This window comes from Amphiura filiformis, chromosome 7 (assembly GCF_039555335.1).
Source record: "Amphiura filiformis chromosome 7, Afil_fr2py, whole genome shotgun sequence".
NCBI classification, from domain to species: domain Eukaryota; kingdom Metazoa; phylum Echinodermata; class Ophiuroidea; order Amphilepidida; family Amphiuridae; genus Amphiura; species Amphiura filiformis.
Window position 1 is genome coordinate 16,840,081 of NC_092634.1, and position 121,653 is coordinate 16,961,733.

Sequence of the window (121,653 nt, forward strand, 5' to 3'; positions counted from 1 at the left end):
TGTTAATACCTGTTTTACTGGATATAAACTGGCCTCAAAAAGAAACTTATAATTTTTCACAAGGTCATATCTTAAAATCCTCTCCATAAAAATGAACAAAAATTGCACACAGGATTACTTCAATACTCTAGATTGATTAATTAGATTGATTGGATTGATTGATATTTTATTTTATTGCCAATTCGTGGCCCCGTAGGCCAAATTACATACAATAAATTACAATATAAAAATACACATAAGAACAATTAGTATTAAATATTTAGGCAGGCATTGCACAAGATATAAAACACACAAAATATACAATATGAATTAACATTTAGAAAATTGATTATAAAAGTCTATAAAATCGTATTATGAAATATTGCACTTTTTTATGTATAAAATGACATTGAAAGTATAGTGTATGCAGAACAATTCTGGGTGGCAAAGCAAAAACACAAACTATTTATTAATGAGATCAACGAAATATGGAAGAGGGCTATTTTTAAAACGATTTGTCCTAGTCCTAAACTGAGATAATTTGCTGCAATTACGTGAAGCACGACCATGACACTCCTTCCTGGTAGGAGGGATAAGAGAACGTGTACGATTTGTTTTGGTCAGCCCTTCGGTGAACCTAAGACAGTGCTCCTCCCTCCTATCAGAGAGGGTGTCAAACTTGCAGACTTGAAGCGCATTACTGTAAGATAAATAGTGCCGACCCAGAATTGTTCTGCAGGCACGTTTTTGGATGGCCTCTATTTCTTTGGACTGATTAGCTGAGATTCCAGAATGCCACACCACATCAGCGTAATCAAGAATTGGCCTGACATAACCACTATATACGACACCGAGCTCTTTTTTGGTTAAACCAAAACGCTTAAGGGTTCGTAGCATGAACAACCGGGAATTAGCCTTTTTTAACATCGCGTCCATCTGGACATTCCATTTAAGGTTGTTCTGTAGCCACAAACCAAGTACCTTGGCTTCGGTGACGTATGATAGTTGTTCAGTGCCAATTCTTAAGTCGCGATATGGCGGCAATGGATTAGAAAAAGCAATTTGCATGGCTTGACACTTGCTGGGATTCAATTTCAGGTGGCTGTCACTAGCCCACTCTGAGAACTGATCAAGATCACCCTGAAGTGGACTAGCACAACCACCGGAAAAATTCTCAGCAAATGTCAAGTCATCAACATATTTCCTACACCGACTACCAGCGTCTTGTGCTGCTTCATTAATAAGAATCTGAAACCCAATTGGGCCAAATGTTGTACCCTGGGGTACACCACCATGAAGAGTTGTATAATCTGAGAGCACACTGTTGTATCTGACACACTGTTGACGGTTACGGAGGAAATCGCAAATCCAAGGAACAATGGACCTACGGACTCCCATATCGATGATCTTACCAATAAGAAGCGTATGGTCGACGAGGTCGAACGCCTTCGAGAAATCCGTAAGTACCACCGTTCCTATGTTGCGACTTCTCTCCGCTCCCTGGAAAAGAAAATGAACAAGAGAAACTAAATAATGAGAAGTTGACACTCCTTTTACATTACCATATTGGCGGATGTCAATATCATTTTGAATATCGTTTAGGACCCAATCAGTAATGAAACCTTCAGCTATTTAGGCAAAAATTGATGTGAGCGAAACAGGTCTCAACTTATCAATACTTGGTGGATACTGTTTAGGAATAGGGATGACAATTGCTTTCTTCCACTGCTCAGGAACATAACCCTCACTATAAGAATTATTTAAAATATCGGTAAGCGGCACACTTTTAAGTGTTAAAACTCATATGCAAACTCTTTGACCAGTTTGGGCGGAACTTGATCAGGACCGCAATATTTGGCAAACTTAAGTTAACGTAACTCAGCATAAACTTCCCATGGGTATAACTGAGGGACTGGTTCTTCAGCAGGAAGATAAGATGGTAAGCTACTACAGTCGAGAGGATCTAAACAATCAGACACATGAGCGAACTTCGAATTAATAGCATTGGCAATGCCTTTCAAATCTTTGTCATCAATACCCTGGATGTTTATCTTGAGATCAGGTTTGCTGGAGTTTGTGATAGTTCTAATTTGTTGGTGCCATTTTCTTGGTTCTGTTGTTTGCAAGTTCCTAATTCTGGTGGCATGATAGTGAAGTTTAGCTTTTTCAATTTCACGTTTTACTAAATTTCTAAGTTTGCGCCATTGCTGCTGGTCTTTATTTGCAAATGCAACTTGACGCTCATGAATAAGCTTCTTAATATGTGGTGTTAGCCACGGTTTGTCATTGTTATGCATTTTTGTTTTCTTAACAGGAAAACAGGAATCAATAGCAATTTCAAGCATTGAATAGAACACATCAACTTTATTTTGTGTATCACAACACTCTAAACACTGGTCAGTAACCAAACAGTTATCCAACTGACACAACAGCAAAATGCACTGACATGCAACACCTTTCTGGACCACATTCACAGCGCAACAGATTTCTTTGGCTGGGTTCCAATTATTCGCCTGTACATGAACAAAAATTACACACAGGATTACTTCAATACTCTACTCTAAACACGTGTCAGTAACCAAGCAGTTGTCCTACTGACACAACAGTAAAATGCACTGACACGGAGCAGCTTCCGGGATCACATTCATAGGCGAGTAATTGGAACCCAGCCAAAGAAAATTTAGAAGTATGTGTGCCACTATCGGGAAGAATTGTAGCCAATTCTTGTAAAGCCTAAGAGTTTTATTGAAGTCAATCATGATACAAAACGTTTCGTCGGACGCATCACATACTGGTCTATCTCGAAAAACACGCATTTCGAGAAAATCGCAATTGAGAATCTTCGTATTAAGTTAACCTTTCTATAATTTAATTATACTATGGATTTTAATGAAAGTGGTTTTAAATTAAAGCATATACTTAACAAATTTATTTAAGTGGAATTTTGAATTATATTTATGTTTGCAGTATTGCTTAAAACTACACTAAAGTTGTAGTGCTGTATGTGAAATAGTTAATTTCCCGATATCGTATTTAAAATTCGTTTCATACTGGTCTATCTTGGGGCTATCTCGATTTCGCGAACAATGATGTGACTTTAGACGCATCACATACTGGTCTATCTCGAGATAGACCAGTATGTAATGCACTTTCAATACGATATCGGGAAATTAACGATTTCACATACAGAACTACAACTTAAGTGTAGTTTTAAGCAATATTACATACGTAAATATAATTAAAGATTCCACTTAAATAAATCTGCGAAGTGTATGCTTTAATTTAAAACCACTTTCATGAAAATCCGTAGTCTAATTAAATTATAGAAAGGTAAACTTAATATGAAGATTTTCAATTGCGATTTTCCAGAAATGAGTGTTTTTTTCGAGATAGATCAGTATGTGAAAATACGTATTTTGAAAAAATCATAGATAGTTTAAATTAAACATTTTATAACTAATTATCTAGGAAAAAGTGAGGTCTGTAATTTGTTGTATTTGAAGAGCTCCGTAAAAAAGAACTATATACCAATTTTCTCAAAAAAGTCAAAAATTCAAGACCAGTATGTGATGCACCCGACGGTTTAATATAGGTTATAAAGCATGACGCATGTTCTTTATGTACATTTCTTAATTAGAAACGTCAAAAATAAACAAGAGAAAAGTGGTTGTCATTATTAGCTTACTAATGAAAATGAGTGGGTATTTGATAAGAGATCAATAAACCAATCTGGATTACTTTCATTTGAAGTTAAGTGAACCATTACAGGCTTTAATAAAATATTGGTAAATTATCTCTTTACATGTAACAAGCATTTTTTTATCAAGAATTTTCTTGGCCACAATATTGGTCTACAGGATATAATCAATTACCATTATTTACACGTGTGGAAGAAACCTGTAAGGACGATTGTCATTCTGCAAAGCTTAAGTAGCAAACACTTTAATTGTGAAGGTTTCGAGTTTCTAATGGTTTTTAATGGTTATAAAAATAACAAGAATATGGCCATTGTTAGGATAAAACTACACAGAAGTTGCGTAATTTACTAGATCCTCCTCGGCTCCAATTTGAATAAATGATAGAGTAAGCTTTCTGTGATACTTGAAATATGTACAGATATGTGAATCATTAGAAATGACAAAACGGGAATGAAGTATAGGCCGTATTTTCGGCCTTTTGCAGCTAGGAAATCAGTCGGCTAGGTAGGATAGGATATGAAATAGTATTGCCACCCATAATAGTAAGTCCAGTCGAATAGATTATGATCTTAATAGTTCTTACTACCTGAATCCTCCAAAATGTGCAGCATTAATGTGTTTTTGTTCTTTTTAAGATAACCATTATTGCACTTATCTTCTCTTTATACCTTCTCTTACACACCTAGTACACCTCTCCACTAAGTACACCCTCGGGAATTAATAAATTGAGGTATCATTTTATAATTATTCATTACTTCTGACATCAGTTACATATACTCTTGTCGGATTACAAGTTGAAATAGTGCCCTCAATATAGCTATATCTGCTAGATCTATCGTCACAAAGCGAACGCATTATTACTTTTCTGAGCCGCGCATGTCATTTATTTGCGCTGGACCTTAGGTAGCACTGTGATTAGCAACCTTTTCTGGATAGTAGAATATCTTGTTCTTAAATCATTTCTTTATCATTGACGTTACACCATCCATACAAATCTGTTGGAAGACTTCGTTGTAATCATTATGACGAATACATGTAATTCTGACCTGTATTACATTGACTTATCTAACATTACATCTGTTCCTGTTAGTTTGGCTTACTCACCTATTGAGTGGATCATATTTCAGCTTATTTGGCCATGTATCATTTTCTTTGGAATTTTAAGTAACACGTCATTCATTTGGACCGTTATTCACACACCATCTCTACACACAGCCACTTACAAATATTTGGGGAATTTATCCATAGCGGATCTGTTCAGTTTCATTACCATTGGTGTTCCACAAATCATATATTTTACTTCGAGTCGGCTAAGGGATACCCAACCTGTACTCGTAACACTGTTACCTGTATTCTTTGTGGTGTGCTCAATACTGACAATAACCTTCGTTACATTAGAAAGATACCTTGGGATATGTTACCCAATTAAGCACCATTTAATGAAAGGCAACAAGCGAACAAATAGTCTGATCTTTACTACCTGGATATTTTGCTTTATGCATTTTCTCTTCTGGTATTCCAAGCTTGACGGTCATTAAACTTTGCATAATATGGCCCGACGAGGACATTTTCTCGGAGTATCCCAATCACATTGGTCAGCTTATAAGTACCGATATAATATTTGGTGTTATTTTCAGCATTGCATATGTTGTTTTATGTTGTATTTTACTGCCATTAACTTTCTTTATGTATTTAAAGATATATCTAACTATGAGAAACCGAAAGAAGAACAAATTGAATTCGTCGGTTGATTTGGAAGAGCAACTGCGTCAGGTAGTAGTAATGATAGTGGTTAATGGCTTGGTATTCTTTCTGTGTTGCTCTGTACAGATAGGTCTCGCAGTTTTTGGTTTGTTTTACCAACTCTTTCCCGGACCTGTAAAGCATCATAATCGTTTTTAATACTTGGTATCGCTGTAAGTTTATTTTATGCTATCAATGCTTGTATAAATCCTGTTTTATATTTCATTATCAACAAACGATACAGACAAGCATTCAAAGCAGCATTCACCAAACCTATGTGCAAACGTGAAGACAATACAAGCACCATCGAAATGTCAACCAGTAATAAACTATAGCAGCTGCCCTCATTATTTAACATTTAAGACTTCGTACTTTTTAGATCGAGTATCTGTTTAAAGCATCTGCAAGGGATAAACGAGTGTTTTTTTTCCTCATATCATGTATATTTTACGATTTTGTTATTTTGTATCAGACACAAACAACCGTTCAAAATTAACAGATTTGCATAGAAAATAGTGTTAGTTATTTTGTTATTATAGACGCTTATGCAGTTTCCCAAACGGACGTATCAGAAGATGTATTGGAACATTTGCTTTCCATGGGACCGTTGTGCAAACAAACCTATTAATGTTACATGAATCTACTACGTATGGGGTACTTTCGTTGAGTAATTAGCCATTAGCCACTTCTTACTTACTCAAGTTGTTGATATTACTAATTAACAAAAGACGCTAGGGTAGTCTACTTTGGTTTGGCAACCCATTTCATTATTTTTGCCCAATATTTTGGATACAGTTTTTTGTCTAAAACTGTTAAGAAATGATTTGAAGTAATTGTGCCACTGTCGGGAATTGTAACCAAGCAGCTTATGTAATTGATGCACAATGCATATCAAGAGCGCATTATTGTAAATACTAAGAATTTGATTAAAATCAATCACGATACGAAATGTTAAATGTACAATGGAACAATACCAACTTTTAATTAGCATTATGATTTCCATTACGACGATCGATATCGATAACATTAAATCGATACAAAGGTTTGACAGGCTATAAAGCATGCATGTTCTTTACAGTAAGATGTGTACATTGTTTAATTAGAAACGTCAAATATAAACAAGAGAAAAGTGGTTGTCATTATTAGCTAACCAATGTAAATGAGTGTATTTATTAAGAGATCAATAAACCAATCTGGATTACTTTCATTTAAGGGTATACGATGTAAGGGTATACGATGTATTGTTGGTCGAAACAGCAAAAACATGGTAGTTCACAGCATCTTGCGAATGGTAGTGAGCTTTAGCAAAAATGGCATTGCTCAATTCATAGCGAGCGTGTACAATAATTCAAATATCACAGATATACTTTTGTAGGTCCTGTGGTTCTTGAGTTATGTTGTAAATAGGGCTGAACAACAACACTTTTGTAAAACGTACATAACTCATTAACAACAATAAATTAAGCAAGTTTTCAAAGTATATGGTTTGTAGAATGAACTTTACAAAACACTAAAGTGTTATTTTTCAATAATATATTGATTCAAATAATGAAAATCGATTTTTGTTTTGGCTGCTTCGACCAACAATACCTCGTATACCCTTAAAGTTAAGTGACGTTAAATAAAATATTGGTAAATCGTTATCTCCCTAAATGTACCAAGCATAATTTTTTATAGAATTTCCATGGCCACAATATCGATCAGGAGCATATAATTAACTGCCATTATTTACAAGGAACTTGTAAGAATAATTGTCATTCTGCAAAGTGATAAGTAACAAACACTTTAATGTTACTACATGGATTTTTCAAGGCTTGATTCCAGAGGGCGTAAGTTATTAATAAAAACAGCCATGCATAAAAGAGTGAACTCAAGCGTAAATAGTATACCAATCCACATGCACAGGACCACTAACCTATGAGACCTGCAGTTCATATATACCTAAAACCTAGGTAGCTCGTGCAGGAGCGTCGCTAGACCAATCTGATGGGGGTGTACAGCATATGAATACAGCCTTTATGGAGTATTATGCACAATTTGATGCTTTTGTCAACTATGTCCCAATTTTGATGCAATCACCGTTACGTTACTCTACTAGTGTACTCATGATGGTCATTACTCTCATAATTACATCAGTTGATTAAGCATGCCTCTTTGGTTCAACGCCTGAAGTTTTCCCGACATTTTCATCGGAATAATGATTTAGAATCAAATTCAGTATTCATATTTTACCTTTCTCTCTGGTGTGACATTTATTTTGAAGAAATGCCGCGTCTGTAAGTTAATTTTAGATTAATTAAGTCACCTTTCACCTTCTGGTTAGATCATCTGTTCTTACCAACGACGCAATGATGATTCTCCAAGTGGTGTTGTCGTTATTAGCTCCTGTAGATCATACATGATACATCTGTATGTTCGTCAGATCTGTAAGACCCATAGGTAGGCGTAGTCGTGAACTTTGTATGCGATACCGAAGCCGACAGCTTTTCCAATTTCAGCCATGACTAAAAAATAACGTTATCTCTACCAGACCCACCGAGAGAAATACGACATTTTGTGCCAAACCACTCTACATTCTGTTGTTTGCATTTGCTGACCATCAGACATTTTTTTTATAATATGATCATGGCCAGATATCAACGTTTATTACACGGTAAGCTTAAAACCCCACGAAATTAATATCTAAGATAAAGTTACCAAAACGACTGGTAACGTAGTTATGCCGAAAACAGCTGTGTCAACGATAAATAATTTTTTGCCCCAAGATTGTCTTTGGCATGTCACTTTCTTGAAATATCCCCAAAAATATTAAATTTTAGAAAAAAAAACCCATGATCCTTCCAAATTAAATACTTATATGTTCGCAATGGGTGATCTAAACCTTTCATGGCGCTGTGATTTGAGGTATGTTACTTTTAGTTTTCTCCTTACACAGCCATTAAAATATTGTCAACACAGTTAAAAGGTTTAAAGCTATAGGAGTGAAGGAGTAACAAACTGAACTCGTCGATGGATTTAGGAAAGAATGAAGTAATTCTAGTGTCAGATCAATCAGTCGTTAATCTGCTATATTAAAACTTTAAAGTCCACCATTGACTTTAGAATAAGTGGGAATGTGAGATTGGAATTCTGAAAACTGACCCTAAATTTGATGGAAAACAGTCCGGTCCGACTGCCGGTTTGAATCTGCCACATACCTAAATACATCATTTCACTAAATACATCCAGGAAATCATCATTAAGGTATCATCTTCTGACATCCGTTACGTTTACTCACAGATTAATAAATAAATAGATTGGAATTTTTCATTCCTGTGCCCTCTAAGCATGATGCAGTCATGTCTACAGTAGAATTCACCTCGACATTTGCAGGACTTAAACCCCATTAAAAGCTATTAAACCAAGATAACACTCATTGAAACAGCTCAACTGATTAAATCGGATCTTCTCTGGCAGTGCACATGTGTCTGTTTTATATGTGCGATATAGCAATGTGCTGCTATAATACAGCTTCAGTTGGGTCACCGATTATAAAGGAAACGCAAGGAAACAATGGTAGTGGACCTTTGTTCACGAAATGAGACAATGGCCTGCTTTTTGTTAACCAGCATTCTTGAAAATGAGCAACATAATGATTGTTGACTTAACACGGTTTGGAAATAATTTCGTCATATTTTTGGTGTTATCTGTCGTTTACATATCCTTCCTAAAACACAAAGGTGCGACCCTTTGTCAATCACCTACAGTACCCAATTTCGGCATACTATATAAAAAACTCATCATGATGATTGCCAGAGAATAGTTTAAATGTAGCTTATACCGTTTTTTGTGGCATCCTTCAGAAGTGAGCGGTCCGATACCAATATTTTCGGTCAAATCTCCATTCAATTAACACGGGGAGTTGGCTAGCTATGCCTTGCCCTCACTCATATTTTACAAAAGTGCGACTATTTCTGAACATCTAACCTAGCTGTAATTGTAGGTCATGTTAGAGAAATATATTTGCTAGAAGTTTGGAGAATAAGTTAAATATTGGCTGGTTATTTTTCACACAGTGATGTTAACTAGGCAAGTGCCCATTCTTCCAACATACATCATTTGTAGAGGTCACGCGTCAATGGTGAGAGCACTGTGTATTGTGTATAGGAAAACGAACAGTAACTGCAGTATGGCGTACTCGAATTCAACTGACGCCGGTACAGCGTTCAGACCTGGCGGCATTTCCGCGAAGTTTCTTTTGTGTACACTCGCGCTATTTGCGCTATTTGTGAGTTTGCTCACGCGGTACCTGACTTAGCGTCGAACCCCATGGGCAACATGCCCTGTTTCCACGGTATGCGTTTACTCTTGGCGGATCACAAGTTGAAAGAGTGCCCTCATTTATATATAGCTATTGCTGTTAGATCTACCGTTTTAAAGCTGACGCATTATTGCTTTTCTGAGCCGCGCAGTCTTTAATTTACGCTGGACCTGTAGCACTAGTACGATTAACAACCTGGATTTTTCCGGATAGTAGAATATTTCGTTCTTAGATCATTTCTTCATCATTGCCATTAACCATTCATAGAAATATTTTGGAAGGCTTCGTTGTAATCATTATGGCGAATACGTGTGATTCCTATCCGTATTCCCTTGACTTATCTAACATTACATCTGTCCCCGTTACTATGGCTTACACACCAATGGAGTGGATCATATTTCAGCTTATTTGGCCATGTATCATTCTCTTTGGGATTTTAAGTAACACGTCATTCATTTGGACCGTTATTCACACACCATCTCTACACACAGCCACTTACAAATATTTGGGGAATTTGGCCATAGCGGATCTCTTAAGTATCATTACTCTTGGTGTTCCACAAATCATATATTTTACTTCAAGTCGTCTAAGGAATAGCCAACCTGTCTTATTAATACAGTTACCTGTATTCTTTTTTATGTGCTCAATACTGACAATAACCTTTGTTACATTGGAAAGATACCTTGGGATATGTTACCCAATTAAGCACCATTTGATGAAAGGTAACAAGCGAACAAATAGACTGATATTTACTACATGGGTATTTGCTTTATGCGTTTTCTGTGTTGGTATTCCAAGCTTCATGCTTGTTCAACTTTGCATAATATGGCCCGACGGCGAAAGTTTTTCGGAGTATCCGAATCACATCAATCAGCTTATAGGTGCCGATTTGATTTTTGGTGTTATTTTCAGCATTGCATATGTTGTTTTATTCTGTATTTTACTGCCATTGAATTTCTTCATGTATTTAAAGATATATCTTGCTATGAGAAACCGAAAGAAGAACAAATTGAATTCATCGGTGGATTTAGAAGAGCAACTTCGTCAGGTAGTAGTAATGATAGTGGTTAATGGCTTAGTATTTTTTCTGTGTTGCTCTGTACAAATAGGTCTCGCAGTTTATGGCTTGTTTTACCAACTCTTTGGTGGACCTGTGATTCATCCTATTCGGTCTTTAATAGTGGGTATCGCTGTAAGTTTATTTTATGCTCTCAATGCCTGTATAAATCCTGTTTTGTATTTTATTATCAATAAACGATACAGACAAGCATTTAAAGTAGCATTCACCAAACCTATGGGGAAATTTGAAGACAATAAAAACACCATTGAAATGTCAACCAATAATAAAGTATAGCAGCTGCCCGCATCTAACATTATTTAAGATTTATTTAAGTTGCAAACAAACAAAAATGTAACTTGAACAAAGTTGCACATAATGATGTATATGCACTGATGGGCCCATTTTTTACATGTTAGGTTTTGCATATGACCTTTGGAATAAGTATGATCATTTTCGCGACGATATCCTGCGATCAAATGTCTGAATATAATAATTGGTATAATGTTGTGATTTTAATTTGAAATATAGAGAGTTTAATGTCATGTGACTTGTGAATTTTGTATATTTCATCCCATTAACTGGAATATCTAATAAACCTTCAGGACATAGAAGTTAAGATGGTACTACACCCTAGATAAATGTGTGACTATTTTTGCATTTTTCTCAAAAAATAATAACACACTGGTTACAAAGGTTATGTATATTATAGGGGCAGGGGATCCTGTTACTACACTGGAATTTCAGTGACTCAATACAAGCAGTACGTTATTTATGATAAAATAGAGGTACCGCTAGAATGTAACTTCTTAACATATATAGTGAACCACTTGTCTTGAATCACTGAAATTTCAGTGAAGTAATTGGATTCCTTGCCCCTATAATATACATAACCTTTTTAACCAGTGTGTAGTTATTTTTTTGAGAAAAATGCAAAATTAGTCACAACATTTATCAGGGGGTGTAGTACCACATTAAGACTTAATAATAATCTCTTTAAATGTGTATCTCTTACCAATAAGTTATTAAATACAATCACCTTTCCTGGTGTTCCACTGCCATATTCGTGAAAGGTTTGTAATGCTTCCATCATGTCCATTTTCCTTCTTTTTTAATACCGACAAATTAGAGAATAAACGATATGAGAAGGAGGAGTTGACTATATCCTTTACCGTGTAATAGACGACATGCAGGTCCAGTATTTTGAGTAGTGGATGGTGGCGCAGTCGGTATCCACCGTTAGTAAAAACGTTTGTTCTCATTCTAAGTCATTTAAATATTATTTTATTTAGCAAAAAGTAAATTACCGTCGTAAAAATTCTCCTTATTCTAACATAAACGAAAGTTGTTTACAATTTCTGTTATTGCGTAAAAGATTACGCACTAGGACTACGCCTAGCGTGTTACCCATTCTCAATATCCGTCTACGACCTGCTAATGTCCAATTAGATTTTGTGTCTGCAAACTAGACTACACCCACTGAATAATAATGCTGCATAAGTGGTTTGAGAGAGGGGTCAAGGAAGCAATTTATGGGAAACGGGGGGAGTATTTACTCAATAAGGGTGGTTATCCAAGTCATAAGGTGTTGGGAGGACGGGAACGTCCACTAGTATAATCGCTATTACAAACAATGCCACTGATCATGCTGATACTAAAATGCAATTAACGTTAAAAGAAACTAAGAAAGCATGGGATACAGCCGTTCAATAATAAACCATTAGCTACTTGCCACTAACGTAAGTTATTGATCGTGTGCAAACACGTTCGCAGATTCTCCCTTTTCATTAAGTAGCTGGACTGTTACTGCTATTAATTTGGTGATGAGATTGGCATGTAAAACAGGGCTACTGATTTCATATGGCCCTTTTTATTATAGGCAAAATGACTAGCCATATTCTAGTAGAACTTCTTTGCACTGGATCTGTAACGACGGTGCAATAAATATAATTCACTTCTTGATCATAGATTTCAAAAATATGGAATCAATCTGCAATCAAAACGAGTCGGCGATAATAGATCTATCGCATGCGATCGAAGATCGCATCCTGATACTTTACATCTTTCAGCCATGGGAATGGATTGTATATGAGATCATCTGGCCTTCTATTATACTTTATGGACTCATCTCCAATTTGTTATTTATATATATTGTCATTCGAACACCGTCTCTTCGCACACCGACGTATATATATCTGATCAATTTATCGTTTTCGGACATCATGACTTTAATCTCTACTGGTATTCCACGCATAGCATATTACCAAATCAGTCCGGTACGAACTGAAAATGTGGTTGTGTCACTTGTTAGTGCCATTTTATTGAGCTGCTTTATAACTGTATCATTTGGACTTGTCACTCTGGTATCGTTGGAGAGGTTTCTGGCAATTTGTTATCCAATCAAACATCATCTTATGAAAGGAACTCGACGAACATTTAAACTTATCTGCTGTGCATGGATTATGGGCCTTACCTCATTAACAGATTTGATTTTCACCGATTTTACTACTTCGTGTATAATGTGGCCACAGAATGATGCTTATGCTAACTTTCCTACACAGATTACAGTTCTATTTCTAGACGACGTCGTTTATTACTTTAGCCTGTTTTGGGTGTCATTCTGGTGTTTTACCCTTATACCGAATGTTTATATGTATGTAAAAATATATAGTGTTCTTAAGAACCGAAAAAAGAGTCGCCAATTTCTGAACACATCAGTTGACTTAGATAATCAACTTCGTCAAGTTACTTTTATGTTAATTATTAACAGCTGTGTCTTTTACTTTTGTGGAACAGTGAATATATACGCTACTATAACGTATGTTCTACCTGTGTTTGGTGTCGATATTTATTTAGACAATCCGTTGCTAACAGTCGTCCAATCTATAATTGTATATTTAGCTGTTGGTTTAAATGCTTGTATAAATCCGACACTTTACTTTATTACAAATAAACAATACAGGCAATGCTTTTTTGTTGCAATGGGACGATAGTTTTGTAAGAGTAAAAACATGCTTCATGCAGATCATTTGCAAGAAACTAACAATAAAACCGTCGAAGTTACAGAACAAAATCGTAGCCTACATATTTCAACATGTAAATGTAATGAAAATGTATCGGGCAATATAAAAATATAAAATAAGCATATCGTCTATAGACGGAATCAGAGCATACGGCAAATACACCAAGACTGATTCTTCTTAATACATATAGTGAAGGTTTTCACATTTAAAATATATTAAAATATGTTTGATGCAAAAATGGATGAAATAACGTAATGGCGTCAGCTTTGGAGAATCGTCCATATCTACGTCTATTCAGCACTACCATTCACCCAACAGTAACCAGTACAACTAATTGTTCAATGTTGCATTAAGATTAGGCATATTCTTGCTTTTTGCAAGTTGCTGGGACCCAGTATCAACAAAACACATAATGGCCGCAAGCTCGGTAGGGCTGATGCCGGAAACGTCCATAGTGAGGACTTGCAATTTCATTTTAGGGACAGCCCGTCACAGATGTTATTTTTACCCCTTTCAGGCCCTGCCCTCTATCAGGGGCTAATTTTAGTTTAACACAAATACTATAATAGGCATAGCAAAAAACTAATCTTATGATTTGCGATAAGTCTATTAGCGCAACTTTAAAAATTGAAATTGGTATTCATACAATATTTTGAATGGTTAAGTCATAAATTGGAAACATGCAACCAAACTTAATGCTGCCTTACTTAAAGTTACTTAAGTACGTGTAAAAGTAGTTATGAAGTTATAAATGTTATAAATTTAGTACAAATTACCGTGTGTGGGTTTTTTTCACATTAATTTATATTGAACAGTGCTAAACCAAAACATCAGTTTAGCGCTAGAGTATACGCTCGTATAATAAACTTGCGTGTGGAAAAACTGGATTTGACTTACTGCACTGAACATGCTGAATCCGGCACCATTTCATCTTCTTTTTGCCAATTTTTGCAACACATAGTTTGTAAAATATACACTTTAAGAATATGTAACTTTGAAATATATTGTTAAAAAGTGTGTGAAAAGAAGCTTTAAAAAAGTGCTGACTTATTTTGACCACCTTATTTTTTGGGATCATCTTAAAATGTTAAATGCCTCTAGTAAAAACCAGGTACTATCTACCATCGGTTTGGAAATGCATGTTTGGTAATTACATATTTGGTACTGTCTGCCATTGGTTTGGAAATGAATGAGTTTAACATCAAAGTGGATTCAAGCAGGCAAATTCAAGAAAGACGTACATTTCTTGATCAATTAATCCCATTTGTGATAAGATTAACTTGAGATTGCAACAATCCGGGAAGTTGCGGGTAAATATTTACAGCTGTTTGTCAATGAGGAGAAATGCCTGACAAGAAAACGCCCTTATAATTTAGCATAAGAATGTGTTTTGCCTGTCAGCTTTTAAATGTAAATAAATGTCATATGATCAATGGTTTTGGAGTATACTGTTTAAATTAAATGTAAATTATATTAGCATATACTTATGTGTAAAGAAATAAGTATTGATTAGTATATAAAAAGTGGTCAACATCTAACCACATCATCGGACGAGGATGAGTAACGTCATGGTGGGTGGATCTTTATTTGTACTCGTTGTATTTGCAGGTTGCGGATGTATTTATTAATTTTTGTCGGATGTGGGTGTAATTATTGATGATTTATTTTAATAGGAATATGAAAAATGTTCCGCGCTTCGCGCACATTTGGACCATAAACCTCTTATGTTGCCAAAAGGTGCTGTATTGGCTTACATGAGCTTAGGGTGTCTGTTGTATTCACAACTTGTATCTTCATCGATCCAGAACATTAATGTATAGAAATCATTGACAATATAGTATAGTGTTGCCAACACTGCGGTTAAAGCGCCAACATAAGATCGTTTACCGCGGCTTCATAGACCATGAATATTTAACTTCAGATCCCGGTTTCGGATATTGTTTGAAAGTATATTTTCTGTACGAGTTGGTGGAGCAACATACATCAATAAGTATTGGATGGGTTATCAATGAAGTGTCTCTCCGTTGACTAAACGTAGCTGACGTAGGGCATTTGGCTCGGACTGGGAGGTCAATTGTTGAGTTGTCATTCTTTCACTGCTTGTAAGATATCGGCAACACTGACTAAGTGAGATTGGTTCAAATAAGGTTTTCTTGTGGGGTCAAATAGATGTGAATGATGGGTTTTCGGGTCAAGATCACCCACGATCACCAATGTCAACAAGAATTCATCAAAATATGACATTACCTGGTGTTAATTTGCCAGTCTGAAGTCTTAGTACGTGTCACAAATGTGCAAATATTGACAAAGACTCATATTTCAAGCCCAAGTGGGCCTTGAAGATGGTGACTTTTATATTTAAATAGCAAACCCGTATTTCTTATAATTTCAATTAATTATTCCACAATGAAATATTACCTGAGACTTATTAGACAGGCACAATTTTATTAAAAACGTGATGCCTCTTAAGAGCATCGATTGAAAAGTAAAAGCTATTTAGTCAAATGCCTGGTTACGTGTTTGCAATAAACCTTCATAATATTCCAATGGTTATACTAAATGTTTTAAATTCACCGTCATTGTAGATATGGGTGTGTCTAATAATTGTTTATTGGAGGATATTGGTGGTGATACACGCTCGCATTTGTTTCTATGAAAATGTTTCACACAATATTTTACTGTTCGTGATTCTCATTATTTACGACTGGTATGTATCGATAGATTAATTTTTGGTTTTACTTCACTTCAATATCAGACATTATCATATGTAACACGATCTGGTCCAAGGGTGCCAAAGGTGGCAAATTTGAAACTGAGATAAAGGTCAAAATATGGAGAAAAACCCAATAAAATACATAAGAAAATAGACATTAAAAAACTTCGTAACTTTAGAACCAAGTATGCTAGACCTTTTGTGTTTTCAGTAAATTATAGCATGTTGTATGTAGAATGTAATAATTGTAGTAACTCAATTTTCAAAAATGCCTCCTTTGGCCCCCATGGACTAGATCGTGTCACATATGAAATACGTAAACTATTACAGCATATTAACAATAATAACTAGAGCTACTGTGCTTCAAGAAGCGCAAATATCAGGTGGCAGCTGATTATGGTTGATGCTATTAAATGTAAAAATGCTTAAAATGGAAGGATAGTTTTTGTTTATTTTGTTTACAGTGGTCATTTCCTCGAGTTACAGCCTAATGGGACCAACTTAAAATTTGACCTGACCTTTGACCTCATAATTATGACCTTTATGGTTTCATACTCCTAAAGTGTCAGGGATCAATTCCTGCAAATTGCAGCTCAATTAGAGCAACTTCAAAATTTGACCTGACCTTTGACCTCGGATGGCCACGGATGACCTTCATATTCCTGAAGTGTCAATGATTGTTTTTCCTGAGTAACAGGCTGATCAGAGCAACTTTAAATTTGACCTGACCTTTGACCTCATGTGACCTTTGCGGTTTTGTATCAAATACATGCACCCTGTATCCTTGTAAATGTATTATCTTGGATGGTTTGCAGTTTGTAATCTATGCAAAACAAAACCATAAAGCATTTATAACACGTTGTAAAGCTTTCTCCTCCTTGCTGAAACCCCGATGAAAATTAAAACATTCGATGTTCTACAATGATCCATTTTAGGACCATTGATATTTATTTATATAACCAACATGATTGTGCATTAGAGACATCGGCGGTCCATTCGGTGCTCGCCTCAAAGAACACCAAAAAGAATTGGAAAATTTGAAACTAAACCCTACACACGTGCCAGCGCTAATCATCTATCACAGACATTCAAAAGTCACTCAGCTATCACAGATCATGCTGCCTCTACAGACCATACTGAGCCATTCCATGTCAACTCCAGGGATGTGCACCGCAGCACCTCTTCAATTTTTTTCTTTTTCTGTGTGGTGGTAGATATTAATGAGAAAGTAAAATCCTGAAAATTTGAGCTTCATACTCCATTTCGTTTTCCCGTGGCATCAATTTGAAATTTAGGGGGGTCAGCGTAAAAAATGTGTCGCAACGCGAAAGACGATGTTTGGAGGTCCATAAATGTATAAAGGGAACCCCCAACAACTTTGAAAAGTATGTATCCTGGGTTTTTTGTGTGTGTATAATTCAAATCTGGCATCAGAAAACTTATGACTCCTTTACTTTAAAAGATATAGGGCCCTCAAAATGCAACTTCGTCCATCCAGGACCAACTTCGGGGGTCAGAACTCCAAAAGTAAAAAAATAATTTTTTTGTCCATTTTTTGCCAGTCATAGCCCTTTGGTAGGAGATTACTCTTATCCCATATTGAGCCTATTAGAATACTTTTAGCTGAGATATTACCCATGCAAAACTCCAATTGTACATTTTTGTACATTTTGACCCCCTGAAAACCAATGTCAGACAATTTGCCCCACCATCAACTTCAGGTATGTTGAAAATATGTTCTTGGGCAACATTTCTGAGAGATATTGGCTTTGGGACTCGATGACTTTGCTTTAAAAACATCAGTTAGGTTTGCCTACTCACATATATGTCCTTCCAACCACATCAACAAAATGGGTTGGTTGGTCAATGGTCATCCACTCAAATTTTGCTGAAAATCATTTCTAGCATACCTCTATGAGCATTATGAACACATGGAAAAAATGAATGCTCAACTCCAAGCGGTTTTGGAGATGCCACGGGAAAACGAAATAGAGTATGAAGCTCAAATTTTCAGGATTTTACTTTCTCATCAATATCTACCACTACATAGAAAAAGAAAAAATTGATGAGGTGCTGCGGTGCACATCCCTGGAGTTGACATGGAATGGCTCTACTATCAATACGCGGATTTAGGGTTTCTCTACCGGAAGTCACTTTGGCCGAAATTCCTTCCCACAATGCAATATGCGTATTGCATAACACAGAATATTGATTAACCTCCGACCTGTATTGTTATGCAAACGCTTATTGCACTGTGGGAAGGAATTTCGGCACAAATTGACTTCCGGTAAAGAAACCCTAAATCCGCGTATTGGGAGGACTCAAAAGTCATCGACAGAGAAGCTGACAAGACCACTAGGTAAAGAAGCCATCTAGATACGCCAAAATAGAAAATACAATCTAAACAAGGTCAGCAAACAGCATTTCTAACCAGCTCATCACGCCCTCTACGGTGGCTCCTGTTGTATATAAAAGGAAACGTCACTAAAATTCGAGTGTAACAACTTCATTATTATTGGATTTGCATTAAAACAAATGTTAACAAATCCAAATGAACTTGTTTAAAGAGTAAATTTCATGATTACATTTTGTTCTTGTAAAATTATTGCAAGATATTTCCTCTTTTTACTTGATAGTAATTTTCTATTATATTTAGAAGAAAAGAAGGTGAGAATTGCATGCTCATAGACTGTTTAGCCGTAAATACATTTTTATACAGAATTTCTGCGAAAACACGCTTATATTTAATATGACTTCATAGCGTCGTTATATGCGGTATGCTTTTAAATTATTTTGTTATCACTGGATAAAAGAAATACATAGCTATATATTGGTACCAAACATAATAGTAAAGTTAAGGGGTTGCAACAATCCCTTCGTGGGGGGGGGGGGGTAAAAATACGGCTCAGTAGGACGAGGAGTATTTGGGTCCACTATAATAAAACATCTTTGTCTTTGCAATATTAAACAAAATAATTGCCCTACTCCTATGGGAACCTTAAATCCATAACTGTATTGTGTATGTTTAATAAATTAAAGCGCCGAGTTATACCTGCATTAAACACATTGAAACATATTGTACACTCGTATACATTCGCTTATACTGGTAATAATTGATTATTTGAGGAAACAACAACAAAAAAATCAGTTTTAAGTAAAAGCGTTTCATAACTTCGACGATCTATGGCTTACGTTTTTCTTTCGATCTGTTTTCCCGCAAAGGGCTCTTACGCTTGTGAAACAAAAGCCTCACTGATGACTTAAATCCTTTTCTGTACTGTTTATTTGTAATGAAATATAATGTCGGATTGATTGAAGAATTGACGGCAGCAGCTAACGTTAATATTGAATTCATAATGATTTGAATCCATTCCTTATTATAAAGAATATGATCAGTAAACACATCAACAGAAAAAACAATCTGCCCTAAAATTTGGATCGCACAACACGAGTAAAAAACACTTCCATTGATGATCAACATACGAGACACCTGTCGAAGTTGTTCATCAAAGTCTACTGAAGTGTTGCCGAACTGTGCATTTTGTGTTCGATTATTTAAAGTCATATATATCTTTATATAAATGAAAGTATTTGTTAATAGCGTCAAAATCCAAAACGCAATGAAAACGATGCTAAATATATACACGTAGATAGTGTCATTTACGACACTCTGTGTAATGTAGTAAGGGTACTTGGTATAAGCGCTGTTTTCTGGCCAAATAATGCACGAGGTAACCAAATTTGTATAAGGTATATCAGTTAATGATAATGAAAACCCGAGAATCCATGTAAAACAGATAAGTTTGACTGTTCGTCGAGTTCCTTTCATTAGATGATGTTTGATTGGGTAACAAATTGCCAAGTACCTTTCTAACGAGACCAGAGTGACAAATCCAACCGACGCGAGAAAAAAGAAAACAAACAAACCACCAACAATAGTAGCAACTGTATGATTTTGCGTCCGAATGGGACTTATTTGGTAGTAGACAATATGTGGAATACCAATAGAAATTAAAATCATGGTGTCTGAAACCGATAAATTAATCAGGTATATAAACGTCGGCGTACGAAGAGACGGTGTCCGAGTGACAGTGTGTATAAATAACACATTGGAGATGAGTCCAAAAAGTATTATAGATGGCCAGATGAGTTCGTATACAACCCACTCCCATGGTTGGTAGATCAACCTTACTGGCACCGTGGTGACATTCGAAAGATCAATGATAAGTGTTAATTCATTTGAATCGCACGTTGTATTCATGTCCTCCTAGCCTGAAACGATGTCTGTCCAATTAGGGCAGTCGGGAAAGACGGTAGACTCTGGTGCGCATCGACAAGTGTCAAATTATATCCTCTTCGAAAATTGGGCTTACTGCTAAATATTCGTGACTATCCTGTACGAGAACTGATAATGCAAGCGATGGTTATTCTATGTGTGTGCTGATTAGGTTTCTGCCTCTGTAAATAGTTGCACTCCTGCCTAGCCTGAATGATACTGACATGGTTTACAATGTGTGTATTGGGCTAAAGTGGTCAGCAGCATTCTGTCAAGTGTAATGAATATAAATATATTAAAAGTATATTAAAATCCGTGGCTTTGTTAAAGTTTTAAAAGGTCAACTGGACGTTTTGACAAATTTTTATACGTAATGTAATTTAAATTGCATTCCTATTCGTTCGATTTCTTGCCCAGGCTTTAATTAAAAAAGTAATGGCATTTTACACTAATATCTCAATTTTCGTGTGTCTCATTATGTATCAAAGGGTAGTTTTAACACGTTTAGTATTCCCTTATGCGCATATTAAGAACCATTACCTATGATACCACAACATAATATAGAGCATGAGATTTTATTTTTAATTTGTCATATTTTTTGCTTGAAAATACACTTTTACGGATTACTGAAATAAAAAACCGAAATGGGTTAAATTTTCTCCAAAAACGATATGCGTGCGGCTGTTGGAAACAAACTTGTTTTTGAGCCCAGCAAAACCGTTGTATAACTACGTCTCAAAGCTGACTTTATCAGTAAATCTGATTTGGTTGCAAATCTTCAGATCAAGATATAATTACATGTAATACCGTAAAACCTCGTCTACAAGCATATATAGTGTTTTTGATGAAATACGATAAATGCGTAACTTACAATGGATTGGTTTTACAATAAAACTTGTTATATACTTGGATCTGTAATATTGCTTAAATTCCACACTGTCGCCTGGATAAATTTAGCTTTCATCAGAAGCACTCTATATGCATGTGACGAGGTTTTACGGTACTACAGGATTAAAATGAGTTGACAAAAAAAAATCAACTTTTTCCATGTGGACTATGAGGTCTTTTATCTGAGACCAACAGAGGGGGTACCAGATGTAAATACATGTCAACTCAGCTACATTCCGACGATTCCGACTTTTTGGAAGCGTGTCCTTTGACTGGCAGCTTTGCAATAGCTAATTACGTAATTTACGACACGAATCAGAAATGTCCTTCAGGTACTTCACTTTAGGTGTTTTGCTAAAGCTCCAACACCAAAATCAAGCAATCTTGAGTACAAGTTAACCAATCTAGACACGAAAATACTATCCAAATATAGTATATAAATATAATATAATATAATATAATATAATATAATATAATATAATATAATATAATATAATATAATATAATATAATATAATATAATATAATATAATTTTGGTATTACCGTGGTCTTCTTCTTAGCGTGTCCAAGCGCAGGGTCAAATGCGCCAGGGCCAATAGCTGACGCAGTGACGAGCAGAATCGTTGAATTCAGCTAGGTCCTCATGTGTGCAGTGTTGCCCCATCTGTGGACACACCAACAGGTGTTCCATTGTCTGTGGAACCGTTCCACACTCACAGGTAGTGTTTTTGCCCTTCTGGTAGGTAGCCCCATTTCTGCAAAGCGACCTTGCACCTTCCGACCCCTGATCTTAGTCTGTTGAGACACCGCCACTCAGGCCATGTGGAATAAGCTCCAGGTGGTAGCTGCTCACTGGGTTGCAGTCCCATAGCTGGTGAATTGGGAAATCTCTCTTTCCGCAGGGTGAGTCTTTCCGCTTCCTTGGAGACTGTCCCAAGAGGATGAACTTTGCTTAGGAAGCTTCCCCTGGATGTAAGGCGTTTGGGTGCAGCAGTCTGGTTGAACATGGGGTGCTTCATATCAGTGGTCTGACGCTCACGCTCTTGCATGCTGGTCACTTTCCGACGTGCATCTGGAGGGACTATGGCAGCTAAGGTGTAGAGACTCTCCATTGGTGTTGATCGGAGGCATCCAGTGATAAGTCGGCAGCATGAGTTCAGTGCTGGGTCCACCTTCTTGGCATGAGTTGATCTTCCCCACACTTTTCAGGCATATTCAGCACTAGAGTAACATAAGGCCAAGGCTGTTGATCTGAGAGTGTCATTACCGTGGTAGATGCTTTTTTAAATAGCTAACAGCTGTGATACATAAAAACGATGTCCATGCATTAATATAGCTTTATATTTAAATAAAGCACAATCAGTTTATTTTATTTGATCATTATCGTTTTGAAGGTAATTCTCATCCAAGTCTTTACACATATAACATGATTTTATAGCTGATCAGTCTAACAGAGATTTGCTGTTACTAGAATCAGTGAAATTGAAAATTATAAAGCGTCGGAAAGTATCGTAGAAAGACTGCAAAAGTTATATAATCTAAGCAGTTCTGTCCTATTATGTACAATGGGAAGAAAAGACAGCTTCAATTCATGGATCGTGTTGGTGGCAGTTTCATTTTCAGAATTCTTTTCCTTCGGCTCTATTAAAATATTTGGTGTGATACTACCGGAGTTGCAGGAGCAGCTCTCGATACAGACATGGATTGCTGGTTCCTCTGTATCCCTTATGGTAGCGTGGGATTTACACTGGGTAAGTTAGTATTAACCTCGCCGTGGCGTAGTTTGGGGCATGGGGACGCCAAAGTGTAAAGTGTCTAAAATGCAATAAAATGGCTAATCATTAGACCAAAAATTGACAAATGGGGGACTAAAATTTGACCTGGCTACGCCGCTGATTACCCTCACTGAAAGCCAAACTGTAGTTAGGAAGGCAATAAAAACGTAAAACATTATTAAAACGGCTTCTTTGTTTCCTTTTGGTCGACCTAAAATTACCAGGGGTGGGGCCCATGCCCACCATAGGTGTCCACAGTGAGATCCGTGATTTTTATTTTGCTCTTGTTAATTTATTGCTAGAGATATCAACCTTTTACTTGGTCATGAGGTTGAAATAGTTGATTCCTATCATATTTAGGAAAAGATCCTGTGAAAATCTCATGTTTATAGAACTTTTAGCCGAAAACTAATTTTGCCCATACTTAGCCAGACTTTCACAATTTATGACGTCATAGCGATATTATATGGGGAATATGTACTTATTTTGGTATGTAGGATTGGTTATACAGTGGTACGAAATAGAACAGTATATGGCGTAGTCCGTGTTACAAAATTGTGCTCAGTAGGCCGAGGACATTGATGTCAAGCTATCCTTTGAAGCTTTATTATAAAACGCAATTGGTTTGACATCAATACACTCCTATGGATACGGAAGACATGACCTTATCCTCCAACAAAGGTGTTGATTTCAAATGGAGCCACTCATTCAGGTAAACCGATTTGAATTTCACTCTATGAGAGCAAAATGAAACTGAGAGATTAATGTCATGTCTTCCATAGGGAGTGTATGGAGTTCAACTTGAATAGCTCATTCCAATTTCAGGTTTAATGACGAAAACTTTGGTCAGCAGAGTAGGACCTCGAGCTGTAGCTGTGATGTGTGGTGTTGTCTACAACGTTGGTTTCCTAATTTGCGCAAGTGCATCTAATGTGTATGTTTTATTGTTTGGTCTTCTATTGGCAGGTAAATGGACCATGCTACGGCATTGGCCACAAGGCCCGCCGATAAGTATGATTTTTGTTTTTTAAAGTATATTCATCTTTTTAGATAAGGATCACAATAACTTTCTTTTAACACCATTAAATATAAAAACTATGGTTAAAAGTAACAGTGCTAATGATGTGGGGTAGTGTGGGAGCTGAGTGTTGTCGGACTTATTCACGGGGTCAATAAGGAGACCTTGCAAAACCCTTGCAACACATTTCTCATTTCAGGGAAATTTGACCACATCATGCCCGTCATAAAAATCAAATGGGCAATAACTTCTAGGTGACCAACTAAATCAATCCTGGGGTATCAGCCTGTGGTCAACGGTTACATGGGGTCAAATTTTAAAATTGCTCGAATATTGCTCACAACCCCACCAAAGTATTCCCTGGTCATAAGGACTCAGAAAAAAGTACAGTTTGACAAACCTGTGACGTAGGGTCTGGAGCAAAAAGGTCAAAGGTCAAATTTTGACCTCCACATGTAAAAAACATTAAACCAAAGATGTCTTAAATTGTTCCTCTTTAAAAACCATTTGAAAACAAAGACAATTTAATGACCTTAAATGTTTTGTTACCTAGGTAAATGGGGTGAGAGATCAATCCCTTATGAACTCTATTGACCTTGACTTATTTTGTTACGTAACCTATGTAACAATACATCCTGGGTGATGCAAACTTCTTTATCTTAAATCGTTTTGCAAGAGGAACAATTTGAGAGATGTTAAGTTAAAATCTGAACATTTTTACCATGTTGACATCGGTTGAGGTCAAACTTTGACCTTTGACCTTTTTTGCTTATAACACAAGAACCGCGCGTCACGGGTAGGTCAAACTGTCCTTTTTCTGAATCCGTATGATCAGAGGAATACTTTGATGGGGTTCAAAGCAAGATCCGGGCAATTGTGTAATTTGACCCCATTTGAACATATTGACCACATTCTGGGACCCCTGTAGAGGATTGATTTAGTTTGCCACCCGGAAGTTTGACCTTTGACTCATAGATAACACTTCTATAGGCTTAATTATTTGAAACCTTTAATCTAATTCACACAAGCAAAATGAAAACTCACTTTGACTTATATAGGCCAACCTTTTATAACTCGTCATGTCACTTCAAAAGGCTTGGCTCCCGAGGTGTTGATGACATTTATCTTTTTAACAGGTTTCTCTTTTGTTCAGAACACCGTTATGTTGGGAATTGTACCAGAATATTTTGATAGACATTACAATACTGCTGTTAGTATTTATTGTTGTGCAACTGCAGTGGGAATCACAATCATGCCTCTCATAACACAATGGTTTCTTCTGGCGTATGGCTGGCGTGGCACTTTGATTCTCATCAGTGGATTTGGTGCCCATTCTATCCCATTGAGTGGTTTATTGCAATCTCATAGGCCTCAGACAATAGGCAAAACTGACAACGAACCATTGCTGGGAATTAACAAAAAAGAAGACAACGAACACGATGATGATGATTATGAAAAAGGCTCATGTGTAAATAATACGTATCATATTTTGAAAAGAGCCTTCAAGGACCCAAATGCGCTCATAAATACATCATTCATAGCCAAACTGTTGGTACCTTCATTCTCAAATGGTTATGTTTTCAATGGCTGGATGATATATATTGTTTCATATAGTGTTGTTAATGGGGCGTCAACTACAGAGTCGGCAATGATAGCAAGCTGCGGGGGAATCGGTGTACTAATAATAAGAATGTTCCTACCAATTCTAAACAATTTTGTAACGCCTCGTCAAATAATACACACGTCATCATTTTTGGCAGCTTTATCTCTGATTTCCACCACTGTTTTAACAAGTATTGTAGGAATGAGTTTGACTTCGTTTGGCTTTGGGATTGCTCAAGGAGCTCTTGGAGCTGAAATATACATCCTAAGTAAAGGTGTAGCTGACGATGATCAATTCTACACAGTGTATGCTCTGTTACATGTTTCAAATGGCCTTGGTCTCATTTGTAGTGGGTTCCTTACAGGTACGACAGATGACATTATCCAAATGATTTTATCTATATAAAACATCGAAACCTGGAAATACAATATTAATGCAATGGGAAGTTTTCGAACCAATACCGGTTTTAATGTTTCATTGGAAGATTTATTCTTGTGAATACTCTCATCTGGGAGTCGTAAACGAAAGAATGAATTCTTGTCAACAGCATCCATTCTCTAGTTTTATTAGTTTCATTTAAAAAAGTAGATTTTCCCATTAACACCAAAAACAAATTTTACAATATTATGGTAGTAGAATCCAATGAATCATAACGGTTTTGGTTTCTCATAAGAAGACATATTGAGCAAGAAGATATAATTATACGGAAGGTGAAAAGAGGAAACGAAGAAGGAGGAGGAGAAAGACGAGAGGAACGAATGAGAGGTGAAGGAGCGTAGCAAAATTTGATTGATGATTGATGATTATATTTTCAATTTATACACATTTTATGTTTTCAGGATTTATTTATGACGCTACCGGGAGTTTCGCTGTCTCTTTCGTTATGTTGGCTGCGGTGGCCTTGTTAACTGCTATATCACTTGGGATTGAACAGATTTGGTTAGCTATGTCGTAACATTTACTGTTAGGTACATAATTTGTGTATGGCGAGGTTAGTCTTATTCATGCTATTTGATCACATCATTAGAGGTCACATTGCAATAAGCCAAATCGGCGTTGGAAGTTTGCAATGCATTGTGGGGCAGTTTTTGCAATTTTGGGACACTTTGCCCTCTGACCTATTGGGAAAATTCAGAAAAAATGGTTTTTGTATGTACAAAAAATCATCTAAAAAGTATTATTATTTTATAAATTAATTATTTAAATATGTTTAATGAAGATATTATGACAATAATAAATAAATTAATAATAAAAACATCAATTTTTCCCGATATGTCAGAGGTCAAAGTGTCCCAAAACTCCTCTCAAAAGCTGGAAGTTACAATAGTGATTGGGCTTAATGGATCACGTAATCGGGTTTATTACCATAGCAATGGGTGCATACTATCTATAAATGTGTGAATGTATCGCACATATACCCTGCTACAATAATTAACTCACTTTTCAACCGAATTGAGATTTTTGCCTAAATCATTCCTGATGATCAGCTGAGCATTTAGTAGCTATAATTTGTGACCTGTTCTGACAAAATCATGAATAGAACAAGTCGCATTTTTGACATTTTATGATTTGAATAAAAATGTAAGCACTGGACAATAAGCTTTAAAATGATACCAAAAATATATGTAAATGATATCTTTATATTCTTGCCATATTGCTATTCTGAGTAATGGGCTAATTAGTTTCCTGCTTTACACAGGATTGAATAGGGATTATCATAGTTCAACTGTTAATTATTGATTAAATAAGTACTTCCAAGGATTTGAAAGTCCACTTAGTCCCACAGTCAAATACCATGAAATTAAGAATTCCAAAATTTGATTTTAGTTTTTATGTGAATGTCATCTTTAAAGGTCTATAACTCAAAAACATGCCTGGCGACTTGTTCCGGGTTTTGTTGGAGTTGATCATATTGTTCTCACAATGCCGGGGGACAGAGACGTGGCGGCTATGATGACAGACATGAGTTAACTGGCAAAGAGATTGATGTTCCTCTTCTAAATGTACTTGAATGCCTCTGGGTCAACATTTGCCCTTATATAACATACTGCCCCGTTTCTTCTTTAGCAAAATGCGCGGTTTATATCGTAACTGACTCTCCCCTATCGTAATTTACTTTAGATACATTTGTTACTGTTAACTTTTTAAGAACAAAGTATCCTGATATTGGTAAAGTTATCTTAGGTGACGTTAAACGAATGGATAATACAGCAAATTGTTAATGACAATGACTTGTATCCAGCAAGAGGGGATGCAATTCTTGACCTTATGCTTTCAAACCACATGTTCAAGGCTCGCTAAAAAAGTTGTTCCTTGTCACCAATTGGCAAGAGTGATAATCTGTGTGTCTTGTAGTTGAATCATTTTCTTACGATCCGTGACCATTCATAGCATACCTTTGTTTCTCTGTGGATTTGACTAGATGGACATATTCTAAGAAAAAATAGCTCCTATGTCCCTCCCAAAATGGCGGGAAAATCTATTTATAGCTCATTTTTCAAAATGGCCGCCGGTGACATTTTGAAAAACATGAATATCTATATACCATGTTCTGGATGGGCTGTAATGACAAATACTATGCCGTTTTCCACTATCTTTGGCATACCCAACCTTTTAAGATAAAATTCAAAGTGTTGAGAGGTCATCTTGACCCCTAAATCCAAGATGGCCGCCAGTTTCATATTGAAAAACATGAAAATCGATATATCATGAAGTGGATAGGCTATAATAACAAACAATGTGTCGTTTTCAACTATATTTGGCATGCAAAACAGTTTAAGATCATATTCAAAGAGTTTGGGGTCACGTTGACCCCTAAATCCAAGATGGCCGCCAGCGCCATATTGACAAAAACATTAAAATCTATATACCATGAAGTGGATAGGCTATACTGACAAACAAAGTGTCGTTTTCCACTATTTTTGGCATGCCAAATCTTTTTTGTCAAATTCAAAGTGTTTGGGGTCATCTTGAACTCTAAATCCAAGATGGCCGCCAGAAGTGGATTTATTATAATAACCAACAATGTGTCGTTTTCAACTATTTACGGCATGCAAAACCATTTAAGATCATATTCAAAGAGTTTGGGGTCACCTTGACCCCTAAATCCAAGATGGCCGCCAGCACCATATTGACAAAAACATGAAGTGGATAGGCCATACTGACAACTATTCCACTATATTTGGCATGCCCAACCTTTTCATGTCGTATTCAAAGTGTTTGGGGGCATCTTGACCCCTAAATCCAAGATGACTGTCTAAGCCATGTCGAAAAACATGAACATCGATATTTAAGATGTGACACACATGAGGCCAATACTTATTTTTACTCAATTACTTATACTATAGATATAGTGTATTGTGTATGATACAAGCACTTCCGATACATACATCAAGGCCGCGCTGTTATCACTGGGAGTAACGGATGACCAGTTGGTCAAGAACAGGTCATCAAAACAACCACTATTCCTTGGCCCCCGTACATAGATGAGGTGGAGCAAGCTGAAAACTTGAGTGAGCTCATACTAAACTTCATTAACTGGTTGAAAAAACCTAACACAGGTCTAACTGATGGCAACCTAAAGGTCCGATCAATTACGTCAAGCGTAGGGAGATCGTTATTTGCGACAGGGGGAATGGGCATTTTGATCAAATTTTTTATTTGATCTTGAGGTAGAAACGCAAAATTGTTTGTTGAACCAGGAGGGGGATTGTTAAGTTTAAAAAGGGTGAATCTGACAATTTTGAGTGGATGCGAGGGGGAAAGCAAATTTTCAAATTTTCAAATTCCGCCCTTGTTTAAACTAATTACTTAAAATTTAAAACTTAACAATCCCCCTCCTGGTTCAACAAAACATTTCGACCCCCCTCAAGATAAAACAAATCGGGTTCCCCCCCCTCAAAATGCCAACCCCTGTCGTAAATAACGATTGCTCTCTAAGATTGACGAAATTGATCAGACCTTTGGGTTGTCATCAGCTGAACCTGTGTTAGGTTTTTTCAACCAGGTAATGAGCTTTAGTAGGAGCTCACTAAAGTTTTCATCTTGCTCCAACTCATGTATGTACGGGGCCCAAGGAATAGTTGTTCTTTTGATGTCCTGTTCTCTAAGTCGTGTTGCGACATTGTTGACCAACTGGTCATCCGTTACTCCTAGTGATAACAGCGCGGCCTCGATGTATATACCGGCAGCTCTTGTATCTTACACAAACTCACTAACATTCTTCTGAATACGTTCGTGAATTCCTATGACTTTTCCAAATTCTTTGATCAGAAGTTCCTTGAGGTAGCTGGACCTTACTTGGGAAAAGTGCCCGTAGTTTGAAATAATGCGAATGTAATCTTGGAGCAGTCCTTCAAGGGTGTGTATTTCACGATCTTTAAATATGACTTGTTGGATATGTTGAAAGAACAAAGCTTGAGCCTCCCGAAGGTTAACATGCTGTAGATGCTCTGCATTTTCACTGAGATTATCTCTCGCTTGATTGCTGACATATTGACGCCAGCAATGACGGTGGTATCTGATTTCCAAGCCAAAGGCTGTTTGCCTGTCTGTGATTGACGTTATAAATCCTAATCTGCAATGTAGATAGTATGTGCCTCAAATCTTCTCCACGCATCTTGTGTCAAAAGTAACAAAAGTGTTTTTGTCCCGGTTACCAGACTTTTGTGGACGCACAATGCCTTATCATGCAGAACACCTATACTTGAACGAAGTTTCTTGCGAGGAGGTCCTGAGAAGGATAATTGCTGACCGGACATCCCAGCCTTTTTTTTATTTCTCAGATTTGTGCTTGCGTTTTGTGGCTTGGCAGTGAGCGTGTGTGTTAGACATCGTGGTACACCAAGTAGCATGCTTATGAAAACCCTTAGGTCCTTTATCCCATTCCACTGTTGTATTGACATGTTGAAATTTATCAAGGCCCTTCCATTGTAAAAAAATTGTGTTTTCCCATTTCTCTACTTTTTCAAACCTGTCTTTTACAGGGCAATGATCTTTCAGCATGCATTCTAGTTTATCAGTCTCTTAGTTGCTCTGTAGCTCTTCAGTGTCTGTTCTGTTCTCCATCACATGCTCTTAACGTGCCACTTTCCTGAAAGAACAAAGGTAACACTTTCAAAATCTATAGTATAAGTAATTGAGTAAAAATAAGTATTGGCCTCATGTGTGTCACATCTTAAATATCGATGTTCATGTTTTTCGACTTGGCTTAGACAGTCATCTTGGATTTAGGGGTCAAGATGCCCCCAAACACTTTGAAAACTTCATGTTTTTGTCAATGTGGTGCTGGCGGCCATCTTAGATTTAGGGGTCAAGGTGACCCCAAACTCTTTGAATATGATCTTAAATGATTTTGCATTCCAAAAATAGTTGAAAACGACACATTGTTGGTTATTATAGTCAATCCACTTCATGATATATCGATGTTCATGTTTTTCAATATCGCGCTGGCGGCCATCTTGGATTTAGGGTTCAAGATGACCCCCAAACACTTTGAATATGACAAAAAAAGATTTGGCATGCCAAAAATAGTGGAAAACAACACATTGTTTTTCAGTATAGCCTATCCACTTCATGGTATATAGATTTTCATGTTTTTGTCAATATGGCGCTGGCGGCTATCTTGGATTTAGGGTCAAGGTGACCCCAAACTCTTTGAATATGATCTTAAACGGTTTTGCATGCCAAATATAGTTGAAAACGACACATTGTTTGTTATTATAGCCTACCCACTTCATGATATATCGATTTTCATGTTTTTCAATATGAAACTGGCGGCCATCTTGGATTTAGGGTCAAGAGGACCTCTCAACACTTTGAATTTTATCTTAAAAGGTTGGGCATGCCAAAGATAGTGGAAAACGGCATATTATTTGTCATTATAGCCTATCCAGAACATGGTATATAGATATTCATGTTTTTCAAAATGTCACCGGCGGCCATTTTGAAAAATGAGCTATAAATAGATTTTCCCGCCATTTTGGGAGGGACATAGGAGCTATTTTTTCTTAGAATATGTCCATCTAGTCAAATCCACAGAGAAACAAAGGTATGCTATGAATGGTCACGGATCGTAAGAAAATGATTCAACTATTGTGGACGCCGAGTGTTTATAGCAGGTTGTACACAAAAGGATGTGGCCTCCAGATCAGGATTGGCGTGAAATATTGCAGTCTAGTGGTACTCTTGTTTAAATGACTTACATACCGTATTATAATAAGCTTAATCTCTTAGCAGCACAATGCGTTTGAATAAGGTAACCATACGCTGTGGCGCAATTCAGAAATCAGGTTTAACGTGAATTTAGTAAGGCAAGGGAGTCTTACCATGTAAATGGGAACAAGAATTAGACAAACTAAACCCCAGCAATGGCGCCAGCAGATAAAAGTTTTTACCAACTTCAGTAAAACTAAGCTAATCATGGATAACCCGAGTATTGAGGATTCTGACTTGAAAGGTACAGTGCCATCTATGCCAAGTTAAGCTCTTTAAAGCTTAGTCATGTGCCTGTTTACTTACCTGCTGAAAAAACATCCTCAGTTGTATACGTGGGAGGTTTTTGCTGAGCTTGGCAAACTGATCAAATTCTTCCTCGGTTGGTAAAAGAATTTGCTTATGAACTGAGTGTGCCCCTGAATGATATATTAAATAGTTCTTACTTACTACTACTTCTTACTACTTAGAACGTGAAGTTCCCGAACAGTGGAAACAAGCATTAGTTGTGCCTATTCCTAAGCAACTGCCCCCATTATTGACAAACCGAAACCAGTGTAACTCACCTCTGTTTTTGCTAATGTTGCTGAAGGTTTTGTTGCGTTGTAGGTTTGGTAATGCTAAAGGTGTCTCGACATCCCATTACCTTATTAGCCTGCTTCGCCATCTGCATGTGCAGAAGGAAGTCACAATGTTGGAACGGAGGTCCTAACGGATTTTTCCAAAGCGTTTGACTTGGTCGATCATGCCATCCTTGTTAATAAGATAATCCGCTTGGGAGTCCGTTCCATGTATGTGTGACTTTCTTCATGGTAGGCAGCAGTGTGTCCGCTTTAATAGCACTCTTTCTGATTATGATCCACTGCATTGGGACTCCCGTAGGGCACGAAACTCGGCCCTAATGGTTTTCGGATTCTCATAAATGCTGCTGCTCAAAATTCAACTTCTCGTTGTTGGAAATACGTGGATAACCTGACTTTGTAGAGAATATAAATGGATCACAACCCCATCACAACCCTCCAGCATTTTAACAATCTGATCTTAATCAGTTTACTGAGTGGTCCAAGGGTTACTTTCTCAAATTTCTCACATCAAATCCTTTCAAATGTCAGACCTTCCGAGTATGCTTCAGTAAAGTCAAACCTCAGGCTGGCGACATGGGATTCGGTACAGAACCACTGTCGTACGTCACAGGCCAAGGTCAATGGCATTTATCTTTAGAACAAGTGGGACTTCCAGGTTAATAACATACTTAAAAACCAATAATAGGTTGTTTATGCTAACGTCCCTCAAAATGTTTGGCTTTGATAGTGATGAACTGAGTGTCGTTTACGGTGGTTATGTGAGACCGATTCTTGAGTATGCCAATGTTGTGTGGCATTCTAGCATTTCAGTTAAGCAATCCAAAGAACTTGAGTCTATCCAAAAGAGCAAGTAACACAATCATGGGATGAGTTCATACCATGGTGTGCTGCTTAGCTGTAAACTTGACTCCCTGTCGGATATGAGGGTGGAGCCGTCGTAGATTTGCTGAAGGGCTGCAATGAGCAAACACAATCATAAATCCCTCCTAGGAGATTTCATGGCATGGGCGAAATTTGCGTAACTCCCACAATTTTTCCCAATCGAGGGCTTCGGCGGAGTCTTATCCCATATTTTATTGATCTTGTAAACCAGTAATCTCCTCAAGGGATTGGTTTTCATTTTTAAAGTCTGTGAAGCTGTTTTAATATTTTTGTCATGTTTTGTAATTTAGTATATAATGTATATTTTGATGTTTTTCAATATCTGTGCAATGTCTGGTCAAAGTCGGTATTTTGTGAGCAGTTTGTTTTTGATGTCTTTTAAAGTTCTTAAAATGTTCAACCATTAATTTTTGAATTGTAATTTTACATGTATTTGGCCATTTGGCCACGATATGTGATAATAAACAAAATACCGATAATAATAATAATAATAATAATAATAATAATAATAATAATAATAATTTTCATTATTTATTATTCACTTGAAATTAAATTTAAATAAGCCTACACATGTACAGTATAAAGTTGCATAACAGTAGGGATGACCAATGAACCATCAACTTGATTAGAACACTCCCATAGACATGCAGGGAGCTCAACTGTGCACTGCTTGCACAGACATTTCTAAATTGAGCTCATTCTTTTATTTTTCATAATTTTTCTGTAAAAATTGATTATGTTAATGCCAATTATGTTTTGTAACTATCCTGCAAATTACAGCATCATAACTTATTTGGTTTTTCTGTAAGTGTGAGTCAAAATTGGTCCATCGCCACAGTGCGCTTAATTGCCAGTGGCCCAGTGCAGCACTGCTCAGAATGGCACAAAATATTCAGATGAATAAGATCAGGTGAACACCTTGACCTACTGAGCTGTAATTTGGCAGAGTTGTCGTTATTACCTCTATCATACCCTCTGTAAAAAGGTTTAAAAAATGGACAAGTAGATCTCGAGTTAAAAATTAAATACCATCTTCCCTTTGGAATTTCCAAACACCTTTCGAATCATGTTAAATAGACACCTTTCTGAACATAAATGTGAAGTTTCGTGCTCAATTTTGTATTATTCACCTGATCTCAACCCTAAACATTTTCTTATATTTATAGCATCTGCACTGACTTGCTGCTATACACGCACAGGAGCCGTACTTTTAAAATACGCGCCAAATCAATAATGAGTCTTTCACTCCATTGTTAAAGTACTGTGCTCCCTGTAGCATATGGAGTGACCAGGCCCTGGAGTGTGATGGTTTTGTAGCACATGACAGTATTCATTCAAGCCTATCAAGGTCAGTTATTAGCCACTTGCTGAATGGCTGGGCAATATCAGCTATCAAAGAGATACCTTATGCTGCTGCCAATCACAATAGAGGTTAAACATTTTGTTTAAACCCCAGAAGTGATATCAGGACAAAGCTGTGCATGTTGGTACTTGATTATTTGGATTCCTATGTTGAAAATCCCTTGTAGTACATTAGTATTTTTCTTATGTGTAGTGTATATTGTTGTGGAAAAAAAGTTCACCTGGACTTTTGATTTTGTGCCACTTTGGCCATTATGGATGATTTTTGGCAAATGTTTTCTAAAAGCATGATTTCAGTGCCTCGGTTTGAAGAAATACTTAATGCTATTGACTAGTAAAGTGCCATTTCATAAGAAACCCTTTGATACTTTCACAATATGCTTGTTTCATGTTTGCATATATATTAAAATAAAGAAATATAAAAAGGTAAATATATGCTTATACCAATTTTGCTCACATTGCTATATTTAGACTTTGTCAATTTATTTCGTTCCAATGACCGGTCAGAATGGGAAATTTTGAAAATTCATAATTCGAAAAGTTTTTGACCGATTTTGACCATTTAACCACCAAAATACTTCTGTTGATGAGTTCTTTCCAGAAAACAATCTTTTGTAGCAATAGGGGCAACATGAAATTATGATGGTCATCCCTAATAACAGTCATCAGAACGCGGTGTGAAAAAGTCAAGCTCCTTACAAAGTAGCATCAACTATTGTATTATGATTAATTCATGCCAATAAAGTCCATGGTGGCCTGTGTGTTTGTTTCACGATCCTTCAAAAACATGAAACTAACTCACAGAGAGTACCTTTCGGGCATGATTTCAGTAAAGGAGGACACGCCTCTAACTCCATTCTGTTACGCTTGTATGTTCGTTGCTGTAGCTCTCTTAAGTTCAACATCCCTTTCACGGTAAGTTTCTTCTGTCATCTCTGTTGTACTACGACATCTTGTTCTTGTTATAAAAGCCCGCCTATACCGTCGATTACTGATCAGATAGAGCGTGGGGTTAATAGAAGCATTGACTCCTATAACGAGAATCACAAAAGTATAAATTATAATCAAATTGTGGTCTTTTAGGTAGTTGTCAACAAGCGCAATGGTTATCTGTTGTAATATTTGTAACCCGCAACATAGAAAGAACACGGAACCATTGATAATAAGCATGAATGCAACTTGACGGAGTTGATCTTCAAGATTTGCTGAAGAACCAAGATTGCGATTCTGTTTTCTCTTTTGAAGTGATACGTATATCATTATAAACATGTAGATATTAAGTGTCACCAAAGCACACCAACCTACAGATGTAATTATAAAGACATATACGGCATCTTTGGTGACTAAATGAGTTGTTATTTCACTGGGATAGTTGTCATAACTGCTATCTGGTGGCCAAATGATACATATAGACTGACCTCCAGAAATTGCGACGATTGATACAGAAATGCACAGCGCAATGAACAAGGCGACGCAAATAAGCTTAACAGTCCTCGCTCGACCCTTCACTACATAATGTTTTATTGGAAAGCATATTGCCAAAAATCTCTCTAAAGTAACAAGAGTTACCAGTGCAATTGAAAAAAGGAAAAACATCGTCGTCAACGTTGCAACCATATAATACATCGGTGCTGGGAGGTAAGAGACACGAATTGGACTACAATAATAATTTAACGCGTGAAACACAAATAAACAAGCTAGAGTTGCAATATCTGACACCGATAGTGTAGTTAAGTATAGATAGGTAGAATTGTGAAGTGATGGTGTCCGTTTAACAGTTGCCATGAATAGTGCATTATTGCAGAATCCAAATAGAATCAGACACGGCCAGATGAGCTGGTATATGATCCACTCCCATGGCTGGTATACCAAATCGACTGGTAAAGACGTGCTGTTGGAATAATCCAATGTGGGACCATTTTTGGAGCATGTATCAGGCATTTCACAGAATTAGCAGACGTATTCAACGAATAAAGAGAGACTAGATCTTCCGTGACCAAAACTGGGAATAAGTATTGGCTGACCGCTAATTTGTTGCCAGCCTCATGCGTGATATGACAAACGGCTGATTGCAATTAAGGTGACGCTGACAGTATAGTCAGTGTTGGCATTTTCACTGAGAACAAATCTCGTTATAATTGAGAACGAATTTGTATTTATAAATAGGTTAAACAATATTAACACCCATTGGCTATTCTTTATACCTAATTGATAAACATGCTAGATTATTTCCTGCAACATTTTATCTCTAAAGAGGTAACATTTTGGAAGGCATTACAACAGTGGTTGTTTTAATCAACTATGGGTAGTCGTATTTACCAACGTAACAACAAAGTCTTTACGCCTGAAAATGTTTAACCATTTTTGATATTCTTCTGATATCCAAACAGTACACAGTCAATAGGGTTAACATCCTTCGCGGGGTGGGTATTGAGGTCTTTAACTTTAGATTGATGAAGTTGTGCGAATGGCATTCTCAAAACTTCAATTTGACGGAAAAGAGACCACGAATAAACTACTATTGTGGATTTTGTAATGATTTATGTTCAAATGAAGCTAAATTATTTACCAATAGTATGAATAAAACACAATGACCATGACATTTTTTAGAACATTTGAAAATGTGCCCAATTTTTTTTTTCTTCAAATTTGCGACCCATAACTAAGTACCAATTTATCTACAAATATCGAGACGTCCACCTCCCCGGCGGAAGTTTGCTTTCAATGCATATTTTCAATGAATGATAACCTTTTTAAACCTAAAGGCTATGTAAAATCAGAGTCACCTTAAAGTCAAATCGTGTGAGCCATTACAGAAGCTATTTCGCTAATTTTTTATATTAATCACTATGTTTGCCTAATCGTCAAGAGCAAATGAAACGTGCATTAGCCACCATTTTATGACTTATTAAAACATTGACTCTTCGGTGTTACCATGGTTATAGTCATATGTTCGACGTTGTAGCCTTCTGATGCTCAACATCTCTTTCACGAAAAGTTTCTTCTGCCATCTCGGGTGTAATATGACAGCGAGTCATTGTTGAAATAAAAGCACGCCTATACCGTCGATTACTGAGCAGATAGAGCGTGGGGTTAATAGAAGCATTAACTCCTATGATTAGAAGCCAAATACTGTAAAATATAATCAAATTTTGGCCTTCTAGGTAGTTTTTCTCAAGCCCAATGATAATCTGCTGTAGTATTTGTACCCCACAACAAAGATAAAACACAGAACCGTTGATAATAAGCATGAATGCAACCTGACGAAGTTGATCTTCAAAGTTCGCCGAAAGACCCAGGCTGTTGTTATATTTTCGCTTTTCCAGTGATATGTAAATCTTGATAAACATGACTACATTACATACTACCAAAACAAACCAACCTACTATGTAAATAGATGTTAATGTAAATATACTTATAGCATCTCTGGGAACTAAATGAATCGTTATCTCATTAGGATAAGTATCAAAATTGCCATTTTGTGGCCAGATGATACACACAGACTGATGTCCATAAAATGCGATGTTTATCATAGAAATGCACAATACCGTACAGAAGGCGATGCAGATGAGCTTTATAGTTCGCTTTCGACCCTTCATCACATAGTGTTTTATCGGAAAGCATATTGCTAAAAATCGCTCTAAAGTAACCAGAGTTACCAGTGCAACTGAAAAAAGGAAACATGTTGTCGTCAACGTTGCAGCTATATTATACAACGGACCAGGCAGAAACGTACGACGAATCGGACTGAAGTAATACTCTAACACATGTAACGTAAATAAACAAGCTAGAGTTGCAATATCTGACACCGATAGCGTGGTTAAGTATAGATATGTAGGATTATGAAGTGATGGTGTCCGTTTAACAGTTGCCATGAATAGTGCATTATTGCAGAATCCAAATAGAATCAGACACGGCCAGATGAGCTGGTATATGATCCACTCCCATGGCTGGTATACCAAATCGACTGGTAAAGACGTGCTATTGGTGAAATCGAGAATGGAACCATTTTCGGAGCATACAGCAGGCATTTCCCAGAATTTGACAATCGTATCACTTTCCTGGGTCGTACATGTAGTCATATACGCAATGAAGTTGTTGACGATAAAGAAAGTGGTAACAGGCTTGATTCTCAATGTCCAAAATGCGTTCTAATTATTGACTAATTTGCTAGCTGCGAGATTTGAAACGTGACTAATTGCGTTTAAGGTGACGCTGGCGGCCTGTCCTTTTGCCATTATTCCCCTTCAAATAAATCGCAGAATTATTGTTTCTTTCCTAAATAACTCTTCAAGAGGCTATTATCTTCATTGCAGTATTATATTTAAACAAACAACAACACAAAATAAAAACAGCTAAATATTATTATGTAATTTGTCCTGTAACATTTTAGATAAGACGAGGGCGTTACATCAGTGCATATTTTAAGTTACTTTGTGAATTGGTGCCACCTTTTGCGGAGTCACGTTTATAGTAAAGTAACGACCTTACTCACAAATAAAAACGTGTAAGCCATTACAGAAGCCATTTCGCTATTTTATACTAATGCGACTTATCGTAAGAAATAAATGAATCGTGCATTTGGCCACAATAGATTTTAAGTGAAATTTTTTTCAGCTCCCATATAAATGGAACGTCAATTAGCCTCCATTAATTTAATGGCTTAAATGTTATTGATTAATGACATAATTAAAACACTCCAAAGGGACAGTTACCAGATAAGGACAAATTTGAGTGAGATTTTATCAAAGAACTTACTGAAGGTGACGCGTATGAAGGGCCGTTAAGATCTCCTTTTTTAGCATCGCTGTTACCCAAATACGGAAATACCTCATTGGTGTTTTTTTTTTTTCAAACACATTCTCTGTCACCCTTTAGTTTTTCCATTTGATCTACCACCCATAGGTTCTTATTTTTCTATTCGAATTTCAACTTTCATTTGTCACTGGTTTTGTTTACTTAATGTCGAAATAGCAAAGCCATTTAGAACTAGATATTCAATTTCAATTCTTCTTTTGGCTCTCACCTAAAATCCCATATTCCATATTATATTACCACCACGACCCATTATTCAAAATCGCGCACTGTGATTTGTTGAAACGCGTCACGTGAGAGCCCATTATTCTGCAATAATGGGATGAGCGCCGTAACACATTCTACGCACAGCATTACGCTTGGTTACGCGTGCAATATTTCCGCGATACGCGCTGTCACTTACGCGTACTCGCTCCACCTTGAAGTAAACAACTTAAAATATTTGTGTTAAAAAATGATATTTTCTCTTTAAATCTCACATTTTCTGGTAATAGAATAGAAATAAAGGGTGCAGCATTATCCTTTACACGCAAATAATGTGTCCTCGGCAGTAAAACGTTTAAATAATGGGTGAGGCGCACGCTGCGCCTCACCCATTATTTACGTTTTACTGCCTCGGACACATTATTTGGGTGTAAAGGATAAAGCATTACCCTTTATTTCTTAATTAAAACATACTATGCTCTCGCCTAATGTTGGTCCACACGGTCCTTTACCTACAATATTAATACAAGTACATGCATAATAGTTGAGCCGCCGATTAACTCTCCTTATGCTCGTCGGCTCAACTCTCCTTATTACGTCCATTTTAGACACGTGACTTGGTTTCTATTTATAACGATCGGATAAGCTTGAATCAAAATCACCATAATAAGCATCAATAATTAGGCTAAAAATGAAGACACTGTTATAAAAAACATATTGCTAACATGTAAGTAATAGAAATGATCTTTCCAAGAACTCTTTCTTTGTGGAGCTGCTAACCATATACCTGATTCAACTAAAACTAAAGTTATGTTACACACTACCAACAGAGGGCGTTTGGACTTTACCACTCGTTGTGATAGGGGACTTTTCATGGGGGATCAACTCTCCTTGTGGTTCAACTCTGCTGGATCTCCCCTACCTGCAAAAAATTGCCCAGTTTGTAGCGCTATAGTAAATCCGCATGGAGGTTAAAATTAATAGACCCTGTAGATAAAGGGTCGGGTACTATAGTATACAAATACATGTACAACATGTTTTGAGGGTAGGTAGTCAAAAGTACTGGTCCCGAGGTGTTGGATGATTTGACTACTTCCCGACGCGTCAGCGAAGGGAAGTAGTCAAATCATCCAACACCGAGGAACCAGTAGTTTTGACTACGTCCCCGAAATGAAACATGTTGTATTTGTTATACTATACCTCATAGATATTTTCACTATCACAGTAAAATCATAAACAAAAGTCAAAACACACACCAGTCAACGTGCCGGCCGGCATGGTAAATAAGCTGAATATTTTATTTGATTTTATTGCAAGATTTCTGTTCAATCAATATTTACATTTTGCTATATTATTCAAATTTTCTTTCTATAAATAACATTTTGTTTCATAAAACGTCAAATTCGCGTGTTATTATCCATCGGTAATCTCGGCAAAATAACTGCAGCACGCCATTTTTACGATAAACACATCTGCAGAATCGCCGTGTGTAGCATAATGCTACGTCTGATAGAACGGTGACGCGTGGGGTCGAGATACCGTGTGGTCATGGTGGTAGTAAGGGTGCGGAAGTTTTACTACTTCCCCGCGTTCGCGTAATTGCACAGGCGCGGGGAAGTAGTCAAAATACCGTACTCGGACGATGGTGTTATTAACCAATAAGATGTCTGGATCACCTATATTTATGAGGTATAGTAAGCCATGATAGTGTAGGGTCAATATTATAGTGTTTGCCAATTTGGTTCAGATGTCTGAAGATAATAGTCAAAACAATGCCAACCAACAAATAGCATCAACCAAAGCAATATGGCTATCTCAACATGCTCAATGCCACTGCATTGCTGGGTAGCAGCAAAATCTATGACGGTATGTGAAATCTTGTAAATGAAGGCACACCTATACCGTCGAGTACTAATTACATAGAGTATAATAGTGCAGAGTCACTGGTATTCTCAACATGCTCAATGCCATTGTATTGCATTGGGTCTATTAATTTTAACCTCCATGAGCGACAAACTACAAATGGCGGAGTGCAGAGTCAATTATTATAGTGTTTAGATAAGTAGTTTATATTATAGGTCTGATCTTCATCGATTATCAATTTACCACATTTCATCATAGTCAGGATTACAAGCAAGCTTGACACTTCACTGGATAAATATTTTATGATATTTACATTGAAATGCAAATGAAAATACATACTATTCGTCATTTGATCGCAAACAACATTTATAGCAGCACACACAAGCTGTCGCCTGACCGGTCTTAATAAGCCGTATAGCGGTTTTACGAAAGGAAACATTCATAAGAAGATAAATGCAAACATTGCACCAGCTGTTACAAAGCGCCAACCATTGTACTAAGAATTCCACCCACCCAGGAGAATACTGCATTCTGATGGTATTGATAAGTGTAGTACATACATATGGCATCCAGGTTATTGTAAATACCAGTGTCACGGTGCAAAACATTTTGAGAGCTTTCCATTCTCTCATAGATCGCCTACACCTATTTGTAAGCCTTGAAAGGGAGGCTCGTCCACCAAGAGAAACTGTTTTGCTTAAAGATGTTCTTCCACTGAGAGATGACCTTCCTCCCGATGGAGAGGGAAGCGAAGTCATATTAATTGATTGATTATCAGTCACTGTCGGTAGCTGTTCGTTTGCAAGAGATACCGAATTATCTACGCTGCATCTTGGGGACGTACTTTGAACTGAATCCATAACGCAGATTTGCTTAGCGTGTTGGCGACTTATGTATAAAAGTTTAGAGTAAGTACCCACCATTACCAACATTGGTATGAAATACAAAAAGACAGCCAAGACTGTAACTTGGATTAAGTATTGTTTATCTTCCAGTATGGCTATGCAGAGAGCTGATGTTTTGTGATATACCACTTCCACATTGATGGAATATAGAGTGATGATAACGAATGCTAAAATCCACATTATTACGATCACGATTAAAGCTCTCGTTTTAGATACTAATGTCATATGGCGAAAAGGTTTGGTTACAGCTAAATATCGATCTATTGTGAGCAAACACAAAGATATGACAGAACATACACAGAAAGAAATAGAAAGTGTACAACTCATTTTACAAATTACTTGTCCGTAAGGCCACACACCTATAATCGCAGGAACTATTGAAAGGGCTCCATTAAAACCAACAGACAAATCCGCAATTGCTAAGGACATCATTAGAACCTTTGTGCCTCCATGAAGCTCAGGTGTATGCTGCAAAACTCGAATGCAAAGAAAGTTGCCGCAGATGGTGAAAATAGAGTACGAAATGACAAATATTATCCGTAGCACATAAACCGTTAGCTGCACTCTGTCATTATCTCCAAGTTCCTGTGTTTCATTATGTACTGGAAGATAGTTGAATTCCATGTTCATGTAGCGTCCCTATTATGTCAGCTCAAACCGTCGCAGCCAGCTCAATTCACCGCTGAAAGCCGTCTCTGTCCAGTTGGTCCTTGAATACGCAACGACGTGTGTAAAGAATTTTAAATACAGTCATCCCGTGCAATGCGAAAGTCGTTAACCGGTCGAGCTAAATTATTGGAATATACTTCCTTTGCTTCGGCTTCACTGAATTGATGTTGATTTTACATATTACGTAAAAGGGCAGAAGCTAAATACATCACGCAATACTCATTCATCATTTTGTTTCAGAGTGTTTGCTTTTAAGGAACATTTGATATGTATCAATCCATAATTAGATGTCACGTGGAATGAATAAACCTCACGATATAGGAAATAACTTTATGCGTAGAATTAATTCAATTTACCACAATGGTATACAATTTTCATGATTTTAGATAATGGCTTTATAGTACACATCAAATTCACTTTAAAATAGATGTGTATAAATAGCCTATACCCTTTCCGATGAAGTAACCCATAAAATACTCACACATAAGAACATACGAAGTGTAACCGTATACCCGAAACTATTTATATTTATCTATGGATAACGGGTAAGGAAGCAGGCACACACCCAATAATACCTGAACAAAATTATCCCATCGAAGGAATATGGCTTTGTAAGAGTGGTTATTTACATAGCTGATTCAGTTGAGCGATAGGTTCCTTCTTTACGTATTTCATAATGATGGATGACATTTAGATCCATTCACACGATATTGCGTACAAGATTAATGGATTACAAATATAACCTTTCAAATGATACAAAGATGGACTTCCTTACACACCGTACGTGTAAAATCATTACCTCAGCAGTTAATGTACAAATTCTTCGCTGAATGTATCCATTTTTGCCTTTGATAGGTACTACTGCTCAGTGTGTAATAGTTAATATAATGGTATTAAACTTGGAACAAAATACTAGTCAAGTTTAAGGACTTCAACCATTATGACGAAAAGTCATGTATTTAGAATTTATGCAAAAACACTAAAATTGAAGACTACCCTACGCAACCGTTCAAGGAACGTTCGACTGTCATGAATGTGTAACAGAACCCTATGTTTACCCAGTTGATAGAACATTGGAAAATTGTCTTCGTGTCAGAAATTGCCATGAAATGTCGAATCTACTATAGTACTTCAACAGCCACGCGCGCATGGTGAGTTTGTTCCGCCATGATTGATAGTTTCGCTAGATGGGTACGTTTCTTTCCCACTACTCATCAGCTTAAAGGACTCATTTTTTACGCTCTGCGCATCTAATTACGCATATTTCACATTATCAACTATAGACAATTTCATTTTTTGTCACAATAATATCATGCAGCCACACTGCTTACAAAAATAAGATGTAGAAACTCATAGTCACAAGATAGGCCTGTACAATGTGCATTATAAATATTACAAAATGGACCAGAATTCTAGAGGTCAAATCTCCATTTATATACGAAAATGGCAAGAAAGTTCTTCTTTTTGGCAGTATTTAGACTTTCGGTAGAGCGCGGTCTCGTACACTGTCGCAGAACATCTTAAGTTCATCGAACTCCGGCCCGAACGTTAAGATCATCATTAGCCGCGATCATTGTGACCATTGTAATGGTCTCCAACCATTAATGAATTTGACTATTTTCAGAGCATGATACTTTGACATTTCAAAATCTTGTCGCAGGTCATCCTCATCCAAAGAACAGAATAATTCTCCATCTATTCCATTTTCTTCGAAACGTGCTTGGACGTCACTATCAAACTTCAGTGTCTCAAGAACCTTCACGACTTGTTTAACCGACAACGTTTTGAGTGCTTCTTGGTTTGTAGGAAATTGAAGCTTTGTTTTTCTTGTCTGGGAAAATACAAAGAAACCAACGAACGAAGTAAGCAAATTAACAAAATGATACAGGGGATGCACTTATAGCATGTATAAGGCTGCCTTGGTTAAAAAATTCTCAAACACATATCGGAAAAAATTAGAATTAAAAGTTTCTTGCAATCGGCATAACATTGTACTCTGTCCCTATTAGTCCTTCTGTTGCCTCCAGTCAAGAAATGTCGAGGGTTTTGAGTAAAATACCAATGTATTCATTAGGATGTACCGGAGTTATTTCCAAAAAGGTCAAAGGTAAACTTTTTGGCTCTTTTGAATCAAAAATATAAATATGCCACGATTTTAATATAATTATTTAATATAATATAATTTATATTGAACATTTTTTACAAACTTGTTTTTCATTGAATAAAATTACGTCATTCATTAAATTACGCTACAATATTTATTCCAAAAGGTTTCTGATTTCTTTAAATATTTATATTTTAAGTTAATCCCTTAAGACATCCTATACAACTTTCTCCTCCCTCATTCCCCACTCCCACCCTGGTCGATACGCCTCTGCATGTTAGGGATGTGCGGTGATATGCAGCTGAGAATTGTAAAGTGGACCAATGTCTACGATCCAATTTTTTAATCAAAATGTACCCGTTGCTATATCAAAATGTGTATATCTTTTCACAAAATCTCTGCCAATTTCAAAAAGATTGTAAAAAACCTCCATCCATATTCCAAAATTAGCCTGGAAAAGCTTTCATTGATATACAGGGTGTCCCCCTGAAAAAAAAAAAAAAAAAAAAAAGAGGCCCCTCATTGCGCCCTCTTTTTCGCCTATTTCTGAAAAGATATTTTTTTGGTATGTAAAGAAACCTGTAATTGTTAGCTTTAATAAACCAAAACAATTATTTCAATCGGCTCACAACTTTGGAAGATATGTCCTTTTAAATAAATAAAATAAATGTAGATATTTATATAGCGCTTTATGCCGTAAACAGCCTCAAAGCGCTTTACATTTATTCCACCGTCATTAGAATATGTCGGAACCACGTTTGCAGCCTACAAGTGGCGCAGGGTCCATCAGTACAACGACTGTGACTACCCCTAACAGCTTCCCATTCCACCTGGGTGGGGTGAGGCAAGCGAGGCAAAGCGCCTTGCCTAAGGGCGCAACACGGTGGTGGGACGGGGAATCGAACCCACGCACGTCGAGCAAGCTCTCGGATTATGAGTCCAAGGCCGTAACCACTGCGCCACCGTGCCCTCGGTGGCGCTTTTAAAGACAAGTACCCGTTTTTCACTCTGTCCACGGATAGCAAACAGAGTGGTTGGGATGGGTCATGCTGTGGAGTGGCCTGCAAGATCACCAGACCTCACACCACTTGATTTTTTCATTTGTGGCAAAATCCAAGATCTTTGCAAACGTATTACTGCTATATTCGCAAGTATCCGGCGCACAAGGTTGGTACGCAACGCAATTGATGCAATGAGGACTAGGACTGAAACATATATTCGTCAAGGAGGCAACCAGGTAGAGGGCAGAGCAGCACAGTAAACTCACTTCAAAAGAACCTAAGACAAACTAAACAGCCCTTTTCAGGGCTACCTTTTATTCCAAACAGAGCTGACTTATGTTGTCAATAAAAGGAAAAACAAGAAACAATAAAGTAAGAAAGTAAGAAACATAATAAAACAAAAAGGCATAAAATAACCGAGAAAAACATAAGTAATTGCAAGTATAGCAAAAGAAGTCCCATCCCACATTTTCACCCAAATTAATGACACTTAACAAAATCCATAACCCATAAGCCCACCGGTAAAGCCCATTCCCGAAAATAAAGTTGTTATTTTATAAAGTTATCATCGAGGAATGTTTTATATTCATGCATGGTATATGCACTTTTCAATCTTTGAAGTAGCCAAACCTCCTCCGTGGACAGAGTGAAAAACGGATACATTTCTTTCAAAGGGCATATCTTCAAAAGTTATGAGCCGATTGATATAATTGTTACGGTTTATTAAAGCGAACGAGTAAAGGCTTCTTTACATACCAACATATACTTGATCAATGATCAGAATGGTCAAAATAAGACTATGTTTGCGGCACATCCCCGTACGCCGGTCATTTGTACTCCCCACCCCACCCCCAAATATATGCATGTACAATTGTTTAAAGGTCTCTCTATTTAAAAGTGTATTTACCTCATTTGTTACAAGATCTGATGGCAGTTGTTGGTGACTTGAACGAATATTTTTGTCAACTTCTCCCAATGTTTCCAATTCTGGAATCGGAGGTAGGTGTACTTCGTGCACGATCGAGGATGTTGGAGTTGGCCATTTTTCTTTAGAACTTTGTCGCCGTTGTTGTCTTGATTGCGCTTGAATGGAAACATTTTCCGAGTAGAGGAAACTAGGCCTAGGTGGTTGCTCTGGTGCAGGTATACGTGGTGCTTCTGGGATTGGTGGTGGTGACACCCTTTCCGTGATACCCCCAACTGCTTTACTTAATGATGGGAGGTGGGAGTTCTGGAGGAATACCATGAGGTTTAACATTATGTTTTTCTGTATGATTATCCGCTTCAGTGCGAGAGTTAGAATGATGAGTTATGGCTTGAGGAAGCGGTGGTGGCTTGGCTAGTTTGATTTGTCGATTATGGGCGCGAAGGGTATTTTCGTATCCGTATTCATTGCTTTCATCATTAGATTTTTCATCCTCCATCTGGTTTTTGTCTTCAGTTGAAACCTGTACCAACGTCAAAATGTAAAACATGATGACATTAGGACAACTCTACTTATACACTTTAACTTCGGATTAGTTTTAAACATATCTAAAAATACTGTAGAGATTCATCAGGTTTGTCATACAGCCTGTCTCAAAAAAAATTGTGCAAGTGAAGAGCGCCCTCTATGGCAATTAGAGAATACCGTTGTGACATAATGTTTACATCAACGTCACGGGCGCAGTCTTAGCTCTCAAATGCCGTTTGTTGTGTTCAATTTGCTTGTTCCAATTTCGAGATATCTTTAATCAACAACGAAAGGGTAAAATCACAATTGTGCCACTTTTACGAGGGAAGAGAGCTGTACATGTAAATCAATGATAGCTGATGTTGATGCGCCTATTGCACTCCTCCTTTCGGGGCGCATGCGTTAGACGCATCAACATCAGCACTTGTGCATTATTTCGTCTAATATCTCTCCCAACAAGTAATACGCGTTCATTAACCTATAACATGTATTTGTTTGTCTTTTAACATGTCTTAAGTGACTAAGAGAACAGCATTTACCATGATAAAATCATGATACAATCATTGACATGCACATGTATTTAATTTTTATTGCAGAATGTGAAATATTTATCTCTCTTTTAATCTCTTTTAAGTGGAAAAAGAGACTCATCATTCCTGCATCATGATAAAACAGTAAAAACAGTCAAAAATATTTTGTATTGTGTTATTGATGCATTCTTTTGATTTCACGAAGGAACTCTTGATAAACTTGATGCTATCACTGTTACATGTAAAGCCCTCTTCCCTAGTAAAATTGGCACAATTGTGATTTTACCCTTTCGTCTTTAACTGAATATATCTCGAGATTAAAACAAGCAAACTGAACAGAACAAATCGCATTTCAGAGCTAAGACTACGCCCCTGACGTTGATGTAAGCAATATGTCACAATGGTATTTTCTAATTGCCAGAGAGGGCGCTTTTCAGTTGCACAATTTTTTTTTGCGCGAACATAACATGTAATTGTCCGTGAACGAGGCTCTTCTAAGGTCCTACCCCGTTTTCTGTTATTATCATCTTACATTGGTTGACAGCGTGTCTTCGTTATCATCAGAAATGATTTCATAATAGTTGGAGCAGGGTCTACACCACATGACATCATCTCCACCGCATGGCACTAACTCATAATCTGTTTCATCATCTTCGATATCGTTTTCGGCATCTGCATGGAAATTCACACGCCACAGTCATTAAAGGCAATTGGGATTGCCGAGCCACATTTGTCCAGTTTTTGGCATTAAGCTCAAAAACTACAATGTACTTCTTATTGGCAATGAGTTACCCGGATGAAGACCTGGGCGCAAGAAGACCGTAAGTCCACTTGGCCCCTCAACATGTATACACTAAAGTTGCGTATAGTTTCGTATAGTTTGGTAATGTTTTATACATGTTCAGGGGCCAAAACAAATATTTCACAACCTTGATGTTTTCACCCTGGAACAAGTATTAATCATTATAAAACCCTTATAAACTATACGCAGCTTTAGTTTATACATGTTGAGGGGCCAAACGGACTTACGATCTTTTTGCGCTCAGGTCTTCATATCAAAACAAACGTTTTAGACGTATTCCCCCCACATGAGAAAAAATCATGTACAAGGGGCGGAAATGACACCCTATATAAACATCTAAAAAAAGTAATTACCCCCCCACCTCCTTAAAGCCATATTATAACATTGCTGAGGAAGACGCCCTCACTGAATTTTTAAAATTCCTTTTTTTACACGATTAAATTGTACTTTATTAAATCCTGCAAAAATCAAGTCTCTAGGTGCTGTAGTTTTGTCAAAATCCGAGATTTTGAATAAAACGCCGGAACCGGCGCTTTATTATTACGATGGAATTATTAGTCGAACACATACACGATGTTCATAACACACAGTACGTACACGGCGTGCGGGACGGTGATATACGCAACAACGGGTCGTACCACCAACATGACCTAAGGAGTGGTACGTATTGGCGACATTTGCGCTGGTAGTAAATTCCTATTTTCTTTCCTTTGCCGTAGTTGTTCGGCTCAAAATAAAAGGGGATATATCTGACATTAAAAGCTAATGGCAAATAATCTAAATCTAATCTATTTTGTTTGAAAATGTTATAATATGGCTTTAAATAATGGCCATTATTCCAAAACAGGCTATTGTATTACAAATCGGTAAAATGCGTTCATTCTTACTTTCTGCACGAAGGTCATCATAGAGTTGCTCGCATACACACTCACTCCACCTTCTGCTGTCTGAAAAAGTAACAAATAAATAAATAAATAAATAAATAAATAAATAAATAAATAAATAAATAAATAAATAAATAAATAAATAAATAAATAAATAAATAAATAAATAAATAAATAAATAAATAAATAAATAAAAAAATTCGACATTGATATATGAAAAGACGAAAATGATCTTTTTTTTTCCTTCTTTATTTTTAACATATTTCAATATGTGGCACAAACTGGTCCATGGAGGCCAAGGCGGCAAATTTGAAATTGAGATAAAGTAAAAAATGGACAAAAAACAATAAAGAAAATAAACATCACAAAGTTTCATAACTTTAGAACCAAGTATACAAGCGTTGGTACGTGATAGCCAAAAGTTTACAGAAGGAAGTTGACCCGCATTCACCGCAGGTTTCGAAACACTCATATTCCTGCTGTCGTTTTCTGGGCATGCTGGTCTTAGGCAGAAATATGGCACCCTTGCGTTTATTCAATACCGGTTCTGGATCTGCATTTATCGAATTTAAACAAACAAGCAAGCAAACAAATAAAATTAGCCCACTTCCGAATAAGTTAGCCGACTCCGGCAGCATGCATCAGGACCATAAGGGACACGCCATTTGACTTCTAGGGGCTGAAAGTTGAGGTCGGGGCGAACTTGGTTTTGGGTTTTTTCTCCACCCAAGGCGGCAATTTGTTTTATTTTAGTGTTAGAACTACAAATGAAAACGCACACGTTTACGCCCAAACGACCTAAGCTAATCGTAGATACATCCTTTACACTCATACAATTTTTACCCCAGGGTCCCCAGCACCTTACCCAGGGGTTAAGATCGGCCATCAAAGATGACCATAGACGGGGGTAGCCAGAATTTCCTCACATTATGACGTCATAACGACATTATGTGGGGAATGTTTGTACTTATTTTCGGGTATCACTAGATAGATGAGGCCATGCATAGTTATACATTGGTACCAAATATAACGGTATATGACGTTTATAATAGACCCCCCATTTGTAGTCCGTGTTACCAAATTTGGCTCAGTAGTTCTAGCATTAGGCGCAAAGCAATTTATTATGAAGCAATATATTGCAAAAGTGCACGGATATGCAAAGGATTAGCTTTGAAGAAACTATATATTAGGAGTTCTCCATGTAGACTGTCCCTTATCTACAGATTATCGTTGTGGCCGTGCTCAATGATAATATCAAATTGCCCCTTTATCATGTTTATCTACTTAACATGCTTAAGAGATGGTTACTACCCCGCAAAACGTTTTAACATTATTCGTAAAAATTGTTTGAATGTCGAGATATAAAAAGGGTGTATAAAGGTATAAAATGTTTTATTCAAAGACATTTTTGCGGACTGCCCCTGCGTGGCCTTGGCAAAAAAAGGTTAGTGGCTCTGCAAAGAGTAGTAAATTGTAGTGCCCCTTTCCTACTAAAGATTATGTGGCTCTGATAAGAGCCGTTCAAGTGAAACTGCTCCGGTAGCCCTGAAAAGGTTCTAACCTTTCTGGCCCTTTAACAGTATAGACAAGGGGAATTACATGCAGAACTCCTATAGTTTTGCCATGAGATTGCTAGTTTTATACTTGTCCTTCGACGAATTCGTTGAAGCCCTAACCTTTTACAATGTTTTATTGCTTGTTACTCACTTTTATCAGCAAATGCATTACGGGTTTCTTCAGCTGTCATCAATTTAACGTTGCGTCTATCCCCTTGCCCATCTTGTGGCTTTGGCGGAATTGGACGAGGGCAATCGGGCATATCGTTACACATTGGAAGGCCAACACCTACTTTGCCGTACTGCTCATCTCTAGAAATGGCCGGATGAAATGCAACATTTACATAGCAAACCTCTTGGCTTGGATCGGATAGAGAACACATTGAATTTTGAGGTGACTCGTTAGCATGGGAAGTTGCTGATCTTGGATGAAGAGCAAGCTTCGTGAACACTTTTCCCGCAGCGCCACAAATCACAGGTTTGTCTTTAGACAGACATATTAGTTGATCAATGAGAATATGTTCATCATCTAGTTCATCGCCATCAATATTCTTAGGAGTGATACGGAATTGTTCTATTTCCACGTAAGACGCGGGGCTAATCGAATCTGGAACGTAGAAGTACATTTCAGCGTGACTATGTAGAACGGTGCGAATCTGTTTTTGCAGGTCTTCACCGATGACGTAGTCATCTTGTACTTCCTCTTTGAGCATCAATGTGGTTCCTCCTGATTCGCGTGATGGAAGCAGTGTTAAAAGAACGTCACTGTGGCTTTCAGTGTTAACGAGGGAGACTTTCTGAGGAAGTGGAAACTTGTCCAGAATGTCGCATAGGGTGTATAATGTGCTGTCCTCAATTACCCGGAACATTCCTTCACAGTCCGGATTCAATATAAACTCACGATAGTCTTTCCGCAGTCTGAAAACATTTTAAAAAGAAGAGTAAGTTTGGAATTTTTTGACAATTAGAAAGCAAACATTTGGTAATGTCCTCTCTTTATATAATACCATTGACGGTTAAATGTTTGGTGCGCAGTTAGACGTAGAGCACACACCATTAACCCAGGGAACAGAAGACACACAAATCTCCTCCACTTGACAGTACTGTAGAATCTTATAAATCACAGCTCGGCATGATCTGACCAACATAAATACAATTTTTGGGATAACTGGGGACTTGTGGCGTAATCCAAAGTTGTCCGTCGTTCAGTGGCTGAATGCGTACCCCTTTTGCTACACGCCAGTTGCTGCTCTTTCATAGCACATCTGCTACAGACTGCCACCTTTCTTATTTGTCTCCTACTTTAAACATTACATCATGTTTTAATTTTATTTACTTTTCATACATTTCTATTTTACACCATGTATATTGAGCAATGCAGTGACTAATCAATGAGTTACAATTAAGTAATATTTGGGGATTTAACCCTGGCTTTGGGAAATCTCACATGAAATAATTTTCCATGTTACAACATGTATGATGATATTAAATTATTCACGTGCATATAAGGTGCGTGTACATACTTTTACGCGCGAAATCAAAGTGGCGCATATGTACACGCAAGAAACAACGCCCGGCCAAAGCAGCACACGCTGAACTTCAAAGTTAGCGCCGCTGACTGGAGGTAGATATATAGACTATAGCAATGTAAATAAGATTATGTGATATTCTTAGGTGTGTGTTTACTTGTTATCACTACATTGATTGCTTCATGCAACTTACTGGGTGCATGTTGTCTATAATAGTCATCTATCAGTCGATAGACGACACAGGTCGCATCGTTGCAGAACAAGTTTCTCGACGTGTGTCGCAATGGGACTTTTTACGCGCACGACGCAGTACTCGCAACTGAAGACATGAATAAGTTTCGTGTTTTTTTTTTTTTTTTTTGTTCCTCCTTGCATTCGTGCTTTTGATGGTATTTTTTGGCGGGATTTGCATTCCCTGAATATCAACACAGCAGTTACAGTTATATTAGTTATTAAAATAATATTTAAAGCAATATTATAACATTTGCTGACGAGGACGCCCTCACTGATTTTTTTTAAAATTCATTTTTACACGATTATATTGTATTTTATTAAACCAATATACCCTGCAAAAATCAAGACTCTAGGTGCTGTAGTTTTGTCAAAATCCAAGATTTTGAATAAAACGATGGAACCGGCGTTTTATTATTACGATGTAATTATTAATCGAACGCATACACGATATTCATAACACACAGTACGTACACGGCGTGTGGGACGGTGATCTACACAACAAAGGGTCGTACCATAACATGACCGAAGGAGTGGTACGTATTGGCGACATATGCGTTGGCAGTAAATTCCAATTTTCTTTGCAATTGCCGTAGTTGTTCGGCTCAAAAATAAAAGGGGACATATCAGACAGTAAAAACTAACTTTTTATGGCTAAGAAATGCTAATCTATTTTGTATGAAAATGTTATATATAATATGGCTTTAACTGACTACGTATGAGAATAATAATAGGAATTCTTGTTTTTACTATAATCTGTGGTGTCGTGGACCCAGCATAGTTATACTATAGGCATGCTTTTATCGTAGTCGTCGGCATCTTCTACTCACAATATTGGACCTGTCGTATCATAGAGGATATCGTGTCATAGAGGATAGTACATATATACTTTCATATCGTATATTCTTTAAATATTTCACTTACTTAAGGTACTCTTTTACACCTGTTTTAGTTGCTCTATTTCTTGTTCCTAAAACTTCGAGATCATCGCCGGCATTGAGATCGATGTGAACCCCAGTCGTTATGTTTGATACCTTTGTCACTACTTTGATATATCTTGGTCTATATTTGACTACATCTTCCAGGCTGATATCGATGTACATGCTTGATTCAACTGGTATTATCTACATTAAGGTGTAACAACAGATAATATTTTCAAACGATTTTAATTATTGTTTTATTGGAAAAACAATGAAATGAATTAAATGATGGTTTTGTTCATAGATATTAAATATTACGAATATACAAACACACCTAAGTACAAACCCTACATACAAATACATATCCGACCAATAATAATACCGGGTGAAATTGATCAAACTGGGATTTGTTTCGTCTTTAAATAAAACCATGATGAAATATTCATTATACTCCCTCCCTCCCTCCCCTATCAGGAAAGCTAGCAACTCCCACAACACATAAGAGCCTGTAAAAAATAAAACATAGCCGTGACCAAGTCACGTTTGTGTATGTAGGCTTGTTTTACAGAATAATATTACCTGAAATGGTCCGCGATAATCTTTTGGTATCCTTATCTCTAAAGGCGCAGATACGTCTGATTTCGATGACGACATCAAACGAGTTTTAATAGCGTGTACACGGAGCAGACGTTTTATCCTGTATATTTGATGGGCAACAATACCAGAATAACTTCCATGGCCTTTGCTTGAGTTGGCAGATTTGACCAGAATAGGTAACGAGAAATTGGGGATAAGCTCGTCAATTGGATATCCTCTTGCCGACCATATAATTCGTCTTATATCATCAGAGTCTGTTACACCAGCCATGATTTATACTATTGGTGGAATGAAAACTATTCAAGTCACCAGTGTTGTTCTTCTATGTTTGTAATCACCATTCCATACCTGAGTTCCGATGAAACTTTAAATTCAATATTACATGTGTCACTCTGTTCATAACGTACAATACAAATTCCAGAATGTTTTCATTGTATATGTAGGCCTATACATTAGTCTAGCTATCTAAAGTTCCTTCACCATGTCGACATTGAAATAGGTAATTCCCCTACTAATTTCCTATATCAAAACCGGAACAGCTACAATCTTAGAATAATAAACACGCGTCAATGTGGTTACTACAAGTACTACTGGAGTATTATTATTGCCCAGTTATCACACCTGACACTGGGTAAATTCAGATATTCATTATAAATTGATGAGTATTTCACGGTAATTACCGGCAGCAGCATTAATATCCGTCTTGAAAAATGTGGAGAGATGGTACACACCGACAGCGCCTGGCTAATAATTACTTGGTACTGCAGAGATACTAAAATCAATACCCGGGATAGATATACGTGAATGTGCTATGCACGATTTGATATTTAGACGAAAATCTTTGGATACCGGTGTAGAAAATGATGAATATCTCCCGTAAATGATTTCGTCTAAAGAAACCAGATTTGGTTCCTTGCACTTGAATATATATGTTCAACGGATACGATAGTCGTTAGCTTGCGTCTTGAGAAAGAAGCTTGCGTCTTGAACTCAAAAACTTGACAAAAATTCTGATTTTATATGTTCCGTACTATAGTGCTAGCTCTGCTATAGTGCAGTGTAGGCCAATCGTGGAGGTGGTCTAAAAGCAGATGAACTATGGCATACCATACGAAACGGACGTTCGTTACGTATTGTTCCGTTCCGCTGAATATAATAAGCCTGAGAGTTCTAAAATTAATAAATTTAGAAAAACGCTCTTCTATGTTCTCTGCAGCGACGCTTTTAAAATAGGATCGACGCCCCTGCTGGCGCCACATGAGACGGATTCGCCGGGTATTTGCCGGACATTGATCGATCGGAAATACATAAGACGCAAAATATGGATATCAGCAGCTGCAATAAAACTATGTCGTGAAATGAATTTTTTGTCTTAAATCGTGACATATATGAACCGATGTGGTCATCTGAACCACTTTTCCGGCAAACAAGTTTGAGTGGTTTCCGGTGTTTCTTATTCTTAGTCTCTTTTGCAGACATGTGCCCTCTTCCATATCAATTTGTAAGCGCTCTTTAGTAAAGTCATAGTTCATTGCATTTACAACCGTATGACAAAACAAACTTTTTGCACAAGATTTGCAATTCTAGTGACGCTGGTATGGACTTTTTCATTTAATGACATAAAATTTGAAAAATATTATAAGGAACACTTGAGGTTTTGACTCTTAAAACCTACATGTTGGTCAAAAAATGTGATTTGATAGGTAATTTTCAACAGATTTTCCACATTCGCCTTGCTATAACATTGAATTGCGTTATCTGATGACCAGGTGACGAACAGTGACGAAAAGTGACTTTAGGGGAAGTGTTAGCTTTCGTTTGATATAAAAAATAATTTTGATTAAGGGAACACTTGACGGTTTCGAGAAAAACCAACCAAAGAGGCCCATTTTTCAGCTAGAAGCTCCTCGGCTCTTACATTGCTATGCACTCAACTGTGTAGTGTAGTCAAAAACTGTGCAGAGACAATGCTTGCTTGGGAGCTCTTCATGCTCTTGGACGAAAATGTGTGCTGAGGTGTATCGAGGTGGAAACTGTGCGCATGATGGTTTATACGAGAATCGTTATTGTATAGAAACCTTTCCATATGTTTAGGGTCTTGTACCCCGTCTCCTTATTTCCGTTGCTTCCCGAACTTCTCTAGACCTTTTGTTAAATTTGACGGCCTTGTCCTTAAATGACTAAAAATGGGACAACAAAAATTGACAAATGAGGACGAAAATTTAGATTTTCCCCATCACACTAAATTTTGGCTACGCTACTGGTTTTGTTAAACAAAAAGCCATTTTTTTAAATTTTCTGAACAAACCTGATGAATCTATTCAACGAAGTAAAAACTTTCAAAACCAGTGCCAAGAATTTCCTTGCCGAGTCTGGCATGAGTAGGGAGTTGGTCGCACATGTGTAACTTATTTCTTTTGTGTCTCTTTTTTAATCCTTTTCACCATTTTCCCCATTCACGACCTCGTCATTTTTTCCCCTTTTTTTTAAGCATCCCATTGGAAATAAGTCCTACACAATTAGCCAACCGTATGGGTTATCCTGGTTCTATCGGCCTTGGATGTTTTCGTGTTCTGGCAATTTTTGTGATTTTTCTACTGTTTGCCTAATGTCGATTGTGCCGAATACCATTAAAGGTTAGTTAGCTCATTAATTATGCAAAAAATTTCCTTCAAGGATTTTCAAGCTTTTGATGATTTTTGAAACAAAAGATAAAATAATCCTACCTCTCTCACAGCTTTAAGATAAACAAACCCTACCTCTCTCACAGCTTTAACAAAAAGCCAATTTTTTTATTTTCTGAACAAACCTGATGAATCTATTCAACGAAGTAAAAACTTTCAAAACCAGTGCCAAGATTTTCCTTGCCGAGTCTGCCATGAGTAGGGAGTTGGTCGCATATGTGTAACTTATTTCTTTTGTGTCTCTTTTTGAATTCTTTTCACCATTTTCCCCATTCACGGCCTCGTCATTTTTTAAAGCATCACATTGGAAATAAGTCCTACACATTTAGCCAACCGTATGGGTTATCCTGGTTCTATCGGCCTTGGATGTTTTTGTGTTCTGGCGATTTTTGTGATTTTTCTACTGTTTGCCTAATGTCGATTGTGCCGAATACCATTAAAGGTTAGTTAGCTCATTTATTATGCACAAATTTTCCTTCAAGGATTTTCAAGCTTTTGGTAATTTTGGAGACAAAAGATTAAAAAATCCTACCTCTCTCACGGTTTTAGTGTTCCCAATCGATTTTATCCATGTTTAATAATATCGCTGCTACGTTTTTCTGGCTTTGTTTTAGCCGAATCGGACATTTTGTGTAAACACGCTAGGCAAAATAAGATCCCAGCAAATAATGATAACATTCATTTAGAAAGGGTGAGGCAAAACATCCCAACATAATGCTACAGTCAGTCTACTCTGAAGTACAAAGTACCGACGCGGACGCAGTAATTATGCCGACTTTGAAGGCACGCATACATGCAGCAGAGACGTAGCACTGCGCACTGTTAACACGCTGTATACGCGCGCGTTGTCACTTTGTACTTCAGAGTGGACAAACTGTATTTATCTGTTGACAAAAGATTTTTCAAAAATGTTTGCCCAAAATGTTTTGAAATAACGTATTAAAAGCATATTCATGATCTTTACCCCGACATTTAAATGTTATTAACACGTTTTGAATAAACGTGTTTATATAGAACATTTATTTTAGTTTGCTGGGGTGATAGCATTTTTACATGTTTTCTTGGTGGAACCCTCGTATTTGAACCATCAATGTTCTTGAAAAATTCGAGAACGCTTTGAACATTCCGGGGGCCCTTTAATGAACTGGGTTCCACCTGGTGGTTATCAAAATTTTACGTAAGTTCCTTATATTTTTTTTTGCTCGTTTACCTCTTTTTATAATTTAATTAATAATCGAACTTTAATTACACGTATGTTGCAAATGCAAAAATACCTCAAGTAAATTGAGCGTCAGGACTGGAGGACCTGTCCCCGATTTTGAACAACATGAACTATTTTTTGTTTTCTTCAACCACTTTTTAATAATTTAAGCCAAATACACCCCACCCCGCGTCATCTTTTAAAGCGGACGGCGCCACTGGCAGTTTACTTTACTTAACGCCAAATAAGTGTACTTTATTTATGTGTATTTATTTATTTTTATTTTCACATGTTTTAAGAAGTTCAACAGGTTATAGCGTGTCAAAGGTAATCAGTCCCATTGTAATCAAACAAAATAATATCAACGGTCCGTGACTTTCAACTTCAATTGTTGTGGTTCGTTGGATATCGGTGTACATGGATCTAGTTTGTATATGGTGAATTGTTTTTCAGCATGGCGTAAAATACGTGCTGCGAGTGGTGTGAATTGGTAATACAATCAAATCAAATATATGTTCAGATTGGTAAGTGGTTTGAAGCAGGTAAATAACGAAGTTGGTATAATATAAAATTAAAAAGTGTCTGCAGAATGTAATACTAGGTAATTTTTGTTGGAATATTAAAGTCTATAGTAAAACTTATTTTTTGTTTTTTTGCCGTGACGTGACTGCATGGTTACGACCTCCCAAGTGCATTATGTGGTGTGTCCTTTAACGCACAGTGATTAATAAGTAGACTAAATTAAAAAATAAAATTGTGCTATGCACCAACCGAAGGTATTCGTTGGTAAAGAAGCACATCAATATTCATTAGGATTATTATAACATTTTAAGAAACCACTTAATAAAAGATATGAAAAGCAGATGATTTGGTTCACTGTTTTTGGTTTTACATTTTCTTATTGCCAATGTGATGTCCAACTTGTGGCCTTGGACGTCACTCCGGGGGGCTTGGGGACACTGGGACGTTTCCCACTTTTTGTTCTTTTCAGCTACTTTTTGACAATTCAGGCCAAACGACCCCCAACACACTTTTCGAGATGGACTGACGCCAGTGGCGTAGCGTCATAGGGGCACGGGGGCACGTGCCCCTCCCCTTCGATCTGAAATGTTTAAAATCCCATTGGAAAAGTGCCGAAAAGTGCCAATCAGACCCGGTGCCCCCCCCCCCCCTTCATGGTGGGTGCCCCCCAATGTGATGACCCACGCTACGCCATGGACTGACGCCACCCCCCATCCCACACACACACACACACCCTGATCAAGTTGCGACATGGGTAATTTGCTGTTCATTCAAGTAATGTACCTTTTATTCTTCTGTTCATGACAGCCTTCACATCTAAAGTCATGGTGATAACGTTGGCAATACGGTCTACCTGCAAACACCTGCCGTGTGTACTATTTCTTACATGTTTGTTGGCTCTAAACACGTCTCCATGTAAGTGTTAATATATTTTTGGTTCCCATGTATTTTGATTATCCCTGGTTTATCATTTTCCCAGCATTAACGCTTGGATTTATGAATAGAATCACATGGATTCTTCAAACCTACATATTGGGAAAAAATGAATTAGCTATATTAACAAAAATCTTTTTTTTTTAAATGTATACTTTCCTTTTTTGTTTGTTCTTTTCTTTTAATTTCTTACATATTTCTTTATTTCTCTAATAATATAATATAATATAATATAATATAATATAATATAATATAATATAATATAATATAATATATATAGTATAATATGCAATATACTTAATTAATATAGTATGATTAATATGATATAATATAATATAATATAATATTATTATATAAATATAATATTATATTATATAATATAATATAATATAATATAATATAATATAATATAATATAATATAATATAATATAATATAATTTATATCATTTTGTAGCTCTAGCAGCATCAACATGCAATCTTTCGTGCGACGACATAACCTTACTCCAATGCAGATTCATTTTACCCTACTCTCAAGCTGGCTTCCCAAATTTCCTAGGACACAAGGATCCATCAGAAGCGTCCCAATTCCAAACCCTAATCACGGAATTGACTCTAGAAGGTTGTTATGAATACACTCGAAACTTTCTTTGTGGTATTCTGTTTTCTGAGTGTGAAGAAGGTGTAGGGTTCCTGTTGCCCTCTAAGACGATGTGTGTGGATTTTATTAGTGGGTGTAAGGACAATAGCTATTTTGAAAGTTCTTCACTAAAGATTGACTGCAACAAATTTCCTGATCCGGAGAGCACAGAACCGATACATGTTTGTCATGAGTCAGGTAAGCACGATGAAAAAAGTTAAGTCCATCTTCTCACTTTCAAAGGGTTTATAGAATATCCTTATATCAAATTCTATTACCTCCACGACCCATTATTCAAAATCGCGCACTGTGATTTGTTGAAACGCGTCACGTGAGAGCCCATTATTCTGCAATAATGGGTCGAGCGCCGTAACACATTCTACGCACAGCATCACGCTTGGTTACACGTGCAATATTTCCGCGATACGCGCTGTCACTTACTCACTCACTGTCATAATACCGTACTTTTGAATTTATATATAAATTTATAAAATGTTATCATGGCCCTTTAATCAAATTATAAAAAAGACCCAATCAAAAGAGCCCTTTTCCATCAAAGGAAGTTTTCAATGATAGTATCCCAGCAAACACAAAACGTTTTCGACATCATTCGCAAAAGGTTATAAAAGGTTGTCAGAAAACGTTTAAATGTCGGGTATATTAAGAGTATAAAACGTTTTCATAACCTTAAAAAACATTTTTGATAATCTACTGCTCAGCAAACAAAAATGTTTTACTGAAAACGTTTAAATGCCGGGCTATATAAAGGTTATAAAAACGTTTTAATAACATTCCAAAAACATTCTTGAAAACTTGATACAAAACATTCTAAACAGAATGTTATTTTGGGGTTGAAAAAATAAAAATGTTTGCCCAAAATATTTTCAATAACGTTTTAAAAACGTTTTCATGACCTTTATATAACCCGACATTTAAATGTTATTAAAAGGTTTTGAGAAAAAGATTTTACGAACATTTCTGTGTTTGCTGGACCCAAATATTTTAACATAAGGTTATTTAAGTATTGACACAATATTTGGCAAAAAGGTTTAACATTTAAAAATATTGTTGTAGTGTGTTTTCATACAAAACGTTTTAAAACGTTATCATGACCTTTATATAACCCGACATTTTAATGTTATTAAAACGTTTTTACCTAAACCAAAAGCCAAAATATAACTTATTTAAAACGTGTTTTTTTAACGTTTGCTGGGATAGTAACTAACTAAATTCACACAATTGCCACAAGTATTTTAAAAACATTCAAAATCACGGGTATAGGTTACCTTTTATTATCACTACTAGTTTTTTTGGTGTCTTTATTTATTATAATAAGTTATTAATTTGATACTGATGTGTTGATTCTTTTGTCATCATAAAAATTCCCCTAAAATGCAAAATAGGAAGTGAATGAGGAACATGATAAACATCGTAACGTCCATTCATCCAATAGTAAAATCGGCGGTCGTCAAGTAAATAAATAAAAAAAATTGTAAAATATTCGCAACTTGCGCATGCAAACAAAAAAAGTACTATTATTGTAGCTGAAAATTTGACAATACGTTTCCTTCATTCAATGATAATTATGCCCTTCCTGGGCAGAGTGTAAAGCTATAAAGGGATTGGTTTTTGCTCTATAGTATATCGTAACTATATAGTTTCATTTCAAACTTCACAGTTTTATCAATTTCTTCTTCGGAGATGCAAAAGACTGCAGATGTAACATACAAAACAGGTAGGTGTTCTTACCTTCTTGCTCGTCCTCCTCTTCGTCGCTATTTTCGTTCTTTCTATCTTCCTTTCTTTCTTTCATTCTTTCTTTTTTTTCTTTCTTTCTTTGTCTCTCTATCTTTTCTTTTTATTTCTATATATCTATATTGCCTTGCTTTCTTTCTTGCCTCACATTTTCTTACCTTATATTATCTTATCTCATTCCATCTCATCCCATCTTATCTCATCTCTTCTCATCCCATCTCATCTCATCTCATCTCATCTCATTTAATCTCACCTCATTCCATCTCATCTCATCTTATCTCATCTCAGCTCATCTCATCTTATCTCACCCCATTTTATCTCATGTCATCATCATTCTTTTTCCTCCTTCTTTTTGCGTTGGTTTCAGAGTTTTGTCTAAACCGTTGTGCCGTTCTTGATACAGAACTATCTTACCTTTTCATATGACAATTAATGTTATTGTTACTATTATCAATTTCTTTCAGTTCCAATTATTCTATGCACAATAACAGCATTAATAGCAATCTTCGGCACGGCGGCTTACTACTTACCGTAAGTTCCCAATATTCATTTTATATATTTCAGAATAGCTTAATCAAAGGACGTAAAGGTGGTCATTTGGTGTTTTGTATCTTACTTTGAGGTCGATCAACAAAACATCTGAATACACTCTTCAAGTCTGGAGATAAATAAACAATTATTGTTCAGCACCGGTTTGGATTTATTAGAAGCAGACACACTGTATCACAATATAACATATATAATTATTTCAGTATCGAAATCAGTAGGAATACCAAGCGTACGGTGTACACATTCCAGAAAAAATATAATTTTGTTTGTTCTAGCATTCTGTATCTCCACAAAATTATCACATTTTGTCTTCAAAATCCTATGTAAATGATTTTCCATGCTACACAGAAATTGTGTTCGACAAAGGATAGACATTTTACACAATTTTACATAACTTAAAAAGATATTGGAATATTTTGATGTTTTTTTTTTTTTTTGTAGTGCAACATGAGTAAATAATAAAATTCAAACATAGCGCCCTCGGCGCAACTCGCATACAATCGAAGGTCGAAAAGATAATCTGATAACAATAGCTTGATAATACCTGTTTCCAGTCCCTTTATACACGGTCCCTGATTTAACAGAAGGTTCTTTCCAAAACCCAATCGTAATGTGATACCTCATTTGCTACCAAAAGCTCTAAATGACAGAGATTGATATCCGTATATGAAATATAAAACATCCAAAGTTGCAAATCCAAACAATCACACAGTTGGAATTCTAAGCTTGTGGCCGAGCTCGATTGTATGTTTTACTCCTGTATAAATGAGTTGACCTCAATGTTTATCAACAAAGGCAAGGAACTGGTATATCGATGTGCTTGAGTGAACCCCATGCATCCACTTCAATGAATAATAACCTTATTGTGATTCCTACACCTCAATGGCAGCCATAGCCGCGACGGGGACTCAGCTATCTCACCTAAAATGTGAAATGATGCGGCCTTGAAGGGTATTTAAACTGTATTCTATCACCCGTGTTATACGTAGACAAAAGAATGATGACAGTTTACAACACAAATGAATCTAACATCGAATTTTAAGCGGGTTTAATCCACCCAATTGGGCACTCACAACACCTGTTTGGTGCATGCGGGGACCCAATAATGGCCGACCAAATCCTGACTATGACTTGGCTCGTTGGATTCGTCTATACGTGGGCATGATACGATCGATGTTACCTAGCGGAACATGACCATAACACCTCAACAACTCTACGTGCTCTTTTTTTAATTTTCAACTTTTACAAATACATACTGCTATTAATTTTTGCATATAGAGCTTTTGGTAACAAATGTGGTATCAAATTAGAACTAACTAACAAGATGCTGCACACGTTTGTGTCAATCAAATCGTCAAAACAGAAGGTTTAGGTTAATGCCAGGTGGTGGCCGCATTGCATTCCCTAAATTCAGTAAATTTTCATCGTCAACCGTGTAATTGAATGGGATTATTTTGACATTTTAAAACGCTTGAAATATCACAAACAAATAGGCCTATGTTGATAAATAATATAAATACAAGCTAAAACCGTTGGGGTTCGATAATGAACCCCACAAAACTAACCGACTATATTGGAAAATACCATACGGCCGGGCGGTTTCACAAGTTGCCGGCTCGATCATGTCATCCGCCGCCTGGGTTAATGCCGGGTTATAGAAGTGAGGACTTTCTTTTTGTGTTGTGTTTAGCACATGACTTCCGGGATAGTAATCACAAAACTATCATGATTTTGTTTAATACCGGATTTTACAAAACATATTCCAGGCATGGTTGGTTGTGAGAAAAAATATGAGCTTTCATCTGATACCAAAATCTGCATTTTAATGGGGAAAGTGGTGGATGGGGTTGTCAATCCAGTCACATGCCTTTAATAATATTAGGCATATACTATAAATGACAATGAAATATTGTGTCAAGCGTGTCGCAATTGACATGTGCACAAATTAAAGGATTGGTACACCGCCTCCTGATGAAACGGTCGTTGCAGACCTCATGTTCCAATACCATCATTGCTACCTATTTTTGTATGAATAGCATATTTCAATAATATTTTATGCATATTGTATATTTCAGAAAAGTGAGACACAACTTTTCGTACTCGGTTGTAAAACAACATCTAAAAACAAGACGTGTACATCGGGATACGTCCGAAATGGACGTCTACGGTCCTGATTCCGAGACAGACCCGGCTGAATACATAGATGATGCTGCCATTCGGACTACCTTAGGCTATTCGTGTCAGACCTATGTGTAGAACAAGGTTTAAATAACCAAACCTGCATATTCAGTATTCTACTTGTATATAACTTTGAACTATGGGCATCAGAATAAATGTGAACATCCATAAAAACTTAATTAAAAATCTTAGTTTTTAGATATGGGCCGAAGAATATTGCAATAAACAAAATAGCCCATGTATTGCTTTTTACCTTGTAAACAATAAATTAGGTCATGTATCGTATATCTAATATTTCCAGAAAAAGTTACATTGTCAAAATTGATAACTTTGCAGCCAACTTCTGGTGGATGATCACCAATATAGATGGATGGTCATATATAAGCTTAAACATGTACAACTGGGTTGCTTCAATGTCAGAGAATCTTGTACTCAGTGTTCCTAGATATTAACCATTCTGGTGTCGGTAACATTTATATAATAATGCTGGTTTCATACTTTCTGCCGCTTGCCACTGAGCCACAATGCCACTTGCACTTGTCTGCAAGTGGAGCGGCACACCGCTGAGCGGCAGCGGTATATGACAAAGCCGCCCTTGCAGCTCAGTACCGCTCAAAAATCGTATTTTGTTCTCATACGTCAGAACGGCACTGCTCCGAGTTGACTTCACTCCTAGCGGTGCGGCAAAGCAGTGGAGTGATCGATATATCGGCTTACCGCTGGTCACCGCTAGCATTTCTAGTGCGACTGCGCAGTGAAGTAAAATCATCTTTAAAGCGGCAAGCGACAGGAAAGTATGAAACCAGCATCAGTCTGTTACAAAATTAATATCACGTGCACAGTGCCTTAAAATCAAAGCAAAAAAAAACAGAAAAAAATCACAGATCATTATACATTCTTCATCTTAAAGGGGCATTTCGTGATCCACAGCCTCATCCCCCACTTTTCTCAAAAAAAGTTGAGATTTTTATATCACTGGAATACTCTGGCTACATAATGTTTATGTACAAAATATTTCTTGCAGATTAATTCGTTTAGCAAAGATATCGCGAAATTCGACTTTCGTTCTGGTGCACCAGAACGAAATTACAACGTATTGTCTATGGAGCCGTGTAATACACATAATCATGCATAACTCGCAAACGCAAAATCGGAATCAACTGAAATTTTGGGAATACGGTTTTTTCGTGGATATGTACTGAAAAATGTCATAAAAAGAGGATGCTAGGATCACGAAATACTCCTTTAACCTTTCTTTGAAAGCTAGAAACTAGCCACTTTTACTGTTCTTGAACTTCCTAGAACCTCTAGAACTCATGCTGTTCAACATGTAGAATCCCCTTTCTATTAAGAGTGTATAAAATATCAAGTTCTTATTTGCACAGGAAACGCGGGCACCCGCACATACAAAGTGGTTTAATAGAAGATATTAGATTGGAATTATGATTAATGTCATCTATGACAGACATTGACTATACATACGGAGTAGGTGTTTTGCGTCCATAATTTCAGCGTATAAATTAGACATTAATTATTCAGTATGTTTACAAAATAATGAACGAGCACCCCACCCCACGAACTAAAAGTATTAATTCATGCATAAAAAGCAGCATTACTTTTTATAACATAAGAGGACTGTACACTCTCAGAAATGCATTAATTAAAGGTGCTATATATTTTTTATTGTTTGTGCAAGATAAGTAAGTATACATACATTTTAGGAAATTAGTCAAGAAATCTAAATATAAATACAGATTTGGGTAAAAAACAATTTTGGGGAAAATTACAAAAACATTTTTTTTTTCTAAACTTTTGTAAATACAATATATAAAAAGGCACAAAGCAATATTTGGCTTTGGTGTTTTTTGTAATCTAGCCACTCCATTCCAGGAACAGTATTTTCATTGCTTGGATATTGGCTTTATTTTTTGAATCGTTGACTAAATATGGCCAAAAATATGACTTTTTACCATTTTTGGCTAAAGAAAGTCAATTTTAGTCCAAAAACTGGCCATATTTGGTCAATTATATCCAAAATGAGGAGTGCACAGCCACGATAAAGTATTTATATTTAAATTAATTGTAGTGTAATTCTGAAAAACAGTTTTCACGAAATCAATAAAATAAATAAACATATCAATACGTTTTCAATATGCACATGGTTTCTCCGAATGATTTCACATGCTAGAGTATTAAGGGATGTGGAATGAGCGTTTCGACAGTATTTTTTGTGGGATATGTGAGCACATCGGACATATCGATCTGTATTCTGAATACGAAGAAAGTCCTTCTGATATCAAAAAATTTTGACCTTTCATAATTATTGAAGATATACATTTTTTTCCCAAAAAGACCTAATTTTTTTTGGTGTTTTTGGGAAAAAAATCCATATCTTCAAAAAGGTCAACATTTTAAATTGATCGTCAGCTTTTCATCCCAGCTACATACACTTTAAGTACATATCATCAGATTTAGAAAATTTACTTCGAGGACTGTTCAATATCAAAAATATAACTTTTTGATTATTTACCATCAAATGTATATAACATTGCAAATTTCAAAAAATCAAAATTATTTGATATCAGAAGGACATTCTTCGTATTCAGAATGCAATTCGAAATCTCTGGGGTGCTCTCATCTCCCACAAAAAAAATACTGTCAAAACGTTCATACCCCATCCCTTAAACACATTATAATGTGCAGTAATATGAATCCCAAGTACACATTTACCGAGGTTCTTAATTTCAAAGCAAATAGGTTGCATCATTTTTCAGCATTTCGGAAAAAGTTAACCTTGTTCGGAATAAGACTTCATTCAGCCTTTCTCATTTTCCTTATTTAAATGTTTGATCATTTCCAAGTGATCACTATGAGCTGTAGAGCGCTACAAAGAACCCCTACCGCACTCTATTTCGCCAATTAAAAAAGTCTTAAACAATCTTAATCAATCTTAAACTCGTGTTAGTTACGTGGTCCTCTCGTCGAAATATTGGTTAAGGGCCCTTAATTTTCTTGTTGTTTAAGGCTCAAATCAATAGTTGGTTAAAACTTTTAACCAATAAATGCATATAGCACTTTAAGGTTAAATACAACTGATTTTCAAGGCTTGATTCCAGAGGGGCGTAAGTTAATAATGGAAACAGCCATGCAGAAAAGAATGAACTCACGCGTACAATAGTGTATCAATCTGAACTTGGGCCACGGACAAACCGCGGCTCGTGAGTCATCCTATATGTTGCAGGGATAGGGAAGGGCGGGGGGAAGGGGCGACCATGATATGACTATATGGGCTGATGGGGGTGGGGGGGATTGTGGGCAGCCGTTTTCGGCAATTTTACTTTGGATTTTCTAAATTTTCAATTTTTGAAATTATCCTGGATGATATCTGTCGTGAAATAAATCAATGCTTCTATAGGCTATAATAGGCCTAGTATGCCTATTTATACCCTGATTATGCAATATATAGGCCTACAACAATAACTACAACAACAGTAACAAAACCAACAACCAATATTTTGTTAATCTAATTTGTAAAAATATATTCATAGGCCGCGCCAATTAGATTAGTATAGCCTAAAAATACCTGAATTATATAATGAAAAAAAAAACGGGCAAAAACAATCAATCGCTGCAGTCAGAAAGAAAGAAACGAACAAGAAAAAAGAAAAAAGTGAGAGAAAAATAAAATAAAATAGATGGAATGGACCACATAGGGACTCGAACACGTACCAAAGTTTTCCAGCTCAAAACTATAGTATTATATAGTCGAACGTGAGTCCGACCGCGCGCTAACCAATTGAGCTACTGAGTGACCTGTGAAATCGATTGATCTCAAACTGACTATTATGGAATAGTGCATACCAGGCTCTTATGGTAAACAATCTCATCACCGCTGTAAATGTCGGAGGTATCGATGGCGAAAAACCTCAATTTTGCAAAAGTAGCTTAAATTTGGAATGAAATTCAAATGGTAAAGGAATCGACATACTTTTGAGAAATAATGTAGGCAGTTAGAAATCAAAATTAACGTTCCACAATCCAGATATCGATAATGTAACATAACAGTGTTTTGTGGTACAAGATTCTCGAAAATTGTTCCCAAAAACGGGCTAATAAAATTTAATCGGTACTGCATTTGGTTCTTCCCCATGGCAACATTATTTCTTTGGTCGATTTGTAGTACAATACAAAAAAGGAGAAAACAGTCACTCGGCGTGGTTTTATACGGAGCGAATATTTGAAAAAAACTGCATGGAACGTGTTTTTGATCTTGTGAACATGGTGCGTAAAAATGATTTAAACGAAGGATTTTCAAACGGATTCTAAAATTTGTATAAACACACAAAAATAATGTTAAGATACATCCATGCACCAACATTTGACTCACTGCGATATTTGATTGCTGAGAAAACGCGGTTTTAGGGAACAACTTTATACGTCTTTTATACGTTTTTTATACGTTTCTTCGTGTAACCTTAACCAGCTTCAAGTTTAAGTGCTTAACCAACTAGGTTGTTTAAGGTCTTTTAATCAATATTTGCTTAATAACTAAGAAATACAACTGCTTAATCAATGGTTGTATTGGATTTAATTATGATTGGGACTTTCTTTCTTTCTTTCTTTTTTAAATTTTATACTGAAACATAATTCATGATAGATTTGAAGTCATCAGATCTTGGTCAACTGTGAGATTCGTTCAAAAATACAATTTCATGCATAAAGTATTTTGGGTTTTTTTATCAGTTCAACCAGCTATTGTGCGTATGCCCAAAACTGAACATCGCGGTACACACATTGGTGATATACATGTACCGTGCACGTAGAACAGTACAGTACAGTATCGCTAGAATGTCAATCCCAATGACGTTGTTAAATCTAGCAAATGAACGCATCAATATCCATCCTTTATGTCTCAACGATGTCTATGCATAACTTATCAAACGAATCTCGAGTTTGGTGCAACCTGATTGACTCAAACCTACCTATTTGAACGAAGTTTCAGGAGACCATAAGCAGCACGACCAGCATTCACTCGTGGCCGCCATTTGCTTTTGTCATTTTAAACAATAATTGGTTAAAATTCCGTGGCGCGAGATGTATCGTTAAACAGATAAAGTACAATTCCACTAAACATTACACAGTTTAACGCCTTTTAACGTAACAAAAAATAACCACCTTTATACGCTCGAGTTTAACAGTCTTTTAACATACGTTAAACTTTGCAGATTAAGCGCAAAATCACGCCTTTGAACATTAATTGTTTAAAAATCATAAACTTTTCTTCTTATACTTGGCGACTGTTAACTGCCGGAACAAGAGTGTACGGTATCACGTCATATCCATGACGCATCATCAGGCCTACTGACCTTGAATTGGCTCTGTATTCTTGACCTGTGACGTCACGATGGTAGAAGTGACGTCACACAGGAGTCGTCGAGGGATCTTCCTGATGGTCGGTTCGTAACTCTTGGACAACTTCGCGATTCAAAGTTGGCTCCTCCCCGCGAACATATATAGCTTCTTTCACCCCTCTTTCATACCACCTATGTTCTTTATCAAGCACAATAACGTCCTTGTCCTCAAAGTTATGTTTGGCTGCTTTGAGGTGCGTGTATACCGCGGAGTCGTTGAGCCCTGTTGAACTGGGCGACGATGTTGTTACATGCGCTTGTGGAGGGGTTGTTTTGTCTCTCCTATGTAGTAGTTCTCACAGTCCAAATCCTGGCAGTTAATCGCATAAACAATGTTGCTTTGTTTGCGTTCAGGTGGTGTATGACGTGCATTCCCTAAATTCAGTAAATTTTCAACGTCAACCGTGTAAGTGAATGGGATTATTTTGAAATTTTAAAACGCTTGAAATATCACAAACAAATAGGCCTATGTTGATAAATAATATAAATACAAGCTAAAACCGTTGGGGTTCGATAATGAACCCCACAAAACTAACCGAGTATATGGAAAATGCCATACGGCCGGGCGGTTTCACGAGTTGCCGGCTCGATCATGTCATCCGCCGCCTGTTTGCGTTGCGGGATCTTATCCTTCGGATGGACTAACTTTTGTCTCAGAGTGTTGCAGGGTTTTAATAAGACAGGAATCTGGTGCTGTCCGAAGATCCTCTTTAACTTCTCAGAAACATCTGAGACATAAGGGATAGTAAAACCGAACTTACGGGTGCTCGAAGCGGTGGGAGAAGATTGTTTGGGCGATGTTTGGTCCTTTTACGGTTTCAAAGCTTTTTGGAACGTCCAGTCCTTGTACCCACACACGGTTGTTTGATGTATATAGAATTGGCTTCATTATTAAGAAAATGAAAACTATAGATGGCGCTATTTATCATAAATAATATTTCTTAATTTGCAAGGGGTGGGTAATCAATACTGCCTTTTAAACAGGTGGAATAGGTGAAACAAGCAACAAAGAAATTTTATAAACATATTTCATCAAACAATAAAACGATTTTTTTAAATTAAAAGCCTTAAAGAGAAATTTCTAGTATCTAAATAGCGCCACCAATCTTATCATAAATAGATACATTTTATATACGAAAAAGCTTTAAAAAATGCTGTGAAAGTGAATAATGTTGTAAATAAGGGGAAATGAAAGTTGAAAATGACTCAAAAGCATCTGTATACATTAGTATGATACCGTTTTAAGCTGTTTAAGCCTAAAAATTGGGTTGTACATGATGTTTTGTTTGAACAACTAATAAATGATCACATCAAACAACCGTGCACAGGTACCTAAGACCGACTTCAGATGTTCGCGTTCACCAGCTTTAGCTTCGTCCGTTGACGGGATGGTCTCCGCGCGGTGAAAGAGCGTTTTGATCACACCGAGTTTGTGGATAAGTGGATGATGGGAATCAAACAGTAAGTATTGGTCCGTATGTGTGGCTTTCCTGTATACTGATGTTGAGAGAGTGCCGTCTGACTGAATTTTGACCAAACGATCCAAAAAGGTAACTGGTTATTGGCCGAACCTTCTTGGGTGAACTTGATATTGCTGTCAACAAAGTTAATATGGTCAAAAAACGGATCTAGTTCGCTCTTTTTGATCTTAACGAGAGTGTCATCGACATATCGGAACCAATGCGACGGTGAAATACCACTGTAAGAGTCTAGTGCAGTCTGTTCAAAGCGTTCCATGTAAAGGTTCGCGACAATTGGGGAAACGGGGGACCCCATCGCACATCCATGATTTTGTTTGTAAAATTTCCCTTCAAACACGAAATAAGTTGAATTGAGGCACAATTCCAAAAGCGAACAAATTTGGTCCACGTTCAAGTTGGTTCGTTGACCTAGGGTATTATCAGCGTGTAAAGCTTCCCTGACTGCGTTTACAGCGCCCTCCGGTGGGACACTAGTGAACAAGACCGAAACGTCGTATGAGGTGATAGTTTCGTCTGATTCAACCTTAATGTCCTTCAATTTGTCCACAAGATCGGTAGATCCCTCGACGACTCCCGTGTGACGTCACTTCTACCATCGTGACGTCACAGGTCAAGAATACAGAGCCAATTCAAGATCAGTCGGCCTGATGATGCGTCATGGATATGACGTGATACCGTAGCCATCATAAATAGTAAGTCCAGTTGAATTATAATTTAGTCAACTATTTGATCCACCTGGATGATTGATAATATTCATAAATACATATGAACATTATAACATAAACACATGAAAAGAACATTTTTCTATCAAAAATTAATTGACATAATCACCCCAATAAATATTTAACCCGTGCGGTTTATGCAGACCCTTTTCAGCTTAATCTTGGTACTTCTTGAAGAAATATTCCATACTTCATGTCAAGTCTGTACATGATATTATTCCTGTTTTTCACATTATACATTTGGTCACATTTTATCAAATGATAAAATATTAATACAGTAAACATGGTAGTAAATCAGTTATAGAGGTTGTGCATTTGACGTATCATAAAATGGCGGACTACTCAAATACATTCAACAAAAGCATGATTGCAATCTCCCGCGACAGTTTGTCTCACACTAATAACAAATGCAATACGGTCAAATAGCCCTGGCTCTGTGGGGGCGAGCGTTGTCATCTTAGAGGATTGCATTAGCTCCCGGGATTAGCTCCCATATTGCGAAATATGGGATTGCAGCTCGCTGCACAGAATAATGGTCAATTTGGCACGTACTGTTTCAGACCCCACTTCATTTACAAGACGTGGGCTCAGCCGTGAAAAGGGTGATTGTTTCAAATGTGATGTCATTGTAAAGGGGCCATAAATTAGCTGTCCATTGGTATGAAACATGACATGAACATGCTACAAATATTCTAAGATATAGATACTTGAATAAAATGTTCAAACTTTTGTTGAGGAGTTTATGTGAAGTTGCCGTTGAAGTTGAAGTGAATTTTCAAACTTCATTTCACATGCTCTCTATTGTATATTCGAATTCCGGAACATGATTCAGTCATATAAAGTTATGTTGTATTACTTTGTCAAAATAACTAAATGGTACAAAAAATACACACAAAGAAAGACACTGATCTTAGGATAGAATTCCCTTATTGTTAGACTAATGGGTAAGATATGGAATGATGAGATCATTAGGTGCTGGCTTGAAGAAGTGGCCCAACGACAGTTGAAATGGTTGTCCGTATGCCCATCCGCCGCCTCCCTCTCTAAACCTACCAGTACGACTTCGCTGTCCCTAGACCACCGGGTCGCCCGCCTACCAGATGGAAAAACCAAGTACAACACAACATAGGAATGCCGCTACAGGATGCTGAACAGCAGGCCCAAACCAGATTATAATTGAGGAGGATGACTCGGAAAAAGCCACCGGCTTATGGATTTATGCCCAATGTCGAGTGAAGGCACATCCTTAGCGTACAAAATCTTTACACAAACAACAATCTCCTAAACGATGTAACTTTCACCAATAACTCCTCTCTTCTGGGAACAGTTACCACTCTGTTCCTGTTACATTTAACGTTTCGTTTCACAAATCCCGTTTTGGGTAATAATGCGCACTTTTAGCGTGGTCCAAAATCTCCTTCTTTTAGCGGCCAAATTAGTGACTACGCAATACAATATTATTGTAAGTACTTGAGAGCACATAGCTGCAGTCACATCCCCGAATCACTGTTGTCATTCAGCTCGAATAATAAACTCTTTCTAATATTAGATAATTCTTAGACACTTACATTTAGGGGCTGTGCAATAATTATGAGCCGACCAGCCCGCCAAAAATCGCTTGCACGCCCCCTTTCGGCTTGCCAAAAGTCGCCGCACCCCCCCTCTCGGCCCGCCAAAAACCTTTACCCCCCCTTGCACATGCTTTATTTTTGGTATCCCAATTTGCAAAACTTAAATGGTCTATATATGTGATGCGAGCGCAGCGAGCAGGAAAATTAGCATATTAAACCATTTCTGTAATGTTTTCCTAAGCATTTTTAGAGCGTTTTATTTAAAAGGCGCCCCATGAACGTGTGCCAAAAATCTCTTGCCACCTCTCAGCTGGCCAAAGATTGCTTGCCCCCCTTTTAACCGTTTAATAAAATTGTTAGTAACAGTAGTGTACTTTCAGTTAGGAGATTGGTGACCCTAACTTATTAAATATCCGCAAGACTAGCAGAACTGCGGATGTCTTGATTTCATGTTAGGCAGGTTTTACATTTCTTACTCTGAATATAATTATTGTCACAAAATTGTCAAAAGGCTATGATAGAACTTAGCGTGAGCTTGACTTTGAATGCACAGGTGTACATGTATGTACGCTGCATTGAAACACCTTGGTGCAATCATGCGCGAAGCGGATATAAAATGAAACAAACGAACGAGTTTAAACTTCAGTCGCTAGCAACGGTCGATCGAACGATTGGCCAATGAAATTGGTTGTCTTTTCTGAGAAAACAAAAAACCACCCAGCTTATTGGACAAAGTTCAACAGTTTTCTACTGAAATCAGATGTGATTTCAATCTAATGATTTTTAGAAGGAAATGGCATGCTACAAAATATACATTTTCTCAATCGGTGAACGTCATATTTATACCGTTTGAAGTTTGAGTAACGGTATGAAAGACTTCGATACATAGCCTAGATTTAATTAATATCGTATAGCGAGTGGTGGACCTACCCTAGAAGGTTAGTGCTTGCGTGTTATAAAATCGAAATCCAGTGGGTGTATGATGTATAATAACGTAATAGGGTCTACTGTATAGGCAACCCCGGCATGGTGGAGCTGGGTGTTAAACCTGTATAGACCTATACAAATGTTGTACAGAGTGCAGCAATAAGAGGACTGTCAGCTCGATTGTATATGCGGTATGCTGCTAGTTATGCCGGGAACAGATCGTTATTCTGAAGGACCAATATTTTGAAGGGCCGTTATTGGGAAGGTTCATTTCTCCAAAGGGTCATTACTCCGAATTAACAACGAGCTTAGTTATTTTTATGGGTCGACTCCTTGATACTCCAAAGGGTCATTACTCCAAATTGCTTAGTAATAACCATCGTAATTATTTGGGAGTATAAAGCCTAAATTCGGGCCCTTCGGAATAAAGAACCTTTGGAGTAACGACTCTTTGGAATAACGGTCTTTCGGAATATAACGTGGCGTAATCACTATACCTAGGTAACAGGTGGTTTCCTCAGTTGTGATTGCTTCGTAACCAAAAATATGCCATTTACCTTGGCACTTATGGTGTTAGTCAAATATGTGCATGTACAAGGAGTTGTTTATTTTATTTTATTCGGTAGGTGGTCACAAAATGGCTCCATTCACTGCGATTCTTGGCTATTATGCTGGTTGTACAAATGTACAAATATTAATGTCCTCCATCAGCTTCCGTATGTCACACTTTTGTACTCTTTGTTAGCTTGGTATCGTTTTGCCATGTGCAAGTGTAAATAATAGAATGCATTTATACTCTCTTAAATTGACAGATGAAATATTCCAATCTTTTAAGGGGTGTGTAAAATGGGCGGGAACCTGGTTTGGATTCCAGAGGGAGTGTGACTGTAAGAGATACAGCCATGGACTAGCTCAGATCGCACGCGCAAACAAGTTAGCAGTTCAGAAATTGAAACTCAATGCATTACCACTAAGCCAACTAACTATACTGCGCCAAAAAGGTATCCTTACACTTAGAAAAATAATTACAATTTCAAGTAAAGTAAAGTTACAAGCAATTTAATAGACAAGGCGCAAAAAGATTCCAACAAGTCAACAAAGAGACAACACAGTTTCTTCAATGAAGCTTTATTTAACTTCTCTGTACTTTTCATAACTTTCATTTTATTTGTCAGCTCTTTTGTTTTAGTTTTCTTTTGTTCCTTTTGTTTTAAATCAAAGGCACGGACGAATACGCCATTCACCACTCTCAAACGAGATGTCTAGTCCGTGGAGTTTTGAATAGGCTTACTAGTTTGTCACTTTTAAAACTGGACCTTCGTCTAATCAAATGCTTGTAACTTTGCTTCTTGAAGTCACATTGGATTCAATGGGGAATAAATCAATACTGATATTATATAATGTACGATGTTACTCAAACAGACGTTCCACATGTACTTGGAATAGTTATGTGAAATGGCTATCAATCGATCAATCAATCAAGTTTTCAGTTTTCAAGTTATCAACAATCAATAATAAACCGATGAATCATGGAATATTATTAATTACTTATTCATCTACCAAATAAATTAATAGTCAGTAAATAAACAAATAAATGAATAGGCATAAATAAATAAATAAATAAATTTAAGGGTATGCTTAAAACGCATTGAAAACGATCAATTGCAGTCACAAAGTATATAATAATATTAGTAAACCACCAAAGCGAATAGTAACGTAGGTATGTGGAAAACTACTTTATTAACAATAACAAAGTATGTGCCCAAATATTTGTCTTTGGCGTGTCGCTTTTTTGAAATATCACCAAAAAAGTTTGGAAAAACGTCCCAAAATTCAAAACAAACATGAACCATCCAAAATAAATACATATTCGCACTCGGTGGCCCAGTCACTACCTGCCGTTGTGATCTGGAGAAACTCGTTGCTTCCCCTCTCCACCCATATCAAAAAATGAGACCTTTCCGGATAACTTCCCGGTAGACACCGGCAAATTTCACATGCAAATTAAATAGGCAGCGGGTGACTACCCGATAAATTTTTGGGAAACCATAGTGGATATCTTTCAGGTAAGAGGTACCGGATTTCTACCCAATAACTTTTTTGGGAAACTAGCGAGTAACTACCCGATGACTTTTTGGTGAACTAGTGGATAACTACCCGATAACTTTTCGGGGACCTAGCGGATAACTTTTGGTGACAATATACCTGGTGACCTCTTTGAAGACTTCCTGTTTACCTTGTGGGGAATACAGAAATACAAATTCATGAGTATGCACATATTTATTAGACATTTAGCTTATTATTTGAATTGTAGTTTTTGGAAAAATACAACTCTGCAGGCATGGCAGTTGGGCTTAAGTGCTATCTTGCTATAAGAAACTTGAAAGTATGATATAGTATATATACATGTATTACAGTACCTAAAAGCCTATGATTTTTATATCAAAAATTAAAATTATAATAACAAATAGCTTAATATAAAGCTTATGTCAGGTAATTGACATATTCGCTGATGATTAGTAATTTAATTGACATTAATTTACTGTCAAAATCATGTAAGATTTACTAGAAAAGACATAAACTAAACATTCAAATGTGTCATATATTAGGTACATGTATAAAGACTGCATCAATATACAAATCATTTCATACAAATTTTCCTACCTGCATTATCATATAAAATCAAGCATTCAGTGCTTTATAATTCCTACAGCATGTTCCAGATTAATTAGTAAACATCTTGTAATATCCTACATGTAAATCCATACATTTTGGACCACAAATAACTTGAATATTCTGCACAAATATATTCTAACTGCCAACAGCTAGCTGCTCCATTTTGAATTCATTCAGTGACCTTTGACCATATACCCACCCACAATGCATTCTTAAGATGCTTTATGCTATTTTCAAGGTCAAATTAAAAGCGGATAACCACCGGGTAACTCCTGCAAAGAATCGAAGTTTCCGGGAATCTTCTGGGTAACTCATTTGAAATATTTGAGTTTTTAGGAGACTTCCGGATGTCTACCCGAAAACTTTTGGATAACTTAATTAGGTATCCGCAAGGTCCTCGCTAGCGGGCACTTTCGGATAACTCTGGAAAATGTACCCGAAAGGTTTCTGATGACCACCGAATGGTCATCGGGTGGTCACCTGGAAAACTTTTCTTTTTGCTATGGGCAGTTACCTGTACTTCAAGTTTGCTCATACCCCAGCCCTTAACAGTTGAGGATATGGCATACTCTCTTAAATATTCCAATCATTTAACGGTTGAGGATAGGGATCAATATAAATAGATATTCCTTTTGGTAATACATTAGGCACTTTGTTAGATGATAACATCAGTTTACAGAAAGAGCAAGAGACAATCCAAATGCATGTAAATCTTGGAAAAAATGTTTTCCTAACAACAGTCGGCAAAAACAACTGAGAAACAAATAAATTCAATCCTTTTGACCAAATAATTATTCAATTGGAAAAAAATTATCCGTAACTTTAATCGGCACAAGATTGAGCATCATTACTTTTGATAGATTACAAATTCAGTCGATCACAGTTCCTAATTGCAGTCGTCAAAGTATTGAAAAATCAATCTTTTGATTGAAAATATTAAGTCGGACAATTTAAGAGACTATGCCTTCTGCGATCTGCTAGTACCCTACCCTAAACCTTACCCTAATCCCAACCCTAATTTTCAGACTGAATAAGCCAGGCGAAGTATATGTGACGTGTCATGTCAAAGGGGGACACTTTTAGGCAGGATCATAAATGGAAAACTAGCCACAAATCTGCCCGGGTGTGATTTTTTCACAATCTGGGTTTGTTGCGAATTTTGATGTTATTAATGTCAAAAATATTGTCTGATAGTTTCAGACCGGAATATAACCGACATCTTGTATTTTGAGACATTTTTCAAAGTAATTCATACTCTTAACTATTGTCAATGATATTTTTAAAGGCCGTTATCTTAATTTCCAATTTTATAATACCATAACTTAAAAACTCGCTTAGAAATGTCCGATTTCATCGGGGAAAACATCGTTGTGGAGCAAAATATCTCTTTATTTAAGATATTTAAAAACATCAAAATCCCAAAAGTGTCTCCTTTTGACATGACACGTCACATGTGTGTCTAACAGACCCGGTGTTAGTGGTAGCTTAGTAAGATCTTGGCATTTTTAGGATGCTTTTGCTATTTATAAAGAACTAGTCTGCAACACGACTTTGCAAGAGCAGTGGTATACCGACCGGGAGCAGGGGGTCAAGTTGCCCTCTCCGGCTCGAAATACCAAGGCTACACCAATTCTTAATTTACCTGTTCTATAGATTTAGCTTAAAACTGCACATTTTCGTGCCGTGCGCTTCGTGCGCACTGTGCTGATAGAGTCGATTACCAGGACGATTTTGTCCCCTTCAAAAATTTGCTTAGCTATTGTCGTGCTTCATGAAGTGATATGGTGTCAACGAGAGCTATAAACGCGTGTTTGCCGACTTGAGAGGAACAGTTCATTTTCACCAACTGAGAATATTCTTTCCATTTTACTAATAACATATTCAATACTATCTAAATTCGTTTTACAGAATGTGTCTCATTGGCATAGGAATCAATTTAATTCTTTTGGGCGTTGGTTCGTTCATCGTAGGCGTACTGCAGATAAATATCTATGTACACCGCTTTGATGTTGATGATTTTAATTTTCAAATTACAAAAATTGGACTAGTAGCATTGTTAGTTGCGTACAACTCCACTGCACTATGGGCTGGATTATCGGTAAGTGATTGTCCTAACACTCGGAAGTGAAACAATTTTTAAAGTATGTAAGAGAAGGGCAATGAGGCTTTAATATAAACTTTATTCCAATTCAATTTTTTCTTCAAAATTTCACAGCATAAAATTGTTGTTGAATTACTCAATCGAACTACAAATATAATTGTTTAAATACCTAAACAATCAGTATCGAATCAAGTAATATTTGTCTCAGAATGTCATGATTTTATGGGAAAAACTTAAAACTAAAAAAAAAAAAATGAAAAATGAATTTGCCGTTTCAGCTGACATGAACGCGCTAAGAAAAAACGAACGTGCGCGTGGCCACTTTGAGACATGTATATTATATTTTTTGCATTACTCGTTGACTGCCGATAAAACGCCCAATAAAGACTTAGTCACCGGACCGCGCCGGCCAGTTAAAGTACATGCCCTATCACACCACTCCACACCATACATAAATTCTCCCAGTCACATTTCCCAAATATGAAATTTAAAAAAGTCAAATTTTAATTTAGTTCTTTTAAAGTTTGGCAGAGGCGGGGTTCGAACTCACGGCGCAACGCTTAGTACTCTATGAGCCTAGCGCCTTAGACCACTCGACCACTTGTCTTGTTGTTATTCATCTGAAACTTATTTAAAAATATAATCGCAACTTCAACATAGGCCTACCACGTGACAAGCAAAGGGAGAAAACGTATTATATTTTGGAATTGTATCTGCTTAAAACATTAATGTGTATTATAATAGAGCTACCATTACTTATATTGTTGAATTCTCAAGCGCATAGAGACAATTAATACGAGCGTCCTATGATACATACACAATACATAAAATCGATTTTTATCTTCGGCATTACTCGGTGACCTCCGATAAAACGCCCAATAACGCCGGTCAGTTAAAAAAAATGCTTAAGTACATGCCCTATTGAGATAAGCAATCCTTTTGTGATAATGTCCATTCATCCATATATATAATAATAGCAATCAGATTTTTGGATGGATGTTTACACAGTGATTGGAGAAGAAGCTATGTAAATAATCAAAAGTACATGTCTACAAATTGACAAGGATTGTATTCAATTTATGATTGCAGACATACACAGGTGATGAGTGTAACCTGCTTGTAGTGCAGCACGATTTGTTCAAAATTGTTTTCACCTATTGCTCAGTATGTTAATTAATCCGATTAATTACGTAATTTCGCCAGCGTATGATATATCAGTACTAATATGTAGGCCCAAGGAGGTTAGATATAGAAAGAAGAGGAAATAGATTACGTATCGCATATTGGTCCTTTGTGCCTATTAGAGTTTCCGCCAAGGGGAGGAAGAAAAAAAGGAAGGATGGGGGGGGGGGGGGAGGAGGGGGAGGGAGACCGATTGTCAAAATTAACCTCATATTTGGCCATTATAATATAGCCACAAAATGCCATTTTTAGCGCTTTGCGCGAATTTATTCCACTTTTGTCCCATATTTCACCAGTTTAGTTTCAATAGGCCTATGCTAAAATTTTCGCGCGCATTTGTACCATAAGGTTCACTGTACTGGGTACTTTTAAAAAATCCTAACCTAACCTAAAACATAACTTTAACCCTTAGATTGGAGCTCTACTAGAAGTAAAAATATAGATAGTGAACGAATTTAGTATTTCTATATCTATGTGAGAATGATACTATAGAGGCCCTGCATGAAATTATTGATTGGCTCCAAACAAAGGTTTTCAACCGGTGTCCTTCACCGTAGTTATGGCGGAGTGCAGTCCATTCAATCAAATGTTGTCATCAACCGGTTTGATCGTAGTGCAGGATTATGTGTGTTAAGCAGTATACAGACTTTTTATTGTACGTACAATATTGTATGTACAATATGTACGTTATTTAATCTATTGCCATTCTATTTCAAGAAATGTTTAAGTTCTAACGAATGTTTGATGACGTAAAATCGATAATATATTTCTGCTAGATATTGTATGTAACATATTATCGATTTTTCGTCATCAAACATTCGTTAGAACTTAAACATTACTGGAAATAGAATGGCAATAGATTAAATAACGTACATATTGTACATACAATATTGTACGTACAATACTCGGAGTCTGAAGCCCGCTTGAGACGAACTGTCACGGTAGATTGCAATCATGCTTTTGTTGAATGCATTTGAGTAGTCCGCCATATTTACGGGATGATACGTCGCATGCAAGGCCTCTATATGACATGATGAACATAGAGCGTGTTTATAGTGAGCCAGATTATCCGGTATTTAGCTGGACTGCCACGCAGTCTATATTTTTTTTATGTTTTACTAACCATTGCAAATCTAGACTACGCGGTAGATTAGTTAAATAACGGAAAGATTGTCTCACTATAAACACGCTCATAGTCATTGATGCATCAGTTTTAAAATAGACTAGGCGGTTACCCATATTTGGCGGTTCTCGGCTGCGCTGATGGTGACATGCCCATATGACAATTTTTACTAATTTGACCCCAGATGACCCCTGGCGACCCCCAAAATGACCTTCCAAAAATTTGTCTCTAAATGTTGACTGTACCCACCAAGTTTCATGCCCATATGACAGTTTTTAGTAATTTGACCTCAGATGACCCTAGGGTGACATTGGATGACCCCAAAATGACCTAAACTTATAACTCTAAATGTTGACTGTACCTACCAAGTTTCATGCCCATATATGAGTTTTTACTAATTTGACCTCAGATGACCCGTGGTGACCTTGGATGACCCCAAAATGACCTTCAAAAATGTTGCTTTAAATGTTGACTGTACCTACCAAGTTTCATGCCCATACGACACTTTTTAGTAATTTGACCTTAGATGACCCCTGGGAGGGGACCCGTGGTCAGATGACTTAACGAACATAAACATCTTCTTGCCAGCACAGAACTATACCCACCCACCGAGTTTGAGCCCCGTACGACCTAGTTTCATGCCCATATGACAGTTTTTAGTCATTTGACCTCAAATGACCCCTGGGAGGGGGCTCCGGGGTCGGATGACTTAACGAACATAAACATCTTCTTGCCAGGCCCGAACTACACCCCCCCCCCGAGTTTGAGCCCAGCACGACCTAGTTTCATGCCCATATGACAGTTTTTAGTCATTTGACCTCAAATGACCCCTGGGAGGGGCCCTGGGGTCGGATGACTTAACGAACATAAACTTCTTCTTGCCAGGACAGAACTACACCCACCCACCGAGTTTGAGCCTCGTACGACCTAGTTTCATGCCCATATGACAGTTTTTAGTCATTTGACCTCAAATGACCCCTGGGGGGGGGCCCCGGGGTCGGACGACTTAACGAACATAAACTTCTTCTTGCCAGGACAGAGCTACACCCACCCACCGAGTTTGAGCCCCGTACGACCTACGACGGCCTCACATTAGCAGTCACAGACAAAACCTAAATCTACAGAATATATCCATTACTCGTCGATACTCGAAAGAGCTCAAAATAAATAACTTAGAAAATTTTCTTGATGTCCTTTAACATGTTTTCATAGTTAACCATCGTTAGCCATGGAAATCTATCATGAGAACTGACCGGTGACTAAGTCCGATTTATTGGGACGTTTATCGGCAGTCAACGAGTAATGTGGCCTGACATGCGTGTATTAGCTCGCCGGTCGTTATAATTGAGCGGTACTGAACGCAGATGGAACGTATATAATTTATATATGCCTCTAAAGCATAAGCAAGCAGCACTTGACCTATGAGTATGAGTATTTTATATCTTATTGTGACAGTCTATGTATTTACTTTAATCTTCTATGTAGTGCATTCTCAAGGCCCTGATTGGCAGTCTAATATCTAATAGGCCCACTCGGTGTTTTCAAATCCCTAATTTGACGATACTAAAATCCCATATCAAATGCTTTTGATCCGTTGCAGCAAGTCGATTAGCATGTCATCGACGAAACGAATATCTATACTACTTTCATCATGTCTTTTCGGCATACATTTCTGAGACATTTCTTTCGTGTTATTTGTCCCCCATGGAACTATTATGAAATTCTGCAATTGGTGAGACGTGCGTCAAGAGAAAAGACTTCAAGTGTAATAGCACTTCCTAACTTATTGTTTTTACTCTTTTCAGTACATTTTATCTGGAAGTTTATGTATTGCATCATCAGTGGAGCAGAGGAATAGACAAAGGATGAACAAGGTTAGACTTATATTATTCATGGGAACAAAAAATAATAATGGTACATGTACTTTAGAATGGCCATGGACAACAGTGTATATGTGACCCGGGAGCACAAATGAGCCGTAAATTCCCTAAATTGTATTCTGAGTTACGGTGTAAAATGTGTACGAAGGTCATATTCATCGGTAACTTAAGCTGGCCCGACATCCGTCTCATTTCGATAGTCAAAAACTAATCAATACTCCTATTGTTGAAGTGGATAATAAGTTTCTACCTTAGATGGCTATAGAACTTTTAATAGCTCTGGTCTTTGTTTGCTTATATTGCTAAATCCTGTTCAAGTGGTGGGTTACCAGGCATTGTATTTTGTACAGGTATGCATAACCAACAATTAACAATGAGAGAACTTTCTTAAACCTCGTTGACTTGGGGATGATTTGAAATGACCGCCAATTATGACTGTTTGATATTTATTGCCAACAATGTGGAAAAAGAGGCACATGTAAAAACGTAAAAGCTATAATTTTGTTGAAGGAGCAAAGTTTAACAAACCATAACCCCGCTTCTGGATATCGTTTGAAGTCAAATGATATACCATTTTTAAGTTTATGATGTTTATTTTTAAGCACGAAATAAAACAAAATTGACCGGGGAGGAATTTACGGCTCATTCGCCGTGGACGGTCACATATACCTCTGAGACAGCAGTATAGGAATCTGATAGTGTATTTCAAACGTGCATTAATTTGGTCAGATGATATGTTGGTTCTTTACCAGAGTGTGGGGGCAGTCTCCTTCTTTCCCCTTATCCATCCATGAAATTCTTCTTTCGATTGGTCCCCTTTCCAGCTAGGTCTGTCTCTTGAGCATTTTGCCAAAATAGTTTACATAAAATTCTTCTTTAAATGAAATATTCTTCTTTCAATTGGTCCCCTTTCCAGCTAGGTCCGTCTATCTTGTCCCCTAGGTATTGTTTAGATGCGCTCTGACCCCGGGAAAGGTCTAGACATTAATGAATAAACACAACTGTCTCTCAACGCGCGATATTCCAAATTCCCGGCACTGAAATTGTCTAGTGCAATGACGTCCCAGTAATACAATGAAGGTTGACGACAATTGAGCACAAATACCCATTACGTCATTGCACTAGAAAATTTCGGCGCGGAAAATTTTGAATATCGCGTGTTGAGAGCCGGCTGTTTTTATTCGTTTTTATGGTCAATATGAGTTTGTTTTAAATAAAACCATGCGATTCTTGCTTAATAATTATTTTTCTAACATGTAAGACATAATGTTATGATTGCCGGTGACTTCTTTTAAGGGTACATACCCCGAAATCTCCTTGCTGGTCAAGCAAGGTGAGAAAACACTTCAGACCTACTACTTAATTTCAACATAGTAAATCACGACTGGGACACAATCATCAAGGACATTACTGGTCGGTTGTCATCTATGCTAAACGTTCCGGTAGGGCGAGTTGGCGCAGCGGTAGTTCCCTCGCCTTACACCACCGAGGTCCCGGGTTCAAGCCCCGGCCGTGCCCAAGGACTGTATGTGCATTTGGTTTATCCCGATTCCATGCTCGCTCTCGCAGGCTTTCTCCGGGATCTCCGGTTTCCTCCTGCATTAAAAAAAATCGGTGATTAGTTGTTTGGTTATCAAAAACTTCCTTCACCCAATGGAATTTGGGGAGCTGCACAGAAAATTGGTGAATGTTACAATCTAAGTGCGGATAGGTCAGGTTCGGCTGCAACTGGCCTAGTTGGTGCAATCTGATTGTAATGATTCACCATTGCAGCGAAATTACAGCGCTTTGAATCTATCAAGATCTGGGGAAAAGGCGCTATATAAATCCGAAATTGTATTTATTTTTATTTATTCTTATTTATTTATTATTTTATTTTTTATTTATTATTTATTTTATTATTTCTATTTATTTTTTTTATTTTTTATTTTTCATTCCGGTTCTCAAGGTCATTTACATCACAACCAATGTTTCAGTTACAACATCGGGTTATCCGTCAACAATAATTTATGTATGATAACTTACTGAGAAAGCTAAAAAAGTAAAGGAGACGATCCTATATAAACATTGATCGGAGTGCCCATCTCTCTTTCATTGGCGATTGGACCAGGCTCCTCCGTGTAATGTTGTGCTATAGGGGGATTGCTACACCTCCTCTACAGCGAGTCTGCTATCTGCCCAGCATTTAAGAATGGCGTCGCCGGGGATCGAACCCACAACCGTCCGATTATTAGTGCTGTATTTTTTTTTGGAATGGGGAGTAGATATATGCGTTGAAATGTTTGTTTTTCAATTCTTTAATTATCTCACTTCTTTATCATTTTCAGATGATCGGCTTTGCTGTTTCTTGTAGTATGTCAGTAATAGGCGCCTCTCTCATAGTGAAAGAAGAAGGCCTTTATTTCCGTCAGGTCTATTCTGATCTTTCCGTGTCTGTTTTGCTTCAGCAGTTTACAGGAGGCATTTCAATGTATATTACGACGAAAAAAAGGTAAGTAGACCCTCATCATATTATTCATTTTACAATGTGTGGGTAATAGTGTGGTATTGCGCTTATTCAGTTTCACGCTGAGCTATGGAAAATACAACGTTGAATGCTTTTTGGAAATGCAATAGTGTTAGAAAATATCAAAATATCTTAAAATCATAGGCGTGACAAATGCAAAAATCTATTATGATATAACAAATTCCGCTAAGTTCCCATTCTACTTCTCCAAAAATATTTGGATACCACGCCAGAATATTCGGAGAAAAATTCGAGGTTGTAATTTCACACACAAACAAACTTCAATGCAGATTATGATGATAGTTATACATGTATCTGAGAATGCCCCCACAAATATATTGTCCTGATATTCACTTTAAGCACCATCGGTTTGTAATCTATAGAAAAAATGCGCTATGCAAAAAAGGTGAGCCAAAAGGTGCTGTTAAAAAGATGGGGGTGGCAATTATTATACTACAGGCTAATTTGTGACCTTATAAATCTATATCTAAATACAGGGTGTCCCAATAAAAACAGAACCCTCATTGCGGCCTCTTTTTCTCATATTTCTGACAAGTTGATCAAATGTATTTTGGTATGTAAAGAAACCTTAAATCGTTAGCTTTAATAAACCAAAACAAATATTTAAATCGGCTCACAATTTTTGAAGACTCTGTCCACGGATCAGATTGGCTACATCAAAGATTAGAACGAAACACACGGTTATTGACAAGGATAGATAATAGGATTAGGCTTTGGAACGCATTCACTATATGAGCGAGGATCATCAGCTAGCCTCCAACATCTTCGCAACAGTATTACTGCTGCATTCGCAAGTATACGGCGCACAAAGTGGATACGCAATGCATTGAGGACATACCAAGCAGCCCTTTTCAGGCTACCTTTTATCCCAAAAAGAGAAAATTACATGTTTTAAATAAAAAGAAAGCAAGAAACAGCAAAGTAATAATAAAGTAAGAAACATAATAAAACAGAAAGGCATAAATAACTAAGAAAAAAATAAGTTTAACTGCAAGTATAGCAAGAGAAGTCCCACCCAACATCCATTTTGCCGACAAGTTAATGACACTTAACACAATCCATAGCCCAAAGGCCCACAGGTAAAGCCCATTCCCTAAATAAAGTTTGTTATTTTATAAAGTTATCATTGAGGAATGCTTGATATTCATGCATGGTACGTGTACTCCTTTTCAATCTTTGAAGTAGCCAAACCTCCTCCGTGGACAGAGTGAAAAACGGATATACATTTCTTTAAAAGAGCATATCTTCAAAAGTTGTGAGCCGATTGAAATATTTCTTTCGGTTTAGTAAAGCTAACGAATAAAGGTCTCTTTACATTTCAAGGGTGCAATAAGAAATCATCTCAGTAACGGCTAATTTCCAGTGGGCTCTGTTGTCCATTGTGTGCTTGTTGTTTATGCTCTCTGCCATTTTTGCCAAAATCATTCTATTAAGGACCCCATTGGAAATAAGCCTGAAACACTGGCTTTATGGGTTATTCCGGTTCCTAGTGTATTTTTATCTTCACATTGAATATCTTATAATTTCTTATTTTGTCAAGTGTCATATGTAATGTGATTTCAACTTGTTATATCATATATTATGTATTTTGTATTTTTATAATGCTATTTTATATGGAACCAAATGAAATCAAATAATCAATCAATCAATAGATACCAAAATATATTTGATCAATTGTTCAGAAATAACAGAAAAGGAGGGTGAAATGAGGGTTCTGTTTTTTGGGGACACCCTATAATTTCAAAAATACCAAATAAGATTGAGCTACAATTCGCTGTCGTAGTGCACGTTACAACATGACCGTTGCTAGGCCCGGGTGCTAGGCCAACTGGATCACGCTTTCTTTGTTACGAACCACTGATCGAAATGATCACAACACAAAGCCTATGGCATATCAAAATTCGGAACAGGTGTATGAGCCCAGGCTTGGAGCAGTAACCAATGGTTACTAACGTGCACTATGACAGCGAATAGTTGCCACTTAACCCAAAATTTTACACATCTCCTGCTTACCTAAAGGGAACTAAATCACATATATATCTGATTTAATACAGCATTGATTAACAGAACACTTTCTTTTTACAGTGTAAAGAGTATTACTTGGCTATTGCTGCTATTGTAATAGGAAGTGTTGCGTTTCTACTGAGTGTCGCTGGTAGCATAATCGCATGCAAAAACACCTGCTCGTGTAATGAAGCCTCTCATGAAGAGGTAAGTATCGCCTTTGAAAGGTTTCAAAATGAATACATTGTTATTCAATCTATTTCAATTATTTTTTATCTTCTAACAAATTTGTGTTGACGGTAAATCAATTACCGTAAAACCCCGTCTACAAGCATATACCGTAAAACCTCGTCTACAAGCATATAGAGCGCTTTTGATGAAAGTTACATTAATCCAGGCGCCATTATGGATTTTGAGCAAAAAAATTACAGATCCAAGCAAGCATATACAAACTTGTATTGTTGTAAAACCAATCTATTGTATTGGCATATTCACGCTTGTTTCATATTAATTGAACTTTCATCAAAAACGCTATATGCTTGTAGACGAGGTTTTACGGTAGTGTGCTTCTGATGAAAGCTACATTAATCCAGTCGCCATTATGGAGTTTGAGCAAATAAATTACGGATCCAAGCATATACAAACAAGTATTATTTTAAGACCGATCTATTGTATTGGTATATTAACGATTGCTTCGAATTAATTAAGCATTTATAAAAAAAAAAACCCACTATATATGCTTGTAGACGGGTAAAAGGGGGTGAACGGGAACTGATTACAAGGCGACATGATATCTCAGATATAATAACTGGTAATGGATAATTGTAGATGATATATATGATATGATATGAATACATTCAGATGACATCAATGAATTTAAATATTTATTTTATGCTTTATAGTGTCTAAAAGACACAGGATAAATGAGAAGGTAAGGTTGCCTTCAACGGGAACCTGTTTTTGCCTTCGCGATAAAGTCTATTTGACTGTACCTGGGCTAAATTATATTAAAAGCATATAAAATTCATACAACTAATCCCTGAATTATTTTGATCTTTTAAGATTACAAGATTTCTTGTGAAAATAATTTGTTAAAATAATCTATAGGGTAGTTACTTGTTTGCAATATTATATTCAATAGCCAATGGCTTTTGGCGGATGTCCCAATCCGTCCTGATGTAACCTTAAGCATAAAATAATAATTTAAATTTATTGATAATGTCATCTGAATGCATTCCTTGCAATCAGCTCCGTTCACCTTTTACGTCATCAAATATTCGTTAGAACTTAAGTTAAATATTACTGGAAATAGAATAGGAATAGATTAATTAACGAAGACATGTTGCATCCAATATTCTGCATCCACTATTATAAGTCTGAAGCGGCCCTAAGACTCAAACAGAATGCTGTCCTACATATAAATCAGTGTATGATAATGAAGCAACTTCAGCCGGTATCAGTAGTATAATCCTCCCCCCCACCCCCCCCAAATTGTCAAAAATGTCCAGTACAAAAATGTCAATTTAGAAAGACAAATTAACAAAGGAATCACTTTTATAGCAGGGGTGAAGTACAAGTACATTTTTAAAATTATAAGTTTTTGCATGCAAGCGATTTTTAGGGGGACACGGTTCACATTCTGGGTAAATCGTGTAAATTACAAAGAATTCTCAATAAAAGTAATGGAATCCATGTATAATGTGTTAACTTCAAATTGTGGGTGAATTTCAGATCTTAAAATGGCCATATGACCCGTGACATATTGACTGATTTGTTTCCTTCTTTTTACCAGGATTTTGATCGCAGTCAAGACACATATTTGCATAACCAACGACACCTCCCGCACCAATCCAATCAACGAATGGAAGATACTCGACACATTGAACATAGAGATTTACAACAGCCCCCACCGTATCACTGTAACCAATTCAACCAGAGTTCGCTAGCAGATCAGGACAATGTACAAAACCAGCAGCCCCCACCATATAGCTACAATATGCGTAGTCAGGACACAAATATATAGGCCTATTTTTAATAAGCCACGATTTAATATAAGATTTTTAAAAAAAATATACGTCTAGCCATGAATTTCCTCACCGAAATCGAATGCGTAACTATCGTGTGCAAATGCGAAGCTATGGTTCGCGTAACATTTAAGTTGCTCAAGTATTCGACGTAGAAGTAGTGATATGAGTAATTAGCATAGCGATGGTTCTGCCATCATGCAGTTATTGTTAACTACATGTATGCACACAACACAGGGGCACTCACAATAGGCAATTGACCCGTATTAGTAGCGATGTGTTGTAGATATTTTAGTACTTTCTCTATGTTTCAATTACTTATTCTTTTCAAATAACTGAATTTTCAACCCGGTACAAGCTTTAATAACGGGGGACCATACATTTGTATGAGAAAGAAATATACCACCTATATCCAAACTCCCGTGTTATTCCAATGCACATTTTGCTTCACCGGGCCGCTCTGGCTTGCAAGAGGGATGTCATAATAGGTACAAATTCTGTCAATCAAGTATGGTTTATTCTCTACATGGCAATCTTTAAATCATTAACATAGTCCTTATAATAACGGTGGACCGCCTTGATGAGTAAATGACAGCAAATCAGTGAAAAATACCCCAAAACTCAGTCAGTGGAGTTCCGCCCGTACATGTCAATAGCATCATTATCAATTGGATTAGTCGACCGTAGCGGACAATTCGATCGCTCATTGGATTAATATTATCACGTGGTAATAAATTTGCGTTGGACAATCGATTACTATAATGGTTTAGCAGAGATTGATTCAATGTAATCCCAGCATGCAGTATGTTATTATGTGCAATGTAATAAAGGAGCCATTTCAACACCATTTTACATTCAAATTTATGTACAAAATAAGAACCAGTAGTTTTGATGGAATATTCATCGAGACTTTTATGTTTTGAATTGATAATTGGGTACGGGTAATGTTTGTGGATACATTGCTACCAAGAAAGTTAAAAAGTCGTATGTTTTTAAAACAATTTTAGATATTTTAAATGCAAAAGAAGGTGGAAATAGCAAAGTTTTCATGCACATGCATGCATGCAGAGGCATAGCTTATCTTGTTGTATAACAACCTTGACCATGCACAGCAGGAGCCCAGTGTGCTATTTTCTGAAAATAACCATGTGTTTCTCAACCATGCTGTCAGTGGCTGCAATGTATTCTGGGCTTACATTTAAACAACCTCTGATGGTTTAGTACTGCATATCTCGGTTTAATCTGCACTAAGCGGGTTTATGGCTGGAAAGGTCACGGTGAATTTGCCGTGGACTCAAGTGCACTATGCACTATATTTAGATATTTTGTCCCGCACAATTGTATAATAACAAGCTGTACTCATAAACTGTACATGTGTGTGCAATCTTAGATTGAATGCGATAACGCCCTTTTCAAAGACACTAGTCTTACAGGTGCGAGTGATCAACATGATGTGAAATAGAATTACGACCCAGATCTTTATCCCTGTTCTTAGATAATCTATGGTACAGTGCAAAGGGATGGTGTAACGTCTAGTGTAGGGCAATGCGGCATTAAAAATAGTGTAGACCCATCGCTATGGTAATTAATCCTGTTTTTATGGCGAATTGAGTGGTAACTTGTAAGAATAAGGTGGTACTTTTAATGGCAGCGAACAGTGGTAGCTAAAAGAACGGTCAGTGAACTCCGCAAAATCGTGCTGTAAAATGTATAATCAACTTAGAGCAATATTGTAACATTTGCATAAACATTTTTTAAATCTTTTCCAACAAAATGTTAGTTTTCACTGTCAGATTTATCCTCTTTTAATCTTGAGCCGAACAAAGGAAATCGCTATTAATTCTAGGGTCTATGTCGTCGTGCCGTGTATCAGTCCGTTGATCGTTACAGAGGTCGATATAATGGATGTGTTATTCCTCTATTCCGTACGGAATGTATACATTGTAATGATGAAAATTTCTGATTGCCTCCCTCATCTGTGTTACGGGTATGAAATACCCAAGACCAAAATCACCTCTTACCAAAAGTCACACAAACATACATAACAAACAAACAAACAAACAAAAATAGGATACGGAGAAATAAAGTCAAACTATGTGGTAAATTAAATATGATAATAAAAAATAGGATAATTGGACAATGCTTCCTGTTGAAACATGTAAATCATATAGGATATATGAAGCAATCACCACTTTAGGATCTTAATTACTACAATCTGCATAATTATAGTAGATATTCAATCTAGTGTTGCTGATCAGTTTCTCTGAAGTATTATCCAAACTTATATCTCGTGAAAACCACCGAAGGCTTGCGTAATCCTTTGCATATCCTCTTTCAAAAGTGTCCAGCGATGTTCACTGTACACGTAGACTTGAAATTAACAACATTTTACTCAAGTTAGACTATCTTTTGAACAAAGTGCTCAATCCCAAAAGGGAGAGCGTATAAAAATTCAAAGAACAGACCTTCCAGAATAGGAAGGATTTTTTTACAACTTGAAGGATTTTTTATGCAAAAAATATATAATTTTTGAATTTTTAGACTTGAAATTATATATTTTTTGCATAAAAAATCCTTCAAGTTGTACAGATGACAAACTTCCAAAACGATGCTGCTTTCACCATTCACTCACTTCCTTCAGGAACAGTCATTCATCCCCTCTGTATAAGTCCGCTTACAATGACAGATATATTCATAAACCAGACTTCATCATGTCGACAGAAGATAAAACTACAATGAAAGACAGAGATAAAAATATTTTATCGCGTCTGACGTCACTGTCAATTACTATCCTTGATTGGTTAATACAACTTAATAGCGCGTAAAAAGAAGGCCGAATTATCTGGTGCCGATCGGAGAAAAGGAATAGCAGAAAATAGCGAAAATTGCGTACTTTTACAAGGCAAAAAGTAGCTTTGCTCCAAAGCCGACCTATTTTTCATCCAATTGAAAGAAAAAATGAAAAACAATGCCATATGCCCTCTGACACTATAGTAAAGACCGGCTGTAGGTCCAAAGCCGACCTATTTTTCATCCAATTGAAAGAAAAAATGAAAAACCATGACGTATGCCCTCTGACACTATAGTAAAGACCCGCCTCGGCTGCGCCTCGGTGAGTGGACTTGAGCGGTTGGTGGGTGGGGTAGACCAATATCTGTGGGTAGGCAGTAATACTGCATAGTGGTCCTACTTGTTGGTGACAGGGAAGTGCTGGTTGGTGACTTTAATATGTAGCTTGCCTTTGGCAAGTTCTGTACTAGGAGTGGTATTTTTTGGTGGCCAAATGAAATGAAAGTGAATGGTGTAACCAGGCAGGGATTGGCCTTACATTTTCTTTACTAGTCATTCACTTACTTACTCAGGGGTCACTGGATCTTCTAAGGTACTGCGAGGGCTCTGATCAAGAGCTAGGCAAAAAGCAGCTTTTCTAGGCATTGTTGACATGGTGCCTTCGCGTAAGAAAGTTTCCTACTATAAAGACCTAACTTTTGAGATGGTTTGCATGTTTGAAGGTACAAAAATTAACAATAAGGCAGCCGGTTATACCGCCGCGTTCAGCAAGTCATCATCACGACACTTGTAAACAAACCGTGCTCGAGTTTGATTGACGGATGACGTCAGACGCGATAAAATCTTTTTATCTCTGTCTTTCATTATATTCCATTTTTGTGAAAGATGCGACATTGGCGTACTCCAAAATAATCTTATTTGATTAATAGCACATTATTGGCTACGAAAAATATTTAACTGGTTCGTAAGTGCCATTCTGTGAAGGTACATTGGTTGTAATCACAATAGCAGTCTACTTAAACACTTTTATGTATAAATCTGCCTCGAAAACATCTACTTCTATAATTTATACCAAACTAGTAAAACTGGAAACTCCCAATTTTATTAATAGCTCATTATCTTACATTTACATCAACAGGATTTTTCATATTCATTTCCGTGCAATGCAATGATCACATTGTGTTTACTGGGGATGTCCCAATCCATAAATAGAACCGATTGACTTTGTTACCATGGTTACTGTGATTACATGCAAAAGAATTCCCATGCAATAATTTTTAAATTAAAACTATTATCGATCGTAAAACATTGCAAGTCGTTTTATAAACTATTTAAGATTTTCTCACATATAATACAGCACTTTGCAGGGTATGCAGGGTATGCTTGTTGATTAAAATACATTGCAATCGTGTAAAAATGTGAGGATTTTGACAAACAAATGTTTAAATACTGCTGTAATATACATGTAGTTTCCGCTTCAAGGTTTCGGATAAAATAAATATTCTTAATAATTTAACATCGCAGCTTAATAAATATCAGTAACAATAAAAGCAATTTAAGGAGAATACTTATTGTATCAGTATAACAGATCTGAACATTTGTTGTGGTGTCCCAAGTTCTTGGCAACTTTATAATTATGCTCACGCACTGGTTTCTTTTTACAGATGGCCATGTTTAACATATTCGTTTCAAGACGATTACCGTGAAAATGTGCTGTTTTTTAAACACGTTTCCGTTTAGAATGTAGATATTTATCGTGGTTATTACTGTTTGTGATTTTAATTTATGAACTCTTTTAAATATTCGTTATTTACTTGCAGTTTATTAAATAAAATACATCATAATAGTGCTGCAGAACATATTGTGCATTTCACCTGTAAAGCACAGAAATTAGCACAGATGTAGCTCTTAACAAATTGGGTCAAAAATAGTTTCTTTCTAAGATGGCTGGAAAATGTCATCAAATTTTATACAGGGGGTCACATTCAAAAATTATATCTGATTGAAAACCACACGAAACGATTCTTCCAGTCATAAGGATTCAGAAAAAAAGTATAGTTTGACCTATCTGCGACGTACGGTTTTTAGTTATATGGGAATAGTCAATGGTCATATTTTGACCTCCACAGGGGTCAAATCTGTATAAATACTTAAATTTTTAACCAAAACAGTCTCAAATTGTTCCTGTCGCAAAGACAAGTCAAGTAAATAATGGTTTGCACCATCTAGGATATTTCATTACATAGGTAACACACAAAATAGGTCATTGTCAATAGAGATCAATGTGGAACTGGGAATTTACTCTGCTACCTAAGTAACGAAATGAGTATGGGAAATCTATTGTTTTTGCAAGAGGAACAATTTGAGGCAATTTTGATTAAAATCGGAGGATTTTTGAGGATTTGTGGAGGTCAAAATATGACCTTTGACCTTTTTGTTTTTCGCTGCTCAGTAGAGATATCCAGCTAGATTACCCACCAGGGCTGCAACGAACCATAAACCGCTAAATTTGGATATCCAACTAGATTGCCCCGAAGAGCTACAAAGAACCACAAATCGCAAAATATGGATATCCAACAAGCTTAAACTGTAAATTAGCCCCCGATAGATGGCATGCGCAGGGCTTGAAGAATGAGGGAAATTAAAACCACGTGCACAAACCGCGAGAAACCGCCGCTCAATAGGGATATCCAACCAGATTGCCCCGCAGGGCTACAAAGAACCAATATTATACTATTTGGTATAACTTGTGCGGCTGCTGACTTTGGTGAAACCTACGTAAGAGAGACCAAACAGTCCCTCAGGGCTAGGATAATCCAACATCGGAGACCTAGCTCCATCGAAGCTCAGAACTCTGCAGTTTTCAATCACTGCAAAACATCGGAACACTTCTTTAAGCCAGAGGAGGTTGTGATCCTCGATAACGAAGATAAGTGGTTCGAGCGTGGTGTCAGGGAAGCCATTTGGGAGAGAGTGGAGCAGCCAGCCATCAACAAAAAGGGGACTCCGCGTTCAACTGCCGCACGCCTGGGACCAAGCTTGTCACGTGACCAATCAGATGCCTGGTAAATTTCTGAGTTACCGGACGCAACTGTCGCATGTAAGTTGCAAATTATATTTCCAGAATTCGATTTAGCTTTACCTCACATGTTATTTACTGGATGACTAATCTACACCAAGATATTTTCAAAATATGTTTGGAAATAGCTATCAAATTTTTGCCAAATTTGTTGATTATAGTCCAGAAAAGAAAACAAATCCCGACCGACCCTACTTCAAAGGTCCATTGTCGTGGCCTTAGTAAGAACATGTTGGTGTCCTTACACTGTCGTTTAAATACATAATCAGTGGTTTAGCACTTGAGAGCAGGGAGCGTCCACCCCCTGAAGAAAATTGACATTTGGACCTCTCCCCTTCATCCAGTTATATAGATGTTTCTGTTGCAACTGTAATTGCTTTGAGTTAAAATCATGCACTTGATGTGACCTTTTTTTCTTTAACTTGGGCCCCAGTCATTGGGATTGCTTCCCCTCCAACGAAAAATAGTAATAAGAAAATAAAGCCTTTTAGCTCGCCAGGTCTTTGTCTCTCTAGGATTAGGCATATGTCCTAATATGTACATTTTAGGAGATTGGTGACCCTAATTAATTATTTAAAAATATCCACAAGACTATAGCAGCAGAACTGCGGATGTCATGATATTGATTTACATGACGTCACATATTTTATGTTAGGTACGTAACCGGTTTTATCAAACAATTTACATAAATTTACATAAATTCGTCACTACACTATGATAGACCTTACTCACCTTAGCTTAACATTGACTTTGAATACTGGGGTGTACATGTATATGTACGCTGCATTGATATACCTTGGTTCAATCATGCGCGAAACGGATACAATATACAATATGAATAATTTTTCACTTCAGTCGCTAGCAACGAACGATTGGTGTTTGGCCAATGAAATTGGTCGTCTTTTCTGAAGAAGCAAGAAACCGGCCAGCTTATTGGACAAATCTTAACCGTCTTCCCTATGAAATCAGATGTGATTTCAATATAATGAGATTTAGAAGGAAATAACATTTTCTCATTAGGTGAACGTCATATTATCAATTGAAGATTGATTCAAGGTATGATAGACTTTGATACATAGCCTAGATTTGGTTAATATTGTATGACGAGTGGCATGGGTAGCTAGGTAGACCTACTCTAGAAGATTAGTGCTTGCATGTTATTAAAATCGAAATCATGTGGGTCGTACAAACTGCATGTACAACGTATAATATGGTCTACTGTTTAGGTAGACCCGGTATAGAAAAAGTGGATTTGGCAGTGAAACCTGTATACAAATGTTGCACAAAGTGCAGCGAGAGGGATGTCACAGCGATTGTATATGCGACAGTGTGTTGCTTCCGGAGGACCATTAGTTTGAAGGGTCGTTATTCCGAAGGTTTGTTACTCCGAAGGGTCTCCGAATTTACAACAAGGTTCGTTATTCCGGAGGGTCAATACTCCACAGGTTTGACACTCCGAAGGGTCATTGCTTCAAATCGGGAGTAAAAAGCCAAATTCGGAGAAATGACCTTCGGAGTAATGACCCTTCGGAATTACGAACCTTCGGAATAACTACTCTTTGGAATAACGGTCTTTCGGAAACGTGGCGTAATCACTATACCTAGGTAACAGGTGGTTGCTAAAGTTGTGATTGCTTCGTAACCAAAAATATGGCATTTACTTTGGCAGTTACGGTGTTAGTCAAAAAAGTGCACGTACAAGGAGCTCATTTTATTTCATTTTATTCGGCAGCAAAGCAGGTGATCACAAAATTGCTCCATTCATTGCGATGATTGGCTAATTATGCTGGTTGTACAAAAATAGTCAGTATCCCCCTGCAGCTTCCGTATTTCACTATAGGATGTCACACTTCGTGCTCTTTATTTGGCAAAAACAATTGTTGTATTGGAGTAGGATAGGGCGGGCAGAATCGGGTTACTACATGTATATTGAATATACTTGATCATGTTGATCTCAGTCAAATAAATTACAAAATGACCAAACTGTTTTTGCCAACTCTGAAAAGTGCTTTACTTTGTAACTCTGTGTTCTCCCAGCAAACACAAAACGTTTTCGACATCGTTCGCAAAAGGTTATAAAAGGTTGTCAGAAAACGTTTAAATGTCGGGTTATATAAAGGGTATATTAAGAGTATAAAACGTTTTCATAACCTTAAAGAAATATTTTTGATAATCTACTGCTCAGCAAACAAAAATGTTTTACAGAAAACGTTTAAATGTCGGGTTATATAAAGGGTATAAAAATGTTTTAATAACATTCCAAAAACATTCTTGAAAACTTGACACAAAACATTATAAACAGAATGTTATTTTGGGGTTGAAAAAATATTTTGCGAAAAATGTTTGCCCAAAATATTTTCTATAACGTTTTAAAAACGTTTTCATGACCTTTATATAACCCGACATTTAAATGTTATTAAAAGGTTTTGAAAAAACATTTTAAGAACATTTCTGTGTTTGCTGGGTTCAAATATTTTAACATAATGTTATTTAAGTATTGACACAATATTTGGCAAAAATGTTTGCAAAATATAGTTTACAATAACATTTTTGAAAACATTTAAAAATATTGTTGTAGTGTGTTTTCATACAAAACGTTTTAAAACGTTATCATGACCTTTATATAACCCGACATTTTTATGTTATTAAAACGTTTTTACCTAAACCAAAAGCCAAAATATAACTTATTTAAAACGTTTTTAAAACGTTTTTGTGTTTGCTGGGCTGCAATCACAATTTGCCGGGTTAGTTGTATTCCTTTTTGAAGAGGATCGCCGCATGGGGTTTTGTTGGGGTTTTTTTTTGGGGGGGGGGTTATAGTTTTAAAAAATCTAGCCTAATTTGAGGGTAGGGCGGATTACTCGAATATATTTTTGGTCTTAATCTGATCTCCTTTTGACATGTGCTAGTGTAGGTGCATAGAGGGCATAACGCCCTTACATTGACCGATTGAAACATTCCAATCTTTTAACGGCTGGGGATATGAATCAATCTATTATAGATCGAAAACTGTCACTCTAAAAACTTCAAAAATCGTCATGTGGTAAGACTATATGCTAACACTTGTTTCGAATGAAATCAGTGTACAGAAAGAGTAAGAGCCAATCCAAATCAATCGTTTGGATTGAAAATAATGGACAATTTAAGCGAGAATAACGATTATATCTTCTGCGGTCTACATCCGCTAGTAGCTTCGCTAGACCGAAGTTTCGCTAGTACGCTAGTAACCTAACACCAAACCCTATAACTACAGAATAGCGAATACTTTTTTTTTCGGACTATAACTGTCGCAACCTCACATCGCATAGTTCGAGGCTTGGTGTTAGTGGTAACTAAAAGACTGAGACTGAGAATACCGTATTCGTTTCATTGTACCAACAAAACATTCAATACTATTAACAGATTAATTCATTTTACAGATGTGTCTCATTGTCATAGGAATCAAGTTGATACTTTTGGGCGTTGGTTCTGTCATCGTAGCAATACTGACGATAAATATAGTACAGGAGCAGCAACCTCAAAAAAATGACTTCGTTCACCCTCCACTACATACAAGGTTTGACACCATAGGTAGTTAGTATGGACCCTCTAGATCACTGCTAGGTAGGTAGTGGACTCAAATTGTGGTATCACTTTTTTTTTTTTTTTCATTTTATGTGTGGACGTATAATCGCATAAAATCACCAAAAATAGGACAAAATTAAGGGGTAGGGGAGATATAAATTCTCATAACTCAACTTTTACTCATAATAATGAATTTATTTTGGTATGAATATGTAGCTAATTGATTGTTCTAACTGCCTAGTATTATTTGAAAGCAAACCTAGGTTTCATTTGATCATGATTGGAAGTGGCCAGTCCATACACTAGTGAAAAATCAGATTTTTCACAACAATGCGCAGGGTGGGTGTTTTTGTGACATTGGCTTCAAATTTTACTATTGTGCTAATTTCTATTTTCAAAATTAATTAAGTTTCCTTTTTTTAATTTTGTTTTTAATATCAAGCATATCTAGGCAAACTTTGATGTTCTGGTTCAAATATTTATGTATGTGCATGTTTGCTTGCATGTTGGTTTGTGTTGTGTGGGTTTGGGGTAGGGGTGTGTGGGTATGTGGGGGTGGGTGCGGGGTGTGTATATGGTTCAGGGTTGGGGTGTTTTACATGTTTTAATATGTCACTCGGCTGAACTATATAAGTTCTATTAACAAAATTTGTTTGTTAAGTTGCCATTCATGTAATATTTTGAATATTTATATGTGTGGGGTGAGATCAACCGCTGTTTGTCAGGAAAATAGACTGAAAATGTAAAAAAAATTAGTTACTTTTCCACATGTAGCAGCGTGTGTAACAATATTAAGGGGTAGGGGAAATATAAACCATCATAACTCAACTTCAACTCATGATAATGAATTCATTTTGGAATTAATATGTAGCTAATTGATTGTTCAAACGTGTTAGTATTATTTTAAAGCAAAGCAAACATTAATTGTCAGGTAGATAGCCATAAAATGTGAGAAAGGTTACTTTTCTATGTATAACCATGTCAAATATGGCATTATTAAGGGGTAGGGGAAATAAAACCACCATAACTCAACCTTTACTCATAATAATGAATTCATTTTGGTATCAACATGTAGCTAATTGATTGTTCTAACTTTCCAGTATTATTTTTAACAGAAAAACCATAAGATAGACATAAAATATGATAAAAATGTTAATTTTCCAATGTGTAACAGCGTAAAATTTGACAATATTAAAGGTTAGGGGACTTACAAACCAACGTAACTCGACATTTATTCATTATAATTCATTCATTTTGGCATTAATATATAGCTATTTGGTTGTTGTAATCTTTTAAAGCAAAATAACCATTAATTGTTAGCTGGAAAGACATAAAATGTTTAAAAATGTCAATTTTTCATGTGTAGTACCGTAAAATATGACAATATTAAGGTGTAGGGGACATTCAAATCACCAAAACTCAAGTTTTACTGATGAAAATGAATTCATTTTGGTATCAATATGTAGCTATTTGATAGTTCTAACCTTCTAGTATTATTTTTAAATCAATTAAGCCATTAGTTGTCCGGTAGATAGACATAAAATGTATGAAAATGTTAATATTCAATGTCTAACAGCGTAAAATATGACAATATTAAGGGGTAAGGGACATACAAATCACCCAAACTCAAGTTTTACTGATGAAAATGAATTCATTTTGGTATCAATATGTAGCTATTTGATAGTTCTAACTTTCTAGTATTATTTTAAAAGCAATTAAGCCATTAGTTGTCCGGTAGATAGACATAAAATGTATGAAAATGTTAATATTCAATGTCTAACAGCGTAAAATATGACAATATTAAGGGGTAAGGGACATACAAATCACCCAAACTCAAGTTATGCTGATGAAAATGAATTCATTTTGGTATCAATATGTAGCTATTTGATACTTCTAACCTTCTAGTATTATTTTAAAAGCAATTAAGCCATTAGTTGTCCGGTAGATAGACATAAAATGTATGAAAATGTTAATATTCAATGTCTAACAGCGTAAAATATGACAATATTAAGGGGTAAGGGACATACAAATCACCCAAACTCAAGTTTTACTGATGAAAATGAATTCATTTTGGTATCAATATGTAGCTATTTGATACTTCTAACCTTCTAGTATTATTATAAAAGCAATTAAGCCATTAGTCGTCCGGTAGATAGACATAGAATGTATGAAAATGTTAATATTCAATGTCTAACAGCGTAAAATATGACAATATTAAGGGGTAAGGGGACATACAAATCACCCAAACTCAAGTTTTACTTATGAAAATGAATTCATTTTGGTATCAATATGTAGCTATTTGATACTTCTAACCTTCTAGTATTATTTTAAAAGCAATTAAGCCATTAGTTGTCCGGTAGATAGACATAAAAATGTATGAAAATTTTAATATTCAATGTCTAACAGCGTAAAATATGACAATATTAAGGGGTAAGGGGACATACAAATCACCCAAACTCAAGTTTTACTTATGAAAATGAATTCATTTTGGTATCAATATGTAGCTATTTGATACTTCTAACCTTCTAGTATTATTTTAAAAGCAATTAAGCCATTAGTTGTCCGGTAGATAGACATAAAATGTATGAAAATTTTAATATTCAATGTCTAACAGCGTAAAATATGACAATATTAAGGGGTAAGGGGACATACAAATCACCCAAACTCAAGTTATGCTGATGAAAATGAATTCATTTTGGTATCAATATGTAGCTATTTGATAGTTCTAACCTTCTAGTATTATTTTAAAATCAATTAAGCCATTAGTTGTCCGGTAGATAGACATAAAATGTATGAAAATGTTAATATTCAATGTCTAACAGCGTAAAATATGACAATATTAAGGGGTAAGGGGACATACAAATCACCAAAACACAAGTTTCACTGACGAAAATGAATTCCATTTTGGCATCAATATGTAGCTATTTGATTGTTCTCATTTTCTGGCATTATTTTAAAAGCAATTAAGTTTCCCACGAGGGGTTGAAGGTCATAATGGGGCCAAATCTAAAAAATTATCCTATCATGTTGTAATGTTGTAATCTCAAATTGTTCCTCTCATCGCTAAGAATTTAAAAAAAGACAAATAGTTCTACGAAGCTTAGTTCAGGGGTTATAACGTCGAATATATCAATATCATAAATAAAGGTCAAATTTTTTAAATGGTCCAATTGCACCAATTAACGTAAGAAACCTCAATCGTATACTACATTCAAATTTTGGTGCAACGATTTGTATTCCTGTGTTCCCTTCACAGTTAATGCAGCCAAAGTTGAGTTATGGTAATATTTCCCTACCCTTAATATTATCATATTTGACACTGTTACACATGGAAGTTTTTTTCTCACATTTCCTTTGTATCTACATAACAACTAATGATACCAGAACGTTCGATGAATTCATTATCAAGAGTAAAAGTTGAGTTATGGGAGTTTATATTTCCCCTACCTTGATATTGTCATATTTAGGGACCGTTCACAAACACTTGTAAGGGGGGCCTGATGCGAAAGGGGGGGTCTGAACATTTTTGATCCTCCTTAAAAAAAATCATCAAAATTTTCCTGGAAAAATTGAGTTTATATGATTTTCTATGGGTTGACCCATAATTTTCATGTCAAAAGGGGGCCCTACAATTTTTGAGGTCTGTAAAGGGGGGGGGGGGGGGCTCGAAAGAATATTTTGCGATGAAATTTTTTTGCATCAGGCCCCTCCCCCTTACAAGTGTTTGTGAACGGTCTATTACGCTGCTAGATATAGAAAATGACTTCTTCTGACAGTTTCTGTGTATCTACCTGACAACTAATGATCGCTTTGTTTATAGAAAGTTAGAACAGCCAATCAGATACATTTTGATACCAAGATGAATTCATTTTCATGAGTAAAAGTTGAGTTATGGCAGGTATATATTTCCCCTACCCCTTAATATTGTCATTTTACGCTGTTAGACATAGAAAAATTACCTTTTCCTCACAGTTTCTGTATAATACTGCCTGACAAATAATGGTCGCTTTGCTTTAAAATAATACTAGAAAGCTAGACCAATCACTTGGATATATTTTGATACCAAGATGAATTCATTTTCATGAGTAAAAGTTGAGTTATGGCAGTTTACATTTCCCCTACCCCATAATATTGTCATATTTACGCTGTTAGACATAGAATATTTACCCTTTCCTCACAGTTACTGTGTATCTCACCTCACCTCACCTCACCTAGGCTGTTTCATCCTCTGTAGTATGAAGCCCTCTTCAAGAATCTTCCATTTCTGTCTGTCTTGCGCATCCCTTGCCCATGTGGTGCCTCTATATGCTGTTAAATCGTCTCGCCATCTTCGTCTTTGCCTTCCTCTTCTACGCTTTCCTGTTCTTGGTTGCCACTCGGTGACTCTTTTTGTCCATCTGTTGTCGTTTTTTCTTGCCACATGTCCTGCCCATCTCCATTTTGCTTCACCGATCCTTTCCATGATGTCTTTGACTCCAGTTTTATTTCTTATGTCACTGTTTCTGATTTTGTCGCGTATAGTTATGTTCAGCATACGTCTTTCCATGGCTCGTTGTGTCGTGGTGAGTTTATGTTCCAGATCTTTAGTTGTCGACCAGGTTTCAGCGCCGTAGGTCATGGTGGGTAACACACATTGATCGTACATGCGCCTCCTCAATGTCATTGGTATCTTTTTATCACAAAGGATGTCTTTGTACCTGCCAAAACAACACCAGCCAGCCTTGATTCTTAGTAAGACTTCCTCTCTTGTGTTGTCCTCCATTTTGACTGTCTTGCCCAGATACTTGTAGCTATCTACTTTCTCAATCGGTTCATTGTCAATTTCAATGGACTCTGTAGTGTCAAAGTTGGTCATGTATTTCGTTTTCCCTTTGTGTATTTTTAATCCAATTTTCCTGCTCTCAGTGTTCAAACTATTTAGCTGAACTTCCAAGTCTTTGACTGATGGTGATGTAAGGGCTACATCATCTGCAAACCTCAGGTCAGTTAACCATTCTCCATCGATGTTGATACCTCTTTCGTCTAAATCTAGTTGTTTGAAAATTTGTTCCATGGCAGCTGTGAATATTTTTGAGAGATTGTGTCCCCTTGCCGTACTCCCCTCTTTATGTGGATAGGCTTGGAGACATCCTTATCTATGTGGATTGTAGCTGTGGCGTTTGTGTAAATGTCCTCCAGAATCTTAACATACCCTTCGTTGACTCCAATCCTTCTTAAGGCTGCAAATAAGTCACTGTGTTCCACCGAATCAAAAGCTTTCTCGTAATCTATATAGCCAATACAAAGCTTCAGCTGATACTCATTTGCTTTCTCAATCAGTTGGTTCAAAGCATGTAGATGATCAGTTGTTGAAAAGCCCTCTCTGAAGCCTGCCTGCTCTCTAGGTTGATTTTCATCCAAGATTCTCTTGATTCTATTCTGAATGATTCGTGTGAAAATTTTATATGCATGTGATAGCAGACTAATTGGTCGGTAGTTTTTGATATCCTCTTTATCTCCTTTCTTATGTAGAAGAATAATCTTAGCTTCCTTCCAGGCTGCTGGTATCTTCTTTTCTGTCAATATTTGGTTGTATAGTCTTGTTAATTGAGTGATAATTTCCGCACCTCCTATCTTATACACGTCACTGGATATGTCATCAGTGCCAGGTGCTTTGTTGTCTTTCATTTGTTTTACTGCTGTCTCTACTTCTTTAACATTTACATTTGGTATGTCTGTTTGATCTGGAGACAAGAAGTTTGGTTTACTTTGGTTAGAATGAGAGCTATATAGGTCTTGGTAAAACTCTGCACAGATGTTGAGTATTTCTTCTCTACTAGATGTAGGAATACCATTTTTGTCTTTCATCTGGCTGATTCTAGTTTTCTTACTGTTCATTTTGGAGATCTGTTTTGGTCCTTTACCACTTTCTAGGATGGACTCAATTTGTTCTCTTCGTTTTCTTCTACTTCTCTGACGCCTCTTCTTTCTAACTTCCTTCACAGTTTCCTTGTACTCTACTTTCTGAGTAGTAGTTTTGTCTATGATTTCTCTGAGTATCTTTCTTTTAATATCTAGCTCCTCAATCTCAATATCTTCTTTGGTTTTTGGTTTCTTTGTTCTTTCTTGTGGTGCTATCTCTTCAGCAGCCTCTGTCACTGTGCTGGATATAAGTGTAGATCTTGCGTCTATATCCATATCATCCATATCATCCATATCCAGTGCTGTGAATCGATTCTTGAGTGCAAGTTGAAATTCTTCCCTCCTTTCTTTCAGCCGCATTATATTAAGTTTGCTCTTTTTAGCATTCTTGATGAATTTGAGTCTTGCCAGTTTCTTGTTCAATAGTATCTTAGCTCTAATCATCCTGTGATCGCTGCCAATGTCCACATATGTCTGTGTATCTACCTGACAACTAATGATCGCTTTGCTTTGAAATAATACTAGAAAGTTAGAACAATCACTTAAATACATTTTGATACCAAGATGAATTCATTTTCATGAGTAAAAGTTGAGTTGTGGCAGTTTATATTTCCCCTACCCCTTAATATTGTCATATTTATTTATGCTGTTAGACATAGAATAGTTACCTTTTCCTCTTAAATACTGTGTATCTACCTGACAAATAATGGTCGCTTTGCTTTAAAATAATACTAGAAAGTTAGAACAATCACTTAGATACATTTTGATACCAAGATGAATTCATTTTCATGAGTAAAAGTTGAGTTATGGCAGTTATAAATTTCCCCTACCCCCTTAATATTGTCATTTTACGCTGTTAGACATGAAAATTTACCTTTTCCTCACAGTTTCTGTATATCTGCCTGACAAATAATGGTCGCTTTGCTTTAAGATAATACTAGAAAGCTAGACCAATAACTTGGATATATTTTGATACCAAGATGAATTCATTTTCATGAGTAAAAGTTGAGTTATGACAGTTTACATTTCCCTACCCCGTAATATTGTCATCTTCACGCTGTTAGACATAGAAAAGTTACCTTTTCCTCACAGTTTCTGTATATCTGTCTGACAACTAATGGTTGCTTTGCTTTAAAATGATACTAGAAAGTTAGAACAATCACTTAGATACATTTTGATACCAAGATGAATTCATTTTCATGAGTAAAAGTTGAGTTATGGCAGTTTATATTTCCCTACCCCTTAATATTGTCATATTTACGCTGTTAGACATAGAAAACGTACCCTTTTTCTCACAGTTTCTGTGTATCTACCTGACAACTAATGGTCGCTTTGCTTTAAAATAATACAAAAAAGTTAGAACAATCAATTAGATATACATATTAAATTGAATTGAATAGAATTAATACCAAGATGAAGTCAATATCATGAGTAAAATATTAAGTTCTGATGATTTATTTTCCCCTACCCCTTAATATTTTTCTATGTTATGCTGATATACGAGGGAAATCAACATCAGTTTTTGTTGTTTTTTTTGGTTTTTTTAAACATTTTTTGTCTTTTTCCCAGTGGTTACTCATGTCCTACACATAAATATTCACATCAATGGAAACTTCTGGTATCATTAGTTGTTATGTAGATATAAGGAAATGTGAGAACAGTGAAGTGACATATTAAGACATGTACACACACATTCATCCCCTCACCCCCACACATACCCTATGTACACCCAGCACCCCCCCCCACACACACACACCTCGTCCCACAGACACCCCAACGAACTCATACATATTATAATGATTGGAACTGTTACAATAATGTTTCCCTTGATATGCTTAACATTAAAAACAAAATTAAACATTAAAATTTAAATTAAAAAATTAAAAAATGGAAACTGAATCAATTTTGAAAATATAAAGTGGTATAGTTGTGAGATTTGAGGCCAATGTCAAACTTTACACATATGGTTTAAAAAATCAGATTACCACTCATTTATGGACTATATACTTCCAAATATGCTCAAATGAAACCTGTTTTTGTTTAAAAATAATACTAGAAAGTTAGGAAAATCATTTAGCTACATATTGATACCAAAATGAATTCAAAATCACGAGTAAAAGTTGAGTTATGGGAATGTATATCTCCCCTACCCCTTAATTTTGTCCTATTTTTGGTGATTTTATGCGATTATACGTCCATACATAAAATGACCTGTAAAAAAAAAAGTGATACCACAATTTGAGTCCACTACCTACCTAGCAGTGATCTAGAGGGTCCATACTAACTACCTATGGTGTAGTGGAGGGTGAACCAAGTCCTTATTTAGGCCCCCTGTGGGATCTTGCTCCTGGACTAATAACAATGTACAAGGAAGGTATCATGATGAAAGTATTGCGATAATAGTTACGTACTACTCCACTGGATTATGGTCAGGATTATCGGTAAGTGATCACCATATTAATTTTTATAGTATTTTAAAGAAGGGCAATTAAGCTTTAATATAAACCAACGAAGTCAAAATTTGGATTTTCGCTTTTACTATAGACCACAAAACAATTAAGGTACCAGTTATGTTTTACCCCTGTATATCCTAAACAAAGACAAAATATCATAATTAGAATCACCAGTCAATAGTGGCATCTGTTAAAATTAAAATTGTTCAGGAAATAAAGACATACATGTATACCGAAATTTTGTCTGAGCTATTCATTGTACAAGTACACATCTACAATAATGTTTAGTGATATCAACCTGTCAATGTGGTTGGAAAAGTTGGACCAGGATTTAATGGCTGTTAGTTGCTTTTAGTTGCTTAAAAATAGGAGCAAAATTCTGCAACTTATCGTCTAGTTGACTGAAGCTAGTGAGTAATCATCAGCGTTGAGTCAGATATTCCTCTGTATTGTGTACCACTAATCAGTAATTTACAGAATTTTTACTGTGAACTTGAAAGAAACTCGCACATATGGCATTACTGGGCACGGCGTTTGGTATTTACGGCGTCTGCATCTTACATTGGCTAGCTGGCTACCGTGGCCTTACTTGTAATGACATTAGCTTGGGAATGCCTTTGGCACATCCATTTGATGTAGGCTTAGTTACAATACCTCCCCAACAAAGACTATTAATACCTGCATGATATACTTTGATCACATGAGAGCAACAGCTCCGCCCTCAGCTGCTAAGATCAATACATTTAAGATTTCTGTTAAACTGAAGCCCCATCTAGTGACACTGATTCTAGTACTTAGTGCAGACGTTGCTAGCAACCCAGGTCCCACAAAAGATCCACGTAGAAGCTGTTCAAAGTGTGTCCAATCAACGTGGCATACTGTGCGACATGTGCAATCTGTGGTTTCACACGAAGTGCATTGGTATGAATGTTCAAAGCTATGAAACTCTGGCTTCGTCTGACGACCCTTGGTACTGTTCATCTCGTGCGCTCCCACAGTTCAACGACTCCTTTTTCAACTCATCCTGCAGTTCATCCGGCGGTTCTCTGGACTCCAGTAAGTTCTCCAACGATGGTGTGAATGCGTCTTCAGGTCCAAGTCATCCCAATACAACTTCAAACAATTCAACTTCAAACAATGTCAATTCCAATAAACTCAACTTCTTCATTTAAATGCGCGGAGTATGAAAACTATTAAAAGGAAAAGGAACATTAACAAGCTAAGAGATTTTCAATCTACAAATAAATTTGACTGTGTGTCTGTCTCTGAAACATGGCTCAATGAAACAGTTGATGATAGTGAAATCCCTTGCAGTAGATATGCTTTTTATCGCAAAGGTAGAGATTATCCTGAGAAAGAACGTGGCGTGGTCTCCTCTTTGCAGTTAAAAGCTACGTCGTTCTGATGTTGAGCCTGTTGACGAGATAATGCTAATTGAAATAAGACCAAATAAAAGTGAAAAAATGGCTCTTGTGTTCTGCTACAGAGCACCTGATGGCAACGTCGAAACATGTGTTAATAATTTTGACTCTACAATTGAAAAACTCCAAAATGACTTTAACCAGATTCATGTAATTGGTGATTTTAATCTTCCTGATGTAAAAGGTTGTCTTGACAGTACTATATGTCACAATGTTACAGATTCTGAACAAGCTTTTTGTGATTCTGTGGATTCTTTTTTCCTGAAGTAAATGAGTGATATCCCATCTAGAAAAACAAGAGTTGAGCGTCTCAAACAAAGACCTCGATTTGTATACAATTTTAAAGCAGCTGATTTTAATGACATATGTTGTGAGCTGCAAAACACTGATTTTAGTGAAGTATATTGTGCAATAGATGTTAATTCATCATGCAATTTATTCTCTGAAATATTCACCAAGGTTCTAGATGCTTACATACCAAAAATTAAGATCAAAGACTCTTCGGCCCCTGCGTGGATTGACGCAGAAGTTAGGCATCTCCAAAACAAAAAGGAAACTGCTAAAAAATCATATCTCTCTAGCCACTGGGCCAATTTTCGCAAGTTACGTAATCGTTTGAAAAATTTGCTCTCTATCAAGTTTAATGAGTATATTGATAGTCTTGTTGATAACACCAAGAGATTCTGGTCATTTTTTAGATAAAAAACAAAATCCAATTATCTTCCAAAAGTTATTAGCTGGGATAACATCACAGCTACAACAGCTAGAGAAAAAGCTCCTCTTATTAACAACTATTTTTATTCTGTTTTTACTCAACCAACTTCCAACACTCAGTTGCCCAAAATACATGGGTTTCAACATCCTTCACTGGGTAATATTCAGATCAAAGAATGTGATGTCCTCAAGATCTTGTGCAATTTAAATGTTTCCAAGGCTATTGGCCCTGATGGGATATCTTCCAGGGTCTTGAAAGAATGCGCTCATGAAATTGTTTTTCGTTTGTGCCACATTTTTAACTTATCTTTGAGTTCTGGTATTATGCCTGAGGCCTGGTTAAAAGCCAATGTTGTTCCTGTTTTAAAAACCTGACAGGCAACGTGCTGAAAATTATAGACCTGTGTCATTATTGTGTATAATGTGGAAAAGTAATGGCGAGAGCTATTTTTGATCAAGTGTTTCCCGCAATTAAAGACCAATTATACTATCTGCAACACGGTTTTATCAAGGGTCGCTCCACTGTTACACAGCTATTATCTGTTTTTCATGAATTCAGCACTACTCTGGACAACGCTGGGCAAGTTGACATGATTTATCTTGATTTCTCAAAAGCTTTTGACAGTGTTTGTCATAATTTATTGCTTCACAAATTGCAATCTTTTGGTTTTCATTCTGACCTCCTCAATTCGTTTCGTGCTTATTTAACAGGGCGGAAGTAGAGGGTTGTTATTGATGGGGTTAATTCCGACTGGCTTCCCGTTGTTTCAGGGGTGCCCCAAGGTTCAATATTGGGGCCTATATATATGTTTTTTTTCTTTTATACATCAATGACATGCCCAGTGTTGCCCAGAGTTCTTCTTTAGCTTTGTTTGCAGATGACTCTAAATGTTATAAAAACATCTCTGATGTCTCTTATTGTCACATGCTCCAAAGTGATATTAATGTATTATTTAATTGGAGCACCCTCTTAATGCCAGATCATATCAATCACCAGGCGTAGGAATGCAATTCATCATGATTATCAAAATTAATGGTGCTGTTCTAGACCGTGTTAGTTCCATCCAAGATCTTGGTCTTAATATTTCCTCATCTTTCACTTGGGATGATAACATTAACAGGGTTGTTAAAAAGTGTAACAAAAACTTGGTATGATTAAACGCACCATTGGTTTCAATGCCCCTCATAATGTATCCAGGGCTTTGTACTGATACTTGGTTCGAAGTAATTTGGAATATTACAGTCCCCTCTGGAGTGGTACCTCAAAGCGCAACATCCAGAAAGTTGAGGGGTCCAGAGAAGGGCAACTAAATCATTTTAGATTATCCTGAGTCCAAATTTGCTCGCACCTTTGATGCAACTTCTGTTTGCAGTTGGACCTCTTTTTGTAATTGTCCAAATTGCAGGCAAACGTAACTTAACCTGCACTTCCCCCTCTCATTTATATTTCCCTTCCCTTCTTTTTTGGATTTGGTGGGCGGTCTTAGAGGTGCATGGCACCTGTTCGCTCCAGCCATTCACTGGACTTTTTTAAAACAAATATAATTGTTCCTTTCATGATATTGTGTAATTTTTGATGTAACTTATGTGCAATATTATATATTTTTTGTAATTCCGTGCCAGAAATAAATAAATAAATAAATAAATAAATAAATAAATATTAAAGTAAATAAATAAATATATTTGTATGGTCTATTTTTTATATCCCCCTTCATGTCCTAAAAAGAAACCACCCAGCATTTATGAATACTCCTTAATAGCGACAGAAAGTGTGCATGCTTCATCATAGCCAGTGGAAGAGTCTGAATCATCACCTCTAAAGCATAATTTTATAAGCAGCACTAATTGACCAATTGTTTTTGTGTCTTTTTGATGTTGCAGACATATAGATACTGAAGAAAACATGCATAAAAGTAACAAGAGTCAATTAAAAAATGGTGATTTTTATCAAATTAGTGCAAAATCACTCAAACAATAATATTACTAAGCCTAAACGTCTAAGCATTTGGCTGAAAAAGGACCCCTAAATGGCGATGCCTTCTGAAAAAGTACCCCTTTTTCAAAAGACGTCGACGACGCTGTGTGGTGAAAAATATACCCTTTTAGACGTTTTTCTTGGACACGGGTGCGTAGCAAGTCAAGTAGTGAGTGAGCCCCCCCCTGGATTTAATTCATCTTCCATGTAATTCATTCTCAAGGCCCTGATTTGGCAGTTCAATATCCAATACTAAAATTCCATATCATATCGTAACAATACTTGCCATGTCATCGATATCTACACTACTTTCATCTTATTTTTTCGGCATAAATTTCAGATACATTTCTTCTGTGTTATTTTAACAACGTCACAGATATTTGTGCCATGGAACTGTGATAAAATTCTGGAATTCATGAGACTTGCTTCAAGAGAAAAGACATTAGGCGTAAGCGTTTCCTAACTCATGAACTTATTGTTTTTACTCTTCTCAGTACATTTTAGCTGGAAGTTTATGGATTGCATCATCAGTGGAGCGAAGGAATAGACAAGGGATGAACAAGGTCAGACTTATACTATTTATGACAAAGAATAATAATTAGCCTACGTTGAAAAGCAAAAAGAATCGGGAAATTTATACAGAGCCTTAATACCACAAGATTCCTATTGCAGCCACCTCCAGAGGTACACTGGCTCGCAGCTACTTCACTGGTATGGTACACACATCGGAATAACATGGACACTAGACACACTGGTACTGCAATGGTACTGCACTGGAATACTTGAGTAGCCACAAAGTAGCTGGGTAGCAGCGTAAACCATTGGACCAACAGCAATAGAAATCTGATAGTGTATTTCAAACCTGCATTAATTTGGTGAGATGATAGCTTGGTTCTTTACCAGAGTAATAGGGGAAGCTCTTTCTATCGCCTTTAGCCATCTAACTTGTACTTGTACGTTGTATGTTAACCTTTTGACCTTGTCTCCGTTCATAAAATTCGTCGTTTAATTTTAGCATTATTAGAAACAAGAGGTGGAAGCACCTGAACATTTTGTAGTATCCATCCAGCCGTCAGGTCGGAATCAAAGCTGATCACTCTACTTCTGACGTACATATCACCATGCCTCACTCAACCACAGAAAAGAACCAATGGTTGTCTTCCTCGACATCAGTGAAGTCTTCGATCGTGTCTTCCATCCAGGTTTTCAGACCAAACTTGCTGCCCTTGGCTTTTCTGAAACATGGCTGATTAAAAAACTATCGCCGATCGATCATTGAAATATATCTTGAATGGGAACAAAACAAGCGTGACGCTGACCAATGCAGGGGTGACCCAAAGCTCTATGTAAGGCCCTTATTGTTCATCATACTCCTCGATGACATCTCATAACCCCTTGTAAATAAGAAATTCTCTATGTTGGTGATGCTACCATATTCTATCCTTCATCAGCTCCAAGAAATACATGTACCAAGCTGCTGCATCACTAACCCGGATCTCAAAACAGCCAAAACAATGGGCTAAACCATGGCGCTTATTACTGTTTGGTGCCACCAATGTAAGACCAGTACTATCTTCAATATTGTAGGTGTGCTGAGGATAACCACTGACTTAAACTTCTTTGAACAGCAGTAATCTGTCATGGAATCTATGCGGTTGACAATAAAATGACCAAAACAGCTGACCAGAAATGCTAGAGGTTGGGCTTTCTTCGAAACATGTTCTAAGATGGAGTATGCCAGCACCGCATTGTTTGGTGAAACATACTAACATATATCTACCTAGCTCAGTTCGATTCCATCCAAAAAAGAGCTAAGCAAATCATTGGACTGCCAGAGGGGGAGTTTGTGGACCTCCGCATATGGTTGGGCTTTCTTCGAAACATGTTCTAAGATGGAGTATGCCAGCACCGCATTGTTTGGTGAAACATACTGACATATATCTACCTAGAAAAGAGCTAAGCAAATCATTGGACTGCCAGAGGGGGAGTTTGTGGACCTCCGCATTCAACCACTTCATCAACAGAGGAAAGGTATAGAGATCTGTTAGTTTCGTACTATATCAAACCTTGTCTTCCTGTGCATATCCCTGCTATCAGATCACCTGCTGCCTTCAGCAATGAGATTCGTCCATCTTGGAGCAGCCTTTACAAATTACTCGGTTTTTACTGTTAATGCATAGATATATGTCTTGAAATTTTTTTTCTTTAATAACCTCACTTCTTTTTCAATTTCAGATGGTGGGCTTTACTGTTTTTTGCATTATGTCAGTAATAGGCGCCTCTATCACAGTGAAAGAAGAAGGCCTTAATCTCCATTGGCATTTTGAGTTTTCCCGTGTCTGTTTTGATCCAGACGTTCCCAGTGATTATGATTACGACAATGAAAGGGTAAGTAGGTCTGCATCAAATTATTCATTTTGCAATGTGTGGGTAATAGTGTGGTATAACGCATATGGAAAATACAACTTCAAATGCTTTTTAGAAACTTCATAGATGTGACATCTGCAAAAATCCAGGTTGTAATTTCACACACAAACAAACTTCAATACAGATGATGGTGATTTCTGAAAATGCCCCATCTTTTTCTCCCTGGTATTGAGAAAAAACGATATGCAAAATAGGTGAGCCTGAGATTGCCAAAACATTGCTCTAGGAAATTTGTCATTTGACCTTTTTGCCTTTAACTCGAGAACAGTACATCGCAGATATGTCGAACTATACTTTTTCTGAATGGTTATGACCAGTATGGGAATACTTTGGCGTGATTTTTGACAAATATTAGCAATTTTAAAATTCAACCCGTGTATAAAGTTAAATGACCTTTTAAACATGTTTCCCCCACAGGAATTAACCTGTAATTGGGAAGCATAATTTTAAAAATACCAAATTAGCTTGTAGACCTACATGTTGTAGTACGATAGTTGCCACTTTACTCCAAATTTCAGACATCTCCTGGTCTTGTAAAAGGACCTAAATTCACGTGTCTATCTGATTTACATAATTGATTAACATAACCTTTTCTTTTTACAGTGCAAAGATTATTACTTCAGTATTGCTGCTATTGTAATAGGAAGTGTTGCGTTTGTACTTAGTATCGCTGGTAGCATAATTGCATGCCAAAAGACCTGCTCGTGCAATGAAACCTTTAATGAAGAGGTAGGTATAGCATTTGAACACTTTTCAAAGTGAATAAAATCAAATTACCTTCGCCTTAAATCTTAGCCTTAAATCACAGCCTAAAGGGCCATGCGGACTCCTAATATGCCATATTTGGTCAGCAAGTATTCGTTATTCTATTTAATTTTTTTTCTTCTAACGATGGTGTGTTGACGGAAAATTAATTACATGTTATGTTTAATGTCTGGTGAAAATATGAAAATATAGTATCGATTTAACATCATCAAACATTCGTTAGAAGTTCAATATTATTACAAATAGAATGGGAGTATTATACAAATATTGACTGCTATGAGGGCACAGTTAAAATTATAGGCCGAGGTGATGTCAAAACCATGATACAGTAGTCATGGTTTTGACATCACCGAGGGCCTATAATTTTAAACTGTGCCCCGAATATGCTTAAAAGCAGTCAATATTTGTTTTATATACCGAATAATATAGATTCTTCTCATTTGATTGGTTAAAAGATTTCCTGAATGACAAGGCCTACAAGCTTTTAACTGCATAGGCCTTAAGCTTAAATGCACACAGTGCATGCAAGAGCAAGGGTGCAGAATTTGGACCGATATCTACCGATTTCATATCTAAAACAAACCTACCGCTTCTGTGCTAACATCACACACTGCCGAGTCTCCAGCTCGTAGTAATTTGTCTAAAAAGTGACATTTGGCAGGTATAAATCCTTGATATGTAACAGATTGTAAACAACACTGCACTCACTACGCCGCACAGTGGGCCAGAATCGCCTCAAAGTGTGCCAAAATTATAAACGGACAATCAAACGCATACAAACACGGTAAAATGACTATATTAGGGGTTTTCGAGACTGCAGAATTCAATGGAAGCATTTTTAGAAATGTATGACGTCATCAAAATGCTGAACGGTGATTGGTCGATTATTTTTACAACAGTATTTCAAATGATACATGTTAAAATTTTAATTGAAAAAGCAAAATAGGGGTTCCAAGGGGTGCAAAATTCAATGATGACATTTTGGAAAGCGTATGACGTCATTAACATGCTGATATATGATTGGTCAATTATTCCTCCCGCAGTTATTCAAATGCCTGTGTAAGAATTATTATAAAAACTTTCAAATCGGGGGTTTGGGGGGTTTTAAGGACTGCTGAATCCAATAGAGTCATTTTCCAAGGCATATGACGTCATTAAAATAACGAGCCGTGATTGGTTAATTACTCTTACAACAGTGATTCAAATGTCCGATTGGAAAAGTATTATCAAATAGCATATTCAAGGTTATACGGATTGCAAAATTCACTGACGGCATTTTCTAATACGTATGACATCAATAAAATGCAGACATTGTAATTGTTTAATATTAGCAAACAAACAACCAGCCAGACTAAATGTTGGGGATGGGGCCGGGGGTGGGGGCAAAATTTGTAGGTGATTCTTCCTGCCGGACTCCAAAACATTGCCTTAAACGTAATTTTGGCCCTAATTTGCAACCCATCAATATACCAATTTCCTTTAAAAAGCAACCAATTTTGCTCAAATTGGGTGCTTTTACCAATATGTTTATCAAAATACACAATAATACTGGGCGTTTTCGTCTATGGTGAAAATTAACCCACCCATCGCTTTACCAAAATTGGCAAAAAAGCACCTCAAAAGGCAAGCACATATTAATACGTATATCATGTCAATGGAAGATCCCCACCCCGGATGTTATAACTTCAACGTTATCACAAACGACACTTAATAATTTGATTCAAATTGCAATTCTCCATTACAGACACGTGATTTGATCGTTCGCTATATAGGCGAATGTGAATTGGATCTTTTGAAGTAGGCCTAGACGTAGGCCTAATACCAAATTGGCAGACCATGGGGTTCTTGTGTCTTGAGTTTCTTTCATAAATTCTATAATTTATATGGATGTTCAAAGCAGGATAGAATGTGCATTTATAGCATATGCCTTATGATGCTGCGTATAACAGTTACTCAGCTCGGGCTCTTTTTCTTCTAAAAGATCATGTGCTTTCCTTTTCTTTGAACGATCGACAGTGCCTCCCACATTTTCTATGGACGTCTCGGCCCTCCAAGGAGGGCCGAGACGTCCATCTCGGCTGGTGCTGGTGCTGATGAAGTTCCTTCAGAATGAGAAGTGCTACGAACCTCTGCAGCTGGAAGTTCAGCTGCTGTATTGGAGTTCTTCATTAAATGTCAGTTTCCGGTTAAGCCAATCTTTATTTTGAGTGTGAAATGATCCACATAATGTCTACAGTGGGACAGTTATTCAATCGTTCACGTAAACGATAAAGAATGCTTTTTACTGTCTTTTAATACATTTCAAAATGTTAAGTTATGTTATCTGGAAGTTCAATTCTATGATGAATGTACAAACATGGTATGATAAATTTATATCTGAAAGTGAGCCTACTGAGCAGCATAAAAAAAGTTTTTGACAATGATTCCATGATTTTGCTTTATCTCGATTAATGATGTTTTAAAATATTAAGACCTTATATGCAATTTCTTACGGCAGAGTTGTAGTGAAAACCGCAAATCCCCGGGGTATTTAAGCAATATGAGGGCGCTATGCACATGACATGATAAACCCGTACGCCGTACTGATCCATCAAAATCAGCTGAAATGTGAGCAAATAGGGTACATTATATGGACCCTGGAATGCAGGCTGGCAAATATTTGCAAAAACAATTGCCATCAACATAGTTCTAAGACTTGTCTACAAATGATAACATTAATTTTTGTACAGGAATCGACAGGAATCCAAACTAAATTTCTATTTTTTCCCAAAAATGCATATTTTTACCATATTTCACCAAATTAGCCCCTCATTACTCCTGATTAATACAATTATTTATATTTTGGCTTTAATGATCTGGTTTGACTACTATTAGGTATGACATATACACAATGGTAAGACAACAGTTTCTCATTTACTAATGTTAGATTAGTTGTTTTCAAAATTCACACTTTTACCATTTTAAGAGAAAATATGACACTTTTGGGTCAAATTTATGACTAAACGATACTTATGAAATCCATCGAAACATAAATTATGGGCCAAATAATATACTTCAGAATGTTTTCTTTCTAAAACAACTGAAAAAGTTTGGAAATTCCACATTCACCAAATTTGAATTTTGGCACACTTTGATTCCGCCCTGGCCCACTGTGCGCCGGCCGGTGAAAGATCGTCGTCTGCGAGGAGAGGTCAAAGTCATCGCGAACTGTGACCGCGATAGTCTCGGCCGTATAGTGGGTGCGCAATATATACGAGCGATCTGTGTATTCGGGGTTGCGAATATCCAATTATTTTCGGGGCACAGTTGATTCTATGCCCGGGGCACAGTTGTTGCTTATGACGTCATCTTGATAGAAAAAGGGGGCACAGCTATTTTAATGACTCCACTTTTAACCAATCAAATGAGAGGAATCTATATATGAGGTATATAAAGTTTATTAAATAACGAAGACATGTTGCATCGAATAATCTACATCCACTATTATAAAGTCTGTAGGGGCCTTAATACCTGGACCTAAGACTCAAGCAGAATGTGCTACATACATACAACTTCAGGCGGTATCCGAAGTACCCCTCCTCCCCTGCAAATTGTCAAAAATGTCCAGTATAAAATTGTCCAAGAAGGTCCAAATTAGACAAAATTAATTAGCAACAGAACCACTTCAGGGAAGTGAAGTCCATTTCTAAAATTCTTTTTTCGCATGCATGCGATTTGCAGGGGAACGACGGGGTCAATATTCTGGAAACAACGCACCCACAAAAAAAATCCTGTTTACTGGCCTTGAGTGTATGTTATATAGCATTTATTAACAAAATTATCTAAATCGTGTAAATCAAAAAGAATTCTCAATAAAAGTGATGGAATTAATGCATAAAGTGTTAACTTCAAATTGTGAGTGATTTTATGATCCGTGAATATTGACTGACTTGTTTCTGCCTTTTAACCAGGATATTGATCGCAGTCAATACACATATTTGCATAACCAACGACAACTCCAGTGCCAATCCAATCAACGAATGCAAGGTACTCAACACATTGAACATAGAGATTTACAACAGCCCCCACCGTATCACTGTAACCAATTCAACCAGAGTTCGCTAGCAGATCAGGACAATGTACAAAACCAGCAGCCAACACCATATAGCTACAATATACGTAGTCAGGACACAAATATGTAGGCATATTTTGAATAAGTCACGATTTAATATAAGATTTCGAGTTCTCGAGTATTATCTAATTTGCTCAAGTATTCGACGTAGAAGTATTGATATGAGTAATAGCGATGGTTCTGCACTATATTTAGCTATTTTGTCCTGCACAATTGTATAATAACAAGCTGCACTCATAAACTGTACATATGTGTGCAATCTTAGATTGAATGCGATAACGCCCTTTTCAAAGACACTAATCTTACAGGTGCGAGTGATCAACATGATGTGAAATAGAATTACTACCCAGATCTTTATCCCCGTTCTTTGATTATCTATTGTATGTACAGTGCAAAGAGACGGTGTAACGTCTAATGTAAGTCAATACGGCATTCAAAAATAGAGTAGATCCATCGCTATTGTTACGAGTCGCTTAATGACTCAAGGCAAAAAACACCTTTTCCCAAATTCACTTCAGAATGCACAACAAAACACACTAATTAATTAATTTAACAATACCTAAGTCTTTTAACCAAAAGAAAAGTATGATTTAACAATATTTTATTAACTCAACATAAATACACATACAATCATACAGATACACTCATTTAGCAAAGTTACTTATCCGGCCGCCTTCATCTTGTAGTTGATTGTAAAGTTTTTGTTCTCAGTGTCCTTGATGTATATCCTGAATCACTTGTCCTGCGAAGATCACTGTTCAGCGAAGTCCACTGAAGACTTGCATTTATAATCCTATGCGTAAATTCCTTTGCGTATAAAATCCTCGCTCAGAAATGATGCTGCTTTCTCCACACTTAACTCCTTGCTCAATTCTCCAAACACTTGACTCCTTGCGCCGTTCTCTCTCCAAAATGGTGCTGTTATCACCTTTCACACAATTAACTCAGGAAGCAGTTGTACCCCCCGTTTCCACTCAACAAACACACTGGCTATAATTCAAAGGACAATTGGACAGTGCTTTAACATGTACAGGGTGTAACAATAAAATTTGTACAATTTTGAAAATACAATGACACAAGTATGCCGCTTATGTTGTGGTTTGATATTTATATGTCTATCAAGATAATTTCTTTAGCCATCAGCTAAGCTTTGTTTCAATAAAATCGACGGTATAAAAGTGAAGATA

The 121,653-nt window shown here is 36.7% G+C and overlaps 4 protein-coding genes across 4 annotated transcripts; 3 read left to right on the forward strand and 1 right to left on the reverse strand.

The window, feature by feature from the left end:
- Nucleotides 1–12,997: 12,997 nt before the first annotated feature.
- On the forward strand, nt 12,998–19,014 carry LOC140157681 (uncharacterized). The gene is made up of 3 exons (XM_072180921.1): nt 12,998–13,378; nt 13,574–13,668; nt 18,904–19,014. The coding sequence occupies exons 1-3, from the start codon at nt 13,000–13,002 to the stop codon at nt 19,012–19,014; spliced, it is 585 nt and encodes a 194-aa protein (XP_072037022.1). The 5' UTR covers nt 12,998–12,999.
- A 28,866-nt stretch (nt 19,015–47,880) lies between these two features.
- Nucleotides 47,881–55,739, reverse strand: LOC140157682 (uncharacterized). Its single transcript, XM_072180922.1, has 6 exons — nt 55,160–55,739; nt 54,585–54,784; nt 52,052–52,818; nt 50,348–50,407; nt 49,191–49,330; nt 47,881–48,123 (listed from the first exon to the last, which is right to left on the reverse strand). The coding sequence occupies exons 1-6, from the start codon at nt 55,445–55,447 to the stop codon at nt 47,881–47,883; spliced, it is 1,698 nt and encodes a 565-aa protein (XP_072037023.1). The 5' UTR covers nt 55,448–55,739.
- Nucleotides 55,740–59,428: 3,689 nt separating this feature from the next.
- LOC140156809 (protein mom-5-like) lies at nt 59,429–66,660 on the forward strand. Its single transcript, XM_072179792.1, has 6 exons — nt 59,429–59,586; nt 60,392–60,499; nt 60,973–61,353; nt 62,834–62,890; nt 63,375–63,441; nt 65,535–66,660. The coding sequence occupies exons 2-6, from the start codon at nt 60,409–60,411 to the stop codon at nt 65,713–65,715; spliced, it is 777 nt and encodes a 258-aa protein (XP_072035893.1). The 5' UTR covers nt 59,429–59,586; nt 60,392–60,408; the 3' UTR covers nt 65,716–66,660.
- An 8,934-nt stretch (nt 66,661–75,594) lies between these two features.
- Nucleotides 75,595–120,843, forward strand: LOC140156810 (uncharacterized). The gene is made up of 6 exons (XM_072179793.1): nt 75,595–75,760; nt 80,334–80,523; nt 113,658–113,726; nt 115,399–115,551; nt 116,194–116,319; nt 120,306–120,843. Exons 2-6 carry the CDS (start codon nt 80,335–80,337, stop codon nt 120,534–120,536), a joined length of 768 nt encoding a protein of 255 aa, XP_072035894.1. The 5' UTR covers nt 75,595–75,760; nt 80,334; the 3' UTR covers nt 120,537–120,843.
- Nucleotides 120,844–121,653: the final 810 nt, after the last annotated feature.

What these genes read in the sequence shown, in the direction of transcription:
- LOC140156809 (XM_072179792.1), top strand. Translation starts at nt 60,409, where the DNA reads ATGGTGATAACGTTGGCAATACGGTCTACCTGCAAACACCTGCCGTGT. An exon ending in ACATGTTTGTCATGAGTCAG is followed by an intron (nt 61,354 to 62,833) that starts GTAAGCACGATG and finishes CAAACTTCACAG; the next exon opens with TTTTATCAATTTCTTCTTCG. An exon ending in AGATGTAACATACAAAACAG is followed by an intron (nt 62,891 to 63,374) that starts GTAGGTGTTCTT and finishes AATTTCTTTCAG; the next exon opens with TTCCAATTATTCTATGCACA.
- LOC140157681 (XM_072180921.1), top strand. Translation starts at nt 13,000, where the DNA reads ATGACTTTAATCTCTACTGGTATTCCACGCATAGCATATTACCAAATC. An exon ending in CGACGTCGTTTATTACTTTA is followed by an intron (nt 13,379 to 13,573) that starts GCCTGTTTTGGG and finishes TTTGTGGAACAG; the next exon opens with TGAATATATACGCTACTATA. An exon ending in CAGTCGTCCAATCTATAATT is followed by an intron (nt 13,669 to 18,903) that starts GTATATTTAGCT and finishes ACGCCAAAATAG; the next exon opens with AAAATACAATCTAAACAAGG.
- LOC140157682 (XM_072180922.1), bottom strand. Translation starts at nt 55,447, where the DNA reads ATGGCTGGTGTAACAGACTCTGATGATATAAGACGAATTATATGGTCG. An exon ending in GGTGTAAAAGAGTACCTTAA is followed by an intron (nt 52,819 to 54,584) that starts GTAAGTGAAATA and finishes AAATGTTTTCAG; the next exon opens with ACTGCGGAAAGACTATCGTG. An exon ending in TGATGACCTTCGTGCAGAAA is followed by an intron (nt 49,331 to 50,347) that starts GTAAGAATGAAC and finishes ATTTCCATGCAG; the next exon opens with ATGCCGAAAACGATATCGAA.
- LOC140156810 (XM_072179793.1), top strand. Translation starts at nt 80,335, where the DNA reads ATGTGTCTCATTGGCATAGGAATCAATTTAATTCTTTTGGGCGTTGGT. An exon ending in ATGATTACGACAATGAAAGG is followed by an intron (nt 115,552 to 116,193) that starts GTAAGTAGGTCT and finishes TTCTTTTTACAG; the next exon opens with TGCAAAGATTATTACTTCAG. An exon ending in ATGAAACCTTTAATGAAGAG is followed by an intron (nt 116,320 to 120,305) that starts GTAGGTATAGCA and finishes CCTTTTAACCAG; the next exon opens with GATATTGATCGCAGTCAATA.